Source organism: Arvicanthis niloticus, chromosome X (genome assembly GCF_011762505.2).
Source record: "Arvicanthis niloticus isolate mArvNil1 chromosome X, mArvNil1.pat.X, whole genome shotgun sequence".
NCBI classification, from domain to species: Eukaryota; Metazoa; Chordata; class Mammalia; order Rodentia; family Muridae; genus Arvicanthis; species Arvicanthis niloticus.
The window spans coordinates 15,926,592-16,045,517 of NC_047679.1; the positions used below are offsets into that span (position 1 = coordinate 15,926,592).

The window sequence follows — 118,926 nt, forward strand, 5'->3', positions numbered from 1 at the left end:
AAGCATACTTTTCAAAAGACTGTGATCAAATTAGAACCTTTGCAACTATTTTGAATTGCTCCCACATGGGCAAATTTACTAGGTTGGAAAACAAATCCCCTAACCATATGGCATGGCTTAGTGAGTACCAATAAGGTCCAAGTTGTAGTTGAATTTGAACGGGTGTTTAATCTCCCTGACCAGAGATCCTGAGGCAAACTATAGTCAATTTCATTTTGTCTATGCATTCATTGTCTTAAGTAAATGTTTTACCATTTGTAAGGGGGACAACTCTTCAAAGTATGACAGTAGCTAAAAACAAGTGGATTGATATAGTAGTGGTTGTCATGTTTCATGTGTGTTCTTTTCCATTCATTCAAAGTTGTGTGTATCATCTTTTCTATGGAAGGGAAATTTCTCCCTCTCTGAGAACTTTAGCTCACTTTAGCCAAATCCTACCAATTCACAGTACTTCCTTTCCCATGATGCATCATCTCCATTCCTTTCCCTGGGCATGGTGGTACAATATCCTGAGGCAACTCAGTTGGATAGTAAGATTTGGTGCAAATCCTAGACACACATTTTTCACGCCCCACTTCTTCTGACACTATGAACATCAAGGCCTGACAGGGGTGATCCCCTGGTTCTAAGACTGCATCCTAAGGCCATCCAGGAAAAGACTACAACTCCCAGGATGCTCATCCGCCCCGCCCCTGTACCCCTCCCCCAGCTAGAAAGCGAGTATCACAGAGAAGACGAGGCAACATGGCTCCCGGAGGTGGAAGGCAGAGGCTTCACCCCCTTTGAAGCGGTGAAGAAGAGCAGCGGAGGGGAGCGGGAAAAGAGAAGTGACTACGACCTGTCATCGCTTTTATCTTCCCAGCCTCTTCTGAGTCTGGTCAGCCTCACCTCTGCTCTCCACCCGCACCCAGTCCGTGGTCTCCTCCCCTCCCCGCCCACGTTCCCTTGCCCCTCCCGCTCTCAAACCCTCTCCCCGCCCCCCCTCGCCCCTACCCCCCGCGGAGTGCGCACGCGCCCGCCTCCAGCTTCGCGCGGGGATCGCCGACTGGCCCGCTTGCGCAGCCGCTGTTCCTTCTGCCCACGGAGGAAGCATGGGCGTCCAGGGCTTCCAAGAGTTCCTGGAGAAGCGCTGTCCCGGGGCTGTGGTGCCTGTGGACCTCCTCAAACTCGCGCGCACCGTCTCGCGCCAGCAGCAGCAGCAGCACCTGCACCGCCAGCTGCCGCCAGCAGCCCTAGCGCCAGGGGCTCCACGCATCACCAGGGGCTCTGCTCCTCTGCCGCCGCCGCTCCCGCCCGCTGCCTTTGGTGCTTACTCCGGGGGCGCGGGGCCGACTCGGCACCATCACCCTGCTCACCATTTCCACCACCATGGCCAAGCGCCGCCAGGGCTGCATCCGCCGCCGCCCCCTCCGCTGCCTGGGGCTCGGGTATTGGTAGACGCGGGCTCGGCGCTGCCGCGGCTCTATGGTGGCTACCAGACGGATTGGGTTTGTGGCGGCCAGTGGAATGCCATGCTGGGCTACTTGTCAGCGCTGTGCCAGGCTTGTGCCTATCCGGGCGGAGACGGCCTGGAGCTGGTGGTCATGTTCCCTGGGGGCCTGGGGAAGGACCGACTGGCCGAGTGGGGCCGTCGGTGCCAGGCGGAGCGGCAGACTGCGCAACTGATCGTGGGACACGTGGGCAACAAGGGCACCCCTCCACCGCGGGCCTGGTTCCTGCCACCTGCCTGTCTGAGCCACTGCGTGAGGCTAGCACTCATCCGCTTCCGGGTCAAGGTGAGGGAGGGGTTAGATTTTAAATGAAATGCCCCACACCTGTTCCTTCCAGACTAAACACCTAACCATTCACCGACTTACCTGTCACCCACTCAGTCAGCTAACTTACTGGCAACCATTTTATCCACTTGTGCCCCCATCATGTGGCCTACCAATCCCGTATCTACATGATTGTATCTCTATCCTTGCCATCCCGTAACCCCCTTAACTTATGCAATTGGCCTACCTGTTGGTTCTAGCAGAATTGACTCAAAATTTCTTTGGGGCTTCATATTTCTCTTGCTATCATCCCCCCTCAAACTGAAATATGTTTTTCCTTCATTTTCCAGTTGACATTCCCTCCCCTATATCTGTTTTCAACCCCATGGCAAATAAAACAGATGTTAGTCCAACACCTTTGTTCTATATTTTCCCCCATTTGGCACCTAGAACTTCTTTTTTCCCCATCCATCGAGTCCTTTTCATTTCAACATGCTTTTATCTTGGCACGCCTCAGCCCAAACAATTCACTGATTGAGTCACTATTCAGGAAGATGAACACGTTCGGTAGGGGGTTTCAAAGACGGGGGAGGGGCGGCGGGGGGGGGGTGGGAGGCTTTCAAAAACCCTGAGACGCCATTCTAGGCCTTGGAAGATCAAGTGCGCAACATTACTTAATGCTGTAAATATGCATGGTGATTTTGTTTTCTGGTCAGTAAGTACTGTACCTGTTTGGGTAGGTGGGTGGGCTGATAATCTGTGGGCTAAAAATGGTTCAGGGAAACTTCCTGAAAAAGATAGACTTTACCTAAGACTGCGAGAACCGGCTAGATTTGAATGGTTCACGGGTTTTGGAGGAGGCTGTTTAATTAAAACGGTTGAAGAAATCGGGCAGAGGCAAAAAGAAATATCAAATTCATGAGGCTCCATGGGTTAAAATCTAAGGCCAGCCTCTGAGTAGTTGGGCTACTGCATATGGAGCCTGAGGAAAAGCTTGGCAGCACCCCCGGTCTTGGCACCATTGCTATTACGCTGTTGCTTTCCCATACTCTGGGGTTTCAAGTTCGTACGTGTAGGGAATAGCAAGGCTTGAGAAGTAAGGAGGTGGGCAGGAAGAAGCGACAGAAAAGCGCTACATGGTTAGATGGGAAGAAACTGCAAAACCATTTTCTAACCAGAGTTTTGGGGGATGCCCTCTCACGATTGGGGATTTGGGAATTCTGAAACTAGAATCCTACTCTGCTAGACACGCAGGACCCAGCACCAAATAAATCTGTGCCTTGGCTGGGTAGACTAAATAGCTTTTCTAATTTGTCAAGCCAGTAATGAGCTGGGGGCGTAGCTCAGTGGTAGAGTGTCCTTACTAACCGAGAGGCCCTTGCCTCAATCTCCTGACACCACGCATGCAAAAAATCTAATCATGAGCTAACTTAAACTATAACTGTAACAAAACCCCACTTGCCCGTTCTCCTGACTGAACATTTTAAAGCGGATTCACGTACAGTCTTTCCTTCCAAGTTGTTTTGGATGGCACCACCCAGGCTTTAAGGATTTTTTTTTACCCCGTTATTTTTTTTATCCTGCTATTAATGGCAGCTTGACTGTTGGCACTACTGATGACTATGTTAGTGGGGCAGGGTTTTCCTTTCTTTTTTTTTTTGAGGGGGGCTGGGGGTGGTTCTGGGGAAGGGCAGTACTAATTGTTTTTACATCTGCAGCCCTTAAGTGCTTTAAAATTCCCGTTGGATCTTTACAGTAACTCATGAAGCAGTAAGACCCCTGTTTTCCAAATGGGGAAAGGCAGACCCAGGAGCTTTACACACTTGCCCAGAGACGATGTAGTAATAAATGATAGAACTGAGATTCTGGGCTTGATGTCCATGCAATCTGACTCCACAGCTCGTGCTCTTAACAGCTGTGTTCAAAGATGAATCTTTCTAAAGAGGCACTGGGATCAGATTATTTCCACCCTGGAAGAAATACCTCATTGGCACCTGAATAAAAACAGGTTTGGTTTATTCATTTGTGTTATTCCATTACTGAGTGCTTGTAGGGTAAGTACTGGGCTGCTTGCAGAAAATTCATAAGGAAAGGCTCTCCAGTAGGTGAAGGTTTAATAAAGACTGAAAGCAAAATTCCAGATACTCTGCAAAAATTGCTCGTGATGAAAAATGTAGCCTACGTACAGGGTGTGTGGTATCTTCTCAATGAGCGAGTAATACTCTGGAGTGCCTTTCTGGATTGGCCACAAAGAGGAAGAAGAATACAACAGATAGTGGATAAGGGCCTGGGGACCTAAAGCAGCCTGTTTGTGTGCTTTGAGTAGGTTCTTTATTTATAGCATATTTACAATTTTTTTCTGAATAGGTTTTGATTGCTGGTTGGCAGGAGAGAGGAACACTGTAGGTTTGTGGTTTATTCATATTCTCCACCACTTAAGAAATTTGAGAACCAAGTGTAAATATATTTTGTCATATTTAGCACAGATTTTTTTTTTTGAGGCAAGTTCCCATGTCGTCCAGGCTACCCTTGAATTTGCTATATAGCCAAGGCCGACCTTAAATTCTTCCTCATTCTTCTGCCTCCCATTTCTCAAGTGCTGAGGTCACAAGAGTTCACCATCATACATGGTGCAGTCTCATTTAAAAAAAAATCTCAACAGTGGTCATGGGCATTCCTCCATGCTTGTGTAATTCCACCTACTCAGGAAGCTGAGTCAGAGGATGGCTTGAGCCTTGGAGTTTGAGGTCAACCTGGTAATATAGACACCAACTGTAAGTAAATATCCAAGTAATCCATAAAAGATCTTGTCTCAGATAGATCCTAAGAGACTGGAGGAGTGACTTCTAAAAAGGTTTAGTGTGGTAGGTATAATGGCAGGCACACACATCTCGTCCCAGTATTTATGGGGCCTGAGGCAGTTCTGAATTCCATACTGAGACATGTCTCAAAAAACAAAGTGAAGAGCAGAGAATGTGAGTTCAGTTCCCAACAGTTGTCTGTAACTCCAGCTCTGGAGAGCCAACACTATTCTGAATTCTGTGACTGCGCTCGTGCTTGAGCAAGCGCGCGTGCACACGCACACACACACACACACACAAATAAGGCAAAAATGTAAACTCTGACTTGAAAATGACTCCAGAAATACATAAATAGTGTTGATATTCTCAGTGAGTTCTCTTGTCTGTGATCAGTGATTTTTGTTGTTGGAGTAACGAAGAAGGTCTTGGATTACGGTACAGGCACGCAAGGGTATGGGTCAATAACTGTTCCTTGCCTTCTCAGAGCTTCAGTCTGTCTTGAAGGTGGCAATTTTTCACATGAGTGATTTGCATGTGTAGCATTTCTTTTGTTTGAATATTAGTGCTTCAGAACAAAAACTGGATCTTCATTTTCCCTTGGTTTTGTTCTTTATAGTTTAAGAAGGCAGGATGAGCCATTATTTCTAGGCTCATTTTCATTTTTCATAGAGAATATACAAGTGGCAGGATTAAATACTTGATAAAGTTCGAGGTTGTCTATTTAGCTTTAGACAAGTTTGGACTTCATAAAATGTCTGATGTCTAGTTTTGACATGAATTTGTAATTTCATTTGTTATAGGTATTTGCTCAGTACACTTTTGTTCGTGAAAACAACCAGTTGCAAGAAGTTTTGCTACCCCTCAAGGTCCTGACCCATTGTTCTCCAACAGGTCTCAGAAACAGAGCACCTTTAAGTAGGTTTAGACTGAGATTCTAATCTCAGTGGTGTGATAATGTGGTGTGATGCAGGGGAATGGAAGCTTTATTGGATAGTTACTGTAAAAGAGCAAAAGAATAACCAGCACATAAAGTGCTCTGCTTCCCTGCTATATGTTTTCAAAGGAGGCTAAATGGATCCATGAAAAGAAAGCTTGTTTGCATCAGAAATCATATTGGTGGTACATGACTAACCAGACTGAGACATCTGACCAGATGCAGGTATCATTTTGTGCTCTCCTCCTCCAGGAAGGAAATGGCTGATGTGCCTCCTGATTGTTTACTAATCCTGTGCCATCCAGACCCTGAAAAGTTCAAGGCTCTTCTAGACGGGACATGACCATAAGAGTAATAATCACTATTACTTCTTGAGCACCAAGTTGGGTATAAAATGAGTTTTAAACACAGTGTCTTGTTTAATCCTCACAGATTTCCTCCCCATGTTACAGTTAAAGAACTGAAGGGCAAAGGGGTAAAATGGCATTTGGGGACACAGCTCAGTGTTGAACAAGGAAGATTAAGTTTACTCCCCAGGATCAAAGCCAAACCAAACCAACCGAACAAACAAAAAAACAAGAAGTGATTTAAAAATATTTTGGTGTTGTGCACGGTAGGTACATACTGTATCACTGAACCAAAACCCAGGTCCAGTAATTTTCTTTGGAGGCAGAGAGGGCTGTGGTAAGTGAGAGATAAAAACCATTGCTTTTAGATCTCTATTGCTTAGTCCTTCTGAAGGAGCCCATGACATTTCCTTCTTTTGAACGTTTTTGTGTAGGGTTGTGTACTTTTCTTGATTAAGTGCAAAAAAAACCCAGAATTGTTGAACATTGCATTTGTGGCAGCAGTGCCGAAATCCACAGTCCTGCCAGCACAAGACAAATGTGTTAGCTAATTGCCAAGTGAGTCACACAGCGATGTTGAGGAATTCAGAAGTAGCAATCCCTTTCTATGCAAAATAATTGATTTTATGTGTGTGTGTGTGTGTTCGTGCGCTTGCACGCATGTTTGTATCTGTCAGTGAAGCCCAAAATCACACATGTAGATGAGCACACTTCCCTTGAGCTATATCCCTGATCTCATTCATAACAATCTTTAAAATATAAACCAATTTTATTCATTTCCCTTAAGCCATTATCCTGAGCTCCTTTGTACCATTATTCTTGAAAAAGACTAGTCTCCTTCCTTAACCTGTTGCTACTCAGAAGGATTTTTTATGTGGGGCTGAGGGCTATGGATGTATGTGGGTGCATATAAAATGGGTGCATGTGCACCACCCTGAGTGTGGAGGCCAGAGGATAAATCAGATCTCATCTACCGTGCGTGTCCTGGGGATTGAATTCAGGTCAGCGGACTTGGCAAGTGCATTAACCAGCTAAGCCCTCTCCCTCGCCTTCTATCGTCACTTTTAAAAACATTACAAAATTCTCTTACATTTATGTATTTGTGTTACACCTGTATATGTGTATGTATGTGTATATGTATGGGCACAAGTGTACCATGATTCATGTGCAGATGTCAGAGGACACCTGTGGGGGTCAGTTCTCTCCATCATGTGTGTTCTGGAAGTGGAACTCAGGATGTTAGACCTTTACCAGCTGCACTATTTTGATGGCCCTGAATGACATTTTTCGTTAGCACACAGTACTGGATTTCATTATAATCTGTTCATATGTAAAAACCATTGTACTTTTGTCATATTTGCCTGCATCATTACCCCTTTTGCCCCCTGCTGTTGCCCTGCCTCTTCCCAAATATTGTTTTCATGCCATTTGTATTTATATGTGCAAATACATACATGCATACATACAGCTTTCATGTCATAAATTTTAAAAATCTTGATCCTCCCTATGCAAGAAAATGTGTGGTACTTGATTTTCTTTTCCCATTCATTCCCTACTTTGGTTCCCTGTTTACCATTAGTTCTCATCCTCCTTCAAACATCCCCCTTTCCACTTCCATGCCTCATACATACCTATAGATATTAAATATATTAAATATTTTTATATTTATAACATTCATATATTAAAATATAAAATATGTGATAGAATACATGTTTGTATTTTGAGTCTGACTTATTTCATTTAATATGATGTTGTGTTACGTGCATTTTCCTGAAAATGACATAATTTTGTTCTTGTCTCTAAGTAGAACTACATTGTATGCTTGTGCGTGTGTGCACCACTCACATACACACACACTCACCCACCATGTTTGTTATCCATTCATTTGTTGATGAACATTTAGGATTACAGCATATCATGGCTTCTTTAGTACTGCTTCAATAAACATGGCTCTACAAGTGTCTGTGGTATGCCGACTTAGATCACTTAGGAGTATATGCCCAGGAGTGATATAGCTGGATTATATAGTAGTTCTATTTTAGTTAGTTGATGAATCTCCATAATGATTTCAATACTGACTGGGCTAATGTACATTCCTGCTAGAAGTATATAATAATTCACTGTGCATGTTGTAGCTCAGGCTGGCCTCATACTCTCGCTATCCTTGAACTCCTTCTCCCCAGTACTGGAAATTCAAGTGTGTGCACCACCACACTCAGTTTATTTGGTTCTGGGGATCAAATTGAAAGCCTTGCATATGCTAAGCAAGTACTCTACCAGCCGAGTTACATGCCTAGCCTAGGCTTTTTCCCCTCCCTACTGTATCCTTACCCACCTCCATGGTACTGGAATTAAGGGCATATACTACCATGCCCAAACAATATATATTTCTACCAAGTTCCTTGGTGGTGATGGTGGTAGTCAAGGTTATATTTGTTTTGTATTTGAGACAGGTCTCGCTATGTAGCCTTTGCTGGCTTATAACTCAGTATGTATTGTAGACCAGGATGACTTTAAACTCATAGAGATGTCCCTACAAAGCCTTAAAGTGCTGGGGTTAAGGGCATGTGCCACCGTGCCCAGCTTTGCATCTTTGTCTGTATCCTTTATTATTTGTTTTGTTTGTGATAGCTGTTCTGAATAGAGTGGGGTGTGGTCTCAGTGTAGTTTTCAGGACAGCTAAAGATGATGAGCGTTTTCCAAACACTTATTGGCTGTAATGTTTAGAATTATCTAGTCAATAGCCAATTTCTTATGGGTTAGATAACCGGGGAAGAGTTTAATTTTTATTTTATTACTTTTAAAATATACTCTTGGTATTAATCCCCTATCATATGTATGACTCCAAGGCTATCTATTCTGCAGGCTGACTCTTCACTGTGTTGTTTTCTTGTTCAGAAAAGTTAATTCTGTGCAATGTCATTTGGCAATACTTTCTCTTTTTTTTTTTTTTTTTGTTGTTGTTTGTTTTTTTGAGACAGGGTTTCTCTGTGTAGTCCCTGGCTGCCCTGGAACTTACTCTGTAGACCAGGCTGGCCTCCAACTCAGAAATCCACCTGCCTCTGCCTCCCAAGTGCTGAGATTAAAGGCGTTCATCACCACTGCCTGGATTGGCAGTACTTTCAATCCCTTCATAAATATTGGAGCCTTTGAGAAAGCCCTTGCATACACTTATCTCTTGAAGTGTCTCCCCCCCCCACCCCTCCCCCCGTGGCAGTTTTAGAGTGTTGGGTCTTGAGTTCTTTGATCATTTTGAGCTAATTTTTGGGCAGGGTGAAAGATGACGATCTAGTTTCATCTTGCTGTGGCTATGCAGCTTTTCCACCATTTTCTTGGATGAATGTTTCTAGTACCTTGTTAAGAATCAAGAGCCTGGAGCTGCATGAGTTTTTTCCATTCCACTTGTCTGTATATCTGTTTTTTGCCCAAACTATGCTGTATTTGTTCTTCTGTCTCTGCAGTATAACATAAAGTCAGATAACGTGAAACTTCCAGCATTACATTTACTGATTGGGATTGCTTTGACTATTCCTGATCTTTATGGGCCTAAACTCACTTTAGAAATTTGTTTCTATATCTACAAAGGATGCCTTTGGAATTTTTATAGGGACTACATTAAATCAGATCTGTAGATTGCTTTCAGAAGTAGGCCATTTTCACATTTCATGCACACACACCCCATTTGTTTACTTTTGTGTGTTTCTATATGGGTGGGTGTGTATGTGCCATGACGTGTGTGGAGGTCAGAGAACAACTTATGGGAGTCCGTTCTCTCCTACTGCGTGTATCCTGGGGGATCAAACTCAAGTTTGTTAAGCTAAGCCATTTTGCTGACCTTATTTTAGTTTTAAAAATTAGTTTTTATATTTTGTGTGTGTGTGTGTGTGTGTGTGTGTGTGTGTGTGTGTGTGTGTGTGTGTAGGGCAGAGAACAAATTGTAGGAGTCAGTTGTCTTCTTCCACCATTTAGGATGGTACTGAAGTTTGCAAGTTTGGCAGGTCATTCTAGTCCACAGGTTGATGGCACACACTTCTACCATGTGAGTCATTTTGTAGGCCCAGTTGTTATAGTCTTGTTAGACAATCCATTGAGCATGAGTGGTCTGTCCATCTTCTAGTGTCTTCAATTTCTTCAGCATTCTAAACTTTTTTTTTTTTTTTCGATCTTTTACCTCCTTAGTGTTTTAAGGGCTATTGAGAATAAAATGTTCTTATTTCTATTTTTTTCTGGAGTTCTTTTTCAAACTATCCATTAATACACAGAAACTACTGATTTTTTTATGTTGATTTTTGTATCTTCCTACTTTAGTGAAAGCTTATTGGATCTAAGAGTTTTATGGTGGTGTCTTTAATGTTTTCAAATAGGGATAATTTGACTTCTTCCTTTTGTACTTGTGTTTTTCTTTTGCCTTATTGCTGTGGCTTAGACTTGAAATGTTCTAGATAAGGACAGAGATAGTGGGAGCACCATTGTCTAGTTCCTGATCTTACATACTTTACAATTTTTTGAATTTGTTATAATTTTGGTGTCATTTTTAATTTTAATTTTTAAAAATTATTTTGTCTCCCCTTTGCCTCTAAGAGGGTGCTCCTCCACCCACCCACTTACTCCCGCCTCACTATTCTAATATCTCCCTTCTTTGGGGCATCAAGCCTCCACAGGACCAAGCGCCTCCCCTACCACTGATGCCAAATAAGGCCATCCTCTGCTACATATGCAGCTGGAGCCATGGTCTGTCTGGTGGTTTGGTCACTGGGAGCTCTGAAGGATCCAGTTAGTCAATACTGTTGTTCTTCTTTGGGGTTGCAATCCCCTTCAGCTCCTTCAGCCCTTCCCCTAACTCTTTCATTGGGGTCCTGAGCTCAGTTTAGGTGCTGACAGAGCCTCTCAGAGGACAGACATATCAGGCTCTTATCTGCAAGCATATCTTGGAATTTTTGTATGTTTCTAGTTTATTCAGATTTTTTTAAATCATGAAATGATGTTGCCTTTTCTGTATCTCTATGATGACTGTGTGACTTCTATCCTTGAGTCTGTTTATGTGCTATATTACATTTATTGATTTGTATATGATATACCATTCTTGCATCCCTGGAATTAAACCAAGTTGACAGTAATATATATATATATTTGGTGGGAGGTGTGGGGATAAAGACAGGATCTTAATGTGTAGCTCTGGTTGTCCTGGAACTCACTCTGTAGACTAGGCTGGCCTCGAACTCAGAGATCCACCTGCCTCTGCCTCCCAAGTGCTGGGATTAACAGTGTGTACCACTATGCTCAGCTTACAGTGGCATCTTTTTAATGTGTCGTTGAATTCAGACTGCAAGTATTTTGAAAACCTTTGCATTGGCAGTGTGATGGTGCATGACTTTAATCCCAGCAGAGGCAGGTGGATCTATGAGTTCGAGACAGAGCAAGTTCCAGGACAGCCACAGCTGTTACAGCTCTGTCTCAAAAAAAAAACAAAACAAACAGACAAGCAAAACAAAACAAATCAAAAAAGAAGAAAATATTTTGCGCCTATGTTCATAAAGGACTTGGGTCTATCTATAGTTTCTTTTTTTGTTGTGTTTTTATATGGTTTTGACATGGAAAATACTGCCTTCATAGAATGAATTCCTTACTGATTCTTTACATTTTAGTTTGGAGATCTTTGGTATTAATTTTTTTAAAGTCTGCCAGAGGGGCTAGAGAGTTGGCTCAGAGGTTGAGAGTACTGACTGTTCTTCCAAAAGTCCTGAGTTCAATTCCCTGCAATCATAACCATCTATAATGAGGTCTGGTGCCCTCTTCTGGCATACAGGTGTATGTATATGCAGCCAGAATACTATGTACATAATAAATAAATCTTAAAAAAAAAAAGTCTGACAGAATGGGTCTGTAAACCTGTCTAGTTTTAGTATTTTAGGATAGGAGACTCTTTGTTACTGCTTCAGTTTTGTTGCTTTTTATAGGTCTGTTAAGATTATTTACATCTTCTCCATTAATTTTGATATGTCATACACATGACTTAGGAGTTTAATTTAGCTTTTTATTTTTAACATGGATACATTTATTTATATGATTATTTATTGTGTATGTGTCTGGATGCATATGTGCCATAGTGCACATGTAGAGGTCAGAGACCTGACCTGCCTTTGTATGTTCTCAAGGTTATATTTAGTTTTTATTTGATTCTAGGGTTTAAAAAAATATCTCCTTGGTGATTTCTTCCATGATCCAGTTATCATACAAAAGTGTGTTGTTAAGCCAGGTATTAGATGTCTGTAATTGCAGCAGTTCAGAGGTTGTGCTTAGAGGGTTTACCCTGAAGTTGAGGCCTGCCTGGGTATATAGCAGATGCCAGGATAGTCAGTTCTACATAACAAGACTCAATATACAAACTAAAAGAATGTTGTTTAGTCTCCATGCATTTGTATAATTTCTGTTGTTTTTTTTTGCTGTCAGTTTTGAGTTTTGTTACACTATGATTTGATAAGATATAACAGATTATCTTGACTCTTTTGTATTTCTTAAAGACTCACTTTATGACACAGGGTTTCTCTGTGTAGCCCTTGCTGTCCTGGAACTCTGTAGACCAGGCTGGCCTTGAATTCACAGAGATCTGCCTGCCTCTGCCTCCAGAGTGCTCGGACTAAAATCGTGTGCTACCACTGCTCAGTGGCTTATGGTTTTTATTTGGGTACCTTTTTAAGGAGCAGTTGTCCCTTGCATGCTCTCTCTTCAGTACCACTCAGAAAGGAGAAAAGAAACTGCTATAATGCTATAATAGTAACAATGCCAGGCGAAATCAGAAATCAGTGTAAAAATACACTTCTAAGCTGGTCAGCCTGCAACCTGAGCTCACTCCCAGGACCTACATGGTGGAAGGAGAGAACCAACTCCAGTAATGCCACAGGCCATCCTCAGACCTCCACACACATGTCATAGAATGTGTGTACACACAAACACACACAGGCCCCTACATACATATATACACTAATAATAAATACATTAACTACAATACACCTAAGGTTGATTAAAACCACCTTATATACAGCAGTGACCATAAAACAGAAGTCCAGAAATAATGTACAGTTTGGTATGAAGTTAAAACTGGCTCAGAGGCCTGAGTTCAATTCCCAGCAACCACATGGTGGCTCACAACCATCTGTAATGGGATCTGATGCCCTCTTCTGGTGTGTCTGAAGACAGCTACAGTGTACTCACATACATTAAATAAATAAACCTTTATACAAAGTTAATAGCATCAAAGCAAAAGAAAACAGTAATGGATAAGGAATAGGCCACTCAAAAGACAAAGCAAGGTTAAAATACAATAAAGGAAAAGTGAGACGGAAGAATATTAGGTAGAGAGAAAAAAAAGCAACAAAACAATCTCGATACAAAATAAGAAAAATTGATAATTGAAATAGAAACATTTTAAAAATGAAATAAAGTAATAATACTAATCATATAAAAAGAAAAAATGGAGAAAAACAGGTAAAAATTGAAAAATTTTTTAAGATGAAAATATATTGGAGTCTCTGAGTTATTCTGAGTACAGGTACAGTTAGTAGTATTAGAATCTGCCCATTGAAGGGCATGGTCAAGTTTGAATCTTTCATCTTACCTTCAGGGTGCTAGTGATTCTGGACAGATGAAGGTTTTGATGTTCAACAGAGCCTTCTGGAGCCTCCACTGGCCACACTTAGCTTTTCAGCCTATGATCCATACAGGTTCTCACTTGCCTCCAGAGTCTTACCCATCTCTAGACTCTTGGCTGGCTATAACATTCAAGCCAAGAGATCCCTTCTGAGTATTTTGTAGAGTTGGGGAAGCTACCGAGAGTGGTGAGATCTAGAGTGGAGGTGGACCTGACCGTCAGACTTCTCAATGTCACCAGCAGTAAACCAGGAAACAGAGTTGTTCCCAGAAACTCAACAGTCTGCTAATGTAGGCATGGTCTCTGCCGTTTTTCTCAGATGATTGGGTTTGTGTCTTTCCACAGAGGGGAGGGTACATACAGTGTGCCTTACACTCCATAAGCCTTCAGTCACCCGAACAACCTAGCTTGCCCATCTCAGTTGCCCCCTACTCTAGCCTGTACTATCTCGTGTGGCAGTATCCTACTCTGGTTGTATCAGAGCATTCCTTGGCTCCCTTACTCGTTATTTGTGTTCAGGCTTCTAGAATAGCTTAGTCTCAAACAACAGGTTCTTGGTCAAGATGGTATCAATTCTGGCCTTCGGTAGTCAATGACAAATGACAAATGGATTCCCCCCCCCACCCCCATTTTCCCAGGAGAAGTCACAGCCTTACCAAATTCTCCAACTGGATTTGAGGCTTATGATAACAGTGGTCCTGTCCTGTGGCTTGATTGCCAGTTTTTTTTTTTTCTCCTGGGATACCTGGTTCACCCTTGGGTGAGGCTTCTAATTCCTCTCCCCTGGCTTTGGACCTAGAGCTTGAGTCATGCATGTCCTGTATACTACTTCCCATCTCTTAGTCTCTCTGTTTCCAGGGCTCTTAACTATCTCCTCTGTGTGATTTATGATAGCCTTCCAATCTTTCTGTCATTGGGATAGTCTATCCTTTGTTACTCCAATTCTCTTTAGAGTGTTACATGGAAACACTATCTAATCTACAGGATTTTTTTCCACCAGAATTTATTTGGGAAAAAACAACTAGTAAGCCAGTCACTAGTAGCTAGGCTGGCCTCAAAGTTGTGATTCTCCTGCTACAGCATCCTGATTTCTAGGATTATAGGCATGTTCCTTCATGCATGGTCTCAGCTCTGTACATTTCTGAATTCCTCTAACTGTAGCATAAGAAAAATTCTTCTTGTTTGACAGTTGTCAATATCAAGTGCTAGAGATATGGCTCAGCAATTTGGCTACTTCTCCAGAAGACACAGATTCTATTACCAGCATCCATGGAAGCTTGCACCCACTTGTAACTCCAATTTTAGGGGTTCTGATGCATTCTTCTGTAGCATGTAGTTTTTGCAACCCCACTTCAGGTAGACTACGCTACCAGCCTCTTCTAGGTTCCCTCGGATCTGTGGATGAACACCTCCCCCCCACACACATATTAATTTAATTTTCAACCTGCCTTTTGGCTCACTTGCTGGGTGCTTCTACTCTCTAGTGGCTAGTATGCCCTTCCCAATACACTTAGCACCCTAAATCTGTCCTCAACTTTAGTTGCTCAGTTACCTTCTCCTTGTTCAGCAACCCAAAACTGCCCTTGGTTTTAGTTGTATTTCTAACCTCTGGCCTGGGGAAACAGCCTAAGGTCGTTCCACTGGAGATCTCATATAGCTGGTCACCTTTTCTCCCTCTGAAGCATGGTGGAAATCCTCCTTCCCCTGCTAGCTTGCCTTTTGGGGATCAGAAGTCCCGCCTATTCTATGCAGCTCATTGGCCTCTGGCATCTTTATTGATGGATCAAGAACCAATTGGGGAATAGGACCTCATCAGGACCACCCCCTACACTCTTTGGGCCTCTGAGGGCACCAGGCATATAACTGGCATATACATAAATGCAAACAAAACAACCATATTTATAAATGAAATATATTATCCAAAAAGTCCTTATGAACTCTCTCATCCAGCTAAGGTGAATATACTACCTGTGTACTCTTTTTCTTCTGTTTCATATTTTTTTCTGTTTTCTAGTATTTATGTGTCAAATTATAGTTCTCTCCCCGCCCCCATCTCTCTCTGTCTCTCTTGGTCTCTGTGTATCCCTGGCTGTCCCGGAACTTACTGTGAAGGCCACGGTGGCCCTGAACTCACAGAGATCTGCCTGCCTCTGCCTCCTGATTGCTGAATTCTCTTTTAAATTGGTTCTAAGAGACCAGGAATTTGTTTTAGGATTTAACATACTATATACAAGAATTTAGAATCAATGTTATGTGTTAATTCAGATTCCAAACTGTTTTACCAAATTCTTGTTTGTGACACTGAAGTTTTGTTAGATGTATATAGCAATATATTTACAGTATATAATCATATTTGATAAAAATAATAATAGCTATTACACCAGCTGGGTATCATAAAATAGATCAGTTAGTCCTCAGAATCCCTATGTTTATAGATAAGATAAAAATAGTCTCATTTATTGGCCTCATTGTGCTGTTATAACATGAATGGGCTAAGATGTGGACCTTCTATTTGACATCAAAGTCTTTATCTCAAAAGTATTGTTAAGTTTTATGGCTTCATTTATTTTTTTCTTATATTTAGTTTATGTAAAATAATGTCTAACAGCATTGATTTTTAACCACACAATTTGTTCTTTTTTTCTACTAGCCATATTTGGAAGATGAGAATAGCAATAAAAACCAGACCACAGATTTTGAGTGTTCACCTATCTAATATAATAAAGTACTAGATCATTATAAGGTACATATAAATACCATCTACTGCTACTTTAAGCAAAATAACTTGTGTGCCAAGTTGATGCAACATATATCAACTCATACTCAGATTTTATTATGATTAGGATATTTTTTGTTATTTTGGTTTCTTTGAGACAGGTTCTTATGGCTGTCCTGGACTTATTCTGTAGACCAGGCTGGCCTTGAACTCACAGAGATCCACTTGCCTCTGCCTGCTGAATGCTGGGATTAAAGATGTGCACCACCTCCCTGGCTGATTGTGATTATAAGTTTTAATTGTGTATGTATGGTGGGGTAGTCATGTTCCATGCATATGGAGGTCAGAGGACAACTTTTGGGAATTGGTTCTGTCCTTCCACCATGGGATCCAGGATTCAAACTGAGGCTACCAGCCTTGTATGGGAAGTAATTTTTCCTGCTGAGCCACCTCATCATCACCTCACTCTTAGGCTTTAATTTTAGTATGGCTTGGTGTGCACAGTTTTCATGATTTGTCTTCTGTTCTAGCATCATATTCTTATTAGGATTCTAATTCCTTTTTAGTTCAGTTAGCATTTTTGAGTACCTACTTTGTGCCAGACAATTTGTGCTAAATAATGTAAACAGTGGAACTCATTAATTTCACCAATATTCATTGGTGTCTTAGTCTAGTTGATAATACAAACAAAAAACAAAAACAAAACTCCCAAACAGTATGATTCCTAAGGACACTTTTTTCTGGCCCTTGTCATAATCCTAGGTCAGCAGAACCAAGATATGCATACCAGATACCTGAAACCTATTACAGAGGTTAAGGCAGAGCTTGCTGCTGGTCATAGGTCACCTGTGCATATAGTTTTGCATTTTCCATTTCTTTGTTTGGCTATCATCATATTTACATTATGATTCACAGTAGAGAATTACCATTTTGAAGTCTTACTTTTTGGAGGGGTGGGGGAGAATGAACATTGTTTTCTCTGATCAAGTTAAGTGTTCCTTAGGGTTTGAAGTCAAGTGATGTGTTTGGACTAAATAGTAAGGAATCTACTTGAATGATTCTGATTTTGTACCGTCATTTATATGAACAAATTAGTTTTTCAGGAAATTGGAATTTGTTGTCAACATCTAACAATTATGAACTGTTGCCCAAAAAAGTTAGACATTCCAACTATTGTCAACATATCAGATCTTCTAGCACAGTGGTTTTCAACCTTCCCAACACTGTGACCCTTTAATACAGATCCTCACAGTGTGGTGGCCCCCAACCATAAAATTATTTTGTTTTACTTCATAATAGTAATTTTACTACTGTTATGACTCATAATGCAAATATCTGATATGCGACCCTCATAGGGCTTGTAACCCACAGGTTGAAGCAATATCCTTTTGATCGGCTACAAGGCATTTATTTATTTGCATCTCTTATCACTGCATGGTGTCTTCTTGGTATAGTGATACAAAGATCTTGCTACTCATTAATGAAATCATCTTGCCTCTCAGTGATCACCTTCTGATATTTATAACTTTATAACCATGTATCTATTTCCACCTTCGATGTTGGCTGGATCTAGTTACTTGTTTCTAATGAGCAGACTACAACAAAGCCGTGAAATGTTTCCAAGCCATAATAAAATTTGATTATAAAATGCTACGGGCCTCCTCATCTTCTCCTTCCCCTTCCTCCCTGCCTCTTTCCCTCATTGTTTGACTACTCTGATGAAGCAAGCTGCCATGTGAGCACGTGTGCCCTGTGGTGAGGCTCACAGAACAAACATGGAGCAGCCTGCAGCATCACCAAGTGAGGAACAGCAGCCTTCAGCCCAACAGTCTGCAAGAAGCTGGATCCTGCCAACACTTTGGGTATGGTCTTAGAAGTGGATACTTCCCATTAAGCCTTGGTGACTTGATTGTAGCAATAATGCAGATACTATTGAAATAATAAATGTTATTTGAAGCTACTGAGTTTTGGGGTTAATTTGTCACATAGAAGATGGATAATTCCATTATTAGTTGTTGTGTTTATACTTTTAAAATGATAGTGTGGATGACTGAAATAGTATACTTACATCAATGTAAAGTAAAAAATATTATATAAGAAGAGTCACATACTTATGCTGATATATCTCCATGGTATAGTATTTGCTAGCTTGTGCAAAGCCCTTGGTTCTGTCTTTAATTATAAAATTAAATGAGTAGAACTGGGCATGGTGGCTTACATCTGCACTCCCACCACTTAGAACACTGAAAAAATGCATTGCTGTGAATTCGAGGCCAGCCTGGGCTATGGTGTGACACCCTGTCTCAATAAACCAAAAAGCACAAAAAGAAGATCAGATACTTAAAATAAATAATTGATTTTTTTCTGTATGAAAATGATCAATTTTCCCATGTATGTAAATGAAATGTGGCTGTTGAAAGACAATTTAAGATACCATTTAGAAATAAACCACTGGAAGAAGTATGACCAGTGCTGCAAAGCACTTCAGAAACTGGCTTGGAATTCAAATGTGTGTGTTTGAATACAGACAGAATGAAGTGATGCATCCATGAAATGCAGTGATTTATTAAGTGAAAATACCTAGAAGCTTCCTGTAGGCAGTGATGTTATTAAATAACTTTTGTTGAGTACAGTAGAAATTATACCATAAACAAGCATTTGTGAAGATAGAAAACTACTGTTGTTTAGTATGTTAAAGATGGTGGTTAAATACTTATGGGACAAATAGTGCCCAGATGTTCAGTTATTTGTGAAGCTTTACAAAACAGCCACAGAAGATAAATACTACCCTCAGATCTGTACACTTAACTTCATCTTAGCTAGTGAATCGTGAAGTGTGGGCCAGACCTACAGCAGTGCACCATCTGGAATCTTGGTAGGCAAAATTTCAGGCTCTGAGACTGAGGACAGCTTCTGACCCAGCAGCTAGTGAAGACCTGAGACCCTGTGCTCAATAACCTGTAAGAAACTGAATCCTACCGAGGACCTCAAGAGTGTAGCTGGATCCAGAATTACTGAGTCAGAAAAGGAAGGGGAGGCTCATAACTCATTTATTCTGTTTTCATCCAGCTGGTGAAGATTTATGCTACATTTGAGTTATATTTAGATACAACTAATGTGTTAAGAATTTTGATGTGCCAGGTGGTTGTGGTGCATTCCTTTTATCCCAGCACCCTGGAGAGGCGGATAGATCTCTGTGAGTTTGAGGCCAGCCCGGTCAACAGTGAATTCCATAAGAGCCAAAGCTACACAGAGAAACCCTATGTCAAAACAAACAAACAAAAAGAGAACAATAAAGAATTTTGATGTAAAATCTGTGGTGGCATGTGCTTATAATCTCAGCATTGATGGATGAAGGCAGGAGGATCGATGGCAATTTCAGGATAGCCTGGGCTAAACAACAAGGACCAAGTCATTCAGGGCTACATAGCAAAAGCTTGTGTCATAAAATCAAAAAGAAAAGAAAAGAAAGGAAAGGAAAGGGAGAAGGAAAGGAAGCAAGAAAATTGCAACCTGTCAGGTAAATCTAGAAATACCTGAAGAAATACCTGAATTTTGTGTGGGAAATACTTGTCAAGTGCGGTGGTGCATGCCTTTAATCCTGGCACTAAGGAGACAGGAGCAGGCAGCAACAAACACCTGCTCCCATGGGACTGGAGTTAACTAATGGTTGTGAGCTATCTGGAGAGGGCTGAGATTCAAACCTAGGTCCTCTAGAAGAGCAGCCAGTAGTCTTAACTGTTGAGCAATTTTTAGCCCTTGTACCTCACATTATAATATAAAATACATTAAGACTTGAAGACCTTAGCAGTTAGGAGCATCAGGCTTCTCATTCTAAGGAGAGTGTCTTTTGTTTTTTAAATGTAACAATTGAAATTGTTTGGGGTTTTTGTTGTTTGTTTGTTTATTTACATATTTTAAAGATTTATTTAATGTATGTGAGTATACCATCACTCTCTTCAGAGACACCAGAAGAGGGCGCCAGATCCCATTACAGATTGTTGTGAGCCACCATGTGGTTGCTGGGAATTGAACTCAGGACCACTTGAAGAGCAGCAGTCAGTGTTCTTAACTGCTGAGCCATCTTTCCAGTCCCTGGTTTGTTTGTTTGTTTATTTATTTATTTATTTATTTATTTATTTATTTATTTATTTATTTGAGACAGGGTCTTACTATGTGGCTCTGACTCTCCAGAAACTCACTCTGTAGACCAGGCCAGCCTTGAATTCCCAGAGATCTACTTGCCTGCCTCTGCCTCCCAAATGCTGGGATTAAAAGTGTATGCCACTACATCATCTTTTCTAGATTTTTGTTTGTTTTCTTTTTTTTTTCTGAGACAAGGTGTCACTAGACCAGGCTGGCCTTGAACTCACAGATCCACTTGCCTATGTTTCCTGAATGCTCAGATTAAATACATGTACTACCAAGCTTGCCAATTGTCTGTTTTTTTAAATTATCACTTTGTGTGTGTGTTTATAAGTGTATGTGTACATGTGTGTGCAGGTGCCTATGGAAGGCAAAAGAAGATGTCGAACCCTTGCAGCTGGAGTTACAGGCAATTGTGGACCACCAGACATGGGTGTGGGGATTTGAACTCTGCTCCTCAAGTCTGAGCAGCAAGCCATCGCTCCAGCCCCAAGTTGTCGTTTCTTTCTTTCTTTCTTTCTTTTTTTTTTTTTTTTTAACAAATTTTCACTTTTGATTTATGTGTATATATGTTTTGTCTGCATGTATGTACGCTACATGTGTAGTTTCTGTTCAGGTAGGCCAGAAGAGGTCCTTGCACCCCCTGGAACTGAAGTTATGGAAAGCTATAAGCTACCATGTGGGTGCTAGCAATCAAACCCAAGTCCTCTGCAAGACCAACAGGTGCCCTAAACCACTGGCCAGTCTCCCCCATCCTCACTTGTCTGTTTTTAAACATAAATGTTTAACCCATGAACCCCAGTTTAACCTGTAAACCCCAGTAGGTTTGTTGCTCTATGTATTGTTAACACCTGGAAAACACAATTTATAGATAATATTTCTGAAAATTGACTTTTTTGACTCACCTTCATTCATTCATGTTAGCTGGCTGCCTTCTGTGAGCATTTATAGCCCCTAGTTCAAGATCTCTTAGAGCAGTGGTTCTCACCCTTCCTAATGCTGTGACCCTTTAATACAGTTCCTCATGTTGTGGTGACCCCAACCATAAAATCGTTTCATTACTACTTTATAATTATAATTTTGCTACTGTTATGGATCATCAGGTAAATATCTAATATGCAGGACATCTGATATGTATCCCCTATGGAAGGGTTGTTCAACCCCCCCCCCCAAAGGGGTCATGACCTATAGGTTGAGAACTGGTGCCTTAGAATATCTTATTTCAACTCCCCTTTCCCATTATGTGTTTTAAATCTTTCCTCTAAGATGGAAGGTTTTAATCTCGGAAGAAAATGGTACGCAACAAGGTCAGAAAAATAGTATTATCTTTGGTGTGAAGTTACTTTAAATAATTTATTATACTGTTTTCATAGTCCTGTCTGAAGATACAAATGGCTGTAATAATTATGCCATGGACTGGATCACAGCCTAGTTATACTTTATGGCCTGTTGTTTATTATATTGATCAAAAATGGATGTTTCCCAGTTGCTTGAATTAGAGAGATAATATACTTGGTATGAAAGAAAATATTCTTAAAATAAGAATTCAAGTTCTGCCGTCTAATAAGCTATGTGATTTGGGCCATGTTAATAAAAAGTTTCTAGCTTCAGTTTTCCATGTTTAAGGGAAAGAAGGGGGTAATTAATGACATAACACTCATTTCAACAGGTTTGGAAGGATAAACAAAATGACCCCTTCACTATCTAGCCCAGGCTGGCCTTGAGCTCACTATAAATCCCAGGCCCAGGCTGGCCTCAAACTTGGGGCATTCCTTAGCCTCCTGAGTTATAGGCACATGCTACTGTGCCCAGCTAAAATGTCTTAAATTGTGGAGTCTAGTCTTACTTAAATATCTATCTCAACACTATCAGCTCTATGAGAACAGATTTTGGTTTGATGCTGTATCCACCTGAGGTAGATCTGTTCTGGATGCAGTAAATCCTGGTTGTTGACTCAAGCTCTTGAGGCTTAAGTACAATAATGGAACACACGTTTCACTAGATTATCAAAGTTTAGAGTGGGCAGTCAGTTGAGAAAGTCTTTAGTGAGGTTAATGAGAGCAGCAGGCTGATGGACACATACCTGTTGGTTTCTCGGCTTCCCATGGGTTAGAGAAAAACTGCAGAAAGCTTTGAAGTTCCTTTTGAAAACCATATACAAAATCTGTAGCCATCTGTCCCAAAGCATTGTGTGCTACTTCCCTTACTCTAGGATGGATAAGGATTCCGGAGGAAAGGCAAAACAAAAACGTTTTTAAAAGCATATACCTTCATGGCCAACACAAAACAGAATCTGCTATTTTAGAATTCCTTCTCATTGACAGTGAAAGCCTTTGTAATGGTAGCTAAGGCTATTAATTGTCACTGTTTTGAAACATTTTCATAGTGTGTTCCTTGATCATGGGCAGAACAACTTTCCTACCAAACCTACAAAACGTGTATTCAGTCTAAAGCACTCTTACTGCAGACTGGTGTTGCTATCACAGTTGGCATCTTATCATTTGCCACTTCCTCATCTTCCAGATCAGCCGTCATTGCTAACATCTGAGGAATCATATATGACACAATATTAGTGTGTTTTCATCTTTTTCTCTCCCCTGCTCCTGTTCTTCCTTTCCCCTTCTTTCTTTTATTTATTTGTTAGTTCATTGATGGAATCTAATTGTGTAGCCCTGGCTGCCCTGGAACTCACTGTCTAGACCAGCCTGGCCTTGAATTTACAAAGAGCTTCCTGTTTCAACTTTCTGGGTGCTGGGATTAAGGACAGGCACCACCATGCTGGGCCTCACCTCCTTAATATAGCAGCTGAAGTCTCAAGGGAGGATCTTGATCATTCCAAGGGCAGGTTGGTACTGCCTAGTTTCCTTGCATATTAGATTTAGCTGTAGAATTGCTTTCAGGTAAGGGATTGTAGATACTTGAAGCAGTATCTGCAATCTCAGTGAGGGATTTTAGGACCAGATCACCATTCTGGTAGCATGAATCATTAAATTTTCAAAAGTATTGAACATTATGATCATTTACAACTATAAGTGGAGATGTAGCTCTGGTTTTTCGAGACAGGGTTTCTTTGTGTAGTCCTGGCCGTCCTGGAACTCACTTTGTAGACCCTCTTTGTGGGTTCCACAGATGGATCTCAGGTTGCCAGGTTTGCATAGCAAGCACCTGTGCCTGCTGAGTCATGTTGCTGAACCTCATGCCTTGTTTGTTTGTTTGTTGTTGATGTTTTGGTTGGATGATGATGTTTGTTTGTTTGGTACATTGTAAGTATTACCTTAGGGTGCCTGTTTAAAACAAATTCCCAGCCTTATCCCAGCCCGCTGCATTGGCCTCTTCAGGGGATAGGTCCAGGGGATGAGGAGAAGTTACTTTTCACTGACCCCCTTCCTATATTGTTTGGCTTTCCCCTGTGTTCTCCTTACACTTCATTTACTTACTTATTTCTGTTGTACTAGGGGTTGGACCTAGGGTCCTTTACATGATAGGCAAATGCTGTACCACTTACTTGTATGCCCAGCCCTTTTCTTTCATTCTTCCTTTCTTTTTTCTTCTCTTTCTTCCCCCTTTCCTTCTTGTCTTTCTCTCCTCATCCTCTCTCTCTCTCTCTCTCTCTCTCTCTCTCTCTCTCTCTCTCTCTCTCTCTCTCTCTCTCTCTTTGATATAGCATCCTACTCGGTATAACAAGCTGGCTGGCAATTTACTCTGTAACCCAGAGAGTCATAGCAGTTCCCCTTTCTCAGCCTCCCAAGTGCTGGGATTACAACTGTGTCACCAGGCCTTGCTCCCTAGCCTACCTCTTGCTTTTGATTTTTTTATTTGTTTGTGTATTGAGACATGGTTTCACTATGTATCTCTGGCTGGCCTAGAACTCAGTATGTAGCCCAAACTTGCCGCAAATTCACAGAGAGCCACCTGTCTGCGCCAGCTGAGCACTAGGATTAAATGCATGCATCGCCATGCCCAGCTTTGTTTTCATTTTATTTTATTTTGAGAATTCTTGCAAAGTTGTTCAAGCTGGCGTTGAACTTAGGCTGTAGCCTATGGAGAACTTTTAACAGACTCAGGCTTCAGCCTCCACAGTAGTTAGAATTATAGGCCCGCACTAGCAAGTACATCAGTGTGTGTGTGTGTGTGTGTGTGTGTGTTTAACATGGTCATTATGTCATTTCTATATATTTCTTTATGTGATCTGTATATAACATGCTTTCATCATCTTCACACTCCTGTTTTCTCTGTCTCCTCCTTTCCTCCCACTGTCTCCCTTTTCTTCTCCCAAATAATCCCTCTTCTATTTTTATGACTTTGTGTCTTTCTTAATGTGGCTTATTTCATTTGATATGATGCTCTCCATTTTCACCTCCTGCAATTTTGTTCTTATGGATGAATAATTCTCTACTGCTTTGTGTGTGTGTGTGTGTGTGTGTGCATGTGCGTGTGTACACACGCGCAAACACATGCATGCATCTGTGTTGTATTTCCTTTTTTGTTGTTTGTTTTTCGAGACAGGATTTCTCTGTGTAGCCCTGGCTGTCCTGGAACTCACTCTGTAGACCAGGCTGGCCTCGAACTCAGAAATCCACCTGACTCTGCCTCCCAAGTGCTGGGATTAAAGGTGTGGGCCACCACTGCCCAGCTGTGTTATATTTTCTTCACCCATTCTTTCATTGATGGTCATCTTGGCTAATTCCAGAGCTTGTCGGTTATCAACAATGCTAGGAAAAATGGCTCTGCATGTATTGCAACTCTGGCAACTTTGATTACTTCTGCTATAGTTGGGTCCTATGATAGTCCTTGTTTTAGTTTTCTGAAGGACCTCTATACTGTTATCCAAATTGCCTGCACTAATTTACATGCCCACTAACTCTGTATAAGGCTTCCTTTGTTCTCAAAGCCTCACCAGCATTTCTTGTTTATTTTCTTAATGATAATCATTCTAATTGGGGTGATATGGATTCTTAAAATAGTTTTGATTTGTATTTCCCAGATGGAAATAAGTGTTCAAGTAAGTAGAAAAATGGAACTTCAGTGCAGTATTGGAGAGATTGTCAAATAATGTGACCATTGCGGAAAACACTGTGAAGATTCCTCAGAAATTAAAAATGAAGCTGCCATAGTCCAGTAGTTCTACTTCCTGGTATATATCTTAAAAAATTGAAAGCAAGAGCTTAAATATTTTTTACACCTATGACCAAAGCAGCATTATTAATGGAGCAAAGAGATTGAAACTATCCAGAAGTCTCTCATCAATGGGTGAATAGTTAAATACATGTGGTGTATGTTTACAGTGGGAATGTTCTCCAAGTTAAAAAAAGGAAAGAAATCCCATCCCATGCTATAACATGGGTAAGCCTGAAGGACATCATGCTAAGTGAAACACGGTAGTCACAAAGGGATAGATACTGTACACTTCCATTTATATATGCTATGTGAAGTTGGCAAATGAATAGAAACAGAAAATAAAGCTGGAGGTAAAAAAGGGAGAGTTGTTTGATGCTGGAGTTTTAGGCTTTCATGATAAAATGTGGAGATGATTTGTACAACAGTGTGATTATCATTAACACATCTAAAGGATATACTTGAAGATGGCTAAGATGGAAAATTTTGTGCTTTTTATCACAAGTAAAATAAAATATAAAAAATGGAGAGTAAGTAGATGAGACATGTTTGATTTAATATTGATAATTAAATTGCTAATGACCTGGGCTTGATTCCCAGCATGCACATGGCAGCTCACAACCATCTAAAACTCCAGACTCAGAGGATCCAACCCCTCTTCTGGTATCTGTGGTGAGTCCTTGCACATGGTGCACAGGTATGCATGTAGACAAACACCCATATATAGAAATAAAGGTTTTTCCATAATGAGAAATTAGCCACCATCACACTACTCTGTCTTCTGGATGTAGCTCTGTGGCCTTTGCTGCCCTCAGATTTGTGATGTTCTTGCCCCTATGTCCACACACTAAATTACAGACCAGGGCCCAGCATACCTGGCTTGAAAAACAATTCTCCCCCGTGGTATGTAAGTACCATAAATTCTAGCCCAAGCCCTTGTCATAGTGTTGATTTTTGATGGTATCATTATGCTGCCCATGTTAACCATAAACTTGCTCTATAGCCCAATCATGTCTTGAACTTGTGATCCCCCTGCCTCAGCTCCTATCTAAATGATATTACAAGTCTGTGCCACCAGGCCAGGAAAAGAATTTCTTGAATTCAGGTTTAAAGAGCTTCTTGGCTTTTGTGAAATTTGAAGCCAGGCTCAACTTTAAAAATAAAATATCATTCATATATCATACAATTCACCATTTTGAAGTGTGTGAGTTGGTACGTTCACAGTTGTGCAGCTATTACTATAGTCTAATTCTAGATCACTTTTTATAACCTCTAAAGGAAACCCAGCACCCATTCGCAGCCACTGTTAACCCTTTCCCCTAGTTCCAGTCAATCTTTTTTTCTAGCTCAATAGGTGTATCTATTCAGGGAATTTTATATACTATTTGACTTTTGTGTCTGGCTTGTCTCCCTTGCACAATGTTTTATTCCTTTTTGTAGACATGGTTGTTTTGATATTTGAAGACAGAGTCGTAATACCGAGCCCAGGTTCACCTTAAGCTCACGACCCCGCTACATCTTCCTGACACTAGGATGGCAGGTGTGTACTGCCACACTCACCTTAGCATGTTTTCAAGATCCCTTTCCATTGTAGCATGCATCCACACTTTATTCCATTTTGTGGCTGAATGATAGTCCCTTATAGTTTTATACCACGACACCACATTTTTATTATTTATTCATTGTTGAGCATTTAAGGTGCTTTTTCTTTATGACTATTCTGAATAATACTATTATGACTATTCATGTATCTTTTGGATACAATCATAGATTTTCAAATCTTTTTTATAATTTATTTTTATTCACATTACATCTCATTCGTAGCCCCTCCCTCTTTTCCTACCAGTCCTGCCCTTACAAACCATCCCCCATTATCCCCTCATCTTCTCCTCAGAGAAGGGAAGCTGAGCATCTTTCAAGGCCCTATTTTAATTCTTTTGAGTTATACCTTGCAATAAATTTACTAGATCATGAGATAATTGTTTAGTCATTTGAGGACCTCTTAGACTCTTTTCTATAGTGGCTGCACCAGCTTACATTTCTTGTCTGTCTGTTGCTATTGTTTGTTTCTTCTGTTTTATTTCATTTTGAGATAAGGTATCATGTAGTCCAGGCTGGCCTCAAATTAAGTACGTAGTTGAGGATGTCCTTTAACTCCAGATTATCATGCATCTTACCCCCAAATGCCTAGATTATAGGTGTTTATGGCTGACTTTTTGTTGTCTTACTACATAGTCCAGATTGGCCTTGAACTCATGGTTTTCCTGCTCTAGCCTCTTGAGTCCTAATATTACAAGTATGTGCTACCACACCCAGCTTGAGGATTCCAGTTTCTCTACTTTCTTGCCAACACTCATTTTTCAAATTACAGTTATCCTAGTGAGAGCTAACTCACTTCTCATTATGATTTTGATTGACAGACAGTAGGTGTCTGTGGGTTCCCAACCCCAGTTGGATCATCTGCAGCACGGCCTTTACAGCTAAGGCTCAGGGAACACCATGGAAAAGGGGGCAGAAAGATGGTAAGATCCAGATGAACAGGATACTTGCTATTAGAGTATCTTTCTCAACATGACAGAGAGGTTGCATTTGTGAGACCTCAACAATGTGGTTTCTTAAACAGGACCCGAATAAAGGCAACACCAGTCGACATTGCCAATATGGATGGGTAAAGCTTCACAGGGCCCTGCCCTTAGATCAAGAGTGGTAAGTAATTAATAGGTACTGAGAAAGAGAGACTCATTCTTCTCCAGAGATGAGTTTATAGTTTTATCTAGTCCCAAGTGGATTATGCCCTAAACACATACACAGGCAGTCAATACTAAATGTTCTTAAAATATATGAGAGACAGAAAGAGGGAGAGGGAAAGAGGGAGGTGGGGGTCATAGTAGATAGAGAATTTGGGACTATCAACTATTTTTAGTGCTCCATTGGAGATCTTGGAACACAACCCAACAAATGAGTAAGGATTACTGTAATAAGCTGGGTTCAGTGCACTGCCTTTAGAGGCAGGTGGATCTCTCAGTTTGAGGCCAGCCTGGTCTACAGAGTAAGTTTCAGGACACCCAGGACTCATAGAAAATCCCAAAAGTCTTGGAAAGAAATGTTTGGCACGGCCTTAAGTAGAGAGATTGGAACACCAACCCAGCCACAAAACCTTTGGCCTACAATTTTTTTCTGCCTGTAGAGTGTTCTAGGACAGGAGCCTATTATAATATTCACCAGAGTCTCCATCTAGCAACTGATGGGGACAGATGCAGAGTCCCACAGCAAAACATTAGCTTGGGAAGTCCTGCACAGGCGGGGAAGGAAGGATCAGAGGAACTAGAGAGGTCAGGAACACCATAAGAACAAGGGTCACAGAATCAACTTGACCTTGAGACTAAAGTGGGATCACAGATATCATGGGTCTTACTTAGGTCCTCTGCATGTATGTTATGGTTGAGTAGCTTGGTGTGCTTGTGGGACTCCTAACAGTGGGAGCCGGGGCTGTCCCTGACTTTTTTGCCTGCTTGTGGGATCCTTTCCCTACTATTGGGTTGCCTCCTTCAGCCTTGACATGAGAATATGGGCCTGGCCTTATTGTAGCTTGTTATGTCGTATTTAGCTGATGTTGTGGGAAGGTCTGCTCTTTTCTGAGGGGAGGTGGAGGGAGGTTGGATCTCAGTGAAAAAGGAGGTGGGGGGAGACTAGGGGGAAGGGTGGAGGGAAAATTGCAGTTGGGATGTAATAGAGGAGAATAAAAAAATCACATTCACAAAGGTGACTAAGTAAAATAGAAAATTCTCTTGAAGTAATTGTAGAGGTTTAAGAACATAATACAAAAGGAATAAATTATGTGAATTTTATGACATAAAAATTCTGCTTCTTTGTAAAATATAATTACTTTGAAATAAAAGATTACTGTAATAATGTCTCATGATTTTTATTCAAAGTTTAGTATGCAGAAAATAGGTTTGAAACAGGACCTAGAGCATAGTACATGCTTAATTAATAATTAGTATTGCTTTGCTACCTGAGATGTAATCTAGGCATGCATCTACTTTAGAAGTTAGAGGCTGAGCTACTGTTGCTTGGCGATCAGCACTGCTTTCTTTTTTTATAACCTTGGTAGGCTTTTCTTAAGTATTCTATGGTTAGACCTTAGAAATAGAAAGAAGTAAGATAGAACCTGTAGTGGGCTGGAGAAATAGCTCAATAGTGAACACTGCTCTTTCAGAAAACCCTGCTTTGAGTCCCATGACCCATATGGTGGCCAACAACCCCCTGTTCTGGGGCATCTACTGCCCTCTGCTGGCCTCCGACAGTTATACACACAACTGGTGGACAGACATGGCAAGCAAAACACTCATGTACATAAAATAAGAATAAAAAATGATAGAACCTGTGCTTTTTTAAAATTGGAGATGATGCTGTTTTCAAATCGATTGTGTGCCTATCTGATCTGTCTTGATCGTGTAAGACTGAAGAAGCTGTGTGTATGTGGGGGTGGAGATGAGTAAAGAAAGGTGCTTGCCACTAAACCTTGTAGTCTCTTAGACTCACTGATTAGAAAGAGAAAAGCAACTCCTGCAAGTTGTCATAAAACCTCTGCACACATGCTGAAGGATTTCCACCCAAATAGATACATTAATGAAAGTAAATGATAGAAAAATGTGGGAAGAACGAAGACAGGAGAAACACCGAGGAATTTCTCTTAGAAGAAACAGGCCAATGGAAATATCATTACAAAAGGCACAAAGGTATTTTAGGCACAGAAACTAAGTGTCCAAGCTCAGGGGTGCAAGAGTCATCTTGGAAATAGGTTGGCATGGGGTCTTGGAGCCTTGTGAGAAAGATTTCTGAGATTTTTTTTATTCTGATGTTTTCTTTTATTCTAGTCCAGAATATGCTGCGAAAATGTCCTGCGCTTAGAGTTTAGGTCTTTTGTTGTGATCCTGGTTCTGTTGTAAATTAGTTCGGTAGTCATGTCTCAGCATGTATCCTCTCTAGATCTTAGTTGCCTATGAAGTAAAGTGAGTAAGTGGATTAATTTACTAGTTCTTAAGGTGGAAAGTATAGTGAAAATACAAGTGTTTGGATCATAGGAATTGTTACAGTACACCAGAGTTGAAGGATATTAAGAGAGGTTTCTTTGCTTGCTTGCTTTTTTCAAGACAGGGTTTCTCTGTGTAGTGGTGGCTATCTTGGAACTCACTTTGTAGCCCAGGCTGGTCTGCCTCTGCCTCTGCCTCCCTCCTGAGTGATGGCATTACAGGTGTATGCCATCACTGCTACTGCTGTCATCACTGCCACCACCACCACCACCACCACCACCACTGGGCTTTCTGGTTTTGTTTTTAATTATCGTAAGTAACTGTCATTTATATTCCTAGAGTTGGAAGAGCTACCAGATTAAAGAGCACGAGTACTGCTATATCTGATTGTGTAGAAAATCCCAACTTTGATGCCTACTTGGACAACTAGTGAGACCCTGTCTCAAAAAAATTTAAAAGGTCTGTCGTTCACAAAGCTCTGCATTCAATCCACACTACCATATGCACCCAGAAAGTCTTTAGCTACTCACCTGGTAAGGTAACATGAAACTACAGCCCTAGCTACTCAGGAAACAGAGACAGGAAGATCACTTGAGCCAACGACTTTGAGACCAGCCTTGGCAATATAGCAATATATCTTTCTTTCCTGTCCTTCTCCCCAATAATCACTAGTCCTTGGCTTTTGGGGGTTGAAATCACTTGGACTATGGTAAAATCAGCTTCAGCCAGGCTAAAAGTTATGTGTCATACATAGAGCATGGATGTTAGTGACAGTCTGACTCAGGCTGCTGTTTTCTATGTTTGTGGCTCTGAGCATGACACCTCTATCTTCCAAGTCTGAGTTTCCTCATCTATATTATTGAATTTATAATGCCTGCCTAATCAGGTTATGATGATGCAAGAGGTTAGATCATAGTTTGTGCTTGCCTGGCACAAGATTGATAGATGAACTAGCAACTTATATGATAGATATTCTGGAGAGCTATCATCAGAGGACAGCATAAAACAATCCTCTTACTCTGGCACACCTGGAGTTAATTGTGTCTGTAGGTATAACTATGTTATACTTTTTTGCTAACTTTGCTTTCTGCTTATTAGTGCTTTAACCCTTATGTGACCTCATCTGTGATATGAGTATCAACAGTGATTAAATACTTTCTATATTCTACCAAAAGCATAATGTATTGAAGCTCCCATTAGACTTTAGAAAACTATTGTTACTTTAGAACTTAAATGAAAGACAGATCATTTGAGCTAGGCATGATGATGTATGCCTTTAATGTGAGCACTCAGGAGGCAGAGGCAGGCAGATCTCTATGAGGTTGAGGCTGGCCTGATCTACATAGTGAGTTCCAGGAGAGCCAGGACTATATAGCGAGCCCTGTGTCAAAACAGCAGCAGCAACTACAATAACAAACATATAGTTCGGTTGAGTTAAAAAACATCAAGATCTATATAGGCTGTAGAACCAAAGTCTGCTTTGCTCTTTCTTTTGGCGATAAATAGCCTATTAATATTTTAAAGTCTAAATGAATTAATGCATATAGAGTATAAAGATACATTGCTTTGCACATAGTACAGAGTCAGGATCTGTTAGTCACTAGCATTAATATTACTATGCATCAGGTGTAATGGTAGAGCCAGAAATGCTGAGATAAAGTATCTGTAGTCAAAGAACTTAGTCTGGTGGAGCTAGTATATAAATGACTTTGGCGTGCTCCAAATACACTAAATAGAACATGTGTAGCAAGGGTACTTAATAGTCTGTCTCTGTTTCCATAAAAAAAATAGTACAGTTAGGGGGGTGCTTGGTGCAGCAGTGGTACATATTCTGGAATTAGTTTAGCTTAAGTTGTATCTTGTGTCACTCATAGGCTTGAGGGTAGCCAACCTTTTATAGCTTAGTTTCTCTATTTTTAAAATGGGATGAAGTTTTTGACCCTCATCAGTTAGAAATAACCTCTGTGGGTTCCCTCTGGGGAACACTGTTGGAAACTTCCCTTTTGGAAAGTGTCCTCTCCTTAGAAGATGGGAGGAACAACAAAAACTGTGAAAGGGTGGTGGTGGTATGTTGGACCTGGGTTCAGTTTCTTTCACCTACTTCGAGCAGTTAATAACTGTTTGTAAGTCCAGTTTCAGGGCACCCAGTGACTTGGACTTCCATGGGTACCTCCATGAACTGGTACATTTAGCATACATGGAAAATAAATAAATAAATAAATATTCTAAAAATTGATAGATACACTAAGATTTCTGTCTATTTCCACCTCTAAGTACCTTCATATATACCTCACCATGATTGTTCTGGTACGATTATGAAGGTAGACTGTGTACAGCTCATAGCTACTGAGCAACAAATGATTTTAGTGTTTTTCATGTGAAAATCTCTGTTATGGTTTCAAATAAACACTTAAGTAATATATCGTGTATTGATTTCATGACTTCAAGGTTGGGCAGTTAGAAACCACATGTACAGGCATAATCATGTTCTAAGATGATATATGGTTGGCTTGTTTTTTTCTCTTTGGCCACAGATAATCTTAAATTTTATCTTTATAAATTATGTGCTAACCTCCCTGATTTACAATTTTATTTTATAGACATATATTTCTGTGTCATGACAGATTCTCTTTTTTTCTCTCCTAGGTTTTTCAGAGCCTTGAAGACCACCATTTGGAAGTGGTGGCTTTTTTCAGGGAGAATGGCTTCCATGGCCTTCTCGCTCATGACTCTGAGTATGCACTCTACAATATTCCGTCTTACTACAGTTCCCATGCACTGAAGCTGAGCTGGAATGGCAAGAACCTCACAACTAACCAGTTCCTCATGCAGGAAGTGGCCAAGCAGCTGGGTTTGAAGCGAATGAATTTTCCCATATTTGCTGCACTGCTTGGTAGGTAGTCAAAAACAGAGATCCAGTGGTTGGTGAAGTTTCTTTTTGCATTGATAAGATATATGGACTGGGGAGTTCTAGCCTGTCAATGCTGGGTTTGCCTTTTTAGAGTCCTCATGCTGGTTTGGGATGTAGCTCAGTGGGCAGTGTGTATATTTATCATGTGTGTAGCCCTGTGTTCAATTCTAGAACTGCATATGTGGGTGTGGTACAACATGCCTGTAATTCTAGAACTCAAGAGGTAGCAACAGAAGGATCAGGAGTTTAAGACCACCCTTGGCCACATAATCAAGGCCAGCCTGAGCTATATGAGAAAGACTCTGTCTCAAAAACAAAAAAAAAGTTTTTACACCATAAAAGGCTGTGGAAAAAGCAGTAGGCATTTGATGCCTACTGAAAAACACAGTATGTTATGAACATACTGATTTGTGATAAGAATGGGAACATAAAAATGTAAATTGGAACATAAGAGCATCTTATGAACTGTTATGTGATATTTCAGAACATTATCTGAATTATAATACTTCCCTTTTGTTATGTTCTGCAATTGAGACACAGACTCCTATGTTTCACTAGTCCTAGATAGCATTGCTTTTCCACTTAGGCTGTTAGCAATTCTTTCCAAAAATCTAGATTTAGACTAGGAAGATAATATGGACTATGTTTTTCTCTGTTTGTTTTTTGTTATTTATTAGGGAAATTTCTCTGAACAACATTCTGCAAAATTTCGTTTTCTGGGAAAACTTGAGATGGTACTTGATCTCACATGTACCTATCCATTCTTCCATCTACCCACCTACCTTTTTTTTCTTTTCTTTTTTTCTTGTTTTTGAGCAGGGCTTCACTGTATCACTTAGGTTGGCTTCATAAGATAAGATCTTATAAAATATATATCATAAGATCTTCATAACATAAGATCCTCTTGTGTTAACCTTCCTAGTGCTGGGCTTGCTGGCATGCTTTTTACACCCAACTTTCAGGCATTACTTTCAAAGTAAATTATAGAATTGATGATATTTTGAATTGATTTTCCAAGTGTTGACAGCAGGAACATAAATAGTCTAGCTTTGTGACCTCTGCCCTAAAAGCCCAAAGAACATCACTTTGGGTAATCTAATTGAATCAGCCCAAGTTTTAGAATTAGATTTTGTGCAAATCACTGAAGTCATGCCTCCCTTGATTCAGTTTTGTCATCTCAGAAATAGAAATGGTACTATACCATGGTGTTATTCATGAGGTGAAGTGACGTGAGACATGTAAAGTGACTTGCACTTTTTAGTAATTTACTATTGCAAAATAAAGGCAGTACAACTGTGTAATAGTTATCAATGACTTATGGTAATAGGTAGTACCATGTGTTTGGGAGTCAGACAGACCTAACTTTTGTTCTACTATAGATCTACCTCGAGCCAAGTCACTAAACTTGTTTGAATCTCAGTTTCCTTGTCTATAAAGTAGGGAGACAACTATGAGGTTTGATCATTATAAAGGAGATACATGTAACACACAGGGTACAGCGTAGGAAATCAGCATGTAGAAAGCTACTATAATTAAATATTACATTAAGAATATAGGCCTACTGGGTATTATGGTGCATGCCTTTAATCCCAGCATTTGGGAATCAGAGGCAGGCAGATCTCTGTGGGTTTGTGTCTCCTGTGGTCTACAGAGTGAGTTTTAGTCTAGCATTACTTAGTAAGATCCTGTCTCAAAAATAAAGTGAAAAGAACACAGGCCCATGTTCCGTTCAGCTGCTTCCTCTCCCAGGAGGTTCTTCTTTATGACCTAAAAGATCCATGCACACATTTGTATAGTAAACAAATGAAATGTATTTTATAGGTAACCACATTCTGCCAGATGAAGACTTGGCTGCTTTTCACTGGAGCCTTTTGGGACCAGAACATCCTCTTGCATCACTTAAGGTAATGTGCCTTATTTTGTCCCTGTACAATTAGGAGGCATCAAGTTTTGATTGAACTTTGATGGAGTAGAATATAAGGCTTTTTTGTTTGTTTCTGAGGTCATATTTTAATTATAGCACTTTGCTCTTCCCTTTCCTCTCTCTGAACTCTCCCATATATCCTTCCTACTCTCCTTCAAGCTTATGTTTAAAATTCAATTGTTACTGCATGCATACATGTATTTGTATATACATATATTTCCTATATAACCTGATGAGTTCATAAATGTTACTTGTATATATGTTTCCAGGGCTGATGGTTTGACACTGGATAACCAGTTGGAATACTTTTCCCTGGAGAGGGCCACCTCGTCCATTCCCAGGTTTTAGAAGTACTTGCCTATAGTTCTTTGTGTAGGATAGAGGCCTCATATGAGATTTTCTCCATGCAGTTTGGCATGTTCATTGGTGCCCTCTTTCACTAGATTTTAAATATTTCATAAGCAATACTTGTAGAGACACCACAATCAAGAAGGTAGTTTCCACAGGGCAAGCCTCCTCTGTGGCACTTGGGATATGCTGACTCCTGTGATATCCCAAAATGTGGGAAACTTGACTGCATAATTCATGGCAGTGTGGGACAATGGTTGCACTTTTCCCTTAAAATAAAGTAAAACTATATTTTACATGCAGATAAAAAATTAGTTCTGATAATACCCATAACTTAAGAAATCATACAAACTGGCAAAGAAAAGTACTAATGCCTCAGTAATGAAAAATGAATATAGAACAGAATCAGAAAATTGACAAAAGCAGAAATACAGTTGCTAATCATCTGACTAGATGCCCAAGCTCACTAAAGATCAGATATGTATGTCAAATGAGTGATGTGATCATTTTGGTTGATCTTTAGCAAATATTAAAAAATAAGTTTACTGCTATGAAGCCTGGAGAAGAACTGACACCCTTTGGCTCTTGTCATCTGGTGACGATATTAATCTCCTGTTTTGCAATGTCTCGAAAATCATTTTATACCTCCTTCTTCCTTCAGTCTCTAAAACTTTCTCCTTATTGGCTCACCCACTTTGCATGATCTTACTTCCTATTTCACTGAGCAAGTGGAAGTGATGGAGAGAGAATTTCTGGGAACTTTCATTTCCTCTTCAACTACCCCACTTTAATCTGTTGTGTTTCTGAGTTCTGCTAGTGTCTGATGACCATACTTTGTCCATACCCCATCTAAGGCAGGCTCTTTCATTTAAAGATTCCATTCACTCTTGCCAGCTTAAGGGCCAGATTAGCAGTTTAATGTTCTCTGGCATCATTCCATTTCTCTCTCTCTCTCTCTCTCTCTCTCTCTCTCTCTCTCTCTCTCTCTCTCTCTCTCTCTCTCTCCCTCTCTCTCTCTCTCTCTCTCTTCATTGGTTGTTTCCTATTTGATGTATAAGCATGATCCTTTAAAAACGTTTATTTGTGTATTTTTCAATTGAAATGTATTCATCGTATATGCATGGGTGTTTTGTCTGCATGTATGTCTGTGTACTACATGTGTGCATAGTGCCTGGAGGATCCAGAAGACAGCATTGGATCCCTTGAGACTGGAGTTATATATGTTTTTGTGCTTCCATGTGGGTGCTGGATATTGGACCTAGGTCCTCTGGAAGAGCAGCCAGTGCTCTTTAAGCCCTGAGCCATCTCTCCATGAGTTATTGCTCTAGCTCCAGTCTTTTTTTAAATGGAGATAGTGCCTGATGCCAACTAGCCTAGAACTCAAAATCAATCCCCTCTTCTGCCTCCTGAATGCTGAGTTGTAAGCATGTGTTATTATGGATGACTGTGCATGATTCAGGTTTACAAATAAAATAAAAATCGTGTGTGTGTGTGTGTGTGTGTGTGTGTGTGTGTGTGTGTGTGTTCCTAGCACTGGGATAAAAGGTGTATGCTGCCATATATGACTTTTTATATAAATAAGTACTAGAGATCTGAGCCCAGGTTTTGTGTTTGTGCAGCAAACATTTGCCAATTAAACATCTGTCTAGCCACAAACTCACTCTTGGCCACTCAATATTTTTCTTCTTATAGTAAAGAATCATCTAGGGGCTAGGCGTGGAAGATGGTTCCATTGTTCCACTGATAAAGGACCTCCTGCATAAACAAGGTTGGGACTTTGATCTCCACACATGAAAAACAAGGCAAAACAAAAAAACCAGGGGTGGTGGCACATGCTTACAATCCTAGCCTTGTAGAGATGGAGACAGGCAGATTCCTGGGGCTCTCAGGCCAGCCAGCCTAGCTTATCTAGTGAGGCCCAGCTCCTAATCAGACCCCTTGTCCCAAAATGCAAAGCGAATGAAGAACAATATTGACTCTCCCTACCCCCAGCACATCATACACAAGAGAGATAGAACGAGAGTGAGAGCAAGCGAGTGAGCAAGCAAGTGAGACAGACAGACAGACAGACAGACAGACTAAACTTGAGCTGTTTACTATCCTCCTGCTTCTGTGATCTGATTTGCCTTTAACAAATTTATCAGTAAACCCAATGACCTTTGAAGGAAAGGTGATAAGAGATAGGATATTTCCAATAGCTATGAGCATACCTAAGTATCTTTCATTTTTACACCACCTTCTTTTCTATGAATGTAAAATCCTTCTCTGTATCTCTCTTAAGAGGAGCCATTAATCCTGTTTAGGACTTATTGGAGTCATCTTAGATAATCACCCATTTTATGATCCTTACTGTAACCGTGTCATGGTCCATATAAGGGTATTACAGTCTTAGCTAGGATGATTAATATTACATGTCAAGTTGTCCATATCAGGTGATACCTAGTTGGCTGATTAAGCATCATCTTGGGGATTACATATGAGAATATCTCCAGTGCATAGTAACATTTGCATTGATGGAGTGAGTAAAAAGATGTAGATCAGATAGATAGATAGATAGATGATAGATAGATAGACAGACAGATAGATAGATAGATAGATAGATAGATGGAACAAGTAGCTCCTTAGGGAAGAGAAGACTGATGTCTGGCCCATCTTAACTAGTCAGGCAGAGTTCATTTGCCTTTCTTCTACCATTAAGTTATATTTGGGCCCATAAACAATTAATGATAGGAATTTGAAGGTGAAACTAAGGTCACCATTTAGAGGTAATTATATCATTTATATTGTATACAAAATTACTATGCCACATGCTATTTTAGTGTTTTGGGAAAGTACAGAATAAAATTTGTTCTTGGGTCTGATGAGATAGCTTAGTTGGTAAACTGCTTGCTGGGTAAGCATGAGGACCTGAATTCTAGCCCCAGCCCCATATAAAAAGCCAGGCAAGATGGCTTGTACTTGTAATTCCAATACCAGGAAGCTGGAGAGTGGCAGATTCCTGAGGCTTGTTGACCAACCAGCCTGCCCTAGTTCAGGAGCCTAGTGTACCAGTGAGTTACTCTGTCTTAAAAGAGCAAGATAAACCACTTCTGAGGAACAGTACTTCAGGGTGACCTATGGTCTGCCTACTCTTGTGCACCTGGCTTCCCTCCCCAAATAAGCACAGGCACACCCAATATGTATTTGACAGAAACACACAGACAGACAGACAGACAGACAGACACACACACACACACGTATACACAATGTATGCAAATTTGTTTTTGAAAAAAAATTGACAGTACTAGGAATTGAACCCATGGCTTTAGATGTGATAGGAAATCACTCTACCTCTGAACTATATCCTTGGCTGTAAAATTGCTTCTTTAGCATTATTTTGTCTTATTTTGTCTGATAAGGTAGGGGGATTTGACTATTTGGGACCAATAAGGAGATGATTGAGATGGGGAGATTGAGAGGATAATGAGAGGTGAATATGATTGTATTTTATAATATTTATACATAAAAATATAATGAAACCTACTCTTTTATATAGATAATATGTACTAATTTTAAAAAGAAGACTCAGAGTATGTCACTTTTCTATTTAAAATCTTATAATGAGTCTTGCTGTCATTCAACCCTTCTCATAGCCTGCCAACCCCAGCACTGCCTTGTCCCTTAGATGCTTCAGACTTAACATTCTTTCTACTTGAACAGCCTTTTTGCTTACATAACTGCTTCCTCACTCCTAAAAGTTTGTCAAATGTCATTTTCTCAATGATGCCTTTTTAGCTCCCACTATTTAAAAATTATATGAGCATACATGCACATAGACACACATGCGCACAGACACACATGTATGCAGGCACACAGGCATATATACACACAAATCACCTTATTCCAACACACTTAGTATTTCCACTGCCATGAAGGCAGATTTCTTCTCTTTGGTATTCACTGCTGTCCCTGCAACCTTAGGACAGAGTCTGGCCAATGCCTGGCAGTAACTGATACAGGTTTCTGGCTAGCCTGAAATTCAATGTGTAGGTAGACCAGGCTGTCTTAAAACTCATAGGGATCCATCTGCATCTGCCTTCAAGTATTAAAGATGTGTCCTGCTATACCAGACATAGTAACTTTTTAAAAATTATTTTTATTTTCATGTAATTTTATATGTATGGGTATTTTGCCTGCCCTCATGTCTGTGCATTAACTGAATGATTGTAAATTCTAAGCCATCTCTCTAGTCCCTCATTAATTTTATTATTGACTGATACATGAGAACATGAATCTCCACATATCAATGGAATATTGTATGAGTTCTTGTAATAATCTCTAAATTCTTTAGCAGTTTTTCATTCATTAAGTAACGAATCTAATCATTTTTATCCCCTATTACCCTTCTTCATCACTACTCTGTCTCCTGATGGGACACTTCTTTTTTCAGACATGTCTACTAATTTGTGTGTGTGTGTGTGTGTGTGTCCGTCCCATTGTGCTCAGTTAGAGCTGCTTGCATGAGAATGGGTAGTTTTTTTCTTAAGCTTTATTTTATGTATATGTATGTGTGCTTACATATATATGTGTATCCCATGGGCATACCTGGTGCCCAAAGTGTCCAGAAGAGTTCATTGGATCATCTGAAATTAGAGTTAAAAGCAGTTGTGAGCTGCAATTGTGATGCTTAGAATCAAACTCAGGTACTCTGCAAGAGAAGCAAGTATTCTTAACTGCTAAGCCATGTCTCCAGCCCTTGGTGGGGGCTTTCAGTATAATATGGCTTATCAATTCAGTGCCTTTTTTCATACTGTACTGTCTCTCTTGCATGTTCAGTTCTTTTAAATTATCTTATCTTTGTTATTGATTTAGTGTTGCTGTTCTCCTTTGTTCTCAAGCCCTGATATTGTGTCTCCCCCAGGATTCATTCTATTGGCGGGGCTTGTCACTGAGCTTTTAATTTGACTTATTGAATCTTTAATTTCCAGTAACTCAGTTTGGGGTTTCTTCAGTCTTTCTGTAGCAGTATTGAATTCCATTTCAGTATTTTGCACTGACTTCCTTCCTCTATTCAGCTGTTTCCCCCCTTTTGGAATTCAGATGGGATTTTGTATCCTCAATTTCTTTGGAATATTTATAATTATTCTCTTGAATTCTTTGGAATTTTAAGTTACTCTCAAGGGGGCATTACTGAGAGGAGACATCCAACATTGCATTTTTCTGTTTCTTATGTTTTTATGTGCAAATGCTTGCAGTGTTCAAGAGGAGATAGTTTTTGATGGGTTGAGGTATCATTTTCCTCTCTTACATTTATGCTCAGAGCACCAGACTTGATCCTCAGTATTCCCTAAGAGTACAATGCTGTCGCAGCAGTAGTCACTATCTAGGCACAGGCCATTAGGATACTGTGCAGTAGTAGTGAAATAAAAAATCAACACCACTTAAACATCAATGGTTTTGAGTAGAGGCACTGTTAGTATGTGGGTGTTAATATATTAGTTATTGTAGATCTGAGGAGGAAAGCACAGTGTATCTAGTGGTATTGGATTGTTAGAGAGGAGAGAGAGCATGGATAGGAAGGGAAATGGTAGCAACCAAAAAATGGAGGACATGAGACAGTTATCACTAACAGTAGACTGAAAGGGGAAGGTTAAAGACATGAGATCAGGTAACATAGAACAGTCTCAGTTCTCAGAAGATACAGAGAACCCCCTGCACACCAGTCAAGCCTATTCTATTAGGAAGTTGTAAGGAGAAAGGAAAAGAACAGATATGGGAAGATCAGAGCAGGACCCAATCTGCTTACTAAATTGACACTTGGTATTGAGTAAAGGAGGAATAAATGTGGAGGGTAGATTTCTCACTGGGTTTGGGGAAAAGTGTAGAAACACTAACTAGCTTGATTCCTGGTTTGGTTTGGAGTGTCAGGGCATTCATTTTCAGGGTCCCAGAAGACTGGCTTGCTTTCAGAATTTTTTTTGAGATGTCAGGTAGCAGATGCCAACCATGTCCTAGGTAGCTGTAGTTTTGTTTCCAGGTTTTTCTTTGGAAAGCCGGCTTACACACGGGGTTCCAGTTCAGGTGCAGGGCTTCAAAGATGGATTCTCAGATGTCACTTTACACATCTGGGTGTTCCATAATGGGGCTGATTGTAAATGCTGGCTTCACTCCTGTGCAGTCCTTCCAGTTGTCTAGAGTACTACTTTGAGCTCATGTGAAGTTTCTCTGTAAACTCTGGCTCCCAGGAGTTTTTCTGCTCACTTATTCCTATAGTTTTCATTTAAAGTTTCTTTACTCCAGTCTAGCAGTATTCTCCTGGCTAGCCTTCAGTATATAGTCCCTGCGACACTTCCTGAGTGTCCCCAAGAGTATGCCTCAAGAGTGTGTCTTGCACAGCCTACCCACCTACACAGCACAACATGTCACTACTGTTCCACTAAATTCTGAGTACCATCCACCCAGCACCGAGAACAGTTTTCCCAGCATCTCCTTCCATCATTCCTGTTGCTGTCTGAGATCTTCCCTGTTTTTCTGCTCTTTAAAATATCCGTTAAGGAGTGGTCAAGATGGCTTGATGGGTAGAGATGCTTACAACCAAACCTACAACCTTAGTTTAATCCCTGGGACCTACATGGTAGAGAACTCACTCCTATATGTTATTCTCAGACCTCCACATGTGTATTGTGGCACAAGTGCACACAAACAAAGAAATACAATAAAATGCATTAAAATGTCTGGTATGGAGACAACTGCAGATTGTCTAAGCTTCTCTGGATTGTGCCAGCTACTGTTGGTGCTCCTTGTCCCTGAGAATAGGTAGCTTCCCAAACCTAGCCACTCCCTCTGGACATAAGCTGGACTTTCCTGCTTTATAAAGTTTCCTATTTTGTTATTTAAGCTGAAAATGTTTGGGTGTCAACTCCTCTTCCAATAATTGTTATCTAGTTCTTTCCTCTTTTATTTCTTGGAGATTCTGGTAGACCATGCCAGGGTGTCATTCATTTTTGGAATTTCTCTTAGTGATCCAACTTTGACATTGGTATCCCTTACTTATCTTGCCTTTCCTAGGTCCGAGCTCATCAGCTGGTTCTTCCTCCTTGTGATGTCGTGATCAAGGCTGTTTCTGAGTATGTTAGTTCCATCAAAGACCCCTCAAACCTGGATGTGGTTGGCAAGGATGTTTTCAAACAATCTCAGGTGAGTTCATCTTCCCCCTTCTCAAGAATCACCAGCTTACTTTAGTTTTAATTTTAAAAATTATTTTGGGTACACATGTTTGCAGATGTATGCATGCCCTCCCTATGTGTTGGAGGTCAGAGGACAGCCTGTTGGAGTTGGTTCTCTCCTTCCACTATGTAGCCTATGGGAATCAAACTCATGTTGTCAGGCTTAGTGGCAAGTGTCTTTACTTGCTGACCCATCTTGCTGACCTTCACCAGCTTTCTTACATTTGCCTACCACACTACCAAGTCCTCTGTTCTTTTCTGTGGTCCACAGTTTCCTCCTTCCTACTTGATTTCCCCGACTTACTGGCTGAAATTCTAAAATTTCTTTTAAAAACCATCCAAGATCTGAATAGAAAGGGTCCTTTCTTTTTGTTTTCTTCCTATTGATGATTAATGCATTACCAACATGTTCTGAAAAATTAGAAAATAAATAAGCTGCCTAAAATCTCATTCTCTAGAAACAAAATATTCAAGGTAATGTGGCTTCTTTCAGGATTATAGGCTAGGGATCAAACCCATGCTATAGAATACAACTAAACCACACCCTCAGCTAATTTTGATGGTTGTGTATTTTAAATTATTTTTGTTTATTATTGTCTGTAAGCCACAGTACACATGTAGTGGTTAGGGAACAACTTTGGGGAGTACCATGTGGGTTCTGGGGATTGGTGGCAAGTGCCTTTTCCCACTGAGCCATTTCATTGTTCTTAATGTATAGTTTAATATAAAGGATGTCTTGCTGGAAGATAAAGTGGATAATAAAAAAAGACTATTTCAAATGAGTCTCCATAAAATAAAAATCAAAATAATTGTTAATATTGGAAGAAAGGCTCCCAACTAGGATTTTATATTATAAAGTAAAAGTTACAAAAATAAGTTAGTTTTATTTTTAGCAATTTGATTTATATGTGGATTACTTTTTTAAACTTACACTGTTTTTAAATTAACATTAATCAGTTTGATTTTTTGTGTGTACAATTCTATGAAATTTTAAGTTATTGATTTATGTAATCATCATTAAAATCAGAATTCAGGAAAGTTGCAGTATCCCATTCCCCCTGACTCTCAGGCTGTCCCATTTCTAATTTACCTGGCCATTCTCTGTAACTATAGTTATGTCTTCTAGATAATATTATATGGGAAGAATCATAAAGTTAATAGTTTGAGAATGTCTTTTGCCGTTCTACATAATACCTTTATGATTCTTTCAAGTTGGGCTAGAGAGACAGCTCAGTGGTTAAGAGCACGTATGTTTGTACAGCGGACTGGAGTTCATTGGCACTATCTGTGTTAGGGAGCTCATAACTGCTTATACCTCTAGCTCTAGGGGATCCAACACTCTCTTCTGGCCTCCAGGGTCATTCCCATGTATATGGCATACACACACACTGCCCCCCCCACATATGAAAAGAAAAATCTTAAAGAAAAGAATTGTCAAGTTATTGGATGTTTTGTGTGGTGGTGGTGGTGATGGTGGTGGTAGTGGTGTGTATGTGTGTGTGTGTGTGTTTGTAATTCATTTTTATGGATGCATGAACAGCTCATTCATCCACACATGCTTTAAAGAATATTTCGATTGGATATAAATTTAGGTTGCTATAAATAGAGCTGCTGTAAACACTTGCATTCAAGTTTTGTATGAATATAGCTTTTCATTTTCATAGTGTAAATATCTAGAATTAAGATTTCTAGAGCATATGGTAAATATATATTTAAATTTATAACAATGCCAAATCATTTTTTCACAGTAGCTATCTTTCCTCACCCATGCTTGGACAATATTTGAAATGACATTTCTGCTCATACAAGCATGTGTGTGTGTGTGTGTGTGTGTGTGTGTGTGTAGAGCATGCTTATGTGGGGGCTAGAAGACAATCTGCAAGGGTCTGTTCTCTTCTTTACCATGTGGCATCCAACTCACATCGTCAGACTTGGTGGCAAGCATTGTCTTCCTAGTCCTGATTTATTTATAAAGTACCTTGTCCTGCCAAGCAAGTACTCTACCACTCAGCTATACCCACAGTGCTAATTATAGTTTTAATTTGTATTTATAAATGACTCATAGTGAACTTTTACTTGTTTTATGAAACTCACTAGGTAGCTCTGACTGTCCTCAAACTGAATATATAGACCACACCATCCTTAAACTTGCACTGTTCTGCCAGTCTCTGCCTCCTGAGTGCTAAGATTTCAGGCACATTCCATCACATACCATGAACTTTTTTTCTTGTACCTACCATACATTTATACAATATTTTTATGTAAGTTCTAGAGATCAAATTGGGGTCCTCATGCTTACAAGGCAAGAACCTTCCTGATTGAGCTTACTCTTCAACCTTTCTTTTTAATAAGTCAAATAATTGTATATTTCACATTTATATCTTTAGTTAATTTGTGTATAAAATATGATGGCATTTGTCTTTTGGTTTTGCATGTAGTTATCCAAGTATCTGAATATAGTTGGTATAAAGGACTATTTTTCTCCCTTTGAATTGCCTTTGTGTTTTTATATAAGAAAAATCAGTTGACTATATTTATATCAGTGTATTTCTGTACTGTTTGATTAATATATATGTGCATTGTTCTATCAGAAGTACAACAACTTAATTAGTAATAGCTCAATATTAAGTCTTGAAGCTGAGTAGTGATTCTCCAAATTTCAATCTTAATTTGTCTTTGTAAGCACTTTTGCCTGTCTATATAAATTTTAGAGTAGTATTGGAAGGAAGGAAGGGAGAGAAAAAGAAAGAAAGAAAGAAAGAAAGAAAGAAAGAAAGAAAGAAAGAAAGAAAGAAAGAAAGAAAGGAAGAAAGGAAGAAAGGAAGAAAGGAAGGAAGAAAGAAAGAAAGAAAGAAAGAAAGAAAGAAAGAAAAAGAAAGAAAGAAAGAATTGATTGATTGGATTTCAGTTGGAATTGTGTTCAATATGCAGAAGAAATCTTTCCCCCAAATACTACTGTTTAAACCTAGGGCCACATACATGTTGTGCCAGCCATCTAGCATGGGGCTCTGTCTCTAACCTTTCTTCTTCTTATTTTTTTTTTTTTTACTTTTTTTTTCTTTTTGGATAAGATCTCTCTATACTGCCTTTAACTAAATTTGTAGCTCAATCAGATCTTGAACTTGTGATCTTTCTGTCTCAGCTTTCCAAGTAGCTAGGATCACAGGTCTGTACAGCTGAGACCAATTGTGAATATTTGAATTCAGTAATCTGGTAAATCCATCTTATTTATGCCTTCTTTGACTTTTTAAAAAAAATCTCTTCAATGTTTTGTAGTTCTAACATACAACCCCTGCATATTTTTTTAATTTAGTTTTATCTTTATGCTTTTCCTTTTTTTTCTTATGGTACTAGATATTGACTGCATGGCCTTGTGCATGTTAGACAAATATTCTACACTACACAGAGCTATGCTCTCAGTCTCTGTACATGGGTTTTAGTGTTTACACTTAAGTATTTACTAGTTCATTTACTGTAAAGACTACTATTTTGTTCATTTTTATTTATAATTACTCATGGAAATAAGATTGATTTATGTGTACCAAGTCTTGACTTGGACTTTTCTGTGCTCACTTATTAGTTCTAAGAGTTTTTAGTAGACTTTCTGGCATTTTGGGTGGAGGTGGCCATGTTTCTGAATGAAGATGCTTTCTTTTTTCTTTCCCAATTTGTGGAACTCCCTTCCAAACCCGAGTTACTGTACTGTTTAGGACGTGTAGGAGTGCCAAGACTAGAATTCTTTTTCTTATTCCAATTCTTTAAAGAAATTATTCAGTCATTATTAAATATAATATGAGTGGTTGGTTTTGTAAAAATACATTGCTAGGACACACATGTGTTCCTCTAGTCTTAGTTTGGCAAGATTATTCATTGTTATTATAATGACCGCATAGTATATTCTCTGTGTGTGTGTGTGTACATGCCTGCATTTGTGACAGTGCACTTGGACGGTTTTGTACATTACATGTGGAGGCTACAGGTCAATGCTAAGTGTGTTTCTCAGTCTTATTTTATTTCTTTTTAAGATTTATTTTATTTTAATTATATATGGATATGAGTGTGCGCACATGAATAAGTGTCCTAAAAGAACAGATGCTCTGGATTCCCTGGAACTGGGCTCTCTGCGGAAGCAGTATGTGTTAGTTTTGAAAAGATGTGTTTTAATTATGCGTTTGTATGCATGTGTGCATATACACACACAAGTGCAGTTGTCCTTGGAGACAAGAGCCATTGGATCTCCTGGATATGGAAATTAGAGGCAATTATAAGAGGCTCAGTATGGGTGCTGGGAACTGAACTCAGGTCTTCTGGAAGAACAGTCACTTCTGTTAACCCCTAAACCATTTTCTCTAGCCTATGTCAGTTAACTGTTAACCACTGAGCCATTTCTACAGCCCCTGTATCTTATTTTGTGAGACAGGGTCTCTCATTTATCCTAGAGCTTACCCATTTGGCTAGGCTGGCTGGTCAGTGAGCTCCAGGAATCCACCTATCTGCTTCCTCAGCACTGGAATTGCAAATGCACACCTCTATACCCACCTCTATGAGGATACTGAGGAGTTGAGCTTATACTTGGATAGGAAACACATTTTGTTTACCAAGTCATCTCTCTAGTCAGTCATCCAAATGTATTTCACACATCTATGGATAGAATCATATTTTTTTCCTTCTTTTAAGTCATCAGTATTTAGGATTAATATATTTTATAGCAAGCCTCTCTGAAATATTTTGTGTTTCTGCTATTGAATTATTGGTATTTTATAGAGCATGTTTGCATTTTTTTTCATGAGCAACAGTTGTAGTTTTTTATGTTGTGTTGAACTTCTTTTTTCCCCCAAGATAATAAAAGCTCAAAAATGAGCTGGCAAGAGTGATGGTTAATCTTCATTGTCAGTCTGACTGGATTTTTGGTGTTTGTTTGTTTGGCTGGTTGGTTGTTGAGACATGGTCTAACCATGAAACTCTCGTTGTCCTGGAACTTGCTATAGACCAGGCTGGCCATGAACTCAAAGATATGGATGCCTCTGCCTCCTGAATGTTGGAATTAAAGCTGTGAACCACTGTCCAACTAAGTTTTTAAAAACCACTTACTTATTTGTATGTATGTGTGGTGCAGCATGGCACTCATGTCCAGGTCATAGACAACTCCCAGGAGTTGATTCTTTTCTTATACCATGTGGATTCAAACTCAGGGCATCAGGTATCGAGTGAGTGCCTTGATCCCAGCCATTTCACTTGCCCCAACTTGACTAGATTTTGATTCACCTAGGAAACATTCTTAGATAGTTCTGGAAGGGCTGAGGAATGAGTACTCACCCTGAATAAGAGTGCATCATTCCTATGGACTGGGGCCTTAGAATGAATGAAAAGGATGAGGTAAACTCATACTATAATTAATCTCTCTTTGTTCCCTGAATGTAGATGCAATGTGACAACCCCCTCATGTTCCTGCTACTACGCCATCCTGCCATGAAGAACTACATTTTCAAACTCTGAGATGAAATAAATCCTCCCTTATTTCTTGTCAAGTTGCTTTTGTCAGGTATTTGTTATGGTATTGAGAAAAGTGACTAATTCAGCAAGTGTTCCTTCTTCTATAGAGGCCTGTGAGGTAGCCCAGCAAGCAAAGGTTGCTGCCAATCCCGTAACTTGAGTTTATTCCCCAAGACCTATATTGTAGGAAAGAACCCATTTCTGAAGGTTCTCCTCTGATCCTTGACATGTGTAAAGTGACATGGACACATGAACATAGTTAATGTAGTTTTTAAAAAGGATTGTATAGAGTTAGTGTAAAGTGAGTTCTTTATTTGTTTCATAGAAATTTTCAGTAATGTTTCTGGTGTGGATTTCTTTGAATTTATTATGTTTAGATTTTGTTCAGCTTCTTGAATCTCTAACTTTGTCTTTTACTAAGTTTGGAAAGGTTTTTGATTGTTTCTTCAAATGGATTTTTTTTGTTTCATATTTTTGTTCTTTACTTCCTTGACCTCAAAGGTACCAAATTTGTATGTTTGTGTACATATGGATGCCAGAGGTCAACTGTGGGTGTCAATGTTTCAAGAGTTGTCCACCTTTTTTGAGACAAAGTGTCTTACTGGAATCTGCAGCTTGCCAATTAGGCTAGGAAACCTGGCCAGTGAGCCCCAGGAATCCTCATTTCTCCCCCTCCCCAGCTTTGGGATTACAAGCATGTACCATAATGTCTTGCTTCCTGCCATGGGTGCTAGCTACCAACCAAACTCAGGTCCATATGCATGCCCAGCAAATATTTTACCAACTGTGTTAGCTTCACAGCCTACCTTCTTCCTTACTAACTCATGGGGGCAGGGAAACAAAGCAAAACAAAACCCCAGCATTTTAGATCTTTTGGTATTATTCAATAGATTCCTATGTCTGTTTCTTTTCTTTCTTTTTAAATTATAATTTATTTTATTCAGGGCTGATCAATTGCTATTAATCCTCCCAGCTCTCCACATCCCTCAGTTACCTCTAGTTCTCTGTCTAAGGTTGAGACTTCTCCGTTTCTCTCTTCTGTGTTAGCTTAGCATGTCTATTGGTGTAGTCCTTGCTCAGGTCACTTTTGTTTAGGTAACAGTGTTAGTGAGACTTCATGGATGTAATCTCCATGTCATTTATAGAAGATACAGTCTCACGGCAAATGCCCTTATCTTCTAGCTAATACAGTCTTCCACTCCTTCTTCCATAGTGTTCCTTAAACCTTAGATGAAGGAGTTGTGTTATAGTTGTATCTGGTGGGACTGAGCTCCACGCCTCTGCATTTTTAATTGGTCATGGTTTTCTGAAATGGTCTCAGTCTGTTGCAAAGAGAAGTTTCATTGATGAAGGGTGAGGACTACACTTACCTGTGGGTACAAGGATAAATATTTAGAATGTAGTTAGGAATTACACTGGTTCAATAAAGTGGTAGTTGTAGGTTCTTTTCCAAGATCCATAGCTTCACTAGCCCTGAGTGAAGCATGATTTCCCTCAAGTCCAATTAGAAAGCTTTTGGTTACTGTCAGGAGTATGCATGCCACCATTGATCCCCTAGAGTTATTGTGCCAGTTGGTCATTGTTGTGGTTCATAAGTGTCATAGCTGGGTAGGACTATTGGTTGCTTCCCTCCTTAGGAAGCTTGCATAGTGTTTTCTAGTACTGTGTAAGCTAGTCCTCAAGGAGGAAACTTTCAGGTCAGTTCCAGCCTGGGTCTTCTGGACCATGGTAGAAATGCATGGTATCTTTAGGAATAGGGACTTACATGTCATCTCTGGTGCACAATCAAGAGCAAGAGCAAAAGCTTCTAACGCTTTGAGAGTCTCTTGGAAAACCCTGACAAACAACCCAAAAGAGGATTTCTCATGTCTGATACTAAGGGTTTTGTTAGTCTATAGCTCTTGAAGGGAGCATTTTCATCCCAGATATGAAATTTTCTCTATGTGATTTTATATATATACAGACTTACATTCATTATAGGGATTTTTAGATAGACCATTAATAGTATGATTCCTTATGAGTTTTTCAGATACTATTGCTGTTATTGTTATTTTCCCCCTCCCTCCTTCCTCCTGTTTTTGGGTCTGGGTTATCTCACTCAATATGATTTTTTCTAGTTCCATCTATTTCTATACAAATTGTGTAGTGTCTCACATTTTCATTATGTATTTGTCAGTTGAAGGACATAAGGAAACATTAGGTTGTTTCAATTTCCTAGCTATTATAAAAACAGTAAACATAGGCTGAGCAAAAATCTATGAAGTAGAATGTCAAATCTTTGGGCATATTCCAATGAGTAGTATATGTTCATATGGCAGATTTATTTCTAGCTATTATTCTGGCTATTAATCCTCTATCAGATATATAGCTGACAAAATTGCTTTCCTTCTCACATGATTGTTATTTTTTGGGTTTTTTTTTGGGAGGGGGTTGGCCACGCAGAATCATTTTATGAAGTCCTATGTGTCCATTGTTGGCATTAATTCTTGGGCAAATGGTGTCTTATTCAGGGAGTCTGCCAAAGACCAGCCTTGGCTTGGAGAGGGGTTCTGAAGAAGTGTTTGAGAGCTGTGAAAGAAACAACTCAAAGTCAATCATGGGCCTTCTATTCTCCTCAAGATGGATCCCTAGACAGGTCTCTGTAGATAGCAGTTGGTTCTGTAGTCTGCTTGAGATAGATTTTTGCTCAAGATAGATTTTGCTCAAGACAGCTCTCTTCTGCCAGAAAAAAATTCTAAAAGCTATGAGATAGCCCATGGGTTTTTCCACCAAAGTCAGAAAAGCTGCTAGAAAAAAATTCTTGGATTTCCCAAGCAAACTCAGACAAGTTGCTATACAAACTTTTTAAAAGAGCTGTGTTCGCTTTCCAAGCACTTCTCGCTGGGTAGTTCTCTCTTGTGGACTAAAGCCCAGTCTTTTATTTATACATTAATTCAGTCAGTCAGTAATTTACTCCAGGTTTCCTTTTTATTATCCTACAAATCAGGATTTTATGACATTAGCACCTTGATTATTAGAAAGAATACAGCAATTGCACTTTTTAAAAGCAATGCAAATGAATTCAGAGATCTGTCTGCCTTTTAAAGCTAGCTGGGTAGGATCTGGCTCTGAGATCACCATTCCCACCACGCCTGGGCCTAAAGTCAATCTGTTCCAGGCTGACCTTAAACTCAGAAGTCTGCCTGCCTTTGTAAGCACAAACAATAAGTTTATCTGAGTGGGATCTTACCCTGCTATCACCATTCCCTAAATCTCTATCTCCTTCTTTAGTATCTTTCTGACAATCTGGCTCATGGTACAGCTGCCTCTGTTCTTTTAGGTCCATGAAGCCCCTCATACAATTCATATTGCACCCTTATATTTTACATAGTTGAAAATTTATATATTATTGAATTCATGTGTTCAGAGTTCTTTTCCACATCCTTAAGTGCTATCCTGAAGGTCACAACAATTACCATTTTGCTAAGGGCATTAGACATACCCTTCCCTCCCAGATCATGCTATCTCTGATTATCATATAGTCATTAAACTTTATAGTAAAAAAATAATTAAAAATCCTGGCCCAGAGTTTCTTCTTCCCTGCCTTAGACTATTTATATTCCTAGATAAAAGACACACACAGCCTTTAATTTTTAATATGCTTACTAGCACAATAGCTGGGCAGCTGCCTACCTTCCATGCTTTAGAATCTACTTTTGATAACTTCAAGTTATCACTTACTATTTACTATGTTCCATCTGGGCTGCTCTTAACCCAGTTGGACAGCCCTCAGGGCCATGTTCTTTTGGCCCTTAGCCTATGGCAACTCTCCCCTGCACACTCTTCTTCCATGGCAGCTTCTCTCTTTTCTCCTTCTCCTCCCCATCATCCTCTTCTATTCCCTGGCCACTTCCCTCTTGGTCATTTCTCTCTAAGCCCATGAAACCTCAATCCCACCTATGTCTCTTCTGCCTAGCTATTGGCTATCCGTATCTTTATTCACTAATCAGAATTAATTTGGGGCAGGGTTCCAGGGACTACATGCAGACTCCAGGTCTTGGGGGCCCACACTTAGCATTACAATCGACAGTAAAACACAAACCTTAATAAACCTTGGCAGATAGGATATTCCCCTGAAGGAGGAACATAAATTAAAATATACAAACAAGCCTCACATCTAGCAACACTCAACACTCATGAAGGCCCATGCTCTGCTGGCTCTGCTCCAGAAGCAGGAAGTGTGTCATGCTGTCCCTTGTGCAGCCATACAAGACTCAACAGAAGTCTGTTGCTATACCCACATTATGAAGGATACTGTTTGTGTTTTCTTCTAGCAGTTTTAGTGATTTAGGTTTCACATTTAGGTCTTTTATTCAATTGGAGATTGTTTTGGTTTCTTTGTAAGGTGAAAGATATGGGTCAAATTTCACTCTTCTACATGTGGATGTCCAATTTCCTAGCACCATTTGTAGAAGACACTTTTTCCTCAATTGTATGTTTTTGCTGAATTTATTTGTACTCACGTTTGGGTCTTGGATTTTGTTACAATCATCTATGTTTGGTTTTGTGCCAGTACCATGTTGTTTTTATTTCTAGAACTCTGTAATACATCTTGAGATATGGAATAGTAATTCCACTGGTAATGTTCTTTTAGCTCAGTATTATTTTGACTGGGATTTTTTGGTGGGTCCATAAAATTTTAGCATAGTTTATTTTCCTTACTTTTTTCATTGGATACTTTATTTATTTACATTTCAAATGTTATCCCCTTTCCTGGTTTCCCCTCCACAAACCCCTATCCCATCCCCCATCCCCTTGCTTCTATGAGGGTGCTCCCCCACTTACCTACTCCTGCCTCAGTGCCGTAGCATACCCCTACACTGGGGCATCGAGCCTCCACAGGATCAAGGGCCTCTCCTCCCATTGATGTCCAACAAGGCCGTCCTCTGCTACATATGTGGCTGGAGCCATGGGTCCCTCCATGTGTACTCTTTGGTTGGTGGTTTAGTTCATGGGAGCTCTGGGGGTCTGGTTGGTTGATATTGTTGTTCTTCCTATGGGGTTGCAAACCCTTTCAGCTCCTTCAGCCCTTTCTCTAACTCCTCTATTGGGGTCCCCATGCTCAGTCCAATAGTTGGCTGTGAGCATCCATGTCTGTATTGGTCAGGCTCTGGCAGAGCCTCTCAGGAGCCAGCTATATCAGCCTCCTGTCAGCAAGAACTTTTTGCCATCCAAAATAGTGACTGGGTTTGGTGACTCTATGTGGGATGGATCCCCAGGTGGAGCAGTCTCTGGATGGCCTTTCCTTCAGTCTCTGCTCCACACTTTGTCCCTGTATTTCCTTTAGTCAGGAGGAATTCTAGGTTAAAAATTTGAAGATGTATACGTGGCCCCATGCCCCAACTGGAGGCCTTGCCTAACCTCTGGATAGGTCTCTAATAGGTCCTCCTTTGCCTTTGTTGGGTATTTCAGCTAATCTCATTCCTGTTGGGCCCTGGAGGCCTTTTGCTCTCCTGGCATATGAGACTTTCTGGTGGCAACCCCAGTTCCCTACCCCACATTGCTATGTACCACTGTTCAATTTCCTGACCCTCTGTCTATCATTCCTGTCTCCTCCCATACCTGATCCTGTCCCCCCTTTTTCCTGTTCCCCTTCTCTTTTCCTCCAGGTCTCTCTCACCATCTACCTCCTGTGAGTATTTTGTTCCCCCTTCTAAGAAGGACTGAAGCATCCATATTTTGATATTCCTTCTTCTTGAGCTTCATATGGTGTGTGAATTGTATCGTGGGTATTCTGAGCTTTTGGACTAATATCCACTTATCAGTGAGTGAATACCATGTGTGCTCTTTTGTGATTGGATTACCTCAGTCAGGATAATATTTTGCTCTTTCTTCCTCTTTTTTTTTTTTGGTTTTTCAAGACAGGGTTTCTCTGTATAGTCCTGGCTGTCCTGGAACTCACTCTGTAGACCAGACTGGCCTCAAACTCAGAAATCCACCTGCCTCTGCCTCCCAAGTGCTGGGATTAAAGGCGTGCGCCACCACTGCCCGGCTCCTTCTTTTGTTTTTTAATAGTTTAAGAAAGATTGTGTATAGATCATCTTTGAAAGTCTTATAGATTTCTGTTGTAAATGCATCTGGCCCTGGACTTAGTTGGAAGGCCTATTATTATTTCAATTTTCTAATTTGTTGTTCAGTGCTTTGGCTGGTTGGTGGTTTGGCTGAAACTAGAAATGTGTCCACTGCTTTTAATTTTTTCAACTTAACAGAGTACAGGTTTTAAAGATTCCCTTATAATATTGTCATAATGTGTCCTTGTTCATCACTGATTCTGGTAATTTGGGTCCTCTCTTTCTTTTTGTTAGTTGAGCCAAATCTTCTAATCTTTTTTATCTTCTCAAACAATTAGATCTTAGACTCATTGATTCTTTATATTGTTTCCTTTGGTTTTTTTCCTCCTTTTATTGAAAATAGGTTTTTTCTCATATAATATATCCTGATTATGCTTTGTTTTCCCTCTACTCTTCCCAGTTCTTCCCCACCTCTTACCTGATCTACTCCATTTCTTACTCTCATTAGAAAAGAAACAGGCTTCTAAGGGATAATAATAAAATATAAGATAAAACAGAAACTAATACATTGGATTTGGATAACACAAACCAACAGAAGGAAAAGGGCCAAGATAAGGCACCAAAAATCAGAGACCCACTCATTTACCCACTCAGTAATCCCACAAAGACACTAAATTTGAAGCCATACTATATACACAGAGGACCTGGCTCACACTCATGTAGGTACTGTGCATAGTGTTTCAGTGTTTAAGTTCATATGAGCTGTGTTCAGTTGATTTAAAGGGCTTTGTTTTCCTGGTGTCCTCTATCCCCTCTGTTTCTTTTTAAAAATATTATTTATTAATATTTTTATGAGTACACTGTAGCTGTCTTCAGACACACCAGAAGAGGGAATTAGATCCAATTACAGATGCTTGTGAGCCACCATGTGATTGTTGGGAACTGAACTCAGGACCTCTGGAAGAGCAGTCAGTGCTCCTAACCACTGAGCCATCTCTCCAGTCCTCCCCTCTGTTTCTTACACTCTTTCACTCTACTATTTCTGAGGGTTCTACTCTGATTTTTTTTATTTCTTAGCATAAACCGGCTCTCAATATTTTTGTATTCTTGTTCATCAAAAGATTGAGTTGTATTATCAACTCATTTATTTGTGCTCATTTTGATTAGTGATTATTGTTTAGAGACAAGGTATCTCTGGGTAGTCCGACTATTCTGAAACCAGCTATGTAAGCAAGGCTATTCTTGAACCTTTTTTTTTTTTTTTTTTTGGTTTTTCGAGACAGGGTTTCTCTGTGTAGTCCTGGCTGTCCTGGAACTCACTCTGTAGACCAGGCTAGCCTCGAACTCAGAAATCTGCCTGCCTCTGCCTCCCAAGTGCTGGGATTAAAGGCATGTGCCACCACCGCCAGGCGCTATTCTTGAACTTAAAGGGATTGGCCTGCCCCTGCCTCCTAAGTTTTGGGACAAAAGATGTTCACCAACATGCCCACTTCCTTCTGATGTAGTAATGCATTGCTTAGAGCTATAAATTTTCCTCATAGAACTGCTTCTGATGTGTCTCAGAGGTTTTGTTCTGTTTTTATTTTGTTCCAGGAATTTTTTCTGTATTTCTTGATTTCTTCTTTGATCCTTTATCATTCTTTAATAAGTTGTTTAACCTCTAAGAGTTTCTCTATTTATAAGAAAGTTGTTTGATGTGGATTTTAAGTTTTAATGCATTATGTTCAGATAGAATACACTGAGTTACTTCAGTTTTTCTAAATTTATAAAGATTTGTGTTGCACAAAGATGTCATCTATTTTAAATAATCTTCTGTGCACTGCTGAGTAGAATGTGTATTCTTTAGTGTTTTGGTAGAATATTCTGTAGGTATTTGCTAAGTCCATTTGTCTTAGTTAGGGTTTCCATTGCTATGAAGACACACCATGACCAATGCAGCTCTTATAAAAGACAACATTTAAGTGGGGCTGGCTTCTGAGGTTCGGTTCATTATCATTATGGCTTTAAGCATAACAGCGTCCATATAGGCATGGTGCTAGAGGAGCTGAAAGTTCTACATCTTGTTCTAAAAGCAAACAAGTGAAGAATGTCAGAGTTTACCCACAGAGTGACACACTTCCTCCAACAAGGCCACACCTCCTAATAGTATAACTCCCTGTGGGCCAAGCATTCAAACACACGAGTTTATGGGGGCCAAACCTATTCATTCATTCATTCATTCATTCTTTCTTTCTTTGTTTTGTTTTTGAGACAGGGTTTCTCTGTGCAGTCGTGGCTGTCCTGGAACTCACTCTGTAGACCAGGCTGGCCTCGAACTCAGAAATCCGCCTCCCAAGTGCTGGGATTAAAGGCGTGTGCCACCATTGCCTGGCCAAACCTATTCAAACCATGTCATTCCACTCCCTGGCCCCATAGACTTGCTCAAACATATGAGTCTACCTATGCTACCTAGCAGTAGCATAATGCATTTAGTCCATCCAACGTTTAAATCCTCCATAGTCTATCAGTCTCAACAGTGTTTAAAAGTTCAGTCTCTTGTGAGATCCATTCAATAGCTTAATTGTAATCCCCTATAAAATCAAAATCAAAAAGCAGAACACATACCTCTAACATCATAGGATATAAATTACCATTACAAAACTACATACTGAGGAAATCTTGGACCAAAGCAAGACCAAAAGCCAGATGGACAAACTCCAAACTCTACATCCTCATATCTGATATCCAACATCTTTCTCTTGGGCTTGTTCCACTTCCTGTTAGCAGCTTTGGCAGGTATCCCATGGCTCTGGTATCTTTAACATCTTGGGGTCTCCAAGGCAACTTCAACTTCACAGCTTCTTGTTCAAATGTCTGGGATCCACACATGATCTTCTTAGGCTTATCCAAAGAAGCTTAAGGGGGTCACATCTCCAGCTCTGTACCTCTCTGGTTGATTCCACTTCACTGCTGCTGATATTCTTGGTAGTTATCTCATGGTACTGGCATCTCTAATTTTCTGGAGTCTTCCACTGCAACTAGGCTTCATCAGTAGCCTCTCATAGGCTCTCTTCATGGTGCCAGGCCTCAACTTCTTTGCATGACCCCTTCAGTCCTGGGCTGTCGACTGCAACTGAGACTGCACTTTACTGATGGCCTTCCTTGACCTCTCACAGTGCCAAGCCTCAGCTGCTTTCCATGACCCCTTCATGCCTACAAAACCAATACCACCTGGGTGATTGCAGTTGCACACAAGGTTCAACCTTGATTATCTCTGGAACACAACTTGTTTGTGTACTCAGAAAATAACTTCTCAGAAGATTTCACCCCAGTGATGTTGGTCTCTTCTTTAACACTAATTTCTTAGCTCCAGATAACCAGTATTGATTATCCAAGTAGTCCCTTCTATTCTTAACTCTTAAGCCAGAGCCACAGGTCCAAAGCTGCTGAGTTCTTTTGTTTACATTCTATTACATTATCAGCTTTGTATTTTCCAACTCCTTCACTGCCTAAGCTCAGCTGTACTAGAATTTGCTCTGTAGATTGACCTTGAGCTCAGAAATTTGAATGGCTTTCTCCTGCATGCTGGCATTACAGGCATGTACCACTACATTTGGACTTAAGCTTTTTTTTTTTAAGGTGTAACTTGCTCTGTATCACGATGGTCTTGAACCCAGAGATCTGCTTGTCTCTGTCTCCTGTGATTAAAGGTGTTTGCCACCATACCTGGACCTAAGCTTTTTGTGATGACTATGCCTCAAAATCCAGATCAAACACTTATGTCATCCCATGTCAATTTGACACACAATCATATCTCCTTATGTCCAAATGAAGCAATAACGAGGTCATAATAAAATAACTGTATGTTGTTCAACTGCAAACATAAATAATATCTGGGTGGGATGTTTCCCTGATATCACCACTCCCTTAATCTGTTTATCTCCTCAAACACAGGATTTGGCTCTGTCGTACTTCGTGGTGCCTCTTTAACACTTGAACCATACATTTTGTATTTTTCCTTTCTAAGCTTGCTACACTTGATCAAAATGCTCTTCATGAGAGCAAACCAGAAAACTAAGTCTCTGCTGGGCTTTTCTGAGATTTCTTTTGTCAGTGCAATTAATCTGATTCTTTTCACTTTAGCCTTAGCCTCAGGAAGTCTCTTTAGACATATGTAAAAAGCAGCCATATTCTTCTCCAAAATATTACATAAACAATCTCTAGGTCATATACTAGCATTCTTTTCCCCCTGAAACCTCTTGAGCAAGGCTCCCACAGTTCAAATCACCTTTAACACCAACGTCTTCTATATTCCTACTGGGATGGCCCATTAAGTTCCACTTAAAGCTTTCCATGGCTTTCCTTATCCAGAGTCCCCAAATCCACATTCCTACAAACAAAAACATGCTAAGGTTTATCGTAGCAATTCCCCAGTCCATGGTACAACTTATGTCTTAGGGTTTCCATTGCTGTAAAGACACACCATGACCAAGGCATCTCTTATAAAGGATATCATTTAATTGGGGCTGGCTGTAGGTCTTGAGGTTTAGTCCATTATCATCAAAGTGGGAGCATCTAGATCCAGCAGTATCTAGGCATGGTGCTGGAAGAGCTGAAAGGTCTATATCTTGCTCCAAAAGCAACTTCACCCTGTGAAGTCCTGCCTCACAGTGACACAGGTTGTCCAATAAGGCCACACCTATTCCAACAAGGTCACACCTCCTAATAATATCACTCCTATGGGCCAAGCATTCAAATGCATGAATCTGTGAGGGCCAAACCTATTCAAACCACTACACCATTTAATGTATAATATCAATTAATTCTTTTTAAAAAAGATTTATTATTTATTATGTATACAGCATTCTGCCTGCATGTATATCTGCAGGCCTGAAGAAGGCACCAGATCTCATTATAGATGGTTATGGTTTGTTGTAGTAATAATTTGAAAATAGCCACCGGTCAAAGCCAACTATCTAAGCTGAAGTGGCTCTGCCTAGCTCAGCTGCCATGTTCTGTGGCCAGAGGCTACATTCGCGCCAAAGCTAGAAATGGCTAGCCAGAAACACCAGCCCTGCTACCCATGAGATGCCAGTGTGGGAGATGGCTCTGCTAATCTTCCACGATGTCTCTGCAAGGCTGGGCATTGCCCAGACCATCCTACCATCCATGAGGGCCCAGTAAGAAAATGAGACTTTAATGCTTAAATATTAATCAAAGGCTTTATATATTTAGTAATGCTCAATAACAATATGCCCATACAAAGAGAGTTGTTTCCCAATTAGCTAACCTAAATAAAAGTTGTTACCCATGACTTCTCTCCATACCTGCATGGCTCTCCATTGCTCCTACATCTCCACTCTCCCTATTGCTCCCTCATCTCCTTCTCTTCCTTTTCCTCTTCCTCTCCTTACGCCTCCCACCTTAGCTCCTCCTACAATGGTTGCTGGGAATTGAACTCAAGACCTCTGGAAGAACAGTTAGTGCTCTTAACCCCTGAGCCATCTCTCCAGCCCACCAATTTATTCTTATGTTTCTTTTATTTTTTTATGTCCATGATCTGTCTGTTGGAAAAAGTGGGCTATTAATTTGGTTTGCTTTATTTTTAAACAGGATTTGTTTGTGTAATCATGGCTGTCCTGGAACTAGCTCTGTAGTCCAGGCTGGCCTTGAACTCACAGAGATCCCTCTGCCTCTTTCTCCTGAGTGGTGACACTAAAGGTATATGTTACCATCACCCAACTGATATATTGAAATTACTCACTGTGACTTTATTCCAGTAGTATATAATTTTATGAAATTAATTATACCAGTTCAGTGCATATGTTTAATATATTAATATCTTCTTGGTTAACTGTTCCATTGATTGTAATGAAGTCTTCCTCTTTATCTTTTCTGATAGTTTTAAGTCTATTTTATTAGATATTAGGATAGCCATACCTACTTGTTTCCTGGTCCTGTTTGATTGGAGTGCTTTTGCTCATTCTTTTACTCTGTGTCTTTTGATTGGAGAACTAAGGCTGCTAATATCTAATGTTATTACTAAAGATGTGTATTGATTGTAGTTATTGTGTTGTTTGATTTTGGTGTTGTTTGTAATTCAATTTATAGAACCTGTGGTTCTACTGGATTTTTGTCGTTGTTTTTGTTGCTACCTGTTGTGCTTGCAGTTCGGTGGTGAATTCAGCCGTTTAGAAACAACTTAGTGTTTTGTGTTTTTGAGCCCCTCTCTTTTCAGTCCTCCTGACATAAAGTCAGGACATTAATTATCCAAACATTTTGTGACTATAACAGGATAGAATAGAAAATTACATCAAATAAAGCATTGCTCCTTCGATTAAAGAGGAAGGGGTTTATCATTCCATCTTAGTTTCCTGCTGTTTCCCCATTGTTTCTACTGCCCAATATTCAATTCAGGCTAGCCTTAAAAGGAACATGAAAACAAATAAGACTAGAAAAATAGGATTTTTGTATATTCTCTTAGTTTCTGAAAGTCTTTTGTCAATCTTTCAGCCAGAACTAGACTGATGTTTCTCTTGGAAGTCTCCTTCTCCCTCCAAGTGGATAGTTTTGGGTTATATTTTGCATTGTGTTCTTACCAGGAAATATCAGAAGAACAAGAAATGCTCATCTCAGTACTAGATCAATATACTTTAAGTCCCAGACTTCATCCATCTGCCTGTTACTGTTTACCTTTTTGAATTAGCTGTATGGTAAACAATATATTCTCATATATTGATGATGGGAATCTAGCCTGAGATACCTGCCTCTTGGTTAGGAGTGGGAGCCCATGGTCACTTCTCCCTCTCGGTGCTGAGACACTATCCTGTTTGGCTTGAACCCGAGCATGCTTCCTCAGTCTCTGTAAGTTCATATGTGCCTCAGTCCTGTTGTGTCTGGAAGACAGTGTTTTCTTGGAGTCATTTATCACCTCCTACTCTTACAGTCTTTCTGCATATCTTCCTGAGCCCTTGGCGATGGAGACATGGCATTTAGCATTGAATATTGCAAGGTGTCTTGCTGTCTGCACATTGTCCAGTTTTGGGTCTCTGTGTTAGTTCCCATCTACTGTAACAAGAGGTTTCTCTGATGATGGCTGAGCAAGGCATTGATCTATAGAAATAGCAGTATATCATTAGGAGTCATTTTGTAGTCACATTTCTTTAGCAGAATCATAGTGATAGGTTTCCCCTAGGTCATGACTTGTCTAATATCAGGTTCTTGGCCACTTTAGCAATATCAAATATTGGTTCCATCTCATGGAGTGGGCCTTGAATCCAATTTTTTAGCAAGTGATTAGTTATTCCCATAGTTTAATGCTACTATTGTAGCATTGTCTCTGGCAGGCACTGTTGTAGGCCACATGATTTATTGCTGGGTGATACTGATGATTACTTTTCTCCTCCAATAGCAAGCAGAGTACCTCCCAACATTTTTAACACTAGTCAACATGTGTGAAACTTCTAGTTAGGTTCCAGCTTGACTTCTCTGTGTTCTATTACATATATAAGTACTGTCTTCACCAATAGGGCCTTATTAACAGGTTGTGGAGAGCAACCAGTAGCCTTGGCAATAGCCTGGGATGTTTGGGAATTCCTTTGGTAAACAACTCAACATGATATAACCCATTATTGGCACTGGAAATTTTCATGATGACATAAGATGTCTAATTGGGACATCAGCTCTTGTACTATTTGGTGGCTACATTTAGATTCCTTTCATATATGTATATATTGTAGGAAGCTTCTATAATAGTAGGCTTCCATATGGTTTTCCAAAAGTTCCTTTAGTATTAGTTACCCCTCACCATATTCCCTCCTTTATTCTCTCCCATGCGCCTCATTACTCAATCCCCTTATTCTAGTTTTCCCTTTTTCTCTCCATAGCAGTATATTCTGTTTTCCATTTCTTGTAAGGTCCGTTCCTTCCCCATGTTCATTTACTATGAACCTAACCTCTGTAGTTATTCAGATTGTGGCACATGTATTGAAAGTTTAGAAGCTAACATCCACATATAAAATAAAACACAATGGGACTATAGCCTGAGATACTTGCCTCTTGGTTAGGGGTAGGAGGCCATGTCTGCACTACCTCACTCGGAGATTTTTCTTTTTTTAGTCCCATCCATTTACCTGCAGTTTTCATAATTTCACCTTTCTTAACAGCAAAATAATATTCTGTTATATAAATGTACCACATTTTCTTTATCTGTTCTTCTGTTTATGGACATCTGGGATGTTTCTAATTTCTGACTATTATGACTAGAGCAGCAATGAACATGGATGAGCAAGTGTCTCTGTAGTCAGATATAGTTTTGAATATCTATCCAAGAGTATTATAATTGGATGTTGAGGTAGATCTATTCCAAGCTTCCCAAGGAACTGCCACATTGATTTTTAAAGTATCTGTGCAAATTTGCACTCCCACCAGCAATAGGGGAATGTTCCCCTTACTCTACATCCTCACCAGCATGAGCTGTCACTTGTGTCATTGATCTTAGCCATTCTGTCAGGAGTAAGATGGGATCTGAAAGTAGTTTTGAATTGCATTTCCATGATGGGCAAAGATGAGTTCTTTCTTTTTATCATTTTATCATATTCCATTTTTATGGTACCTCAAGTTACCCATTTTCTATAGATATACTTTTGAGTTTCCAGTTTGAGAAAATTATGAATAAAACTGTTATCAACAGTTTATGTATTTGGAAGATATACACACTCATTTCTCTTGGGTAGGATTGCAATACCATATGGTAAGTGTATTTGATTTTGTAAGAGACTGCTATACTATATTCCAAACCATACCAATTCACAGTCCTACTAGTGTGATAGAATTTCAGTTATTCCATATCCTTGCCATTTGATATTAATTGTCTTTAATTTTAGCCTTTCTGGTAGATATGTAATTGTGTTACATTATGATTTTGTATGTTTAAGTGATTTTGGTTTTAATGTTCATGCCTTTTGAAATAAGAATTCCATTTTCATGGTATTTTTCCAAGAGTATATTCTACAATCTAGCCAAAAATCAAATGGACATTGTATCTGTTCATTGTATAACTTATAATAGCCAAATTTGAAAATAACCTAAATGTCAGGTTATAAATGATTGTGAGTATGATATATTCACAATAATAAATATGGAACCATTCAGACATCAATAGATTAGTAGAATCAGCATCAGGATAGAAAGTTACACATATAGTACCAACTGTAGAAATGGACATGTATTAAAACAGACTGGATATACTTAGTGGGACATGGTAGTACCTACCTAAAATTCCAGCAATCTAGAGTCTGAGGAAGGAGGGCCATGAGTCTAAGGCTAGCTTAGGCTACATAGTAAATTCCAAGCTATGATGGTGAACCAAATGAAATTCTATGCCAAAAAATACAAACCAAGAGAGGGGAAAGGGATACAGTTCTTTTTAATGACTATGCTTTGGACTTCTGAACAAGATGGCTACATCAGAGTGAGCCAGTCAAGGAGAAAGCCCAAGTAAGAAAAAATTAGCCTTTATCTCAAAGAGAGAAATAGAGAAGAGCTTCAGAAATTCAGACTTGAAGGAAAGGCCATCCAGAAACTGCCTGACCTAGGGATCCATCCCATCTGTAGACAACAAGCCGAGACAATATTGCTGATGCCAAGAAGTGCTTGCTGACAGGAGCCTGATATAGCTGTCCCCTGAGAGTCTCTGCCAGAGCCTGACTAATACAGATGTGGATGCTCACAGCCAACTGTCGGACTGAACATGGGGACCCCAATGGAGGAGTTAGAGAATGGACTGAAGGAGCTGAAAGGGTTCGCAACCCCATAAGAAGAACAACAATATCAACCAAAGAGACCCCCCAGAGCTCCCAGGGACTAAACCACCAACCAAAGAGTACACATGGAGGGATCCATGGCTCCAGCTGCATATGCAGCAGAAAATTGCCTTATCTGGCATCAATAGGATGGGAGGCCATTGGTACTGTGGAGGCTCAATGCCCTAGTGTAGAGGAATGCTAGGGTGGTGAGGTGGGAGTGAGTAAGTGGGTGGATGGGGGAGCATCCTGGTAGAAGCAGGGGGAGGAGTAGGATAGGGGGTTTGCAGAGGGGAAACTGGGAAAGGGTATGACATTTGAAATATAAATAAATAAGATAACCAATAAAAAAAGAAATCCATGAAGGAAGTGCAAGATTACCCAAAACCGAATAGATTTAAAAAGCAGAGGAAAAGAAGTCCTTCAATGGCAAAGAAAATTGTCTTAGCTTTCCAGGAATGGTAGTACATACCTTTAACCCCAGCACAGAAGCAGGGACGGAGACAAGCCCAGAAGATACCCTGGAAGATACAGAGAAATGGATCCTATGCAAGAGACAGAATACAGCACATACCTTGTCACTGACAGAGCTGTGCAGATGCAGAAAAGGAGACCATATAGGGGACAGAGCTATCAAAGCCGAATGGATAAGAGACAGGCAGGAAAGACCCTAAGGCTAACAAGAGCCACTCCAAAGTTGTTCCCAGCAACCATCAGCAAGAGATTTCCTGGAACCTCAGGGAAGACAGTGTGTGAAAAGTGCTGTGCACCAGAATCAGAGCAAAAGACAGCAAGCTGCGCAGCCTCAGCAGAGAGCGATGGGCATCTGCTGAGAGTAGAAAGCTGAGACTTTCTCAACTTGATAGTTACCACCTTGGCAGATGGAGCAGAAGGAGTTGTGTTCTGCATAGAATTTTGACCACCTGATAGATCTAAGGTAAACACAGAGGACAGGTTTTCTCCAAACCAGAAACTTTGACTAAGCGTTTAATGCCTTCTATGTCATTTTATTGCTTCTGTTTTTATACACTTTATTTTTTAACTTTTTTGTTTCTTATATATATATATATACACATACATACATACACACAAACACACATATATTAATTCTCTACCCTTTTAGACCCTTAACATATATACTAGGGTAAGCTGTATATTGTAATTTGTATGCTTACTCTATTGTTTTTTTCTACCTCTAACCCATGTAGTCTTCTTCTCCTTGCCACTCTTTCTTTTCTTACACTCTGCCTCACTAGTTCCACAACTGGGGCTCAAGTATTCTTATCTCCAAACCTTATTAGGAAAATAAGTCAGGAGCACAGTATGTTTTCCTGCAGCTAACTGAATCTTCTGTTGAACTATCCTGATTCTTTTACTGCAGTGGATTTTCATGAACCCAAATGGGTTGTTCAACCCACCAGGAAGACTGATATAGAATACAACAAACAAGGACAGAGAAAATGGCATCGAGTAAAACACTTGCTGCATAAGCATGGCAATCATAGTTCTGATCCCTAGCACCCACAGAAAAAAAGCTAAGAATAGCTGAGTGTGCTTAAAACCACAGCACTGGGTGGGGAGAGGAGCAGAGACAGGTACATCCTCGGAGCTCATTGGCCATTCAGCCTACCCCAAACTGCCAGCTTCTGATTTAGTGGAAGATACTGTCTCAAGGCAATAAGACACCAGATATACTCCTATGGATTTCACATTTATGTACATGAGTGTGCACACCTGCACACTCACATGCATGTGCCATACAGAGAGACTAATAAAAACTGCAAAAGAAAAGACCACAAACTGGAGATTATACACACTTCAACAGATATGTAAAATACAATAAAGAAACTCTAGAAACATGAGACAGTACTTCACAACAACATGTCCACAAGTATCCTCAAAAACATGAAAAAAAAGATAAGCTAGCTGAAATCCCAGAAAAGTTTTTGACAGTCCTACATTTTGAATTAGAGGACTTGAATAAAAATACAGAATTTAATTCAAGACACAGACAAAAAGTTTACAAAACCAAGAACCAAAGTGGATGAAAGAATCAGTAACTTAGATGAAAATTTTAAATCATGGGGAACAAATTCACCAAGGAAATCAAGATGAGAAAAAGAACCAAACAGCAATTTTGGAAATGGAAAGAAGCAATCACTTATATTAAAAACACAGAAGAAAGTAACAATGGATAAGACCAAGAAGCAAAATGAAGACAAGGGAAGACAAGGTCAGGGCAATGATAAATACACACTTGTATAAAGAAAAAACATCAATGAATCTGACCAAAACTTTCAGTAAGATGGGAATATACTCAAGAAACCAAAGAAGAATCTGCTGCAGAGAAGAGGAGACTGAGATAAAATCAAATGGCTTACACAACATAATCTATTAAATTATACCAAAGAATTTCACAAACATACAGAAAAAAATACACATCTAAGCACAAGAAGTGAGCAGAACCCCAAATATATACAAATAAAAGAAAACCTCTACATGGCATAGTCATGCAGGTATCAGATATACAAATCTGAGGAGTAGTACTAAATGCCATAAGCAAAAATCACAAAGTAGTATCTGGAAGCAGAAGCATCAGAATGGTGTTTGACCTATCATCAGCAATCCTAAAAGCTAGGAAAAGCTAAATATCAAGTTACCACCAAAATAATATATCACAAGCATTGAAACTAAACAATTGTCAACCAAGATTGGTATAATTAACCCAATTATATTGTAAAATATATGGAGAAATACCTTTTCAAAACTGTCACAAATTAAGGCAATTCATGATCACTAAGCCAGAACTTCAGAAAATTCTATACAGAATTTAAGAATAAAGAAAGTTTCACACATACGAGAACACAGGAAAGAATGTATTTCATGAAGACAGTAGATGAACAGAGGAGAACTGAGGTCTTAGTCATGTCTAACACATTAAGCAAGCAAGCATCTGTACTACCAAACCAGAAGACCAAAGCTACCAATGAGAACACAAAAGAAAGCCAGAAATAATAGCAAACAAACCCTCTTCTATTGCAGTGGTCTTACCAGTTAACAGACAGAGGCTTATCTGACAGGATTTAAGAACAAGATTCAACTAGTTGCCAACTTTAAGAATCTCATACAACAAGGAAAGACTGAAAGTAAAAGGCTAGACACTAAATTACCAATAAAGTAGAAGCTGTAAAATAATTGATATAGCAGTTCTCATATCTGATAAAATAGATAACAAACCAAAATTAGTCAGGAGAGATGAAGGCTACCGTATGTTAGTAAAAGGGTGAATCAGAAACACATAACTATTGTAAATGTCTATGTACCAAATCACTGGAACCCAAATTTCAAAAATTTTACATTAAAATGCATAAACACATAAATAAATTCTGATACAATAACAGTGGGAGATTTCAATATCCCAGTATCATACCTAGATAGTTCTCCCTAAATTAAAAATCAGCAAAAGGAAACCCCAAACTTCAGAACTAAAATATAACATAGATCAATTAGATTTAACAGATAAAGTACATTTTTCTCACAGGTACGTGGAGCCTTCTCTAATATTAACCACAATATAGGCAGAAAAACAATATTTAGCAAATAAAAATCTGAAATAATTTCCTGTATCTTATCAGTTGTGATGGCTATTCTCAGTTGTCAACTTGACTATATCCAGAGCTACAGTTCAGATATGGAGGGCATGCCTGATCTGGATCTTGAGGCAGGAAGACAACATGCCTTTGATCGAGATCTCAAGGCTGGAAGACAAAGGCTTTTGATCTGGATCTTGAGGTAGTATGACATACACTTTTGATCCAGATCTTACAGCATAGTATCCATGCTTATAAAAATCTATAATGAAAAAAAAAAAAAACTAAAGAAAAGCTAATATCTAGGCATGGTGGTCAAGCCTTTAATCCCAGGACTTAGGAAACAGAGGCATAGAGATCTCTGAGTTCAAGGCCAGCCTGGTTTATAGAGCAAGTTCCATGACAGTGCAGTCTTCCAAGACAGGTAGTAAAGGAACCATTGAGTAAAAACCTGGTGAAGATGTAATTGAATGAGAGGAATATGTTCCAGCCCCAGCAAATAGAACATGGCAGCTTTGGCCATGTGGTTCTGGCTTTAGAGTCAAGAAATCTCCCTCTGAGACTAAGTAAAGTTGCTGAGGCCAGATGTCTGCATGGAGGCGGCAGAGAGGCCATTGTATGAAGCTGTGAAGGTAAAGCCTGAGTTGCCTTGGAGACTAGATGTTAGAGATGCTGTGGGATACCTTCTGAAAAAATCTGCTAATAGGAAATGGAACCAGCCAAAGAGAAAGAAGTGTGATGTAGTTGAAAAAGATATAAGGAGTTGGAGATCTAAAGAGATATTTGACATCAGACATGAAGATACAGTATCTGGAGTTTACGCAGCTGGTTTTTGGTCTTGCTTTGCTCTAATATTTCCTTACTATGCTCCCTTCCCTACGTTTTGGAATGGTAATCTATATCCTGTGCCATGGTATGTTAGAAGTGTGTAATCTACTTTTTGGTTATAGGAGATTACACTTAAGAAATTCTTGCATTTCTTCTGCAAGAATTTCAGAAGAAACTTTGAACTTTAGACTTTTAAACACTGAGACTGTGATAGACTATTTGAAGTTGGACTAAGTGCATTTTGCATTGTTATGGCCACTAGCTTATGGGGGCCAGGGAGGGGAATATGGTATTTTGAATAAGTTTGGCTCCCCCATAGACTCATGTGTTTGAATGTTTGGTATCTAGGGAGTGGCACTATTAGGAGGTATGGCCTTATTGGAGGAAGTGTGCCTTTTGTAGAGGAAGTTTTTCACTGTGGAGGTAGGGCTTTGAGGTCTTAAATGTTCAAGCTACATCCAGTGTGAAGAAAAATCCAGTCTCCTCCTGGCTGTCAAGAAGCAGAACTCTTGGCTCCTCCAGCACTATGTCTGCCTGCATGCTGCCTTGCTTTCCGCCATGTTGATAATAATTAAACTTCTGAAACTGTAAGCCAGCTCCAGTTAAATGTCTGCCTTGGTCATGGAATCTCTTCACAGCAATGAAACCTGTCAGACAACAGTAGACTAAAACTAGAAATCAACAGAAAAATCTAACCTCAGAAAATACACAATCCTTGGCTAATAAACAATATACATTTGTGTCATAAGATAAATGACAGAGAAAATTTAAAATTTGCAGAATCAAATGAAAATAGCACAGCATATCTATTCAGTTCTAAGAGTAAAATGTAAAGTTATACATGGCTCGCATTTTAAAAATCAGACAACAGCCAGGTGGTGGTAGCACAGGCCTTTGGTCCCAACATTTGGGAAGCAGAGGCAGGCCATCTCTGAGGGCGAGGTCAGCCTAGATTACCAAGCTAGTTCCAGGACAGCTGGGGCCACACAGAAAAACCATGTTTCTAAAAACAAAACAAAACAAAATGAAAATCAGAAACCTGTCAGTATGGCTGTGTGTAAAGGCACTTGCTGGCAACCTAGTAAACTTAGTTCAATCTCTGCAGCTCATGAGATGAAGAAGAGAACTGACTCCTACATGTCCTCTGACTTTACATGTGGGTATAGACACACTAAATAAATATACATTTTTTTCCAAAAATCACTGAACTTGAATAAAGAACCTAATGAGATGCTAGAAAAAGAAAAGGCTAAACCCAAATGCCCCAGATAGCATGAAATAATAAAAATGAAGGCAGAAATTAATAAAATAGACACTAAAAGAACAATACAGGGGCTGGAGAGATGGCTCAGTGGATAATAACACTTGGTGGTTTTTTGTTTATTTTTTGTTTGGTTTATTGATTGATTGGTTGATTGATTGATTGATTGATTTTACTGAATACCTGGGTTCAGTTCCCAGTACTCACATGGCAAGTAAGAATCCTCTGTTACTCCAGTAACAGATCCAACACTTCCTTCTGGCCTTCATTGGCAGTACACATGACATATATACAAGTAAAACACCCATACATATAAAATAAAAACAATGAACCTTTTAAAAATATAGAGAGTTATCAGACAAGAAAAAGCTGGGTTTTTTTTTTTTTTTTTTGAAAAGATTGACAAGGGCTGGCCAAATGGCTTAGTTGGTAATACTGCTTGCTGATGGCCTGCACGTGATGGCCAGAACCCACAGTGGAAGAAGAGTTCTCTTCTCAAAGGTTGTCCTCCATATGCATGCTGTGTTGTGTTCATGCACATGTGTATGTAAACAAAAATAAATACAATTTTAAAGAACAGTATATGTTTAAAAAATTAAAAAGGAGCCCATAATTAAGAGACTTTAGATATTTAGTTAGGCTTTGACTATTTGGAGAGGGCTCGAGTGTTGAAAGAGACCTTGGATATTTGAAGAGACTTTTAAAGTTAAGTATGCTTTATATTGTGATATTAATATTAATATGAGATATTGGGGATGAACAAGAAAGAAAAAGGTTATGGTTTAACAACGATACGTTTATGTGCCAAGTTGACTAAGGGTTAATTGTCATGATTAGTTTTATGTCAAATTGGCACAAGCTGGAATCATTTAGTCAAGAAAATGTTTCTACCAGATTGGCCTGTGGGCAAGCCTATGGTGCTTTTTTTGTTTGTTTGATTGATTGATTGATGATTGATGTGAGAGGTTCCAGATTACCATGGGCAGTTCCATCCCCTTGGCTGGTGGTCCTGGATTTATAAGAAAGCAGGCTGAGTATTACAAGAGAAGCAAGTCATTAATGCAGCATTCCTCCATGGGCTCTGCATCAGATGCTGCCTCCAAGTTCCTCCTCCCTTGAGTTCCTGCTCTGATTTTCCTCAGTGATGGAGTGTGACCTGAGAGTTGTAAGATGAACTCGACCCTTTCCTCCCCCACGTTGTTTTGGTCATGAAGTTTTATTTTAGCAATAGAAATCCTACAGCCCCAAAACCATAGGTCTAGAATTAGGCCTGTGGGTACACAGATGGCAGGCAACAGAGAGGATGGAAGAGGAAAGATCCAATCAAAGATGACTCTTGATGAAAGCAGGTTCTAAGGCCACAGATCTAGAGCTAGGTCTTTGGGTGTGGAGGTGGTTACAGCAGGGGGGAAGAAAATTGGAGGTTTGGGGAAAGGGGTGATTGGAAAGGGATGAAGAGAAAAATGTCTCAGAAACAAGGAGAGTTCATGGCCTAGAATTAGGCTTGTGGTTTGCAGATGAGAGGGAAGGGAGAAAGGGATGGGAAAGACAAGAAATGACTGACATGTTAGGCAAAGGGGACTTACATATGAAGATTGTTGAAGGCTACAGGTGTAAAACTAGGCTTATAGGTTTGGAGGTGCAGTGGATTGGGAGAAGGGCATGGTGTTCGTTTATATTTTGTTTTTGAGACAGGAGCTCACTGTGTAGCCCTGGATGGCCTGTAACTGACTATGTAAATCAAACTGGCCTCAAACTCACAGAGATCTGCCTGCCTCTACCTCTTGAGTGCTAGGATTAATTTTTTCCCTACCTAATCTTATGCTTTCTTGGGTTTCTTTAAATATTTTGTTTCTGTTATCATTTTGACTTTCAATGTATATATTATATGAAAAAGACACTCTTGTGTTGTTTCTTTTCCTGAAAATCTGATGTTCCAACATCCAGTCTAGGACAGAAGACAAAATAGAACGATTCAAGAAAGCAGTTGAGTACTATTCAGTCACAACCAAACTCTCTTCACTGCCAGTGGGCCCTTCCTTTCTAGGTAAGGCTTCCAGCTGCTGTTAAATTGAGTTTATTCCTTAGGGCCAGAGTGGAATCCCTTATTTCTACCTGTGTCCTGACTTTTCACTTTTATAGGTGGGGGGATAATGCCATTTCCTTAGCTTGGGCTTCTAATACTAACCCTCATTGTGACCTAGTGCCTGTAGAAGTAGACCTGTCTTTGGCAGCAAGCTCAAATTTGAATTCTTCTGTTGCTTGCTAGCTGAGTGATCACTTCACATTTGTATAAAACATGACTCACAATACCTATTACATAGGGTTGTTACCAGATTAAATACCTTGTATAGGATTCCTAGTGCCACTTATCCATTCTACCAATATTACTCCAGACAGGGGCCATCTTACCACAGAAACTTCATGTCATTTACTTTTTTGATAGAAAGGCTCTGATTAATTGTTGCCATTATAAATTTGACAGCTTTAACAAAGTAAACTGGGAACTCAGTTCAAAGGAATTAATATTGAATATGTCATCCAAGGAACAGCTTGTGAATGCACCTGTACATAATCTCAGTCTCATTGGCCTAGTTTAGGTATCTTGAGGATGTCAAAGACAGTGTAAGGAAATCCCACAAGGTACAAAAAGTCAGATTCATGGAATAGCCCATGATAATTAGTCAGTTAATTATAACTTTTTGCAATGCTAGGGGCTCTGTGCATGCAGGGCAACTGACCTGCCGTTGTTCCACATCCTCAGATCATAAACTTTATAACAGGTTTTTAAATGCAGTGATGGTTTAACAGGATGTAATACATATGGCAAAATGATTAGGATTGCTGAAGCATAGCACTTTTTTTTGGCTTCAGGCTTTCGAAATAATCGGCTTGGAAATCCTCCTCTTCCACGGAATCAAATGGGCCCAATTTCTCCTGGAAAGCCAATGGTAAGTATTTGCTTATTACATATTCATTAAGATCACTTGCTTATGTTAGACTCAGGCTTATTTCTGTTTTTTATAATCTGAATTGAGGAGTTAGGATGATTGAGTGTTAACTAGACTATGCAGTCTTATTGTTTTGTTCCTTGAGGCTGGAAGACTATTGAAAGAGCGCATCCAAATTAGTAATCACTAGGGCATTCTGTGTGTGTGTGTGTGTGTGTATGTTGGATAATGTCACAAAATATTTCTAAGAGATCTAGTTTTGTAATTTTCCTGGCTCTGGCAAATTCTATTCAGATATGACGGTCAGAATTATTTCTTAATATTTTCAGTAGGTACTTCATACTTCAACTGTTCCTACTATTTCTATCATCTACTGCGACACAGCTTCTGAGGTAACATCCTGTATCCTGGTAAAATGTTAAATAGCCTTTCTGTCTGTTTTATTCTTTAGTTTTCTCGCCAGGTACCCCAGAAAATGAAATACCCACCACCATTTCCAATGGGACCCAACTCGTCTCTTCTCTTCTCCCATAGTGTGGGGGAATCCCATGCTTTCTCTGAGGATACCATGCTACAGGATAGTTCCTTTGCCAATTGGGCTGTTTCTTACGACTCTAATACATCCCAGTTTCCTAACTGCCTGACTTCTAAAACTTCACCTCCTTTGGGACCAGATTCTTCCCATTCCTCTTCCTCTGATGGTGATGAGGCAAACGGAGCTGCTTCTGAGTAAGTGTCTATGTAAACAACCATAAGAAACACATTCAGAAGAAATGTGGAGAAGTGGATGTTCTTGCCTTCCTTTTGTTAGTCTTTGCCCTTCATCCTTCTGTAGGTGCTCACTTTCAGATAGCCAGGCCATATAGGAAAGGTAGTTGTTTAGAAAATCTTAACATAGATGTGCTAAATAACAATCCTGTGGTTTTTCAGTTTGTGAGGAACATAAACTCAAGGTTAAAAGAATGAAAGAATTTATATAGTTGAAATATTGAAACAGTTCCTTAGTAACAAATATAGGTCTCATATACTGGCTTGATTGTTTTTAAGATTATTACACTAAAGAGATAGGGATACTTTGAGATTAAAATCTTAATTATTTTCTTAGACTATGGGTAGACTCTAAACATGACATCTTAAAAGCATAAAGAATACAGAGAGACTTCCATGATTTTTTATTCTTTGGTCTGTGTCAGGTGAAGAAGGTCAGGGGACAATGATGACCACTGAGAGGAAACCTGTCAAATCCAGTCCTAAACCAGCGTCTCGACCATTAGAGAGTTTTGTGATTCCTTGTGATCAGGACTTGAGTGGAAATATTTTTATTAATTTCCATTTTCTGTCTTGTGTTGTTTCTTTTTTTTTTTTAGACAAATCACAGAAGCAACTCAACAAAAGCCTGGATGGGAAGATCCCAATGGTGACAGAGGGGCTTGGGTACAGCCTGTTGATGCTCAAGTTTCGGAAACCAGTGTAGCTGAAAGTGAACCTCATATCCCATCTCTGTTATCTATGTCTACAAGGAACCACATGGATATCACCATTCCACCCTTACCTCCAGTAGCTCCAGAAGTCTTGAGAGTTGCTGAGCACAGACACCGAAGGGGTCTTATGTATCCATATATTTACCACGTCCTTACTAAGGTGAGAGAACACATCCCTATCTACCTTTCTGCTCTCTGCAGTATCTCATAGTTACTGAGACGAAGTTACAAAGTCTACCAGAGAAAAGTCTGATAATTGTCATTATTCTTCAGGGGAAGTAGTTCTGGAGATTGAACCTCTAGGGTCTTGCACATTCCAGACAAGCACTGTAGCATTAAGCTTTATCCCCAGTCACTGATCAGTGTATCTCAAGAGGTCCAAGGGTAGCATGTATGTTTGTGCCCTTCCTGTATTGAGGGTCTCAGAATAGGAGAAATTAGTAGGAACTGGGACTAAGCAGTAAATAAAGATACTAAGAGAGAAGTATAAATTGTAAAATTTTGAAGGAATGTATTAAGCTGATAGACTGGTTCTGGAGGCAGCAACTAAGGAGTGGATTCTCCCCCTTGTTCCTTATCGTTTCTGCTACTTTTATATACGTACTCCCTTCCTCTGGTCTTAACTCACAAATTACCGACAAAATGTCTAAGCCAGTCATGGTGGCACAAGATTTTAATCCCAGCAATCTGGAAGCAATGGGAGGTGGAGCTCTGAGTTCTAGGCCAGCCTGGTCTACAAACTGAATCCCAGTCAACCCAGAGTTATATAGTGAGACCTTATCTCAAAAAACAAAACAAAACAAAACAAAACAAAACAAAACAAAACAAAATGTCTAAGGTAGATCTCCCTGATAGTCAACTACAGTTCATCAGATATGAGCTTTACAAATGGAACATAGTTTAATAAGATAGCTATAGTTAACAGGGCTTCTTACAGCTTCCTTCTAATCTGAAAATCTCTCTGAATACAAACAGTAAATTCACTTGACTCCAAAAGCTACAGTTCTAAACCTCAAGGAATTCATTTTCTTCTTTTCCCTGGACCATTTTCTTATTAGGGTGAGATTAAAATCCCTGTATGTATTGAGGATGAATGTAACATGGAGCTGCCTCCAGCTGCTCTCCTGTTCCGGTCAGCTCGCCAATATGTTTATGGAGTTCTTTTTAGCCTAGCAGAGACACAGCGGAAAATGGAGCGTTTGGCAATACGGCGACGGTTACCTATAGAAGGTAAGTACTATTCTAGCTATTCTAATCATGATAGCTCTCTCTACACACACACATACACACACACACACACACACACACACACACACACACACACACACACACAGCCTGTGCTAGCATACCATACTTTGGGCTGTAAAGCAACCTTTAATAAAATGTATCATTTACCAGATTACACATTGAAATAAGAAATATACAAATATAGTCCCCGATTCTAAAATCATGAAACATTCAGAATGTGTATTGCTTTGAAGAACAATGTTGGACTTTGAGAATGTAAGACTTTATCTCATACTCTCTCTTCCACAGTGAGGTTTTTGTTTTAGGACATGATGCTGTTGGTAGTAGAAATTATTAAGTTATTTTAAACTATAGAATGACTTAGTCAAATTAGTATATCCAAGAGAATCACGTGTGTTTCTACTTCTGAGAAGGTAAATTAGATTAGATATACTTTCCTTATGCTTCTTGCTAAGTGCAACTAATATTCTAAAACATTGTATGGGGGGGGGGAAAGCAAACAAGATACTTGAGAAAGTAGAGACTGTTTGATGACCTTGCTACCTAGGAATTTTGGAGCAGTGAGTTCTCTGGGTTTGCTTTTAGTCTTATACATCACAGACTGGATATTACACAAGTTGACAGGGAAGCCGGAAGTATCAACCACTGCAGACCAATACTCTCTGCCTGGAAGCCTTCAAAGGACCAACCTAGTAACAGATTTTTTTTTTATATGAAAACTGCTCTACTTGTGCCAAGCACCACAAAAGAAACCATGGTTCACCCTCACTCTTACCCTTACCAGCAAAAACCTTACAACTATCCTCCATTAGCAGGCTGTAATGAAGTGTATTGCTTTACCAGATACTGTTGGGGAGGTGTCAGAAAAGGTCAAATGAGGAATCAAAGCATACTCTCCCACCCATCAGCAATGAATGCATGCCTACCTTCACATACTACAGTAGTCACAAAATGCCTGGCCAATATAAGATATAAATAAGGTCCAGAATCATACATGAAAACTCACATGTTTGGACTTAAACTGAAAATGTTTTTATACCAAGAAATATGAAGGTTTCAAATGCAGATCTCAGACAGATTGGAAAGAAAACAAAATACCATGAAGCTAATTCGAGAAGAATTTCAAAGCAACTTTCATAAAAAAGTTTTAAACAAATAATTACAAACATTCTCAAAACAAATTGAACATAGAAAGCCAGCAAGATAGCTCAGTGGATCAAAGGGCAGATCCCTGGGACCCATGGTGAAAGGACAGAGCAACTCCTGAATGTTGTCCTCTGACCTTCACACACATGCATATATGTAACACACACACACACACACACACACACACACACGCTACATAAAAATTTTAAAATTAAAAAAACAATATTTAAAGGATCAAATGGAAACTTAAACCTAAAAAAAAAAAAAAGAAAACACATGATAACCAAATTAAAAGCCTTGCCAGTTGCATATCAAATCACTGCAGAACTAGGACAAATTCACTTCCACTGAGTGCAGACAAGGCAGCCCAGTTAGGGGAAGAGGATCCATAGGCAGGCAATAGAGTCAGGGACAACCCTGGCTCTAGTTGTTAGAGGACCCACATAAAGACCAAGCTGCACATCTACTACATATGTGCAGGGGGCTTAGGTCCAGCCCATGCTTGCAATTTGGTTGGTGGATCAGTATCTGGAAGCCTCGAAGGGTCCAGGTTAGTTGACTCTGGTCTTCTTGTGAAGTCCCTGTCCTCTTTGGGTTCCTAGACTCCCCAAGTTTCATCCAATGTTTGTCTGTGGGTCTCTGCATCTCTTTCCATTGACTGTTGCAAGGAGCCTCTCAGAGGACAGTTATGCTAGGCTCCTGTCTACAAGTATAACAGAATATCATTAACAGTGTCAGGGATTGGTGCTTCCCCATAGGATGGATCTTAATTTGGGACAGTCATTGGTTGGTCATTCCTTCAGTCTCTGCTCTATCTTTATCCCTGCATAGCTTGTAGGCAGGACACATTTTGGGTCAAAGGTTTTGTGGATGAGTTGCTGTCTTTATCCCTCTACTGGGGGTCCTGCCTAGCACAAGAAGTGGCCACTTTGGGATCCATATCCCCCACTGCTAGGAGTCTCAGCTGAAATTATCCCCATAGACACCATGGGGCCTCCAACCATCCCAGGTCTCTGGCATGTACTAGAGATTGCTCCCTCCAATTTCAGTTCTCTCTTCCCTGCTCTCCCTATACCTAATCCCTCCCTGCCCCCATGTCCTGCTCCCTCCTCCACCCCCTCTCTCATCCAGTTCACTCCCTCCATCCACCTCTAATATCTATTTTATTTCCCCTTCTGAGAAAGATTTGACCAACCTCCCATGGGCCTTTCTTGTTATTTGATTTCTTTGGGTCTGTAGAACTTTGGATCAGTATCCTGTACTTTATGGCTAATATCCACTTATAAGTGAGTACATACCATGTATGTCCTTTTGGGTCTGGGCTACCTCACTCAGGATGACATTTTCTAGTTCCATCCATTTGCCTGGAAAATTCACAATGTCCTTGTTTTGATAGCTGAGTAGTGTTCCATTGTGTAAATGAACCACATTTTCTGTAGCCATTCTTTGGTTGAGGGACAGCTGGGTTGCTTCTAGTCTCTGGCTATTATGAATAAAGCTGCTATGAACATAGTTGAGCAAGTGTCCTTGTGGTATGGTGGAGCATCTTTTGGGTATATGCTGTGATGAAACACCATGACCAAGGTAACCTATAAAAACAAATGGGCTTATAGTTTCAGAGAATTATGCTGTTGGTTGAGCAAAGGCATGGTGGCTGGAACATCTTTATCCTCAAGCAGGAGGCAGAGAGAGAGCCCACTGGGAATGGCAAGAGTCTTTGGTAACTTTAAAGCTCATCCCCATTGAGACACCTTCTCCAACAAGGCCACACCCCCTCATCCTCCTGAAACAGTTCCACTACCTGGGGACCAAACATTTGAACATATGAGCCTATGGAAGCATTCTCATTCAAACCACCATAGCAACATATGATTATCTTTCAAATAAGATCCTTTAGTAATGAAGGAGAACCAGGTTAATTTTTTTATAAGCAGAATGGCTAAAGGCAGTTGATACAGAAAGAGAATGGTAAAAGAATGAGTCTTGAAATACCAGAAAAGAAGAAAAAGCAGTAAAAAGACCAAAATAATTGATAAATATAATAGACATCTTTGGAGTTTCTAAATTGCATTTACTGGAATAAAAATTATAGCAATATTTTATTGTATAAATAGAAGCTACTTAGGGCCAGGGAGACAGTTGGCTTAGCAGCTAAAGGCCAGCTACCATTGACAATCTAAGTTTGAGTCCCAGAACCCACGTGGTGAAAGCAGAGAATCACTTCTATGTGCAGGCTGTGGCATGATTTTACTCACCCAAAACACATACTAAATGAACAAATAAACATTTTTAAAGAGAATATATTTTAGACAGTTATAAATGGAGTTCATTTGAATTGACAAAATACCAATATCTACTAATATAATTTATTTACTTATTTAGTTTTAATGCTAAAGACTCAACAGGGCCTCATGGATACCAAACATGTTCTCTGCCACAGACCTATATTCCTGTTTTTTCTTTGTATATCTTTTTAATGCACATTTTTGATATTAAATTATTTAGATAATGCAGTGGAAGATATAACTGTGGTTGATCATACACTTAGTATGCCTGAAGTCATAGATTCAAGTTCTTGCACCTGCCAAAATACATATATAGAGCTATAACCATGCATGGTGGCACACACCCTTAATCCCAGCACTTGAGAAGCAGAGACAGGCCAATCTCTGAGTTTGAGACCGGCCTGGTCTATAGAGTAAGACCCTGTCTCAAAACAACAAAAAAGACAGGAATAACACCCTAAATCCCTATTATAAATAAATCAATATAGGATTCTAAAATTAGTTCAGGTAATTCATAGGAAGGGAATAACCATAAAGCTGAGCAATAGCAAATGAAACAAACAGTACTGTAACTAAAATGGTAGTCTTACTCTCAATATAGAATAGTCACATCATTATGAGTACATCCTAGATTGTCAGTATGTCAGTGTGAGTAGATCCTAGATTGTCAGTATGTCAGTATGACTACATCCTAGATTAGTCAGCATATGCTGTAGACTAAATGCTTTCTCATATCTGCCATATTGATAAAGTAAAATCCTAACCCCTCATTGGGTGGTTATTGACAACATTCATGAGTAGAACTTGTGTTTTTGTGAAAGGAACCCTAGAGAGCTTCCATGTGAAAACATATTAAGATAGCTAGCTTTCTGTAAATTAGAGAGCAGACTCTGACCAAATGTATCTCTCTGCACTTACTTTCACGCTTCTAGAACATTGTGAAATAATATCTGCAATTTATAAGCTATCTATCTGGTCTATGGCGTTTTGAGACAGGGTCTCACCATGTAGCTCTCGCCAACTCAGAACTCACTATGCAGACCAAAATGGACTTGAACTCACAGAAATTCACCTGTCTCTACCTTCCAGTGCTCAGATTAAAGGTGTGCACTACTACCTCTGCCAATGCTGCTTTTTTATAGCAATACAAACAGATTAAGACAATATAAATATGAAAGTTCTATAAATATTAGCCTATATCATGTGTATAGAGAGTTCAAGGTCAGCTTGGACTACATGTCATGGTGCTGTCTTGGAAAATAAAGAAACAAAAATATTAGTAGAATTTAATAACATAGAATACACACACACACATTCTGAGGTTTTAAATTTTCAAACAAAACCAAAGCAAGTAGTATTTTTTGTTTGTTTTGCTAAGTAGGGTTTATTCTGTTGTCGCAAGGTTAATAAAATATTTAAATTTTTATTTAAAATTAAACTATTGTCTAAATAAGGTAAAGAAAAGAATCATATGGTTTTATCAATGGATATAGGAAAAAGCATTGGGCATAATTTGACATACATTCATGATAAAAAAAAAATGAGAGGAAATAACTCAATTGGAGGATTGAGTGGACACCACACATCTTACATAACAAACCACAAACTAGGAATCTGAGGTGTGCAGGATGCTCTGATTGCCTACTGTGTTTTCACCTTTGTAAATCTAATTGATGTTGGATTTGAAGGACTTGGGTTTTGGGGTTTCAGAGACAGTCTCTGTTACCTAGGCTAGACCCCAACATGTACCAAACTTCCAAAATTGCTAAGATTTGGGGGATTTTGTTTGAGAACCCAAAATTGAATATCCTACAATCTATTATGAAACCAAGTATTCACATAATTCTTCCTTGGATGTCTGTCTTTGTCTAGTCTGGTAAATCTACTTAAAAATTAGTTTCAACGTATTTTCAAAACTATGTGGGATGGGATCTTGACTTTTTCTTTTGCAAAGTAAGCACCATGTTCTACAAAAATTTTGGTGTGACTGTTCCCTTTGTCTGGATCTTTATGAGAATTAATGTGATAATTAGGTACCAACTGCCTACTAAATGCTTGTGGCTCCTAGGATTTACTAGTGCTAACAGTAACAATTACAGTGACCAAAATCAAAAGATACTGAAGTGCAATAGATTGTCAATTGTAGGCAGCTGCAATAATGTTCAGCGTCTCTAGAGCCCATTTCTCCTGACTTTCTGTTTTTCAGTTCCTTCTGTGATCCTTAAAGAGTGGTCTGCATATAAAGGGAAATCACCTCAGACCCCCGAGCTGGTATCTGCACTCACTTTTCGAGAATGGACTTGCCCAAACCTCAAGAAGCTCTGGTTAGGCAAAGCAGTTGAGGACAAGAACAGGAGGATGCGGGCTTTCCTGGCCTGTATGAAGTCAGACACGCCCAGTATGCTCAATCCAGCTAATGTCCCCACCCACCTGCTGCTCATGTGTTGTGTACTCCGGTAAGCTGTACAACAGACTCTCCTACTTTACTTTTTGACATCTTCCTTAAGTGTTTTCTTATAGCATTTCAAAGTGAAGAGATTTTTTTTTGGTTTATGCTTGACTTAACCTTAGCTTTCAGAAACATTAGTAATGATTGTTATATGGATAGTCCCAGTTTGTGATCCCATATCATCACTTGGACATACATGCATTCGATTTTTTATTTAAAAAAAATTTTAGAGTCATTTATTTTTCTGTGGATGGGTGTTTGCCTGCAGGTATGTTTGTACACCGTGTGCATGCAGTTTCCCCCAGAGGCCAGAAAGGCTTTGTATCCCCTGGAACCTGAGTGACAGATATTTGTGAGCCACCATGTGGGTGCTGGCAATCAAACCCTGGGTCCTCTGGAAAAGCAGAGTGTTGCTAAACATTTAACCATCTCTCCAGCCCTGATTTGTTTGATATTACTTTTTTTTGTTGCCAACAGTCCTCATTCGTTGTTTCTTCTTCTTATTTTTAATTAGCTCACCTGTTATCAAGATCCCTCCTTTGTTTTGGTTGATTCTCTCCCTCTCTCCTTTCTTGCATCTCTCTGCTCCTCCTTCCTAGTTAACCTCCCATACCCCCTTTTCCATTTTCATTTCTCATGTGTTCTACTATCCTCTTCCTCTGAAAGCCTCTTTTTCTCCCGTCAGGGACTCATGTCTGGTATGTTGACCATACACACACTTACTTCTATCTAAATACACATATACAAAAACTACCAGCTAGGATAGAATATTAGAGGCAGCATATGGTATCTCTCTTTCTGACCTCAGGTTACTTTACATATCTTTCTGTTGCTTACCTTTTCTTTCTTTCTTTCTTTGAATTTTAATTTATTTGATCTTGTTTATCATAATGATGTCTTAGGAATGATTGTTACATGGATAGATAGTCTCAGTTTATGATTCCACGTCTCCATTAGGACATGCATTGATGGACTGGTGCTGTTATGAAATACTATGACCAAAGCAAGATGGGGAGAAAAGGGTCTATTTGGTTTATACTTCCATATCAGTGTTCATCATCGAAGGAAGTCAGGACAGGAACTCAAACAGGGCAGGAACCTGGAGGCAGGAGCTGATACAGAGGCCCTGGAGGGGTGCTGCTTACTGGCTTGCTCCCCATGACTTGCTTAGTCTGCTTTCTTATAGAACCCAGGACCACCAACCCAGGGATGGTACCACCCACAACGGGTTGGGCATTTCCCATTGACCACTAATTAAGGAAATGCCTTACAGCTGGATCTCTTGGAGCCATTTCCTTGACTGAAGTTCCCTCCTTTCAGATAACTCTAGCTTGTGTCAAGTATCCATAAAGCTAGCCAGGACAAATGGACTATTGCCATGTAACTAAGTTTGTCTGAACTTCTGTGCTCAAACCATCCTCTCTACTTAGCATACCTAGTGAATTGGACTATAGGCATACATGCCTACATCCATCCAGTTGTTCTTAATCTACTCACATTCATATATGTTCTTCTTGATTTTTGGGTTATATTCCAACTATTTACTATACTATACTATTATCACAGTATTTTGCTGATTAATTGATGGATGCTTCTTCCCAGTTCTTTGAGATTTCACTCAGTGGGTTCAATAAATGCTTTTAAAAAACTGTGTTTATTGATTTTATGTATATAGGTATGTGGTTGCATGTATGTCTATGCATCACATGCATGCAGTGTCCACAAAGGTCAGAAGAGGCTGTCAGATTTTCCAGAAATGCCATTAGACATGCTTGTGAGCCTCCATGTAGGTGCTATGAATCAAACCACTTAGCTATCCCTACAGTTTCCAGAAAATATTTTCATGAAATGTTTGTTTTAGTGTTCATTTGTCAGTGTACCTGAAGTAAATACCCAGAAATTCTGATTCCAATAAAACAGTGGTTCTCAACCTTCCTAACTCTGCAACCCTTTAATATAGTTCATCATGTTGCGATGACTCCCACACATAAAATTATTTTCATTGCTATTTCATAACTGCTACTGCTATGAATCATAATGTAAACATTTTTGGAGACAGATATTTGCCAAAGGGGTCACATACAACCCATAAGTTGAGAACTACGGCTATAAAATATACCTATAATTTTTTAAATTAAATATTGCCAAATTACAATAGATTATAGCCTTACTAATTTATATACCTAGAATAACACTTAGATTTTCTTATTTCTTCATATTTTCAGTTCTAACTGTCATACAATCAAAATCTTGTAGATTTTATACAGTATCTTGACATTTGTTTTCCTTTAACTACTGATGAGGATGGTCTTCACTTTTTTTTTCCTAAAGATTATGTGCAAAGAAATTGCTCTAACCTTGAACTACACAGCAGTCCCATTTTTCTGTTTTTGAGCTTAATAGCAACTTGAGGGTTTTTTAAGTTTCAAGATTTTAAGTGAATTTTATTTCTATGAGTATTTTGACTGCATATATGTTTGTGTACCACGAGTATGCCTGGTGCCTTCAGAGGCCACAAGAAAGCAGATGGTTCTGGGACGCCATATCAGTGCTGGGTTCTCTAGATGAGCAGCCAGTGCTCTTAACTGCTGAGCCATCACTCCAGACTCTTGTACTAACTTTTTAATATGCCAGTTGTGCTGGCACACACTTTTGGTCCCAGTACTAGAAAGGCGGATCTCTTAGTTTGAGGCCAGCCTAGTCTATATAGAAAGCTCCAGGACAGTCAATGTTACATAGAGAGATGCTGTCTCAAACAACAAACTTTTAAATATAAAATTTAAAGTTCTAGCTTTTATTTATATTTTATGTATATGTGTGTGTGCCTGAATGTGTATATGTGTGTATATATATGTATATATGTACATGTACATATATATATATATATATATATATATATATATATATATATATGTATATTCTCCATGCGTGGGAAGATGCCCATGGAAGGTAGAGGGTATCAGATCCCCTGGATTGGAATTACAGGTTGTGAGCCACCTGATAATGGATGCTGGGAACTGAACCTGAGTCCTCTGCAAGTGCTCTTAACTGCTGAGCCATCTCTCCCACACCTACTTGAGCTTTCTTGCTCATCTATTTATTCTGCAAACTCTCTATTAGACTATTGCTCTTTTACTTGATGATTGCATAACTTCTTTGTGAGATGCATAACAGAAATTTTTGTATATTTGTACTCTTATGTGTATATATTTCTGGCCTGTCACAGTTTGTTCAAATTTTATGTACATCATTTTATCTGATAGAATTACTTCATTTTTTCCAAATCTTCCATTATTATAATTTTCTAGATGAAGAAAAGTTAGAATAATATAACATACATCAATATGAACACTACCTGTAGTCTACTATTAATGTTTTTATCTATAAACTATTCACCTGTCTATCTCTAGTTTCTATGTATCCTTCTTGATAGATTACTAAGTGAGCTGTAGATCTCAATAAATGTTTCTCCTTATTGAGAAGCACATATTTTGGTTTGTCAAACCCAGTAACTTGGTTTGATATCTTATTTAACAAATTCTCCATGTTCCTGGTTCATAAAGATATTTTCTGCAACACTTTTCAGGTAAGGTTTTAAAGGTTTTTAATATAGTATATATTTATCTTAGATATGCAGAAGAAAAGGGTCTTTACTCCTTTTCTCCATATACTGAGCTAGATCCCCATTTGCATGTATTAAATAATTTCTTTCCCCACTGATTTGCTGACCTATAATAACCACCTTCCTCTGTACACATGTGCACATGCCGTACAAACACAAACACACCATACACACATACACATATACTCCATTCATTTATTCTGTTTTGTTCTATTAGCTAATTATTAAGGGCTCAAAATTTTCTTTAATATCAGGCAGGGCAAATTACTCTGTATGTCTTGTTTCAAAATTTTTATATTTCATGAACTTTTAAAATATATAATATGCAATTTAATTTCTACAACAATATTATTGCAGGTTAATTTGACATTGAATTGATTAATTTAGGGGTATTGGCATCTTTATAATGTTACATCTTTGTGTCCAAAGACCATAGTTTACCTCTCCCATTGATTAGGTCTCTTTCTTCATGCCTTCATAGATTAATTTTTTTCTACTGATACCTACAGTTTAATTCCTAAGTACTTGCTATGTTACTGTAATTAGGGATGGTATTTCCCTTTTATGCTTTCTGATTGTTTATTTGCTGGTGCACTGAAAGTAATTTTTTTTATAGTGGGTAGTTCAGATTCTAGTTTCTGTATGTTATAGAAAACTGAATTTTGAAACTGGGAAGATCTTAGTTTGAATGGTGTTTTTATTATCATTATACATGTGTGTGCATGATGTGGGTGAGGAGATGCACATGCCACAATGTACATGTAGAATTCAGAGAACAACTTTATAGAGTTGGCTCTCCCACCATTGCATATATTCCAGTATTGAACTAAGGTTGCTAGGGTTGCACATCATGTACCTTTATAGGCTGAGCAATCCTGCTGGCCTTGCATTGGTTTTTGGTACAGAGTTTTACTATGTATCCCAGGTTAGCCTTCACTTTGGGTTGAAGCTAATCCTGTGTGTTGGGATTACAGTTATGGACCACCACACTCAGCCTCAGTTTAGATTTTTGTTTTGGCCTTTTTTATCTTGGTAACTTTAGCCTTTCTTCACATTTGGTTTTTCACTGTAAGTAGTATAATAATTTTTCATAGAGCCATCCGAACATTTAAATAATGCATGCAAGGTCCCTCCTACATAATAGATGCTCAATATAATGTATTGGTTATCTAACTATCTTGACAATCAGGTTGATGACCCATGAGATTTTTTTCCCCAAATGGATAATAGATACAAACTTTTATCTGTCACATCACTAACATATTCCTGGGCCACAGATGAGACATGGCTCAGCAGATAAGAGCACTGGCTGCATTTCCAGAGGACCTCGGTTAAATTCCCAGCATCAACATAGCAGTTCGCAATTGTCTGTAACTCCATTTTCAGGGGACCTGACACCCTCACACAGACATACATTGCAGGCAAAACACCAATGCACATAAAGTAAAAATATATCATTTAAAACCTTGTCCTATATTAACTCTGAAATTGGGTATTTTGTTGCTTCTTTCATTACATTTATTTATTTATTTTATTATATATGTGTATATATTTGCCATAACTCACATATGGTGGTCAGGACAACTTGAGGAAGTTGATTCTCTCCTTCCATCATATGAGACTTGGGGATGGAACTCAGGTTTGTGAGGTTGGATGTCAAGTGCCTTTGTCTATGGAACCAGCCTGTTTTAATCTTTGTTCTCAATGCTTTACAAATAGCATATTTTCCTATTTACTTGGGCATCTTGTTTGTGCAGAATGTGTCCAGAAGCATCTAACACAAATGCTGTATTATTTTAATAAGGCCTGGGAATGTACTTAGTGGACACTCTCAGGCTCCCGTTTAACTTGTTTAGCCTTAAACACATTTTTTTTTTTGCAATTTAGTCATCTGATTTTTTAGTGTATCACAGATCACAAAGCACCAAATAGTAGTAATATTTACCAAATACTAAATGTCATTTCTTTTCCAGTTTCCTATGTTCAGATACTCTGTTCAAAGCAACTTAAGGGAGGAAGAGTTCATTTTGAATCTCAGTTGAAGCATATAGTCCATCATGGTGGGGAATTCAAAGTAGACAAATCTAGAAGCAGTTAGTCATGTTGTATAGAGTGTCAGGAAAAAGTGACATACGGCTGCTGCTCAGCTAGCTTTCTCTTTTTTATACAGTACAGGATCACAGCTCAGGGAATGGTGACACCCATTGTGGGTGGTTCTTCCTACCTCAGTTAGCCTAATTAAGACAATCTTATCTGCATGGTGATTGGAGATCTCATCAACTTGACAATTGAGATTAATTATCACAGTAAGCAAGACAGACAGATACTTTAACAGATAGCCCTACCAATGACAATGACAAATGATAGCACACTGCCACAAACTCAAAGGAAAAAAGATTACTTTTCTTAAAGATTCAAAATTAAGAGACAGTATCTGAAGGTAAAATTGCCCATTATCAATCAGTACCCCAATGTTTATTAAATCATCACCAACAGGTACTATTCTCTTTCTTACCATGTGCCTTGTGGTTGATGTTTCTAATCCTTATAATAATAGTGTCAGCTAGCATAAATGAGAAAATACGCTTACAGATCAGCACCCAACAGTGATGATATAGGAAGACACAGAAGACAGAGTTCAAACCATCCCCCCATTTTTCTGACTACCATTTCTTGCTCTTTAAGAAGATAAAATAGTTTTAGTGCACTTTTGGGCCACTGAGATGGCTCAGTGGATAAAGTGCTTTGTCTACTCCACAACCCAATGTGACCCATGAAACGCAGCTAGTGAAAGGTGAGAATTAACCCCAGCAAGTTGTTCACTGAACACCTGCATGAACACTTTTTAAAATCAGAAATGTACTTACAACAATTAATAGAAAAAGTGGTTGAATTTTTTTAAAAAAATTAACTTTAAGTGAAGAATAAGCTTAAACATGACATTGCTTACCAATCTCAAGTGAACTCAGTGTTTGCACATTGAACTCTAGCCTTGTTGAATACCAGGAGTCAGTCCTCAATGACTTCATTTAATTTTAGTTAAAAGATGCCTCCCATGGAAATATAGTAATACTGGAGAAATTGTGATTAAAATATGTGTTCATAAAGTTCATATATTTATATTCTAGAAAAATAGCCTTTTAGGAAAGACTGATCTAACTGAAAGGTATACATTTGTATATACAATAGTCATCACTGAGGAGGGAGGCATACTGAAAACCTCTGACTTTTAAGGTAGAATGTAGCCCTATTGGATGTGGAGAGGCATGCATCCCTATTCTTTCTATCAAAATTTTATCCAATCTAAAGAGTTCCTCAGAGTCCACAAGTTGGCCGACAACCATCTATAACTCCAGTTCCAGGGAAGCTAACACCCTCTTCTGACCTCCATAGGCAGTAGGCATGCATGTATGTGGTACTCAGACTTATGTGCAAAACACTCACAAGATAAATAAATCTGGTTTTCAACTTACCTAGTAAAGTTAGAAAATGAAACATCATTTAATGTTTTTGCTATATATCCTAATGGCATATCACAGATAGGAAAACCATAAAATCTACGAGGGCCAGCTAGAAGGCTCAGCAGATAAAGGCATCTGCCTGAAAGACTGATAATCCCTTTAAACTTCAGACCCATATTGTGGAAAGAAAGAGCTGACTCCCATAAGCTGATTTCCTCTGACTTTTACATGTTCACCGTGGAACACACATAGGCCCACACATACATGTAGGCATATACACTATAAATTCAAAACATTTTAAACGCTTTGTAAAAATAAAATCTACTAAAGGAAGATTTTAGTGGCGAGTGTGGGGATTTCTTCTCTTAGAGAGGCTCATAAAAGCAAAGGCTTAGTTGCTTTGCACCTGATTAGAAAACTGATTAACACCATAAAAGGCCCCAGAAGCCATTTATTCCAACACTCAAGCTGTGTTGCAGGCTTGGGAGTAGCTACACATGTACTCTTGAGGTGAACAGTGTCTGCCGGGGGGGGGGGGGGGGGGGGATAGAAGAAGGACAATAGAAGAAACCAAGCAAACTTACAGACATGTGGAATATTGTGAAAGCTTCAGAATGTGGCTTCACTAATGCGGCACAATGACCGACTGGCTGGCATAAATGATCTTGGCCCTATTGGTGAAACCTATAAACAGTACTTTAGAAATGCTTTGCCTGCTACTGCTGCCTTTCAGGTTATGGCTTTGCCCAGTGGGAACTGTATTGACTGAAGCATAGACTAGTGCAAGGAACTCTCTGTAACCGGGCCCAGTGTTGTTGCTGTTTCGGCTAGCATTTTCAGTTTGTTTTTTAAAACATCCGAATCGTAAAATGGAGGCTGGCAACTGTCAGTTGGACTATAATATCTGAAGTTATTATTGAAGTGCCATATAACAGGGATAGTTGAGGATGAAATAGAAATAATAAATCTAGTTATTGATATACTATAAATTACATTCATAGACATTGACATTGCTAAACGTGGGGAAAAAGACTTATTGCATAGTTACTCAAATGCATAAAAGTAGGGAGAAATAACATGCAGGAAAGTTAAGCTATTGCTTTGAGACACAATAAAAAGCACAGCTAAACCCACGTAAATGCTGTTAATAATGTAAATACTTAGTTGTCAAACAAGATAGATGATTCTTGTTTTGCTTAAGTAAAATTAAAATATGTAAATTTGAACTGTGGTATTAAAGTGGGACAGAATTCTATGTAGATAATAGTTTTCTAGTGAAAGTAGACATGTAGTTTTCAACAAGAAAGACAGTCTAAATCTGCTCAAGGTATCAGTATGTCTAAGATTTGGAGTCAAGATTACCCCCTTACCCTCACCTGTATTAAAGTGGGTCTATTTCAAGCAGGAATAGCCAAGAAGACAGGGATTCCTTCTCCCAGCTCCTATTCTTGGGCTGTTATTTTACCCTGGAAAGGGAAGGCTGCCATTTGTCATCAATCCCATCCCGAGTCCAGGTAAGTGTGGCCAAGAGGATTATTGACCCCAACCCCACGCATAAAAGGGCAGAAAATCGAATCCAGTGGTTCTCAACATTCTTAATGCTGTGACCCTTTAATACTGTTTCTTGTGTTGTGGTGACCCTCCCAACCATAAAATTATTTTTGTTGCTACTCTGTAACTATAGTTTTGGTATTGTTATGGATGGTAATGTAAATATCTGCTATGCAGGATGTCTGATGTGTGAGCCCTATGAAAGGGTCGTTTGACCCTCAAAGCAGTCATGACCTAAAGGTTGAAAACCTGCTGCTCTAATTGAGGCTCTAATTGCCTCCTTGCAGCACAAACATTGGAAGGAGTTTTCACAGTGGGAGGGGTAAGCTACAAAGATCAGGGCTACCAACACAACTGTATCCCCATCTTCAGTACCCATCTGTAGAACAGAAGTATTATATACCATGCTTGGAAAAATTCCTAGATCTCATAAAACAGTCAGAAGATCTTTGCTGGGGCAGGCAAGCCATAAAGTGTGTGTGTGCTGGCTAGTTTTATGTCAACCTGACACAAGCTAGAGTTACCTGAAAGGAGGGAACTCAATTGAGAAAATTACCTCCATAAGTTTTGGCTGTAAGGTATTTTTTTAATTAATTTACTTATTCACTTTATATCCCAATATCAGCCCCTCTTCTCTGCCTAGTTCCCCCGCCCCCTGGAGCTCCTCTCCCATTTTCTTCTTCCCTTCTCCTCTGAGAAGAGGAGCCCCCCATAACTCTCTCTCTCTCTCTCTCTCTCTCTCTCTCTCTCTCTCTCTCTCTCTCTCTCTCTCTCTCTCTCTCCCTCTCCCTCTCCCTCTCCCTCTCCCTCCCTCTCCCTCCTTCCCCCCGTCTCTCTCACACACACAAGCACATCAGTCACTGCCAGACTAGTCGGATCCTCTCTCACTGAGACCAGACAAAGCAGCATAGTTAGGGAAATGGAATCCACAGGCAGGAAACAAATTCAGGGACAGCCTCCACTCCAGTTGTTGGGGAACTTGCATGAAGATCAAGCTGTACACCTACTACATATGTGTGTCAAGGGAGGACTAGGTCCAGCCAATGTTCACTCTTTGGTTGGTTATTCAGTCTCTGGGAGCCCCCAGGGTCCAGGTTAGTTGACTCTTGTCTGCCTATGGAATCCCTATCCTCTTCAGGTACCCCAATCCTTACCCTAACTCTTCCACAAGACTCCCAAAGCTCCATCTAATGTTTGGTTGTGAGTCTCTGTCTCTATTTAGGTCAGCTGCTGGATGGAGCCATTCAGAGGACAGTTATGCTAGGCTCCTGTCTGCAGGCATAACAGAATATCATTAATAGTATCAAGGATTGGCACTTGCCCATGGGATGGGTCTCAAGTTGGGCCAGTTATTGGTTGACTATTTGCTCTGTCTCTAGCTTTGTCCTTGCACATCTCATAGGCAGGTCGAAGGTTTTGAGAATGGGTTGCTGTCCTTAACCTTCTACTAGGAGTCATGCCTGTATACAGAAAGTGGCCACTTCAGACTCCATATCCCCTACTGCTAGGAGTTTCAGCTAAAGTGACCCACATAGCCACCCTGAGGCCTCCCCTATCCCAGGTCTTTGGCGTGTCCTAGAAATGATCCTCCCACTGCTGATTCCCATTCTCTCTCCCCTACTGCCGCTATACCTGATCCTCCCCCTGTCCTACAGTCTTCCCCCTCCCCTTACCAACCCAGTTCCCTTCCCCCATCGGTCTCCAATATTGATTTTATTTCCCCTTCTGAGAAAGATTCAACCATTCTCATTTGGGACATGCTTGGTCTTTGGCTTCTTTGGGTTTGTGGATTGTGACTGGGACACTTTATGACTAATATCAACTTATAAGTGAGTACATACCATGCATGTCCTTTTGGGTCTGGGTTCATCACTCAGAATGATATTTTCTAGTTCCATCCATTTGTGTACAAAATTCATGCTATCCTTTTTAATAGCTGTGTATTATTCTATTGTGTAAATGAACCACATTCTCTTTATCCATTCTTTAGTTGAGGGATATCTAGGTTGTTTCCAGTTTCTGATTACAAATGAGGCTGCTATGAACATAGTTTAACAAGTGTCCTTGTGGGATTGTAGAGCATCTTTTGGGTATACACCCAGGAGTGGAATAACTGGGTCTTGAGGTAGAACTATTTCCAATCTTCTGAGAAACTGCCAAATTGATTTCCAGAGTGGTTGTACAAGTTTGCACTCCCACCAGCAGTGGAGGAGTGTTGTTCTTTCTCCACATCCTCGCCAGCATCTGCTGTTGCCTAAGTTTTTTATCTTAGCCATTCTGATGGGTATAAGGTAGAATCTCAAAGTCATTTTGATTTGTATTTCCCTGATGACTAAGGATGTTGAGCATTTCTTTAACTGTTTCTCAGCCATTAGAGATTTCTCTGTTGAAAATTTTCTTAATTGATAATTGATATGGGAGGGCCTAGCCCATTGTTGGTGGTGCCATCATTGGGCTAGTGGTCCTGGATTTTATAAGAAAGCAGGCTGCATATGCCATGGGGAGCAAACCAGTAATCAGCACCCTCCATGGCCTCTGCATCAGCTCCTGCCTCCAGGTTCCTGCCCTGTCTGAGTTCCTGGCCTGACTTCCTTCAGTGATGAACAGTGCTGTGGAAGTGTAAGCCAAATAAACCCTTTCCTCTCCAGCATGGGTTTTGGTCATGGTGTTTTATCAGCAATAGTAACTAAGCAGGACAGGGTGGAGACCGATATAATTTAGAATGAGATATGGAAAACTCTATGCCTATTAGTATGTGGAATGCAGAGGTGAGCTTACTAATAAGCAATCAGGAGGCTGGTAGCTAACTGACATAGTAACATGGCAGAAGATCCAGAATTTTATAGCAAGAATCATAGAAAGAATCAGTCTCTTTCTTGTCTTCCTGAATATGTGCTAGAACGGGACAGGCATAGGGCAAACATCAAGTCATTCACTAAAGACTCATAGGTTCAGCCCCATCAGTGAAGGGTAGGTGCATGCCTCTATGGTGCAAAAGCCTCAAATAGCACCTTCAATTAAACAGGGTCTGAGAATAACTATCAAGAAGCTAAATTTTAAACGAAAATCAAATGTATCTTTTTATTCTGTGTGACTTTTCAAGGCCATGCCTTCTTAGACGTGACCAGCAAGTTACTCGTCCTTTGCTGAGTGGGGCTAAAGTGTGTAACCTCCTACTACTCTGATAGAAATCTTACTCCTGAGATGTATTCAATGGTAAAAGGTAAACATCTGCCTGGCCAAGGAGACTTAAACATATTCTTTAACCAACTACTGACTTGCTCATCATAAGTGGCAGAAAGTCAAGTTAGGGTAAAAGCAAAGGAGAACATTTTCAACAGAGACATCAAGTGCTGCATTATACATAGAAAAATAGACTTCAGTAACTAAACAAGAGAAAAATTGACTAATAATGTTGACCACTCTTGATCAAGCTACAGATCTCCAAATGTGATAAATAGTAAATAATTCAGGCTTTCAAAGAAAACCAAGCACTTAAAAGCAGTATAAGTATTTTCAAAGACCTAAACGAAGAGATGGGGATGTAGTTCTGTGGTGGTATACTTGCTCTGGATACACAAAGACCTAAGTTTAAACTTCAGCACTAAAAGAATAAAAACTCAGCTGAGTAATGCCAAGTATGCAAAATTAAATGAAGGCATGATAACCTACCTTATTGTGATACTTAATCCTGATCATCAACTTGATAAAATTGAGAAACACCTAGGAGATTAGTAAGGCATACCCCTAAGTATAGCTGAGGACATGACCAGGGACAAATAGATCATTAAGGCTCTGACCTAGTGTTGGAGCTACACTGTTGGAGCTGGGTAGTGGTGGTGCACGCCTTTAATCCCAGCACTCTAGAAGCAGAGGCAGGTGGTTCTCTGAGTCCAAGGCCAGCCTGGTCTACAGAGAGAGTTCCAGGACAGCCAAGGCTACACAGAGAAACCTTCTGTCTCATAACAAACAAAGAAAAACAAAAGAAGGAAATAAAGGAAAAATATAAATGGACAATTTTAAGAATAACTATTGAGATGGGGTCTGTAGCTACACTGTGGTGCACGTGTTTAACATGCACACGGCTCTGAGTTCAGTCCCCAGGTCACACACAAGATAATTAAATACAGAGTACAGTATGTTATTTTCAAAAAGTGGTTGAAGAACAACTACAGAAATACAAACATAAAAGTCCTGAACTATACAATAAACTAGGCCACCAGTTATCTATACCCGACCCAGTAATACATAGTATTCCTTTTTATGTATACAAGGAATATTGTGCATAATAGACAATACATTAGGTTGCAGAGCAAGACATGATGAATGTAGAGGGCTGGAGCTATTCAAAATATAATCTGAGGCAACTGAAAATTATGGGTAATTCATGAAAGGAAATCTGAAAAAAAGGCACAAATCTATGAAAATTGAGCTTCAGGGTCCTACATAATGAGTCATAGGAGAAACCACAAAGGAAATTAGAAAATAGAGATGAATAAGAACAAAATGGCAACACAATAATTTATGAGACACATCTAAAATAATGCTGATAAATATATGCCTGCAAGCACTGTTAGTATAAAAGAAGAGAACCCTCAAACTAATAACCTAATTTTGTATATTAAACTAGAAAAAAAGGCCAAAATTGGAGCTTTACATGTTATGAGTACAGTTGCTGGCTCTTTGGGAAGCTGAGGGAGGAATGCTGCATGAACCTGGTAGTTAAGGGGGTAGTTAAGGGGCATCAAAAGCAGTGGTAATGACTGATATGAGGTCCTGAATCTCCCCAGCACAGCAAACTGAGTAAACCCAAAAATTCAGAAAGCAGGAAACTGCTAAATCTGGATTGTCTATAAATGAAATGAGAATACCAAAAGAATAAAATGACATACAATTTTGTTAAGTTTTTTACTGGATATATTAATTATATATAGGGGGTCTCATTGTCATTTTTAAACAATGTATTTGGATCATACCCCTAATACTGTCTCTTGTGAACCCCCTGCTCTGACTTTTAAAAAAACTGAAATTAAGAATGATAAAGGGACACTACTTACTGGCTTTGGAAAAATTAAGTACAAGGAATAATATGCCAACAAATTAAGTGATAGATAAAATTGGCAATTAGTAGAAAATCACAAATTACTAAAATTAACTCTAGAAGAAATGGAAAAAAAATGAGCAAATATATAACAAGGACCCAAATAACTAATTAAACTCTACAAATAATTTAATATTATAACCCCCAGTTTCATTAATTTCCCTACAAATGACATAATTTCATTCATTGAGGCTGAATCATCCTGTGCTGTATAAATAGTTCATTTTATTTACTCATCTGCTGATGGGTACCTAAACTGACTCTACAACTTCGTTTGTAAACATTGTCGCTCTGAATATGAACATGCACATTATATCCTCTCCTTTGTTATACAGACGTTTTGAATTTGGTACAATCCTGTTGTCTATATTTCCTCTTTCACTGAGCTATTAGCAACCTATTCAGAAAACTGTGCCAACATTTTGAAGTGTTTCTCCTGTTTTCTGCTTATAGTTTGGAAGTTTCAGTTTTATGTTGTGTTAGAGTTTGGATAGAGGTTTACATAGAGTAAGAGAGTGGCACAGTTTCAGACTTCTACATGGGGGTCATCTAGTTTTCTAATTACCATTTGTTAAAATGATTCTTGTTGTGTCATCTTTGCCAAGAATCATATTCCTGACAATTTAGGTATATGCATGGTCCTCTATTTCCATTCCATTACTATACATGCCTGTTTTGTGCCAATACCATGATTTTCGTTGTTATATATGGTTCTGTAGTATAATTTGAAATTGGATGTTATGATAACTTTAGATGTACCCCTATTTGGGGTCTTTTCTGCTACCATATGATTTTGGAGATTATTTTTCTAGTTCCGTGAATAAGAAAGGTGTTGGTATTTTAATGGGGGATTGTATTGAATCTATAGGTGAATTTCATTAGTATGTAAGTTTAACAATATTAACTCATTGTATCCATGAACATAGGAGGACCCTTTCATAGTTTGTCTTCTTTCTTTGGGATGTTGTAATTATTATTGTAGACTCCTTTCATTTATTCCAGTGGTTCTCAACTTGTGGGTCATGACCTCTTTGGGGAAAAAATGATCCTTTCACAGAAGTCACATATCAGATATCCTGAATTTCAGATATTTTCATTATGACTCATAATAGTAGCAAAATTACAGTTACAAAGTACCAATGAAATAATTTTATGGTTGGTGGTCACCACAACATGATAAACCATATTAAAGGGTTGCAGTGGTAGGAAGGTTGAGAACCACTGATCAGTTACATTTATGATGTGCTATGGTTTTCTTCTGTTTTGTATTTGAGGTTAATTTATTTTTATGATTTTTTCTCAGCAAGTTTGTTTTTTATCAGTGTGTAGGCTATTGTTTTTTGTTTTTTAATTTTTCTATCCTATCACTTTCCTTAAATTGCTTATCAGATCTGATGGATTCTCTAGGATCTTTTAAATATGAGATCATATCCCTGAAAACATAGACAGCTTGATTTTTCTTTCCCTATTTATAGTTCTTTTGTTTCTGCCTTATTAGTCTAAGATTTCCAGAAGTTTCTTGAAGAAAAGTGATAATAGCAGATACTACTTCATTCAGTCAGAATGATTGCAATTAAAATGACCATAGCAAAAAATTTTTAATGTTGAAAAAGTACAGGAAGTATAGCTACTTTTAAGACTACTTTGCCATTTTCTTACTTTAAATTAAATTTTGTTGTTTTTTAATACAAACCAAAAACACAGCTTGGCCTACAGTAAGAAATGCTTTAACAGTGAGGTACATCTCCATCTGGTTTGCCATTTTCTTTTTCAAAGTTGTGTGTGTGTGTGTGTGTGTGTATATATCTGTCTGTCTGTCTGTCTGTCTGTATATTTATGAGTATGTGCCATGTATGTGCAGATGCCTGTGGAGGCCAGAAGAGGGCATCATCTCCTGGAGCTGGAGTTACAGGTAGTTCTACCTAATGTGGGGGCTTAGGAACCAAACCTGGGTCCTCTGGAAGAGCCGCAAACTCCTTACCCACAGAGTTATCTCTTCGGCCCCAAATTTATTATTTTCTTAAAAGATTAAATATGTATGTATCAGATGACTCATTCATTTCACTCCTAGCTATCGCTCCAAGAGCACTGAAAAGATATGCCCACAGAAAGACTTGAATATTAATGGAAGTATTAATCATAATAGCCAAAAAGCTCAAAGAACCTAATTATCTATCAACTGGTAAGTGGATAAACGTACTGAGGTATGTCCATCAATGAAAAATTATGTAGCAATTAAGTCAAACTACTGCTAACAGGCCAGATCATGAATCAACCTTAAAATCTTTATGCTTAGGGCTGGTCAATTGTAAAGTGCATGCATATGAGGACCTGAGTTCAACCCCCAGCACTTCAGATAATTATTATGCTAAATGTTCATGGAAAAAAGTCAAAGACATATTAAGTAGCTGGAAACGTCATGGACTGGAAGTCTTACTATTATAAAGATGTCATCTCCTCAATCCATAGCTTTCATGCATTGTTTATTAGATTCAATGGACTTACTCTAAGATTTATATCAAAAGATAAAGTTGAATGGATGTGTTGGCACAGACTCTTATTCCTAGCTACTCAACAAAAGTAGAAGGATCCCTGTGCCTATTCAAGGCTAGCCTGAGCACATAGTACTAACCCTATCTTGGGGGAAAAAAAAAGATGCTAACCCTCAATAACCAAAACAATCTTGAAAACAGGAGGAAACTACAAAGTGGAAGCTTATTATAAATATCTAAGACACAGAACTATTTGCTAAGGATTATTTCGTGGAACAAAGAACTCAAGAATATGTCTTCACACTGATATATTCAATTGATATTGACAAATAAAGAAGCAGCTCACTAGACTGAAATGTTTTCAACAATTAGTGCTGGAGCAATTAGATAACTATGTAGTCAGAAAAAAAGATGGACTGACTTAAAGCCCCATAAACTCAAAATTTCTTACTACAGAAGGAAAGGAGAGCAGGGTACATCTGGGATCTGATGCTAGGTAAAGAGTTTTTAGACTTGCATTAAAAAAAAAAGATTCAGAAGAGAAAATACAGACTTTATCAGCATTAAAAATCTTATCCCTTGAAAGGTCACTTAAGTTTTTTGTGGTGTTTTGAACTGTAGAACTAAGTATGGCCATACCTCTTTATACTTTTCTGTTTTACAATGTTAGGGATCAAATCTCTTCCTTCCCAACTTGGTCCCAGCCTTTTACATTTTTCTGACTCAGAATGAACATGGAAGTTTTGAATCAGAACAAATTTTTTAATGTTACATAAAATTAAAAATAGAAGTAGTATAAAAGGAAAGACTTCCAATTATTAAATCATATGTAAAATTTAAGTCAGTATGGTATTGGCTTGACACAAACACAAAATTAATAGGCTAGTAACAAGTGTTTGTATGTATAAGAATTTAGTACCGAATAAGAGTTTCACCAAATAAAAAGAAATCTTTTCACGTGTAGGCAGTATTAGCCCAATTCTAGAGATGAGAAAACTAAATCTTCCAGAGCTTAAGGCAGTTGCCTAGAGTCACCAAGTATTAGAATCTCAATGCCAAGGAAGTCAGCCTCCAAATTATGTAATCTTTGCCATTATAGTTTATACAAATAACAGTTCTATCAAGATGTCTATGATAACACAGACATTTACTATATATAAGTAAATCATAGTTTACTAAAATTATAATAGAATTACAGTAGTTGCATGTATTATATATAATTATGTAATAGTAAGAATGCTATCTTGTCATGGAAAATGAAAAGATTTCATGATAATGGGTTTTATTGTTTTTATATTTATATTTATTTTATGTATATGGATATTCTGCCTGCACATGTCTGTGAAAAATGTGCATCCAGTGCCCTTGGAGGCCAAAAGACGGCATTGAATCCTCTGGAACTGAAATTGCTGATAGTCGTTAGACACCATGTGAGTGCTGGGAACCAAACTCAAAGTCCTCCACAAGAACAACAAGCCACCTTTACCACTGAACCAACTCTCCAGCCTCCATGATTTAGTTTTGCCAGAGACAATTCTCAGTGGAATCATATAGTTTAGAAAATAGTGCATGATGAATAACCCTAAATATTGATAGATTTAATAATTATTATTATTTCCTCTACCCTTGCACTCCATTGACTTATTAGGCCCCACACTACATCTCATAATTTATTCAACACTTGTTGAATAGCAGACTGATTGATGAATGGAGCTTAGCATATGCTGACAGTGACTTGTTCAGCAAATATTTATTGAGCACCTACTCTGCTATACTTTACACTAAGAATTCAGATTAACACTGGAGTATAAATCAAACCCAGAAAAAACCTCTAATCCCTAATAAAGTAAGTTAATTCCTCCTCTGTAGAGCTGTCTTTGATTCTCTAGATACGTTAATGAGTACTCAGAACAACCTGCAGGATCATGCCCTATGAATTGTATTAGATTTTCTGTGAGCTTGCCTCTCTCTCACAGTTGACTCCTTTAGGTCATTTTTCTTTTATAATATTCAAAATGTATATAATTCAAATAATTCTGCTTTGGAAGCTCTGTTTTGGTTAAGCGTTGGTGGTGGTGGTTTTCATTTGTTTAAGCATGACCCGATTGATACTCTTCCAATAAATACCCACTCTATACTAAGGTTCATAATAAAGAAGAAATAATAAACAAAGATCATCAAGAACATACAAGGTCCTAGACCTCCTGGTAATTCACATAGACACGTGAATACATTTTTGTTGTGGATAATTAGTTAAACATTTAAACTTTGCTCTGTTACTCACACAGTCTGTACTTTGAAATGTCTTTTGTTTATGCTTTTCATGGCTTGATGGCAACATTTTCGATGCTTTCTTCACATTTGCCAAGAAACTAAGATAAAAAGGCTTTGAAATAAAAGCTTAAGTAAAGCTAAATCAAGAAATTATTAAAAAATAGTCTTCAAGGCAAAAAAAGTATTGGTAAAAAGAACCCTTTGAGAAAGATACAAGCTATGAATTATGTGCTAAAATAACATAGAATCCAAAACTATAAAATAGGTTATAAAGTATGAATAAACTTCCCAAGTGAGCAATGAGCAGAAAGAACGGTACAAAATGTTCTAGGCAAAGGGAAGTTTTGTCAGTTACAGAGTTCCTACCTACATATCCTAGATATTTAGAATATAATTGCTAAACACATCACAGGGTTTGTTCATTCCTGCCATTCCAGAATCATTGTAAAATTCAAAGAAATTTGAGCTTGAAGAAAAATTATTGGTGGTAGGGATGCCTATCCTGTTTCTCTCTCTAATGGAGGACAGTAGTTCAGAGAGCTTTCTAGATGCCAAGCCAGATCGTGGCTGTGGTAATTGGGCTAGAGTCCCATGTGTTATTCCAGCCACCCTTGCTTTAAATGCCAAATTCCAAAAGTCTAGAACAACTCTAGACTGGAAGTTGTGCATGTTTATTGTCATATGCACCTTTAAGGAACTAAGTACATATTTTATACTGATATATTTATACTTTTTTCCATTTGTCTCTTCCTTCTCGGTATCTATAATAGTAAGACACATTCAGTTCGTGGACAGTTGATTCAAATACTTGTGAATAGGTACTTAATTAGATTTCTTATCTTTAAAAATGGTACCATATCATCTAGCCATCTTCACAAGCCAAAGTTCTTGGGGTCCTAGGGTCTTCCATTTTCTCTTCAGTGTCCTATAAAACCTGTGGCCAAGGATTGGGAATGACAAAGCATTTGCGTAACATGCATGTAGTCCTGGATTTCATCTCTAGGACTATGGGAAAAGAAATTTTTATGACCAAGCCTTGTGGGTTTATATGCTGACGGCTCTTAATCTTAGCCCCAAACAACTTCATCTTCACTGACAATGCCTTCATTTGGCCCATTTTTGGCCACAGATTCAGTCACCTCAAGTGATATGTATGTCAGTATCACTCTCCTGCTGACAGTCCTTAAATGTCTTCCTACAATTAGGGGACAAAGATTTACATCACTTTATTTGGAGACTATGATATTAGTGGCTGACTTTGTAATTTTACCCACTATCATTCAGCAATATCAAGCCAGGTGCATCTTGCCAAATCATGCCTCCACATTATTCTTTCCTAGAATAAAACAGGATGCCTTATTCCTACCTTGTGTCTCATTAAATTATACAATCCCCTTGAAACTGCTCCTGATGAGTTTTTCAGGTGACTTCCTTGCCCATTGGACTCTTCTGTGTTCTCAGAACTCTGTGCATTTTGTTTTCCTGGCACACCACACTACACTGTCATTGTTGTTCCTGTCTATCTCCTCTGCCACTCAGATTTGGAATCACCATGAATTAACCCAGAGTTTGATTCCTGACAAGTTCATGGAGTTTTTTGTGTGCATGTTTTTTTGTGTGCATTCTAGGAAAGCTCTCTTCTGAGCTACATCTTTAGCCCTCGTTCTTATTATTTCTGGTAGTGTCTTGCTATGCTGTCCAGGCTAGCCTGGAACTCTCTATCCTCCTCCTTTTCCAAAATAATAGGACTACAGGTGTATGCTACAATGCTTGGCACCACTTTAAGTTCTTAGTGTCTGGGACATGAATGATGGGAATTGTGATCAAATAACAATGTTTTTCTTTCTAGATACATGGTTCAGTGGCCTGGTGGCCGAATCCTGCATCGCCATGAACTTGACACCTTCCTTGCACAGGCAGTATCTACCCAGCTTTATGAACCAGATCAGCTTCAAGAACTCAAGGTGATTTGTTCTACCTTCATTTAATTTTTCCCCCCGCTTTTTCAGTTTTGATTCGATTTGTGTCTTTTGTTGTTTTGTTTTGTTTTTTGAGACAGAGTCTCAGGCTGGGCCTAAACTCACTGTGGAAGGAAAGAGGACCTCGAACTCCTGATCCTTTGCATCTACTTCCCAAGTGCTGAGATTACAGGTGTATCCCACCATGCTCACATTCTTTCTTCCATAAGCTCATAGGTCTATTTTAAGTCCTTTTCTTTTGGAGCTAGGGAAAGAATAACTCTATAGGTAAGTGTTTTATTTACCTTAGCCAAATAGATCCTTAGCCTTTTGTTAATAAAATCAAGGGATACCTGCTATATTCTCCCACCCCCATAATGATCAATCAGAATACTCAGAAAAGATAGATAATTTACAAGGCTTATAAATCATGGTGAGATTGGCACTTATAAGATATGTTGCAGGGACCTTAGTGTCCCCACTTGTCTCTGAGTAAATATCTATCTCCTATTACTTAATTTGTATTTATTTACTTATTTAGTGTGTGACTGCAGGTGTGTGTGAATTATGGTATACTTGTGAAAGTCAGATGACAACTCTAAGCAGTTACTTCTCTCCAGCCACCTTGTAAGAGCCAGTGATCAAATTTGGGTGATGAGTCTTGTGTACAAGGGCCTTTACCTGCTGAGACATCTCATCATTGCCCCGTTCCCAACACACACACTTAATAAAGGGTAGTGTGAAATAGTATCTTTTATTAGCCTGATGTAATTGTCATCTCTGAGGCTTACTAGGCCTAGTCCTGGAAACTTCCAGCCTCTGTACAATCTAATCCAGTGTCTTGGACCACTCTGCCCCACGCTTGGGGGCCAAAATGTTGTGGACCGCTCTGTCAATGTTGGAACCAAAAAAGCCAAAAAAAGCCTTGGGGACTAAACTGTTAGAGCCTGCACTGCCCCAAGCTGCTCCAGTCTGAGGGTCTGGGTTCAGCAAGAGAGAGAGTGAAGATGGACACGAAGAATGGAGACCAGACAGAGTGTGATTCAATCCCGTTTATTCTTCAGTCTCTCTTCTTCTCTCCAAGTTCCTAGTTCCCAGTCCCTAGGTTCTTAGCACCAAGTCTCAAGTCCTAATCCCAGTTCCAGCTGTAATATGTCTCAAGTCCTTATCCTAGTTCCATCTGTAATAAGTCTCAAGTCCTTCCTAGTTCCAAGTGTAATAAGTCTCTTTCCATCATTTGCATCAAGTTTCTGTCTCAAGTCTCAAGTCTCAAGTTCAAGTCCCAAGTTACAAGTTACCTGCTCCAAGTCTCAAGTACTTCCCTCTTCTTCTGTCTGCCTCTCACCTTTTATATGTCTCACTTCTAAGTCACGCCTTTAAGTCATGCCTTTAAGTCTTGTCTCTAAATCACACCTTTAAGTCACACCTTTAAGTCTCATACACCCAAGGGAAGATCCTGGGTATCTAAAACAAGATATTATCAGAGTGTGGTCAGCTGTTGTAGGCTGTTGTAAACAAGTCTCTTGTCAGGGTATATGGCTCAAGATGGCTGCAAGGATGATAGCCGCCTTCTGTCGGCTCCACACAACCCAGACCTAGAATGTTTTCAGCCTCGGAGACTTGCTGATGAATAAGCTCACCTTTACCAGCTCTTTCTGAGTTCTGGCTGGTTCAACTCAGCTATTCTGACTCAAAAGTCCTGATTCAATCTGGCTTTTCTGGGCTTCTCCTAAATGGTTCTGTGTAGCGTCAAACTAACTCTAGCAATCTGTTGAAATCTTCTGGCTCCTTCTCATTCTCTGGCTCATTCAGTCTTCACCTGTGTCTAGCTTGTTCTCACTCTGCAACCTGTCTCTGTACAACTGTCCCAGGAGAACTGCCCTCTCTTTTTCCCTCTCTGCATTGTTCTCTCCTCTGTTTTTGTGAGAGTTGGGCATATTCTATTCTGTCAAATCTTTCTGTGATTAATCATTTTGTCTGCCACTCAATCATACATCACTTTCAAACATGGGTGCCTCCTTCTACAAACTAACTTTACCTTCATTGTTTGGGATTAAAGGTGTATGCTAAGGGTATGTCTTATTTTGGATTTTACTGCTGTGAATAGACATCATGACCAAGTCAACTCTTTATAAAGGACAACATTTAACTGGGGCTAGGTTACAGGTTCAGAGTTTCAGTCCATTATTATTATCAAGGCAGGAGCCTGACAGCTTCAAGGCAGGCTTGGTGCAGGAGAAGCTGAGAGTTCTACTTGTTCTGAAAACCAACAGGAGCCAACTGGCTTCCAGTCAGCTAGGAGGAGAGTCTTAACGCCCACCTCCACAATGACACACCTACTCCAACAAGGCCACACCCACTCCTAGTGCCACTCCCTGGGCCAAGCATATTCAAACCACTAGAGGGCATGCCTGTATTCTAGCCAGACTAGCCATAATGATGGATTAAAATCCCTCTACGGGAGTAAAAACTAGGAGAATAATAGAAAAGCATAAAGAAGAAAATGAATACACCATGAACTGAAAGCAATAGAAGATAGTAGTATAGCAGGTGAACTGTAAACATATATTGCCTTGTGCCTCAGTCTTGGCATCATTGCCTCCTATCTACATGATACTGTCCTAGGTTACTTGGCTTTTTTACCTTTCTATGCCATTACTCATGGTACTGTAAAGATAATAAAGTAATGTATATAAAACAGAACAGTCTCTTGTATATTTGTATATTTTAAGTATATCCTACTCCATAAATACTAGCTATTAATGCAAGACACACCTTCCCTGGTTTTAGTATGTTCCTTTGAGACCTATATTTATTACTTTTTTCATTGCTATGACAAAATTATTTATTTATTCTAGCTCAGTTTGAGGGTACAGTCTGTCATGGCCATAAAATGGTAGCAGGAGCCTGAAGAATCAGTCACATTGCCTCCACAGTGAACTTGCTTTATCCTGTTTAATCACTCTAGTACCCCAGCCCCAGGGTTGAAAAAATCCAATAAGGCTTATAAAATCAAACCAGATGGCTATCAGGCACCTGAAGCTGAATAGGGAAGGTAGTATAATAGTTTTCAGAATTTATGTGCTGTGACAAAACACTGAGCAATGCCAACTTGGGGGAGGAAAGGTTTGATTTCAGCTCACACTTTATAGTTCATGACGGAAGGGAGCCAGAGCAGGAACTCAAGGCAGGAACCTGGGGGCAGGAACTGAAGCAGAGGCCATGGAAGAGTGCTGCTTACTGGCTTGTCCCTCATGGCTTGCTCACATATCATTAATCCAGAAAAGGTCCTAAGGTTCACTCACAGGCCAATCTGATAAAGGCAATTTCTTAGTTGAAGTTCATTCTTCTCATATGATTCTAACATGTGTCAAGCTGATGGAAAAAACAAATAGTTTAGTACTTTGACACTAGAATTGTCAGAGGGAGATGGCTTCTGAGAGGGAGAGGACAAGCTAAGCAGGGTGACATGTACTTGAAACCTGAGGCAGGAAGGAATAGAATTTGAGACTAGCCTGTAATATTTAGTGATGTCAAACAAACTAGTAAGATAGACTTGAGGTTGGGCCACAGCTCAGTGGTAGAGTACCTGGCTAATATGCAAGAGGCATTGGTTCAATCAGAAACACTGGAAAAGATTTGCAACATCATAATTCCCAGCACCCATGGGGTAGCTTATTATCTATAACTCTGGTTCTAGGGAATACAGTGATCCCTTCTGACTTCTGCAGGCACCAGACATGCATATAGTGTATAAATATCCACACGGGTAAAATATTAACACGCATAAAAATGAACAAGTTAAAACTGATGATAGTAGTTATTTAAGGCTGGCATGTCGGATGGCTCAATAGAAAACCTGATACAGTTTCAAGTCCCCTTCTGGGTGTGATTTGGCATGAAGAGCTGCTCTAGGATTCAGAAATATATTTGCTATTAAAAGAACCATTACATTTGTCCTCTACAAAACAGCAAGCGCTCTTAGGTGCAAAGACATCTATCCAGTGCCATACTATTGATAAAGTTTTTAAGTTATCTTTCTTTGATGGTTTGGCGTGTTGATGACCAAATTTTGATGGGGGCTTCAATCAGAAACACCAGAAAAAAAGAGAAAACGATTTGCTACATCAGCAAAGGAAAAATACAACACCCTAAGACAAATGTAGTTTGCTACGTTACCTAGGCTAGGCTTAAACTCCTAGGCTCAGATGATCCTGTCACCTCAGCCAAGTTTGAGTAGCTGGGACTGTAGCTGTACTCTGTCATACTTGGCCGAAGAGAGTTTGTTTGTTTGGCTGGGTAGCTGGTTGATTTGAAATAAGATATATTGTGTTGGCCCAGGCTGGCCTTGAACTCGCAGCAGAACTCCTGCCTTAGCCTCCTCAGTCCATACACCATCACCTTGCTAGGGCTGATTCTTAAAAGTAAACTTTCAGAGTTGACAAATGTAAACATTTTTCGGAGTTCTCGATATATATTACTTAGTTGCTCTAGATAGTCCTCAGCATTTGTAAGACTTCCCAGTTATCTCATTGCACTATCATCAGTATTGAATTGTCTTTTGGTTTTCACTTTTTGAAATTTTCAAATTTGATGGGCAAAATGAGTATCCTCCTAATCATTTCAGGGAAAGGTGGACATAAAAGCTATTTATGCACTCAAGCATAGGTTGAAAAGCAATATGTAGGGCAGCTCATGACTGTAATCCCAGTACTCAGGAAGCTGAGGCAGAAGGATTACCATGACTGTGAGATGAGCCTAAGCTATGGGATAAGACCATTTTTTAAAAAAAAGATACCATTTTATATTTATTATTTATTTGGTAGTGCAGTGTAATGGGGGTGCATTGTGTCGTGGAGTCCATGTGGAGGTCAGAGGACAACTTGCAGAAACTGCTTCTCTTTCTACCATGTGGATGACTTAGGGATCGAATCCAGGTCATCAGGCTTGACAGCAAGTGCCTTTACCCACTGAACCATCCTGCCAGCCCAGCGTGTTCTAATTTAACTGGAAGAGTCAACATGACAGGAATAATGATAATAAACGTAACCAATGACAATCTAGGTTAGATACCCCTTATCTGAAATGCACAGAACTGACCAGACATTTTTCAGATTTGAGGTTTTTTTTTCAGACTTTTTCATATTTGCATATATACAATGAGATATCTTGGGATAGGACCCAAATCTAATTATGACTTCATTTATGTTTCATAGATACCTTATAAACATTGCCTAAAGATGATTTTATATAATATTCTAGGGTATCTGCATTTTAACTGCAACCAAACATATGAGGCCACAGATTTTAGGTTGCTTTAGACCTAAAGTTTTTCATTTCTTTCTTTTTTTTTTCTTGTAGTTTCTTAATGTTTTTCTCTGTGATGGTTTTAGATTGAGAAACTGGATGCTCGAGGGATCCAGCTTGCCGCCCTGTTCATGAGTGGGGTCGACACAGCTCTGTTTGCTAATGATGCCTGTGGTCAGCCAGTCCCTTGGGAGCACTGCTGCCCCTGGATTTACTTTGATGGCAAGCTGTTCCAGAGCAAACTCATTAAAGCAGGCCGAGAGCGAGTATCACTGGTTGAACTCTGTGATGGCCAGGTACCAGTACACACCCTGATCTGGTATGGGAACAAATCTGCAGGCATGGAAGTGGGGCTAGAGCTAAAACATTCGGGCAGCAGGGAACAGGAATGAAAAAGCATGTCTGACCTAAGCTAATGTAAACAACATGATCCCCCAAAGCCTATAATCTAATATATGTCTGTTACAAAAGCATATGTTGGAGAGTTGTATTTTTTCCCTACTTATAGTTTTTATAACTTTTTCCTTACTGAGAGTATTTCTTCCCCATGGAATTCCCACAATACATTGTACTATGTACCCTTCCTGGAACTCTTGGAATTTCATTTCTCCTTATTCACAAATACTGCAAGTCACTTTTCTAAGTGATATTTCGGGGGGCATGTGGGGGTAGGGGTTAGAAATAGAAGCAAACAGTAAGGAGATGATAGGGTAGGTTTTACAGCATAACCTTGGGAAAGGTAAAAAACAGTAAGGGAAAGGGAACCTTACTTGGTAGTATATATTTAGTGGGGAATGAGCTGAGGGACTAAAGGTCAGAAAATTACTTCCATCCTGCCCCCTCTTCTTTATAAATGGCATTGCATTGCAACATGGCCACATTCATTCATTTAGATATGTACGACTTCATTCATGCTAGGATGGCAGAGAAGACAGTGTGACCCACAAAGTTCCAGACATTTACCAACCTCTGGCACTAGGTATACGCACATAGCCTCATCAGAGCTAAGGGTCTCCAGTCCTGAGTGTGAGAGAGGTTAAAAGTCTCTGTAAGCATCTAGGTTTATCTTTCTTTTCTCTGTTACCTGATTTTGTTACCTCTCCCTTTAAAAAGTGATTTAAACTATTGTTGCTGTGCAGTCAACCCTTTGCTGATGTCCCTATTGTTATGTTTGTTTTCCTCATAAGTTTGCTGGTCAGAAATAATCTTATGGTATTTAGTAGGTTTCTTGCGAAGAGTGGGAACTTTAATGCCAAGCAGGCTTTCTGAGCAATAATCTAGAAGCATGTTGCTCTGGGCTCAATTCCCACAATGGGAAGAGAATTATGAGAGTGTGCCTAGAGTGCTCAGCACTGTGCATGGACCATGGGAAAGTTCAAATCAATACTAATGCCTGTCCTCATTTGAAGGCTGACCTGGCAAGCAAAGTGGAAAAGATGAGGCAGAGCATCCTTGAAGGCGTCAACATGAATCATCCACCACCTTCTGCTCTGCTTCCCTCACCTACATTCGTGCCTCCCATGGTGCCCTCTCTCTACCCTGTTTCTCTTTATTCCAGAGCCATGGGCTCATTTCCACCTCCCCCTCAAGCAAGGAGTCGAGGGTTTGCAGGTCAGTATCTAAGACAATGTGTCATCTAATATATCTCATAATCATAATCAACACTCCAGCTTACTGCCAGTGGCAGAGTCAACAATTTCATATGTATCTTACTTTGAATTCCACACTACAGTGTAATAGTTTGACAGGTAACTATAAATGTTGTATCCTGTAGAAGAAGAAAGTCCAGTGAAATCCAAGTCCATTCTTAATAGAGGTGGTTGGTTCTCAGTGGTTTGATTCTCATCATCTAAACTCATTCGGTCTGGACTGGTGGAAAACCAAGAATCACTTCCTTATTTTGATAGTTATAATTCATATGAACTGGAGCATGCTTGCTGCTAGTTCATTCACTCCTTATAGGCAGTTGCAGGAATGTTTGTTAAGAATTGGAAGTACATGTCAGTATTGGGAGATGACAGTAGCTTGATGTAGCTGTATTCACTCTAGGGGTAGAACTGATATATTGCCTACCTTCAGCTCCAACAGCGTGGAAAGAGATTTGATCAAAGGATTCTATATTTTTTTTTTTTTTTTTTTTTTTTTTTTTATGAGTACACTGTAGCTGTCTTCAGATACCTGTCTTCAGATACACCAGAAGAGGGCATCAGATCCCATTACAGATGGTTGTGAGCCACCATGTGGTTGCTGGGAATTGAACTCAGAACCTCTGGAAGAGCAGTCAGTGCTCGTAACTGCTGAACCATCTCTCCAGCCCCAGGATTACAGCTTAGTATAGAAAACAAGTACATACATACATACATACATACATACATGTATAAAGTATGGTGACAGCCAAACTTCTGTTTAATAACAAATAGACGAGTATGATTCAGGCAGCTCAAATCTTGATATATTAAACAACCTGCTTCTGGTGAAACAGGATTTAGTGTGTGCATGGTGGCTGTGGGGGTCAATCCTAAGACTTTAAACATTCTAGACTGGCATTCTAGCTACATGCATCCCCAGCTCTGAAACAAGATAAAGAGTAGGGATCTTTTAACATGAACTAGCAAGTCTGTCATCAGTTATCTTTGCTGTTGAACATGTGTAGTGTGTGTTTCTCCTCTATTTAAAAATAGTAAAGCTGGTGTCTGCAGATAGGATGGATCCCTAGGTGGGGCGGTCTCTGGATGGCCTTTCCTTCGGTCTCTGCTCCATTTTGGTCCCTGTCTTTCCTTTGGACAGGAACATTTCTGGGTTAACAATTTTGAGATGGGTGGGGTGGTCCCAGGAGGATGATGGATTGGGGGGGGTGGGGATTGGAGAGGTAACTGGGAAGGAGAATATTACTTGAAATGTAAACAAATAAAATGATTAATAAAAAAGTAGTAAAGCTGTAAGTTGAACTTAGTCTTTTAGAGTCGCAAAACGTAGCAGTTATATTTAGTTCAAGTATGAGAGTTAGCCCCTGTATAGTCGAGTCTTATAAACCAATGAGCCAATCATTCCATCCCTTTAAGCTGACTTAACTGATCTCTGATTGTCTCTGTGTTATAGAAGGTGGAGCTGGAGCTGGGAGGGCAACGTGATGAGAAGGATGAGTGAGGATTTGGAGTGGAGAGGAATGTGTGGATTTGATCAAAACACAAATGCATGGATGAAAATTTTGAATTCTTTAAGAAAGGAAAAATATATTTGGTGCTAGAAAAAATGTTTCTACACAAATTCCTATTATGTGGCTCACTATATAGGTAAAAAAAAAAATCATTCACTTCCACTCCAGGTATTAAAGTGGATCTAAAGAGAGATCTTCAATCCTCTTCCCTGCAATAATTTCCTTTGATATTATCACAGTCTTATCACAGAGAAAGTGGGATAAGAATAGGTAGAGTGCGTAGTATCTTTCGTTCATTTCACCTCTTGCTCTATCTTGCACTTGCTGTCCACTGCTGCTATTCTTCAATGACCAGGTCTCCATCCAATCCCACCCCAAGGAGGAAAACTGGAAATTGCTGGCATGGTGGTGGGCCAGTGGGCTGGCAGCAGATCTTCCAGAAGTCGAGGATCCTTTGGCATGCAAGTGGTTTCTGTCGGTGGGCCAGGAAAGGGGTATGTACTTGAATGGGTTGGTCTGAGCTAGTGTTCCTTTAGGAAAATACCCAGCTATTGAATCCTTCTATTAAGGTAAGATGTGTTAATCAACTTTCATACCTGAAATAAGCTTTAACTGTAGCTTATCAAATATGTAACAAATGCTTGATAAAAAAGAGTTTTTGTGCCAAGGACAAGGAACAGAGAATAATTTGGTACAACATAAAAATGGTAGAAGTAGGTGTTTGCAGTGGTAATACTAAAGAGAGTCATCTAAATTAACAAGACAGAATGAGCAGTAAAACCAAGTGAAAACGGAATTTGGGCTTCATGTGTTCTCATGGTCACTTTTCTCCCTCTTGCTAAAGACATGGAAAAGAACAGGCTGGTAGAGGATCCAAAGGTCACAAAAAAGGAAATAAACATGTAAGTATATTTCTTGAGATTATCCTACTGCTTTGACATCTTTTGCCCCTTCTGGCTAAATTACAAGAGATTATGGCAAGCATAGAAAGATGAGCTGCCTGGGGACCATTTTCATGCCTTTTCTAGCCATTTGATTTCAGTGCCCACTTCTCTGGTTTGGTGGTCAGTAAGCATTTGTCTCCCTGAAGCTGGTTTTTTTTTTTTTCTGAATGAAAGGTCACACAATAGAAACCAGGTACAATGTCCTGAAGATATTATACCAGTTACAGTGTGCCTAGTATAGTTGTACTGTATGCAGCCAGAAGGGAACAGAGTGACACAGACAGCAAATTGTCTAAGCATCTGCAGAGATGCTTAGAAAACTTAATTTGCCTCATGGGAAATGGAAGTATTTCTATTCTCTCTCTCTCTCTCTCTCTCTCTCTCTCTCTCTCTCTCTCTCTCTCTCTCTCTCTCTGTGTGTGTGTGTGTGTGTGTGTGTGTGTGTGTGTGTGTGTGTTTCTATAGAGCTTAAACCCAGGGCTTTGCACATGCTAGGCAAATGCTTTATCACTGAGCTACACCACCAGTTTTCACCTACTTGTGTGTATGTGCACATATGTGCAAGTGTGAATACATACGTATGTGGAGTCCAGAAGTAGGTATTAGTTGCCTTTTGCACTTTTTGATTAATTGCACTTTCCACCTCCTCTCTTCTCCTCTCTTCTTCTTTCCTCTTTTCTCCCTTTCTCTTTTTTTCTTTGAGACAGGATCTCACTATAGAACCCTAGCTGGCCTAGAACTATCTTATGTAGACAAGGCTTGCCTCACAGAGATCCACCAGCCTCTGCCTCCCACCTGCTGGTATTAAAGGTGTGTGCCGCTATGCCAAGCTGTCATCAGATATCAATCCAAAATATACTTTTCTATGTACATTCATGCTTCACTCTATCAAAAATAAGTCCAACTATTAGCCAGGAATAGTGGTGCATACCTTTAATCCCAGCACTCAGGAGGCAGAGGCCAGTAGATCTTTGTGAGTTCAGGGCAAGCCTGCTGTATATAATGACTTCTAGGACAATCAGAGATACATAGTGATACCCTCTCTTGAAATAAAAATGATAAGCAAGTCTAACTATTGTTCTTTTGGTGTTATTTTTAATCATCATTTTTATTGATGTGAGAGTGGAGAGAAAATTTCACTATCATAACTAAAAAGGTGAAAGCTTGATACATTGGAATAGCTGCTACTCACAGCCATTAGATGTGTTTGCATGTTAACAGGAACAGAGGGGCTACACTTAAGTGAATAACTACAGATAACATTTAAAATAGAACTTTAACTCCAAAGACATGCTCTTAACTAATGTAATTGTCTCATGTTGCTTAGATCCAAGTTCTTTCAACGAGTCACCGAATAACAAGGCCAGAAGAGGCATTTGAACATTTGCTATTTCTTGCTGTTGTTGATTGATGAAAGGAGTTTAATTTTTACTTAAATGTTATAAAAATTTCATCAAATTGCCTGGCTTTGGTGGGCTACACCTTTAATCCCAACACTTAGGAGACAGAAGCAGGCACATTTCTGTGAGTTTGAGGCCAGCCTGGTCTACAGAATGAGTTCTAGGACAGCCAGGGATCCCTTGTCTCAAAACAAAACAACAATATGTTTTAAAGCTATGTGAGTTGTGTATCATCATTGCTGATGGATTGCAGTTCTTAGGACATTATCAGAAGGCCTGCTATTTCTGAAGACTTTCTCAGGCTACTTTGTGAACATGCTTGGAGAAGCCCAGCCAGTTTGCGGTTAGCATTTCTACCACATATCTCTTGTTTTTGACAGAGCTCTTCGGATGTAATTTCCAAATCCGTGGAGCTTCATCAGAGTCGGGCCCGCTCACAGGTGAATGGAAACAATGGCACATTGATTGTGGAGGAGAAGAGTGATCCCCTTCCAGCTCCATCCCAGTGCGCCTTATCCAGAGACAGTAATGTGTGTAATAATAGCGATGACCACTGCCTCCCCGTGAAGAATGGAGAGAAGAACCATGTGCAAGAGCAAGAGCTAGAAGCTGTGGCCCAACAGAAAGAGGAATGATACGCTGAAGATGGTTGCACTTATCAGGGGGAGGAGAAAACGATACTTTTCTGATTCTAGGCCCAAGTTAGAGGAGGATAGAAATCTTTACCCTATATTTATCCTGGATTTTCAGGAGATATTTATGTATTGTATCTACCTTTCCATCCCTATTTTCTTTGGCTCCAGACTTAGAACCTGGGAGGTTTCTGGTTAATGATGACTAAGCTCTAAATCTCAAATATACAGCACCAATATTTTCTTTGTACCTTCTGGAAGTCTAGTGAGGCAGTAACTGTCAGAAAGCAGATATTATCACATATAAGCCCTATGGAAAAGTTCTGGCTGTGGTTTTCTGAGTATTTAATGGAATAGCTCATCTATAAACTTATATTAACAATATGGGGTTGAAAGATAAGCTGCCTATGGGTTCCTGGTTTTTTTTTTTTTTTTTTTTTTTTTTTTGTCTTTGAGGTAATGGAACCTTCATATCTAATCAATATCCTCCTTGTTCTCTCCCCTAACTCACCTGCCCCAGGATTTTGTATACCACCTCTAGCTCTGGCCTGACAATCAGATAGGTAGATGTTTTCAGGGAAGTAGACAGTGTTGGTTTGGGTTATTTTATTTTTTATTTTATACACTTAAAAAAAACTACAATGGCCTTTGTACTGGGAGATTCAAGTGAGTCCGAAAAGTACTGGGCAGATTTTTCCTGCCTTCCAACCAGTGCATTGTTTATAAAATAGAAGCTATGGTGCAGTTCACTCTCTGCTGCCCACACTCTAAAAGGGTGGGAATCAATGTTATGAACTGAGTACAAAAGGGACTCAAAGACTTTATGTGTGTGTACATGTGTATAGGTGTGTGTGTGGGTGTATATATGAACATGTGTATCTATATGCATACACATACCCTTTATATAAGAGACAGATCTATTTATCTATACATATTTTATATATATAAATGTGTGTATACAGATATATATACACATACATACATGGTAAAGTTCCAGATTTACTGAATTTCCCAGAAATGCTTCCACTGCTATGGAATGGTGGGTTTCAAAAGACCATACTTTAAATCTGAAATCCTTACTAAGTCACAGCCCATCACAATTATGAAAAGATGGGCTACTCTAAATCAGACACAAAGTACTTTCCAGAGATTGCCTGTTCAGAACAACAAATATTTCACTTTGAACAGAGCCCTCACATCCCATATGGTGAAAACAGGAGGTTGAGATGGGATTGGGAAAAGTTGCACATTTCTTATGAAGGTCTGGAGATAGAAAAGGGATAGGAGGTAATTTCCATTTGAAAAGGCTTTCAGCCAATTTGGAAGAAATGTCTTTTGGAACTCCAGGATCAAATTGGCTTCCGGCAAGAACTAACTGACATGAATCCAAGGAGGGAAAACTAGCATTGGAATGATGGGGTGGGGAGATGTGAGGAAATTTGACAATTTGATTTTACATGCTTAGATTGTTTCATTTATTCATTGACATTTTGACTACAGGATCTTTTCATTTGCTTTGCAAGGAAGATGTCAGAGAACTTGGCCAGGGATTTGAGAGGCATTCTATAAAAGATTCTCAGTCCCTGTGGGGCCAAGATCTGCCCAGGATTAAAAGGTTCTTCCTCCTTGCTGGAGATAATCTTACAAAAACCTTGATTTCCAGTTTCCGTCATTTTGGACAGCCAAAATACAAGGGATGGAAACAAGGCTTGTAACAAACTAGTAGTATATCTTCGTTCAGGAATTGAGGCTTCTAGCCATACACATCTCCTTTTGGACTTTGATATTCTTGCCCAAGAAATACCATTTCTACAAGAATATAACTGACTAGACTCCTAGCAGGGTCCTCTATTTTGGGGGGAAATACCATGCATCTTAACTTACAATAGATTCTTGGTGATTTTTTTCCAGACAACCAGAAGGCTATGTTTGCTGTCTGCCCATTCGTCTCAAGAAACTAAAATGCCTTGGGCTGTTTAACCCAAGTCTAACCCAGTTTAAGAGAACTCACAATTTTCAGGGGACAGGATCCCTGGTATGCCTTGCCCCTTGCCCAGACATTTCTTAAATAAAGCTAATAAAGGTGGCAAGAGTATATATAAGAATAATAAAGAAAAAGTCTACAATACTTCCTCTTTGAAATGAGCTCCCCTGATTTGGTTCCCTTTCTGATTTTGAACCTACTCATCCTTTTGCAATACCTTGAAGGTTAGGACTTTTATATCCAGTAAGGGAAGGAATTCATAGAAAATATAGATGGTTTAGAATCACCTTCTGAGCCACAGAAGGATGAATCCTTTGGAGCTCTAAAAGTAACCAGAATCACACTGAGTGAATGAATGGTTAGATACATGGACAAATATTGAATAGGAAGTACTTGGAGTTAAATGTTAGAGTATCTTCAGTTGCTGTTTCTGTGCATTGTGAGTCTATCTGACACAGTCAGAAGACAGTATTGTTAACTCTTTCATCCTTCTCACAACAGGAAGATTTATTTTGTAGCCATTCACTGTGAGAGGTAAAATTGCTGCTTTGACAGAAACGATTCCAGTTTGCCAAAAGACTTGCTTTGCTCCCTTCCACAAACCTCTGCTTCTCCCTAGCCTGGCCCAAGATGAAACAGGTGGCTTACTTACAACTTTGAATTTTGTTTTGATTGAGCTTTTGGGGTTTGGGAAGTTACAAGAAAGAACTACAAAGGATTATGTTCCTATATTTCAGTGTACCTACCAAAACACACAATTTCAAAGCCACGTTTGCTACTGAGAAATGAACTTTTTCTAATTGGAAGACAAATTGGGGGCCTTTGCTGTACCTACTTGAGGTTCCACTTCTGATTCTCACTGGCTGCTCTTGGACAAAGTCATCCTGGAATCCCCAGAAATGACTGCTTTACCTTGTAGGGACACAGCAAAAACAAAAACAGAACCCTAAACTGGTTTTGTGCAGCTACTGATTGCTAAGGTCTTGCAGTTCTTCTGCCTGTGTGTCTTTGGGTTAGCCTGTAACTCCTACCTTTTTAAGTGTCCAGTCCTGACAGACTTCTATTTGTTTTAATCATTTTCACTGTACATAGGTAGGACTTCAGGCATATTGAAGCCCCGCAAAATGGCACATTCTTTGACTAGGGACATTTGATTTTTGTCTCCATCTGGATTTTCTGACATTGTTGGCCAATTACCCTAATACTTTCATTACTGGGAGAAAAAAAAAACAAACAAGTATTACGGGGAGGAGATGCAAAAATGCTTGTGTAGGATAGAAAGAATAAGAGTAGCCCTTTGGGTATGATTCAGTCCTTTGAAACCTTAGAAGGCCCCTGTGGGTATACAGTGCCACCCTTTGAGCCTCTAACCACCCCCACCCGTTGAAATGACAGTACAAGTTTAGACCACAGTTTAAAGTAGTTAGTCTAATTCTACTAAAGGTTTAATCATTCTTCTTCACTTTCAGATGCATACTTCCTAAATACTCTCGGGGTTTGGGGGGATAAGTTTTCACTCTTCCATTGTGTGTCCCCTCAGTTTTATCCTTCCCATCTCTCCAGCTTCTTCTTTTTTAATGTTCTCTTTTCGTATCAATGTAGTCTGCTGGTACAGATAGCTCAGTGCGCCTATTCCCCTTTTATTGCTGATTATCTTCAATATTGTCTGAGGAGATTTTGATGTGCTAAGAAAATGTCACTTTTTACAAAAATCATCTTTTCTAAGTTAAAAGCAAACGAAAACATCCCCTATGCTGGGGTGCCCATTTCAGCTTTTGACATTGTCCCTGTACTTTTATAGATGACTTTTTGTCCGTGTTGGTAGTAAATAATGGCTAGTGAATTTTCATGTAAATGAAGCAAGTTAAATATTTCAGATTTTATTAATCTCTCATAACCCTGCCAGATCTGATGAATTCATTTTAATTACTTCCCAGAAGGGATTTTCCTTCTGCCTTTTATTTTATTCTATTTTTAGACTAACGTACTAGATTTAAAAAAAAAAAAAAGCAAAAAAACAAAAAAAAAACAACAAAAAAAAAACTTTAACTGCAAAGAGTCAGTGATTTTTTAGTGCTCCCTGATAAATGATGTTATTGACAAAAGTAAGAAATTCTTTTGTTGTTGTTTTTTTTCTGTGCTCTTGACAGTGTGTTTAGTGGATGGATAATACGTATTTCTCTTTGCCACTCCCAGATTCCAAGTTCCCTGCCTTTGGGCCCACCTCACCACAAAAGCTCCATAGTTTATTAATGTAAGTTTGAGTGGACGCTTCTTGGGGGAAACTGCAGGACTTAATGGAAATGGCTCAGAAAGGAATGAGAATGGCTCTGGAGTTCTGTGATGGAATTTGATCTGTTGTTCTGTTAATGCCGATGGAAAGAAACTTACAGCGCTTAATAAAAGTCTATTCTTTTAGTTTAAAAAACACAAAATGATTTTGAGTGTGTGAAGTTTGATTTCTTCTCCCATCTCTGGTTTCTTTCTGCCAATGGAGAATATTGTTTTCTCAATGTAGAAGCATTACACAGAGATTTAAGAATCTGTAGAGTGTCAGGGCAAGAGACCCTGTATGTGAAGAGCATAGTAGGCTTCCTGGCTAACTTATTTATTTTGATGTCTCAAAAGCACCTTTGACTCAGCATTTTCCAAACTGAATCCATTCTTCCTTCTGAAGTCTGTTTATCTCCAAACTAGACTGTGGGATGTTAACCTAGACTCATGTCTTTCCCTTATTTCTCAATTTTAATTTGTGACAGAATCTATTGGTAACTCTCAGCTAGATCACTCATCATTCTTGTCCTGTGACTTAGTCCAACCTTCATCACACATCATCCACACGGTTGCAGCTGCTCCTCATTCTTCCTCCTAATAAGATAATTGTAAGCAATATTTTGTGTCTTAGCAAATGTACCTTTTTCTGCTTTAAAGGACCTATATATTTTTTAAGTTTGTAAAGAGCTCTATTGGCAGTAGAAAGTTGAGGACCATTGCTTTAATCTACCACACTAAGGAATATTCCAGATTAGTATATCCTGGGACTGGAGAGGTGCTTCAGTGAATAAAAGCACTTGTTGCTCTTACAGAGGACCTGGGTTGGGTTCTCAGCACTCACATGTTGGTTCATAACCATCTGTGACTCCAGTACCAGGGGATCAGAGTCCTTCTTCTGACCTCCAAAGGTACCAAGAAGCATACATGTGGTGTACAGATATACAAACAGGCAAAATACACAGAGTAAAATAAACAAATCTTAAAAAAATAATAAAAACAAAAAAATCCATCTAACACACTGCACAAAAACTTCCATGGCTCTTCATTATCTGGCTGAGCCTTGACAAGTTTTCTAGCCTTCTTTCCTTTCTTCCCTATTCCAGTCTGGTGAGAATAAAGTTTACTCACCATCAATTAAGTTGCTGATACCTACCTGTTGTATCACAAGAATTTTCCTGGGAAGACACAACACATACTTTACCCCAGATAGGGAGTTCACAACAAACCACTGTATGGATATCACCAAAGTCCAACTCAATGAACCAAACCAATGAGTTTTATTTGGGTTACTTACAGGAATATAAGTGACTGGTTACTTAC

The 118,926-nt window shown here is 39.3% G+C and overlaps 1 protein-coding gene across 6 annotated transcripts; it reads left to right on the forward strand.

The window, feature by feature from the left end:
* Nucleotides 1-730: 730 nt before the first annotated feature.
* Fam120c (family with sequence similarity 120 member C) lies at nucleotides 731-117,770 on the forward strand. Of its 6 annotated transcripts, XM_034485235.2 has the most exons (16): nucleotides 731-1,775; nucleotides 33,144-33,390; nucleotides 35,230-35,312; nucleotides 42,728-42,856; nucleotides 71,837-71,936; nucleotides 72,764-72,840; nucleotides 73,292-73,569; nucleotides 74,208-74,481; nucleotides 75,380-75,551; nucleotides 81,207-81,456; nucleotides 101,800-101,914; nucleotides 107,302-107,511; nucleotides 108,625-108,826; nucleotides 110,728-110,866; nucleotides 111,217-111,274; nucleotides 113,097-117,770. In XM_034485235.2, exons 1-16 carry the CDS (start codon nucleotides 1,092-1,094, stop codon nucleotides 113,349-113,351), a joined length of 3,273 nt encoding a protein of 1,090 aa, XP_034341126.1. In that variant the 5' UTR covers nucleotides 731-1,091; the 3' UTR covers nucleotides 113,352-117,770. The 6 variants fall into 6 exon arrangements, with proteins under 6 accessions (XP_034341126.1, XP_076774608.1, XP_076774609.1 ...); XM_076918493.1 differs by lacking the exons at nucleotides 107,302-107,511; nucleotides 108,625-108,826; nucleotides 110,728-110,866; nucleotides 111,217-111,274; nucleotides 113,097-117,770 and adding an exon at nucleotides 102,010-107,288; XM_076918494.1 differs by lacking the exons at nucleotides 107,302-107,511; nucleotides 108,625-108,826; nucleotides 110,728-110,866; nucleotides 111,217-111,274; nucleotides 113,097-117,770 and adding an exon at nucleotides 97,256-97,366.
* The last annotated feature ends 1,156 nt before the right edge of the window (nucleotides 117,771-118,926 follow it).

Coding starts and splice junctions, on each gene's coding strand:
- Fam120c (XM_034485235.2), top strand. CDS start 1,092: ATGGGCGTCCAGGGCTTCCAAGAGTTCCTGGAGAAGCGCTGTCCCGGG. Junction 1,776..33,143: donor TCATCCGCTTCCGGGTCAAG/GTGAGGGAGGGG, acceptor TTTCTCTCCTAG/GTTTTTCAGAGCCTTGAAGA. Junction 74,482..75,379: donor TTTACCACGTCCTTACTAAG/GTGAGAGAACAC, acceptor TTTTCTTATTAG/GGTGAGATTAAAATCCCTGT.